General features: G+C 35.8%; 17 protein-coding genes, 1 non-coding gene and 1 pseudogene across 21 annotated transcripts; 9 read left to right on the forward strand and 10 right to left on the reverse strand.

Annotated features, from left to right (window-relative positions):
* Positions 1-2,832: 2,832 nt before the first annotated feature.
* LOC110734212 (squamosa promoter-binding-like protein 1) lies at positions 2,833-9,801 on the forward strand. Of its 2 annotated transcripts, none has more exons than XM_021914269.1 (12): positions 2,833-3,242; positions 3,327-3,448; positions 3,527-4,085; positions 4,255-4,433; positions 5,062-5,663; positions 6,285-6,359; positions 6,447-6,554; positions 6,641-6,758; positions 6,865-7,006; positions 7,105-7,252; positions 8,243-8,869; positions 9,007-9,801. In XM_021914269.1, exons 3-12 carry the CDS (start codon positions 3,571-3,573, stop codon positions 9,445-9,447), a joined length of 2,955 nt encoding a protein of 984 aa, XP_021769961.1. In that variant the 5' UTR covers positions 2,833-3,242; positions 3,327-3,448; positions 3,527-3,570; the 3' UTR covers positions 9,448-9,801. The 2 variants fall into 2 exon arrangements, with proteins under 2 accessions (XP_021769961.1, XP_021769962.1); XM_021914270.1 differs by having other exon boundaries at positions 3,532-4,085.
* Positions 9,802-11,855: 2,054 nt separating this feature from the next.
* LOC110734213 (LL-diaminopimelate aminotransferase, chloroplastic-like) lies at positions 11,856-33,242 on the forward strand. The gene is made up of 10 exons (XM_021914271.1): positions 11,856-12,179; positions 12,269-12,336; positions 12,417-12,484; positions 12,645-12,761; positions 12,923-12,985; positions 15,224-15,328; positions 15,999-16,049; positions 18,230-18,550; positions 31,450-31,656; positions 32,834-33,242. Exons 1-10 carry the CDS (start codon positions 12,088-12,090, stop codon positions 33,125-33,127), a joined length of 1,386 nt encoding a protein of 461 aa, XP_021769963.1. The 5' UTR covers positions 11,856-12,087; the 3' UTR covers positions 33,128-33,242.
* A 3,423-nt stretch (positions 33,243-36,665) lies between these two features.
* On the reverse strand, positions 36,666-38,635 carry LOC110734214 (S-adenosylmethionine synthase 2). The gene is made up of 2 exons (XM_021914272.1): positions 38,515-38,635; positions 36,666-38,089 (listed from the first exon to the last, which is right to left on the reverse strand). Exon 2 carries the CDS (start codon positions 38,084-38,086, stop codon positions 36,905-36,907), a length of 1,182 nt encoding a protein of 393 aa, XP_021769964.1. The 5' UTR covers positions 38,087-38,089; positions 38,515-38,635; the 3' UTR covers positions 36,666-36,904.
* An 8,045-nt stretch (positions 38,636-46,680) lies between these two features.
* On the reverse strand, positions 46,681-63,474 carry LOC110734215. 2 transcript variants are annotated; one of them, XM_021914274.1, is made up of 21 exons: positions 63,171-63,474; positions 61,943-62,247; positions 61,627-61,744; positions 61,203-61,285; positions 60,817-61,037; positions 60,585-60,717; positions 59,973-60,055; positions 59,409-59,615; positions 58,434-58,793; positions 57,671-57,833; positions 57,312-57,500; positions 55,638-55,844; positions 55,393-55,485; positions 53,934-54,127; positions 53,062-53,607; positions 52,896-52,976; positions 52,707-52,792; positions 48,845-49,558; positions 48,144-48,297; positions 47,937-48,040; positions 46,681-46,896 (listed from the first exon to the last, which is right to left on the reverse strand). In XM_021914274.1, the coding sequence occupies exons 1-20, from the start codon at positions 63,289-63,291 to the stop codon at positions 47,962-47,964; spliced, it is 4,137 nt and encodes a 1,378-aa protein (XP_021769966.1). In that variant the 5' UTR covers positions 63,292-63,474; the 3' UTR covers positions 46,681-46,896; positions 47,937-47,961. The 2 variants fall into 2 exon arrangements, with proteins under 2 accessions (XP_021769966.1, XP_021769965.1); XM_021914273.1 differs by lacking the exon at positions 46,681-46,896 and adding an exon at positions 47,141-47,322.
* Positions 46,696-47,695, forward strand: LOC110734216 (annotated as a pseudogene).
* A 1,636-nt stretch (positions 63,475-65,110) lies between the features above and the next one.
* On the reverse strand, positions 65,111-65,183 carry TRNAF-GAA. The gene has a single exon. It is a non-coding gene; the product is annotated as a tRNA-Phe (tRNA).
* Positions 65,184-65,258: 75 nt separating this feature from the next.
* LOC110734219 (autophagy-related protein 8i-like) lies at positions 65,259-67,709 on the forward strand. The gene is made up of 5 exons (XM_021914276.1): positions 65,259-65,406; positions 65,495-65,550; positions 65,647-65,699; positions 67,018-67,136; positions 67,230-67,709. Exons 1-5 carry the CDS (start codon positions 65,367-65,369, stop codon positions 67,334-67,336), a joined length of 375 nt encoding a protein of 124 aa, XP_021769968.1. The 5' UTR covers positions 65,259-65,366; the 3' UTR covers positions 67,337-67,709.
* A 264-nt stretch (positions 67,710-67,973) lies between these two features.
* Positions 67,974-74,119, reverse strand: LOC110734218 (E3 ubiquitin-protein ligase ZNF598-like). The gene is made up of 7 exons (XM_021914275.1): positions 73,466-74,119; positions 73,005-73,334; positions 70,524-70,732; positions 70,381-70,429; positions 70,197-70,286; positions 69,934-69,996; positions 67,974-69,847 (listed from the first exon to the last, which is right to left on the reverse strand). Exons 1-7 carry the CDS (start codon positions 73,631-73,633, stop codon positions 68,264-68,266), a joined length of 2,493 nt encoding a protein of 830 aa, XP_021769967.1. The 5' UTR covers positions 73,634-74,119; the 3' UTR covers positions 67,974-68,263.
* A 1,171-nt stretch (positions 74,120-75,290) lies between these two features.
* Positions 75,291-77,611, reverse strand: LOC110734220. Its single transcript, XM_021914277.1, has one exon. The coding sequence runs from the start codon at positions 77,427-77,429 to the stop codon at positions 75,447-75,449; it is 1,983 nt and encodes a 660-aa protein (XP_021769969.1). The 5' UTR covers positions 77,430-77,611; the 3' UTR covers positions 75,291-75,446.
* Positions 77,612-78,784: 1,173 nt separating this feature from the next.
* Positions 78,785-82,813, reverse strand: LOC110734221 (tRNA:m(4)X modification enzyme TRM13 homolog). Its single transcript, XM_021914279.1, has 9 exons — positions 82,538-82,813; positions 82,385-82,450; positions 82,006-82,296; positions 81,679-81,892; positions 81,527-81,584; positions 80,245-80,331; positions 79,911-80,045; positions 79,668-79,806; positions 78,785-79,354 (listed from the first exon to the last, which is right to left on the reverse strand). Exons 1-9 carry the CDS (start codon positions 82,609-82,611, stop codon positions 79,120-79,122), a joined length of 1,299 nt encoding a protein of 432 aa, XP_021769971.1. The 5' UTR covers positions 82,612-82,813; the 3' UTR covers positions 78,785-79,119.
* A 706-nt stretch (positions 82,814-83,519) lies between these two features.
* On the forward strand, positions 83,520-84,315 carry LOC110734224 (ubiquitin-40S ribosomal protein S27a-like). The gene has a single exon (XM_021914282.1). It carries the CDS (start codon positions 83,587-83,589, stop codon positions 84,055-84,057), a length of 471 nt encoding a protein of 156 aa, XP_021769974.1. The 5' UTR covers positions 83,520-83,586; the 3' UTR covers positions 84,058-84,315.
* An 880-nt stretch (positions 84,316-85,195) lies between these two features.
* Positions 85,196-88,277, reverse strand: LOC110734222. Its single transcript, XM_021914280.1, has 9 exons — positions 87,790-88,277; positions 87,552-87,585; positions 87,188-87,418; positions 86,828-86,917; positions 86,229-86,294; positions 86,047-86,138; positions 85,904-85,951; positions 85,710-85,817; positions 85,196-85,582 (listed from the first exon to the last, which is right to left on the reverse strand). Exons 1-9 carry the CDS (start codon positions 88,071-88,073, stop codon positions 85,543-85,545), a joined length of 993 nt encoding a protein of 330 aa, XP_021769972.1. The 5' UTR covers positions 88,074-88,277; the 3' UTR covers positions 85,196-85,542.
* A 1,542-nt stretch (positions 88,278-89,819) lies between these two features.
* Positions 89,820-92,323, reverse strand: LOC110734223. Its single transcript, XM_021914281.1, has 8 exons — positions 91,461-92,323; positions 91,335-91,368; positions 91,038-91,262; positions 90,858-90,947; positions 90,672-90,737; positions 90,471-90,562; positions 90,282-90,329; positions 89,820-90,135 (listed from the first exon to the last, which is right to left on the reverse strand). The coding sequence occupies exons 1-8, from the start codon at positions 91,769-91,771 to the stop codon at positions 90,021-90,023; spliced, it is 981 nt and encodes a 326-aa protein (XP_021769973.1). The 5' UTR covers positions 91,772-92,323; the 3' UTR covers positions 89,820-90,020.
* A 788-nt stretch (positions 92,324-93,111) lies between these two features.
* LOC110734114 (short-chain dehydrogenase reductase 3b-like) lies at positions 93,112-94,662 on the forward strand. The gene is made up of 2 exons (XM_021914170.1): positions 93,112-93,354; positions 93,487-94,662. The coding sequence occupies exons 1-2, from the start codon at positions 93,341-93,343 to the stop codon at positions 94,268-94,270; spliced, it is 798 nt and encodes a 265-aa protein (XP_021769862.1). The 5' UTR covers positions 93,112-93,340; the 3' UTR covers positions 94,271-94,662.
* Positions 94,663-95,032: 370 nt separating this feature from the next.
* LOC110734226 lies at positions 95,033-97,336 on the forward strand. 2 transcript variants are annotated; one of them, XM_021914285.1, is made up of 7 exons: positions 95,033-95,614; positions 95,710-95,809; positions 95,997-96,145; positions 96,328-96,376; positions 96,713-96,760; positions 96,895-96,993; positions 97,113-97,336. In XM_021914285.1, exons 1-6 carry the CDS (start codon positions 95,388-95,390, stop codon positions 96,985-96,987), a joined length of 666 nt encoding a protein of 221 aa, XP_021769977.1. In that variant the 5' UTR covers positions 95,033-95,387; the 3' UTR covers positions 96,988-96,993; positions 97,113-97,336. The 2 variants fall into 2 exon arrangements, with proteins under 2 accessions (XP_021769977.1, XP_021769976.1); XM_021914284.1 differs by having other exon boundaries at positions 95,038-95,614; positions 97,109-97,336.
* Positions 97,337-97,979: 643 nt separating this feature from the next.
* Positions 97,980-101,021, reverse strand: LOC110734225 (probable protein phosphatase 2C 47). The gene is made up of 3 exons (XM_021914283.1): positions 100,658-101,021; positions 99,184-99,617; positions 97,980-98,855 (listed from the first exon to the last, which is right to left on the reverse strand). The coding sequence occupies exons 1-3, from the start codon at positions 100,730-100,732 to the stop codon at positions 98,285-98,287; spliced, it is 1,080 nt and encodes a 359-aa protein (XP_021769975.1). The 5' UTR covers positions 100,733-101,021; the 3' UTR covers positions 97,980-98,284.
* Positions 101,022-107,845: 6,824 nt separating this feature from the next.
* LOC110734229 (shaggy-related protein kinase alpha-like) lies at positions 107,846-112,293 on the forward strand. The gene is made up of 13 exons (XM_021914287.1): positions 107,846-108,085; positions 109,019-109,196; positions 109,286-109,378; positions 109,464-109,523; positions 109,649-109,921; positions 110,005-110,079; positions 110,186-110,242; positions 110,364-110,504; positions 110,598-110,648; positions 111,284-111,379; positions 111,464-111,547; positions 111,674-111,776; positions 111,888-112,293. Exons 2-13 carry the CDS (start codon positions 109,095-109,097, stop codon positions 111,968-111,970), a joined length of 1,218 nt encoding a protein of 405 aa, XP_021769979.1. The 5' UTR covers positions 107,846-108,085; positions 109,019-109,094; the 3' UTR covers positions 111,971-112,293.
* Positions 112,294-112,494: 201 nt separating this feature from the next.
* LOC110734227 (polygalacturonase At1g48100-like) lies at positions 112,495-116,624 on the forward strand. Its single transcript, XM_021914286.1, has 6 exons — positions 112,495-114,901; positions 115,003-115,170; positions 115,327-115,371; positions 115,479-115,686; positions 115,776-115,857; positions 115,946-116,624. The coding sequence occupies exons 1-6, from the start codon at positions 114,488-114,490 to the stop codon at positions 116,448-116,450; spliced, it is 1,422 nt and encodes a 473-aa protein (XP_021769978.1). The 5' UTR covers positions 112,495-114,487; the 3' UTR covers positions 116,451-116,624.
* Positions 116,625-130,031: 13,407 nt separating this feature from the next.
* On the reverse strand, positions 130,032-130,709 carry LOC110734576. Its single transcript, XM_021914742.1, has one exon. The coding sequence runs from the start codon at positions 130,707-130,709 to the stop codon at positions 130,032-130,034; it is 678 nt and encodes a 225-aa protein (XP_021770434.1).
* Between the last annotated feature and the right edge of the window lie 8,055 nt (positions 130,710-138,764).

The raw sequence follows: 138,764 nt of genomic DNA on the forward strand, positions 1-138,764 counted from the left end.
GCTCCATAATTGCATCCCAAGACCTCTCCGGTATCTTGGGGAGGGCGCATTTCTTTCCCAAAAGAGCCGGATTCTTATTGTACCAGCGCAGCCGGTGGTTCACAGCCGGAGAAGGGGAAGAGACTATATAGATTTTGCTCTTCCAGCTGGTCCATTTTGATGGCTTCTTCAAAGTCATCATGTACTCCGGATGCGTGGTCAATGTGTACAACGCATTCCAGCCGCCTGGGGCACGGCTCAGATAGTGCATGTGTGCAAACGCCTCCCAGCTAGGCGTCACGTTCTGCATCTCGCAGGCGGCTATGTACCCCAAAATGTTCACCCAAGAGTTGAGTGTGAGCTGCCAGACACCAAGGTCGTAACCTTTTAGAATGGCTTTGATTGTGTTGTGGAGTGGGAACCAGAGGCCGGCTTTGAATGCCACCTCATAGCAGCCGAAGTAATTATCGGCGTGATCTAGGTCGTCATCCCAGACGACGGCAGCATCCACTAGTGGCACAATTACCTCCCATCCGGCACCTACCGGACGCTTCTCCAAGAAGGCCGGGAGGGTTGCATTTAAGGTCACAACATTCCGGGCGCTCATGTGTGCCTCTGTTGGGTTATTTGCTGAAGGCCAGTTATATGCCTCCTCATCCTCTTGAGGGGCATCCGGCTCCATTATAGACTCAGTTGAGTCAGATTGCTGGACGGTTTCCTCACCGCCTGAGCTCCCGGACTCTTTTAGAATCTCATCTCCGGGCGTGCTAGGTACGCACGGTTGGTCAAAAGGAGCATCATCAACCGGAGTTCCGGCTGAATCATCTGATTGGTACTCAGGGTCAACAACCGTTTTCCTTGTCCGAGCCATTCTGTCCTACACATGAACAGAGACGGTCGGATTCGTAGAAGAGTAAGGGTGGTCCAAACACCCCCAGACGGCATCCCCAATCTTAGACTTAGCCGTATCCGATGAACGGTTGACAACTGCCCTAGGCCGTGCCGTGTGTGTGTTGGGAGAGCCCATTATTCTCTAACAACCTATACAAAAAACTCAAAAAGTTGCGAATGGCAGAGACGGTACCTTGAAGTAGTAAAAAGCTTGCTAGCAGACGGATCTGTGAGTTGTTACTTGCAGATACCCCAAGCGGTACCTCTTTGAAGAGCAACCGAAGTTTGCAGAAGGCTTGACCGTTTTTCCAAAATGTGGCTTGAAGATGCCACAGGCGGAAGAGTCCGGTTGTGTATGTTTCAAAAGCTGAAACACAAAACAAACAGTCAGGCGTTTTCGAAGAAAATCACTTAAAGATACCCCAGACGGTATCTATAGAATGCATTTTTTGGAAGATTGCTTAAAGATGCCCCATGCGGTATAAGACCGGTTGTGGGCCTATGGAGCGCAAATTATGAAGCTGCTTGAAGATACCCCAGACGGTATAAGACCAACTGTGGGTCTATTGAGAGCAGTTATAAAGAAAATTGCTCAAAAGTGCCCCAGACAGCATGAGCCCGGTTGTGGGTCTATTAAATGTATCTTTTAAAGAAAACTGCTCAAAGATGCCCCAGACGGCATAAGTCCGGCTGTGGGCCTATGGAATGCAATTTTTGAAGACAATTTTTTGAAGATGCCCCAGACGGTATATGACCGGTTGTGGGTCTATTGAATGCAAATTATGAAAGAAATTGCTTAAAAGTGTCCTAGACAGTGTAAGACCGGCTGTGGTTCTATTGAAATCAAGAAGAGGAATTTGACAAAGTCAAACGGTACCTTAGTGTGAGGATCCAAAGAGCACTCAACCGGTATCCGGATGCGTCTGAAAGGAAGAAGCTGGTTACACGAAAGAGCAGCCGGTATCAGAGCTTTTTTCTCTCAAGAATTTTTTTGTGAAAATTGGCAAAGTAACAAATGAGAAGAGGGAGTCTCCAATTTATAGGAGGGGGCAGAAGGCGAATCGTCACCTCCCCCTCCAATTCAAATTCGAAATTCGAATTCAAAAAAAAAAAAAATGAGGGAAGGAGACGAACCGTCACCTTCCCAGAATGTGACACGTGTCACAGGTGCCACATGGCAAGCCACGTCACACCTATGAGAGGCAAATGTTTAGGGTAAAAAACCCTATGCCACGTGGCCCAATAGCAAGCTGACACATGGCAGCCCTTGAAAGGCCTAATGGGATCCAATCGGATGCTGACACGTGGCATTGTAACCCTAATGAGGGAGCAGATCTTCATCTACTATAAATAGAGGAAACTCCTCATTTATTACACATTCAAAAATCCTCATAAATACAAACACCAAACACCGAGTAATATTAATTGCAGAATCTCTCTGAATCAGAGAAAAAATCCATTTACTTTCCGCACTGTTATACATCCGGAGACGTACTAACTTGATCGTCGGAGGCGAAACTGCACCCAACCGGAGTTTCGTGGTTTTGCAGGTACAGACAGTCGGCGCGCATTTCCAGAATTGTAACTCTTCCGAGGGACTCCAAAAACCTCCGAAATAGGTAGTAAAAGTCAAAGGATGGTGTATTTTAGTAGTTGTAAAAGTGAAATTTTCCAAAATAAAAAAATAATTGAAAAATTTTGATATACTGTATTTAGTCCTCATTAAGAATGAAAATAAAGAGTGGTAAAAGAAGACAAGAGATGGAAAGGAAAGACAAGAGAAGCAATTAGAAATAGAAAAGTAATAAAAGGGAGACAAAGGAAGGAGGTGGGAGTGGTAAGGTGCGAGAGACACGCAGTGTGGAAGTGGACCCAATTACACCATCGCCCACTTCCCATTACTTTGATTATTATATTTTCCCGTGTTGGCCCCATTCCTAATGTACCAAATATATTATTTAAATAATAAATTGGTACGTACCAGTAAATTTGAGAGTAGAGAGTTTTATACTTTTATGCCTTTGATTAAAATCGGAGTATGAATCACTGTGTCAACTGTCAACCCATCCTCAACAGGACAACAGATACCACTATTTACCACTACCAGTCGTACAATTATTTACTCCTGCTCCTACTGCAGTAGACTCATAAAAAAAAAAAGGGAAAAGAAAAAAAAGCATCAGATTGCTTGATTGATCGATCACCCACCTTTCTCTTCCGAACCTTTCGTCCCCATCTCTCACTTTCTCTCTCCTCCCACTCCCCTTTTCTACATCTTCTTCTTTTCTATTTACAGCAACCATTTCCAACCTCTACTCTTTCTTCTTAGCCCACCGACTTCGTTTTTGCTCCTGTTTCTTCTGCTCCACCAGGTACCACTTTTTAAATTTAATTATTTGGGTTTTCAAATATTTGTAAATTATCTGAAATTGGGTGTTTGATTTTTGATTACGAAGGTGGTGCTCAGATTTGGCATGTGGGCAGCTATTCTTTATTGCCTATGTATGCTGGGCTGTACTGTTTCTGGACTTTTCGGGAAGAACCCCCAGCACCTTTGATTCATCGATCTGTTTTTGGGGTTTGAGCTCCTTCTCTTTGTTTTTCTTTGTTAGTTATTTGAATTTAGTGTTTATTTGATGAAATTATTCATTGACAGAGCAGTACAGTAGGATTCATTGACAGAGCAGTACAATAGGATCCATGATGGAACAAGCTCACCGGCTCTCTGAATTGAGAAAGAGGGGTATTGAATGGGATTTGAATGACTGGAAATGGGATGGTGACCTATTTATAGCCACCCCTTCCAACTCTCAAGGTCAGCAATTCATTCCACTTGTTCCTGTTCCCGGCAATTCCTCTAACACTTCGTCGTCGTGCTCTGATGATGTTGATGATGGAACTGGAAGGAGGGATTTGGAGAGGAAGAGGAGGGTTTTTGTTGTTGACCAAGACTCTTTGGAGGAAGCTGCTCCCTTGACTTTAAAGCTTGGTGTTCCTCACAGGGAAAGGGACCATTGGGAGACCTCCACTGCCAAGAAGACTAAGTTGCCCTCGACTTCTTCCACTCGCGCCGTTTGCCAGGTTGAGGACTGTGAAGCTGATCTCACCAAGGCTAAGGACTATCACAGGCGTCACAAGGTCTGTGAGCTGCATTCTAAAGCCACCAAAGCTCTTGTTGCCAATGTCATGCAGCGTTTTTGCCAGCAGTGTAGTAGGTCTGCCTCTCTTTAATTTCCTTTGCCATTTCTTCTTTTGCTATCATATCTGATTCTAGCACAACACAACTACTAGATTAGATTCCTTCAAAGGAATGTACCATATGAGATGATTGTGATGTCGTCGACCTTCCTGCTGTAACATATTTCATTAATGTTTCTCTGCCAGGTTTCATGCTCTACAAGAATTCGATGAAGGCAAGCGAAGCTGTAGACGTCGCTTGGCTGGTCATAATAAGCGGCGCCGGAAAACGCAACCTGAAACAGCTGTTCAGGGAAATTCCATGGATGACCAAACTAATAGTGTTCTGTTGATGAGCTTACTCAGGATACTCTCCAACATGCATGGTAAATACACCTGTCACTTATTGCCAATGATTATTTAATACCTGAATTGATTCTATTTCTCTCCTGTAGGCTCGTTTTTATGGTAAATTGTTAACATATTCTCAGTATTTATGCTGCTAGATGGACTTGAGCACTTCCATGAGCACAATCATCCATTTGTTCTTGGGTTACCCCTCAAATATTGATACCTTTTCTTACACTAAAGATACACTTTGAATGCATTTTTCTTTTATGGGACGATCAACAATACCCATTTAGAGCGTCTACTGCTGTTGCCTGTGGGAAATACGTCAATAACGTCATAGTGATTTGTTAATGTACTAAGAAGCATGTTCAAAGGCTCGACGTTTTTATAATAAAGAGTACATCTTAATATGTATTCAAGCAGGAAGTTAGGTGTCTAGGTGATTTGTAACATAAGAACAGATTTCACCAATTTTACCTTGCTGCATTTGCATTATGTGCATATGCACTAGGAGCTAGTATCAAATGTCCAAGTGATAATACAGTTTTTCTTTTCTCTTGTCACTGTTGTTTTTGTGTGGCTCAGATAGTCTCTTTCGGCTCTTGCGTTCTTTGTCAACTATTTTCTTCATTTTATTTCCCACTGAGATTTTATTTGTTGCAGGTAATAACAGAGCAAACCAGACTACAGATCAAGATCTTGTTGCCCAACTCTTGAAAAGCCTTGCCAACCCTTCTGGGTTGCACTCAGGGAAAGGGTTATCTGGGCTCCTGCATGAATCACAAAAGCTGCTAAATGGTGGTATGGCCACTGGTAATGGGCATTCAGAAAAGATGTCAGCTTATCTCTCAAATGATCAACAAAATACCCCTAGAGTCATTGACCAACATGTTCAACTACCCGATTCAGAGATTCCAAGAAAGGGATTGTATCCCGCTAATAGTAGGGGCAGTGAAATTCAGGCTGTATCCTTGGAAGAACCTAAAAGTTTGTTCCCTATAAAAGATAGCCCTCCAGCTTACTCTGAGACCACAGAAGGGAGGATGAAGCTGAACAATTTTGACCTGAATGATGCATATGTAGATTCAGATGATGGAATGGAAGATTTGGAAAGGTCGCCTGTTAATGAGAATTTTGCAACTGGCTCTGTTGATTTCCCTTCATGGGCACGGCAGGATTCACACCAATCAAGTCCACCACAGACTAGTGGCAATTCTGACTCAGCCTCTGCTCAATCACCTTCTAGCTCTAGTGGAGAAGCTCAGGTAGTTGGTATTTCCTTCCGCACACTATCTTGTTAAGCACCATATATATGTGTTGTGCACATGTGATTTGTTCTTCATTGGACAAGTGGAGAGAATTTAACCACCTTATACAACTATAGAGTTGCTCATCCTGTTGCCAACTGATTATGGGATGAAACCTCACTTGGGATTTTAAGTGGTCCAAACTCTCCTCCTTTATGCAATATCTGAATGTCTTATTTTCTAAGATATATTAAACTTATATTACTTAGGCTCTTCATTTCACCTCATTTACCCATGTCAAATCCTCTGACATAGTTATGGACATTTTGACACCGTTTTTTTTTCCTTTTTAAAATAAGTCGAGGCAAAACACATGGACACATACCCTTCTTGGGCATGAGTACCCGAGTCCCAGTAATGTAATATAAAAGTATCCTTGCTGATATGCCTGGGCATAGTTATAGTAGTGATTTAGTAATTGTGCCTTGTACACCCATGGTAACTTTTTTTTTGGCATTGTTAGGTGTCCCAACTTATTTATTAGCTGATTTCTCGGATAAATAAAGCATTTTTTTTCCTTTGAATGAGTTTTTTTAGGAATTAAAACACAGATCTCATTTCCTTTAATTAACTTTTCAGAGTCGTACTGATCGGATCGTTTTCAAGCTATTTGGTAAAGAGCCAAATGACTTTCCGATTATGCTGCGGGGACAGGTAATATGAATCCTATTCTGATATTCTATTATAAGTTACTGCATTGTAAAAAGATCATGCTACTATCCTGACCTTGGAATTCTGTAGATCCTTGACTGGCTTGCTCATAGTCCTACTGAGATTGAGAGCTACATCAGACCTGGCTGTATAATTCTAACAATTTATCTTCGCTTGGCTGAGTCCTCGTGGGAGGAGGTAGGACTTTTGTTAAACCTAAATAGTGCAGATTGTTCCCTTGGCTGACAACATTAACTATTTTTTGTTTGATTTTCTGTGTATAGCTCTGCTCTGACCTTTCATCGCGCTTAACTCAACTCTTTGACATATCTGATGACACATTTTGGAGGATGGGATGGGTGTATGTACGAGTGCAGAATCAAATAGCAATTGTTCATAATGGTTAGTTATTCTTTGCTTTTGTCATTTAGCTTGTGAACTATCCTGTTTATGCTTATATGTGGTTATTAAATGATACATTTTTTTTGGCATGTGCTTAAATCTTCAGGTGAAGTTGTCTTGGATACGTCGTTATCTCTAAAAGATAATAATTGCTGTAGAATTTTGAGTGTCATGCCTATAGCCGTGTCTATGAATGAACAGGTTCAATTTAAAGTTAGAGGTTTCAACCTTTCTCAGTCCACAACAAGGTATATGATGCTGAACTATTTTGGTTTTGCTACAACAGCTTATCGCAGAATAGGGCTAAAACACAAAGTTTTCAATCCACCCCATTTTTTATTTCCAGATTACTCTGTGCTCTAGAAGGGAAATATCTTGATCAAGAAGTATCTCAAGAATCAGAGGTTGGCGATTTCCTTGAGGATGATGATGAGACTGACCATGCCAATTTGTCTTGCATCATTCCAAAAGCAACTGGAAGAGGGTTTATTGAGGTACTATTTGCTCTGTAGCTGAAGGTTTATTACTACAGTTTCCTTTGTCGTATACCAACCATGCCATGTGGACATATGCTTTGTCAAATGTGAACCTGTTTCAAGAATAAGTTTTTATGTTATCTAAGTGTATTTCTATTTCTATCTTTTCACTGTCTGTCAATTATTAATTGAGTTTGTCTAAATGTAATTCCGCAAAATAGTGTAAAATGATCATTATTATTGTCTCATGGATTGTATCTTTACAAGCTTACAGTGCTTTTCTTCAATTTATTGAGCTACTTTGGTCATTATGATTGCTTCCTGTCATTTAAAAATCTGTACCACACGTGGCTGGTTTTCCATGCAGTTTAGAATAAATATTGTCCCTTGTGCCTTCAAATGCATGCTGGACTGTTGCTCCATCATTTTGCCTTCTGCTTGCCTTATCATTGCCCCATCTATGATGCGATGCCTGATATTAACCTTGTTTGCTTGAACGCCTTAATCCCATAAGTGGGGTCAGCTATATGATCCAACACGAGGACTTCCTAGGAGGTCACCCATCCTAAAATTACTCTCAATCATTGTGGCTCATGTCAAGTGGTGACAAAGTCTGACACTGGTTGTCACTGGCCTACTTTAACCCTTCTCCTTTATCCAAGCTTGGAACTGGCAGCGGGAAACCCACTGGCGGAGTTGCCTGATATATTAACCTCCTGGAGAATATTAGAGTTCAGTAGCTCTTGGTGTTCTATTGGATTGTGTTTTGCCATCGTACTGTTTTATCATTTTGGCTTGTAATGGACATGACAATCTAAGTTGGAATTGATGTTTGTTATATTAGAAAATCTGTTATCTCGTTGTTCCTGTAAATCATATGGCTTTGTGGTATTCTTTAGATGGATCTTTTAATTATACTGATACATTTCTTGGCGCTTTCTATTTTCAACTACTCCTATGAGAACATTAAGCTTGCTTTTTTGATCTAACGCATCCTTAACTGTCCAGGTTGAAGATCATGGTCTCAGCAGCAGTTTCTTCCCTTTTATAGTTGCAGAAAAGGACGTTTGCTCTGAGATTCGGACTCTGGAGAATGTCCTGGAGCTGAAGAAGACCGATGAAGAAGCATATGAAATTAATAAAACCCTAGAATCCTGGTGTCAAGCTATGGATTTCATTAATGAAATGGGTTGGCTGCTTCATAGAAGCCACTTGAAATCTAGATTAGCTGACCTAGATCCTAACACTGTCATATTTTCTTTTAGAAGGTTTAAATGGCTCATGGACTTCTCCATGGACCATGATTGGTGTGCTGTTGTTAAGAAACTTTTGGACATTTTGTTTGCTGGAACTGTGGGGTTGGGGGAACATTCTTCTCTGAAGGTTGCATTGTCAGAAATGGGTATCCTTCACAGAGCTGTACGTAGAAATTCTAGGCCTATGGTGGAGTTTCTTTTGAGATATGCCCCTCTGAATGTATCGGAAGAATTCATATCATCCAATGATGGTGGCCAAGTAAGGTTTTTGTTTCGGCCTGATGCCCAGGGACCTGCTGGTTTGACACCACTCCATGTTGCAGCTGGCAGAGATGGCTCTGAAGATATATTGGACGCTCTAACTGATGACCCTGGAAAGGTATGCACAGAATTCTATTGCTTCTCGTCACTTGTTAAGTTGCTTCTAAATATTATTTTTGAAGGCATTTTTGTTTTTTTTTGCTTATTTAATTAAACTAAATGGTTTTGTGCTTGGCTTGGTATGGCTGGGCTCAGAATGGAATTGATGCATGGAAGAATGCTCGCGATAGCACAGGGGCTACCCCTGAGGATTATGCTCGTCTGCGGGGCCACTATGCTTACATACACATTGTCCAGAGGAAGATTTACCGGAGTTCAACTTCAGGGCATGTGGTGGTTGACATTCCAGGAGAACAATCTGTTGCCCCAAGGCAAGATGGGGCTCTGAGCTTTGAGGTTGGAAGAAGTGCGTCGCTTGCTATGAATCAGAGCTGCAAGCTATGTGATCAGAAGAAGATGTCTGTATATTATGGAAGTAGATCAAGGGCATCTCTAGTGTACAGGCCAGCAATGCTGTCCATGGTTGGTATTGCTGCAGTGTGTGTGTGTGTGGCTCTTCTTTTCAAGAGCATGCCTAATGTTGTCTGTCTCTTCCAGCCCTTCCGTTGGGAAATGCTCAATTATGGTTCCAGCTGATATTTCATTTGCAGTTGGTAAAATCCAGGGTAATCTGTATTGCAATTGTATTTTGTATTTGCATATTGTATGTTGTATCATGTAGTAGTATGTTTCTAAAAAAACCCAGAGAATTATCTAGTACTAGAAGTCAGTGCTAGAACAGAGAATCATATATTTAGAAATTGACTGATGACTATATAGATGTGGCTATGATAAGCATGCATTTCTGTAAGTATTATTTCTGGTTGAGACTGCTAGTTGACTTCTGTCAAAAAAAAAAAAAAAAAAAGAGAGACTGCTAGTTGACTAGTTGTGGTCTCCCATCTCATTTCCATTGACTTCAATATGTCCCGAGTCTTTGAATTTGCTGAAGAAACTTGACTGAAATATTTCCCATGTGATGAGACTTTAAGCTATCCCATATTCCCATGTGGATGTGGCATGTGCAAATCATTTGCAGGAAAGTTCACTATGACCATTTTTTGAGGGCACATTGGTGTGTATCTAACGCCTTCTTAGCTCACATGGCCTCGTCGACTTTAATGGTTCTTTTTTTATCTTTGTAATTTATTAGTTTTTCAAAGATGTGATATATATTGTAAGAAAGATAAAATAAATAAATAAGTCAACCATTTTAAAATTGACAACAAAAAATGCAAACCTTTCTTTGATTTTTTTTAGTTTTATGAAAAAAAAAAGGACTACACTGAGTTCTTTTTCCCCTAGTTTATTTGGTTGCAACTTAGTTATTTTTTCTACCTTTTCTTTCTTCAGATTGTAACCTCATTTAAAAACAAAAAACTATAATTATTCGGAGGTGGAAACTACAAGTACAATATTAATAATAAGTAATTTTGTTATTTTGAGATTTCAATTTTATTTATTTATTTATTTATTTTTATATAACGGGCAATAAAAGAGACTAATTTCCAATAGACTCGAGATTACAAGTAAAACATGAAGAGAGTATAGCTCTCTTTATCATACTAACACAAGAACTATATCGAGGATGGTGTACAACTTTCTTACTTGTTAAGCAGTAAAATATGGGGATTGACTAATTCCATCATAAACGCTAGCCATAAGTTGCTCAAAGCTTGTTCTTTTTCTCTTTTTGGCCTGCAAAAACGATACATGTAATACATTTTACCTTTCTTGTTCTTCGCCCTTGATATGCGTGGCTTTCCATGCCTCCTTGTCTTGACAGAGAACATGAAGGTATATGGTGAAGAAAAAGATTGCACTTGGTCAGGTTCAAGAGCTTTGGGGTCATCTTCATTAGAAATTACAGATTCCACTTCAACAATGTCAATGGTAGGATAGTTTCTCTTAGATTTCAAATTTCAATTCCTTATACTGTAGTAAAATTTATCTTAACACCTATCAACAAGTTACTTAAAACTTTTTTTTTCTTGAGGAAAAAGTTACTTAAATTAAAACACAAATAAAGCCCTGTTTACTTCACCTTATTTTTGCTGAACTGGAATTATTTTTGCTGAACTTAAATTATTTTTACTGTACTGAAATTATTTTTGCTGAACTGAAATTATTTTTACTGATTTTCTATTATATTTCTTCCTTATACTTACTGAATTTTATTAAATTGAACTTATTTTTACTAAACTAAAATTATATTTACTGAATAGAACTTGTTTTTACTGAACTGAAATTATATTTACTGAACTGAACTTGTTTTTACTGAAGTAAAATTATTTTTACTAAACTAAAATTATTTTCTTAATGTTAAGTGAACAGGGCCTAACAGTTGAGAATATATTTTTCATGAAATCTCATATCTTATTTTGTTATTATGGATGCCAAATTAGGTTTATTTCTCACAAGTATCGAAGAAAAAGGAACTTTGTCATTTTTTTTTTTAAAGAAAAAATAACTTTGTCATTATGTGTTTGTATATACTACAAGTCCCTCTATTAGATTGATACCATTCAAACTTCAAAGTTACTTTTTTTTTAAAGGATATTTTTGTTTTTACAACCCCTAAATATCAATGGCCCAAAAAAGGCCGAATATTATATTTCACTCGTATCATTTTATTTTTTATGGTAGTAATATGGAAGTACAAAGCCTATTACTAAACAAGTACACATAACTTAAAAACTAGTAACGGCCCGAAGGCCTGAATGGGATGAGTTTGGACAACAAATGTCGACCCACTGCCTATGATTTGGTTTGAGCGTGTAATGTCACGGCTCAAACAGATCAGATCAGCACACCCTAAAACAATTTCATTTAATATTCATAACAACGCTCTTTCTAACTTCGTTTTCTTTACTAACTTGATCTAATTAACGAAATATTGGTTATTTCGTAAATGCATTTACTAGACGATTGCAGTGTTTTGAGTGATCTCCCGAAGAAAAAACATCAAAACTCCTAATATTGGTGTTCTGTTGAAAATTAAACAAAACCATCGGTAAAAGAATCTCCCTTACTAGTAAGACTATCAGAAACTACCTAACCCCTCCGGACCTCCCTATCATCCTAGGAGTCCTATCTCTCTTTCCTCTTAAACCCTAAAACTCCCTATCATCCTAGAAACTACTCTCTCCTTCCCCCCAAAACTCCGGCGACTGGAAAATACCACCGGAGAGTTCCCTTGACCATCTCCGACCATCGATATCTCCGCCAACGGTTATAATGTCGGTGGCCAATCATCAATTAAATGCGTCTGCTCCACCTTCTTCTTCTTTGTCTTCTATATTTGCTCGCTCCGATTTTACTCGTTCAAGGTTGTATATATCTCTAAGTTGTGATATTTTGTTTATGTTAAGAAGAGATTAGAGATTACTAATACTAATGAATTTGGTGTCTGTTGCAGTGTTCAGATAGTTGGCGTTAGAGTTAAAAAACCCGGGTTTTTTAAATGTGTTGCAACTCCACAGACTGGTATGAAGATAAACTATCGTTAATTTTGTATTTTTGATTTTTTCATTTTCTGTAATTTGATTTTATTATTTGAATATCAGCTTACACAAGCAAGGTCTCCCGAAATCCTAATATAGCTAAGCTGCAAGCCGGCTATCTCTTTCCCGAGGTCTTTTTTTTTTAATTTTTTAATTTTTTTTTATTTTATTTTATTTATGATTATACTTGGTATCTATCAATGTCGTTTTCAATTTTTGAGATTGCTCTGAATTGTACTCATAGTATTGTCCACAAGACGACTATTTGATCATGATCATTTAAAAACACAGGTTGCCAGAAGAAGAGCCGCGCACCTGGCCAAATATCCAGATGCTCAAGTGATAAGCCTTGGAATTGGTGACACTACTGAGCCCATTCCTGATGTCATTACATCTGCCATGGCTAAGGTAAACTGTTTCATATGTTTGGTTATTGTACGATTGCAACTCTACATACCTATCAATATATGATTTCACTCTTTTATTTATATTAACTCTCACTTTCATTTTATACATTTTAAAAAAAATCTTCTTTGTTCACATGGTTTTTATGTCTATGAAACTTGTAGCGAGCACATGATCTTTCAACACTAGAAGGCTATAGTGGTTATGGAGCTGAACAAGGTGAAAAGGTATTTGTCAACGTCTGTTTTTTTTTTTTTTTTTTTTGGTTCCTTCACTACTTTGTTCCCTATGTTAATTTTGCATGCTAATTCATGTTTGAGGTTGTTTAGATGTATGAGTATGTGGGATGTTTACATGGTGTTTGTAATATGTTACTTAACTTTCACTACCCTATTGGCTCTCATTGGAGCCGGCCTTGTAAAGGCTAAGGAGTCAACACAACTTTACATTTATAGAACTAATGAGAGTATATAGAAAGAATTTAAATGGCCCCTAGGACAGAGTGTAAAGATGATACCGAAAGGATCTAAATGGCCCTTAGGAGAAAGTGTAAAGATGATACCGAAAATAGGTTATCTACTTTATGTGGGAAGTCTTGCTTTTCCCATTTATTGTGGAATTTTCACAAGTATTTTTTTGGGGCAAGAAGTTGTTGTGGCATGATGCTCTTATGGAAATTATGTGATGATTATGGTTAGGATAGAATGCGTGCATCTACGGTAACTACTTATTTGGCGATTTAGTGGACTAAGGTTGTTATAGTTTATAAGTGCTCTTTGATTTTGGGGATCTTGTAATCTCCCCTCCACAAAAAGAAGTGGAGGATTGTGGCTTTTGATAGAAACATGAGTAGATAAATTGTCTTATGGCAAGGCTTAACTCAAAGGTGAACCATTGATGAAAATATTTTGATCTGAAAGGATTGTACATTTGAACCTTCTCATTCCTTTCAACACTACCAATTTTGAATTTATATGCTTTTTTCTCCCTCGTTTCCTCCCTTCTCTTCATCTCTTGTCTGGATATGTATATCATATTGTAGAGATGCATCTGACTTGTAAAGTTGTAATTGGAGGATCTGAAATTTGTCGACTTGTTTTTTTGACCAATTTTACTGTATCCGACTAACATAGGTCTTCTCTCAGGTGTAGACTAGGAGAGCAGGAGGGAGAACAATGAAGTGAGGGAGTTTGAGAGATAGCATGTAGTGTAACTTTCAGCTAAATTGCAGGTGTTGTAGGTGTGCTTAGGTGGAATGTTAGGAGTCTAAATTAAACATGGCTTCAACTCTTCCATATATCTTAAGCAGACATGCTAGAAACATGCCATCTCAACAGTGGATATGTGATTTAAAAATCAATACTCAACACTTCAATATTGACCACAACACCTCAATTATTTTCGATCCACTTGTTGAAGTAAAGCTATAGGAAAGTGAAGGGAATATTATGTGATATATAGTAAAAATGTGTGCATATGTATGACTTAACGTAAGCAAACATGAAAAATTATGTATAAATTCAAGAGTGTGTTTCATGAATGTCATGTCCTTGAATCCGTGTCCAATTCTAAGACAGTCTGTAAGAATTTTTAACCTCGACATGTCTGACATATGGTATACTTGGAAATGGATCAATATAAGTCCAGATAAACCAAAGCATTAATTGCTTGCATTGATGAGCCTGTGGTTTAGGCCACCTATCAGATATGCTTCATCGCTTGCTGGGATGCCTTCCTTGTGCTAGTTCTTCAGGGCAGCGTATCATCAGCTTCTTGGTGAGGAGCTGAGTTGCTGACTAGCCCTGGTTGCTTAAGATGTCAGTAGGACTAAAGAAATGGTACAAATGCAACTGCAGCAAGGGAGACCAGGGATGGATCAATGTTCTCTCTACCTGGAGGTCACTTTGGTGTTTTTGACTTTGCTCTTACTTTGCACCCAATTAATTTTCATATCCCTAAAGCTTCAAGGTTCTGACACTTTCATGATTTTTGATGATAGTATTGCAATTAATAGGCTTTAAAAGCTGTAATTGCAAATGGAGTTGATAAGTTTTGTCTGGTGAAGTGTAACATGCATAACTATTCATGATTTTAATACTCTCTCGGTTTTTTTATTAGATGCATCACTTTCTATATATGAATGTTTCAATTTAGATGCATCACTTTCCTTTTTAGTTAATAAATTCTCTTTCTCATATTCAAAAATTGTCTAGGAGTCTGTAGTTTCAAAAGTGATGCATTTAAAAAGACGGAGGAAGTAAATTATGAGTTTTATGACTGTCGTGTTTAATTGAGTTTCTTTATGTAGAAGTTCAAAGTGAAGCATTACATATTTACATGTATTGTGCATCTTTTTTATATAGTACATTATTGGCCGATTATTTCGATGTTGCACAATTTTCTCATTACCTTTGTTATATTTTTATTGTATGTGTAAGGATGACTAACAATGCTTATGTTTTTAGAAAGTAAGAGCTGCGATTGCTTCAACATTTTATGGTAACCTTGGTATTGAAGAAGGTGATATATTTGTCTCAGATGGAGCTAAGTGTGATATAGCGCGCCTACAGGTATACTCTATGTAATCACGAGACTGGTTTTTGATGAGTTATCAGATGTGTCTCTCTATAGTACTTATCAGTGTATCAGTACACCCTTTGTTCAAAATTAATTCACATTGTTTCAATCCTTATAATATAGGATTTACCACTATTTTACTCCCTTTATATTAGCTGTTTCCACCTCTTTGTTCCGTTTAAGTGAGGATTTGTTTGCAAATCCAATCATAATTTATTACTTATTGTAGGAAATGTGATTTTTTTTTTTTTTTAATACTTTGGGAAATGTATATGCTTTGGAAACAAAAACGATTAAATGGGAAAACCACTCATACACAACCAATTAACATGGCAACAAATCTATAAAACCCCTTCTATTTTTTTGGGGGTAATTTAAAGGCTGTCTCAACTTTATTGGTTGTTATGAAGCTGAAAAAATTGAAGGTTTTGTCTTTTTACATGTAGGTGACATTTTATTTTGTGGATTAGTTTTTTCATTTCTCAACCCCATTGGTGCTCAAATGTTCTTTGCTTGTGCCTTTTGGTAGTGTGGGTTCCATAGCAACCTGTGGGGAGATTTTGAAGATGATTGTGTTGTATAGGCCTAAGTAACCCAAGTTCTCTCCTACTCTTAAATAACTATTAAATGACTTATGTACCATTACCTTTTATTCAATGGCAGATGCTTTTTGGATCAGATGTCACAATGGCTGTGCAAGACCCATCGTACCCGGTATGTTATGGTTTGGTTAATTATTTTAAGTTACATCTCTTTTCATGTTGTTGAAGAGAATGGCTTGTAAGTGGCTTTTTACTACAGTCATTTGTACTCGTTATCCGTAAGGGAATCATATCCCTCCATTTCAAAAAATGTCGTTCATACCAATTGAATCGTTTAAGAAGTGTTTGGATTGCAAAGTCGTGAGAAGTTCATTGAATCTTACAATTTAGGGGAAGAAGGGGTTATTGTCTCATCAAGTTTCACTATTAATGACCAGATTTGCAGATGTTACTTTTAGGTTAATTTTTTGAGGTTCCGGGGGAATTATTGTCACAATACGGAAGGGCATCACCTATCCACTCAACATGGGGAAACCTGAACTTGACATAGTAAGGATTGACTAAGAGCTTTTCCTTGATTTTATTTTTGGTGGCGTATGGCCATTCTTAATTGATTTAGCTCCCTCAATGAATGATACATCTTTCTGTTAATAGCTATGTGGAGTTATACTTTCGGAGATAGCTTCTTAGAGGGATTTTGGTCTTTTAAACCATGGAAGTTTGAGGCATAACTGGTTTGTGATGCCCTTAGATGTGCTGCGCCGCAGGGGTGTTACATTGGTGTATTCATGTCTGCGTAGTCTTTGAAAATTTGCTGTGATGGGGATAGTTCATTGCCGGCCACTCTGATTTTTTTTTTTTTCTTTAATTTTAACTGTTATTATTTTCTTAAATAAATAATTTGTAATCTTTCCTTTTTTAAAACTATAGGCAATTTCCCTATTCTATAGTGAGTCTCCTTCCAAAGATGATTCAATTAGTAAATGGGTGACCTTATTTCAACTATAAATCTCACATATGATTGTTTTACATCAGTACATATTTTCTGCAAATTTGTGGTCAGTACTAAGCTCAAATTTGGCCTATATATATATATTTTTTTGTTGAAATGGAGGTAATTCATTACTACATCAATGTCTCTTAGTTGAATTATCTATGATTTATGGGCTCTTCAGTCACGACCATGCATTTTTTTTATTCTATGGATAGTGTATTTAAATTCTAGGTTTTTAAGATTAAAACAGAAAGAGGAATGTCCATTAAACTGAGAAGAACAAAAAGGTTTGATAGTCATCTAATTTAAGTTTGTAAGAATTGTAATTCAGAAAAAAACTGGGAAAAGTCACAAGAGAGGATGGCTGCCGATGAAATGTGTGGGTAGCTAGTTTCTCTGTCAAATTTCTGGCACTTGTGGAATAGATGGAATCACGGAAATGGTGTGTTGTAAAGGGCAGCTGGACATCTGACTGTTTCCACTGTGCCTCTTCTAGGGAAGTAGTGTCGTGTTTGATTTGTTAGAATGACTGATGATGATGAGGAAATAAAAGAGCATGTGTGAAGCTGAGCTGGATTACACACGCAAGAAGCATGAGTATTAGATTGCTGACATCAGCTAAGGAAATAAGTTTGTTACAAGTTAGTTACAAACTCCTGTAATATATATTTAGCTGTCAAAGAGCTAAATATATTCATTCACACTTTTCCTATTTTTCTGTAATCTTCTTCTCAGAAAACTCTCTGTAAATTCTCTTCTCTCTAAAGATCAATGAAGCCGTCCTTCTAGTTTACCTTCTTGCTGCCAACTTTGACATGATTGATTGTCGTTCTGTAATACCATAAGATCCTCTTATTTCTAATTCCATGATTGTACATGTCATTATTTTTGTTGTGCCTTCTTTTTGTGCAAAGTAATGAGATATTTATTTAGAGATGAATGTCAGATATTTTGTTGTGTACTTTGCATATTGCATCCTTTTGGTGCCCCTCACCAGGGTTTTTGTTGTTTTCTTTCTGATGATAATAAGTGAATTGGCTCTAGATTTTTACCAATTAGTTGTTTTTAGACTTAAGAATCAAAGTATTACTTAAGTTTGGTCATCTATTGATGCAATCTCCATCCTGAAGTGTATATCCATGTTAATTTTTGGGATATGTTAAGGATCATAGTCAAAGGGTGAGGTTTAACCAGTAGTGTGTTGGTGTGTCGGGATTAGAAATATATGATTGAATGAATTCATAAAATTTTATCTATCTAATAATTTTTTTTTAGGTACAGAAGGAATTTATTCCGTGATTCATATTTTTAATTAACTCTTATTATGTACAAAATTTTATTTTTTTTTGGGTTTGCAGGCATATGTGGATTCAAGCGTTATAATGGGCCAGACAGGACAATATCAGAAGGATTCAGAGAAGTATGGTAAAATTGAGTACATGAGGTGTAATCCTGAGAATGGCTTCTTTCCAGATTTGTCTGCTGTTGGAAAGACAGAGATTATTTTTTTCTGTTCACCAAACAATCCTACTGGTGCTTCTGCGACAAGAGAGCAACTAACCAAATTGGTGCAATTTGCCAAGGACAATGGGTCAATCATTGTTTATGATTCTGCATATGCAATGTATATTTCAGATGACAGCCCACGCTCAATTTATGAAATTCCTGGAGCCAAGGAGGTAAGCATTAAGCAGATGTGAAATAAAAGCACCTGTTCTTTAGAAGTTGGTTGCTCTTTTATTCTCAAAACTTGCATAGGCTTATGATTACTAGTTAATACCAATCTATGCTGCACAAAAAGGGAAGCACAAATATAAATTAAAATATTACTAGGATATTTTGACTATTACCACAAAAAAAAAAACACGAAGTTGTTTTTTACCACCAAAACTTTTAAATTTATTTTACCTCAAAATAAATTCTAAAAATTGTTTTTCACCACCTGCCGTCAAGAGAACCATTAAATCTAACGGTTTAAAAAAATGTCTTCGATTTCCGTGCTAAAATCATGCTCTTTTATAGTTTTAGGGATCATTTTGGACCTCTGGGTCCGATTTGGGGTCAGAATTGACAAAAAATTATTGGAAAGTCTCGTTTTGCATGTCACTAAAATCGAGGTACTTTTAGTAAGCTAAACAAGACATTTGCGATGATTTTTGTCAATTCTGACCTCGAATCGTAGCAAAAAGGGCCAATATGACCCCAAAAACTATTAAAAAACATTTTTTGGCACGAAAATTGAAGAAATTTTTGATTTTCCGTTAGATTTAATGGTTATCTTGACGGCAAGTGGCGAAAAACAATTTTTAAATTTTTATTTGGTGGTAAAATAAAACTTTTAGAAATTTTGGTTGTTAAAAAACAATTTCGTGTTTTTTTGTTGGTAAAAGTCAAAATTTCAATATTATTATTTACATGGTTTATAGTGCTTTTTATTTACCGAACAACATTTAATTCAGTATAGCGGAGAAAATATTTTGTTATAAGATAGGAATAGTTCAAATTTTGTAAGCTCAAAAATTGACTTTTGTTTTAAACTTTTGACCCCCTTACTTTTGGTTATGTCCTGTTCTCTCTGCATTTTTCCAATCCTTAGTTTGATTAGGCTTCTTGAATCTTTCTCCTCTTGCCTCCTTTTCTTTCCAACTATATGATGAATTCACATGCCTCCTTTTCTTTCCAACTACGGCCTTGTTTGGTAAATGGCTTTTGGCTGACTTTTTGATTGGCTTTTGGCTTTTTCTTTTGGTCAAACAGCCAAGATACATGTTTGGTAAATGGCTTAGCTGAAAAGCCGACTTTTCCGCCAAAAACAAAAAGCTAGTCTTACTAGCTTTTAGGTTTTGGCTTTTGGTTTTTCATTAAACAAATTACTTCTTTATCCTTGATTAATAATTAATAATTAATAATTAATAACTAATAATTAGCAATAAATAATTAATAATTAGTAGTTAGTAATTAATAGATAATAACTAATAATTAGTAGTTAATAGTTAATAATTAGTAGTTAATAATTAATAATTAGTAGTTAATAATTAATAATTAGTTATTATTACTACTTAATAATTAATAGTTACAATAGTAATTAGTTATTATTAGTACTTAATAATTAATGGTTACAGTAGTAATTAGTAATTATTAGTACTTAATAATTAATAGTTAGTAATTAACAATTAGTAATTAGTAATATATAATTAATAATCAGTAATTAATAATTAGTAATTAGTACTTAATAACTAGTAGTTAGTAATTAATAATTAAGTAATGAATAGTTAGTATTTTATATTAGTAATTAATATTAATAATTAAAAATTAGTAACTAGGAATAAGAACATATAATAATGTCCTTTAAGGTCATTTTGCATAATTACAGCCAACAACTGATTTTACCAAACATATTTACATACAACAAATGGTCAAACAGCCAATACTAACAGCCAATTGCCAAACAAGGCATATATGATGAATACACATATACTCTCTAAACAAAACATTAGCTTGAAAAAAAAACAAAAAAAAAACAAAAAAGGAAACACGCACACTAGTAAAAAGACAATATAAAACTAACAAAAGATTACATGAAACCCATGACTTGCTACTTCCCCATAGAATATAACACGATGAAATAATATCATACCCTAGACCTTACAAAATGACTTCCTCTGTTACCCTAACATTGCACCATGGGAGGAGGAGGCACAAGTTCTAAGAAAGTGTATAAATAGTGAGAGAGAGAGAGAGGGGGGGGGGGGGTGCTACAAAAACCATGTGAAACACCTAAAATGTAGTCTGAAAAGAGATGTTGAATTTCCTGTAAAAGAACTGGTGTATTTGTTTTTTTTGTGAAACTTCTTTAAAAAGTAATTGGTGCAATATTTAGGGAGCGGAAGTATAAAGATAGATGTGAAACTCGAGAAACAAACCATTATACCATTTACACAATTACACATCAGCTGGTCACTTTTTCTTTATAACCACCACTTCTTTCTCTAAAACCACTCTTTCACGTAAATCATCAATTCTCTTTTCTCCATTTTCACTTTCCTCAACCTACATTTTCCCTCTCTTTAATTTCTATTTTATGATTTTATCTCTTTTTTACCACAGTTCACTCCATTAATTATTAGATTTATTGCAAGTTTGTTGGATATACGATTCCAAAGATAATTTCATTTTTCAAATTCAAAGTTTGTTCTTTGAAAATATAAGTAGTTAAAAAAGCAACAATTCAATACTAAAATCATATGGAAGAAGAAAAAGTACAAATTTAAAACCTGCTCCTTATTAACTGATCTTTGATTTCAAAGCAGAATTTATTTAATTTTTATATTGTACTATTTTATTTTTTTTCCCTTCTGATTAGTGATGTGTTGTTTAACGTTTATAAACACTAACTTGTTTTTTCCGAGAACTTATTTTATTTTCCTTAACAACCTATGTTAGTTTTCTCTAGAAAGTTATTTTACACATTGGTGTATAATTATTCTAGTAAGGCCAGTGACTTGATATTTTTATTAAAACTTGGGAATTTTGAGTTTTGCTACCACCAAAATACCGTGTTTTGACTTTTGCTACCTATCTAAAAATTTATTTTATTTTGTTACCACCAAAAGTTACAAAACATAGCTTTTGCTACCATTTAACATGTTAAGTGGACCCATTATCTTATTAAATAATGATTTAATTTATTTAAAAAGAAAAAAAAAATCATTGCTCCCCCTCCTCGTCAGCCACCCCTCCCCCATCTCCGTGCCGGCGCCGGCAACCCTCCCCCCCCCCCCCCCCCCCGCTTTCCCCACCCATGCTGCCCACCTCTCTCCCCTTTCCCACTCTCGGCACCGGAACTTACTCAATCTTAGGTGAAAACGCAGGAAAACCTGCAATCTGATTTGACGCCATTGTTTCCAGTAATTGGAGCAGGAGTAGGAGAGAATAATACAACCAAATTCGACCTAACAGCCCCTAACAAATCAGAATCATTAAAACAATCAGACAACTCCCAACCATAATCATGAATTATCTGCGCAATCGAGCTCAATAAATGCGAACCCCTCGAAACCAAACCAGAAATCGAACCATCCACCAAATTACAAGCCAAATCAAGGGTCTGAGAAAGTGAAATTAGGAATTCTTTGGGTTTAATTGAATTGATGCCGGCCATTTTCGGCTGGAAATTCGCCGGAATTTGAAGGTTTTGGGGGTTAAAATGGCGGAGAATTTGAGATGAAATTGGGGATTTTGTTCTCACCTGTTGGGTCGCCAGCAGCCGGCGCGGGTATGGGGGAGGGGTGGCTGACGGGGAGGGGGAGCAGTGGCTGGGATTTTTTTTATTTAATTTTTTTTTAGTTTTTTTTTTTTTTTAATAAATTAAATCATTATTTAATGAGATAATGGACCCCATTTAACAACCCTAACAGATTCTGTTAAATGGTAGCAAAAGCTATATATTGTAACTTTTGGAGATAGCAAAATAAAACAAAATTTTAAACAGGTAGCAAATGTAAAATAGGGTGTTTTAGTGGTAGCAAAACTCAAAGTATGTTATTTTCTAAATACATGCACTCTGTAACTGTGCAATCATTTCTTAGGCCCCATTAACTTCACCTTTTTTTTTTTTCTTTTTTTTTTTTTTTTTTTTTGAAAAAGCTAAAATAATGACATTAATTACAAACAACCATTTACAACTCTGCCACAAGAGCAGACCAAACAAACACAACCAGCCAACACCTCATAACAGAACCAACCCTACACTAATTACAAAGAGTACCTCTAAACCATCTTCTGTTATTTCTGGCATAACAAAACTAATTCTCTGAAAATATCAAACTTCAAGTCCCTGATCACAGCTTCTGGGCTTCTCAGACATTTGTCCTAAACCACGTTTCTCTGCTTGCTCCCAGATACAATAAATAAGCCATGCGTAGCAACTCTGAATGACTCTCCCTCTGAACCTTCCAGTAATCTGCTCAAGCTTAGAATTGCAGTCCTCAATATGTTCAGGATTAACATGAACATTAATCTCAGTCTGCAACTGTAAGCAACATTTTTCTGCTATATTGGCAATCAAAAAATAGATGATCAACAGTTTCAGGCTTAAGGTTGCAAAGAGGGAAAAGATCATCACTGGTAATGCCCAACTTAGCAAGGTGAGCCTTGACTTTGATCCTTCTCCACATAACCAACCAACAAATGAATTTATGTTTAGGCACATTGAATCTATTCCAAACCCAATTACCCCAATTACACTAATCAACCTTATTAGATTCCTGAGTTAACCAAGCATACCTACTAGCAACTGAGTAGCCTTTAGGATCAGCAAGCCAAGAATTATTTTTGTACCCATCTTTCAACTTATCCTTAACCCACCAAATTTGGTTCCAATTACAACTGCAATTTGAAGGGCACTTGAATCTCTTCCAGTTCTTACTCTTCAATTACAGTCTATTCACTGTAATAGACTACTAAATCTGACTTGTATCTCTGATTTCCAGCTGGGTCTATTCTTTGCCATTTACTGAATGCAAAGCACATGACCTCCCACTGCTGATGTCAGCCTCTTTGCTATTGACCAGAATACCCTTAGTGATATTTCTAGAATGTTCTTCCAGTTTGCAGAATTCTTTATGAATCTTCCTCTATACTCCTCATAGTCCTCAACTATACCCTCACCCTTTTTAATAAAATCACCGCAAATACCACCAGATCCACCTTTCACGATGCCACCTTTGCCCCGGCTCGGTCCACCTCTGGTGGTGGTCTTACCACAATCCTCAACTTTTCCAACCATGGATCCAGGACCATCAGCGGACCCGATACTGCCAACGAAAGCAACTGCACACTCATCAGATCTGCTAGTGCCATCGCCGGGCTTGCCTCGCTTCACCCATCCTACCTGGGCCATCGTCGGATCCAGTACCATTGGCACCACCCTTCTCAAAAAATCCTCCTATCCCACCACCGTTAAACACATACCCTAGATTCGGCGTCGACTCCACCGTGACCCCCACCAGCAAATCCACTAGAGAAATCACCACCCTTTGCGACCATCGATGGTAAAAGGTCGACTTCCTCGGTTAGCGTCGCTTCCTCCACCATAACTACCGCCTTGGCCACAGTCGGTTCCACATCCTTTCCGGCGGCACTACTTGGGATACCAGTGTGTGAACCATTATAACTTAGGGAAAAACCCTATGTTCCACCACGTCCTTCTCCTTCTCTTTCTCTGCCAGCCTCAAACCTACTTGAAGGTCTTTTTCCTCCATCTTCTCAAATGCTTCATGAGATTTCTCATTCCTTTCCTTCATAGTTGGTAGCCACAACCCAGAATGTCGAATCAACTAGTTCTTCAATTCTTGCCAATCACGAAATGGTTTGCCATTGGTGTTCACATTCGAAGCACTGCAACGCTTCATCTCTTCACTTAAGTGAAAAAAATCCTCCATTTGAAAAATCCAATCATCCAAGTTTCTTCCGTTGAACTCATGAATTTAAATGTTTTATTTTTTGTATTTTTTAATGAAATCGAAAATCAGTCGCTTGACTTCCACTGCTCTAATACCACTTGTAATAGACTACTAAATCTGACTTGTATTTCTGATTTAACTAGGCTAATAAATAAAGCTTAAAGCTTGAGTCTTTGATTGATAATGGCAGAATTTGGATACAAAGTGATAGGTTATCAGATATCACTCTCCTAGTAGCTTGAGGTTACTACTCTCAACATTTTTCCTCACAATTCACATAATGATTTACTGCATACCCTATTATCTACTTATACTAAGGCTAAATACTCTAACCTAATAATAGTAGACTACTAATATTGCCCCCCTTAGGTTAGTCTATTACATTCACCCATTTCAACCATAAACTATCCTTCTTCAGAGCAATGAGGCTTGCCAGATAAGCTTGCCAACAGCACCTATATTCCAGGCATGAATATTATGCAGCCCTAAACCACCTTGCTTCTTGCTCTTGCAAACAAACTTCCAGGCAATAGGAGGGGATCTGGAAAAGACAGCTTTGCCATCCGAGAGATAGTTCATGCAATAACCCCATCTAGAACAGACTTGGGAAAAATAAAAATAGATGCCCAATACACATTTAAGGACATTAGAGAGTTGACCAGAATTGCCCTTCCAGCATATGACAAATTCAACCAACCCAAATGATGCATATCTGGAAGATTTTTAAAGGAGTCATTTAAATTATATCTTTTGTTAATAATATTTATCTTTTGGGTGGTTATTATAGATAATATTTAGTTGTTATTTATCTTTTAGTTTGATAGATTTAGTTTAGAGATTAGTTTATCTTTTGTTTTTACAATTTTCCTGAGTTAAATTTTGCCTATATAAAGGGTATAGGTTGTAACTTTTTTAGCAGATAAATTGACTTTGAGTTATAGTTTGATCAATTCGTATGAATTGTTTTCCGCAAGAGAATTGCATGTTATTTTGCCGAGAAGGCTACCAATTTTAGTTGTTATTAAACCTTGGCTAGGAATAATAACTCCATATTATAGTTACAATTTGATCTTGCTTAGATTAAATTGTTCCATATCCTTTTGATTTAGTTCCTCTATCACCAAATTGTGCAAAATCTAAACTACAATTCATCTAAGATCGGAATTTTAGTGGAAACCATTAAAAATCCGCATCACCAAAGCTGTTCTTAATACACAGAAGTAAATGTTAGATAATTAGATTTTCCTTCATTAGCCACCAATCTAGAAGCTGCAACAAAAGTAGCTAGACTTCTCATAATCAAGCTTATCGAATCCTTATCACCTTTACAAAAATTGATTAAATCATATGCAAACACAAGGTGATTAAGCTTCAATCTTTTGCACTTAGGGTGAAAGCTGAACTCAGGAAAACTCCCAACTTGGACCAAAATTCGAGACAAGTATTCCTTGGAAGAAACCATCCACACTTCCATCAATGCAAATAAAATAAGTAGTCACACAAACTTTCTAGGAAAGTTAATAGGAGTCAACATTTCTTCCAGAAACTTCCATTTCATTGAGTCATAGGCCTTCCTGTTATCCGCTTTGAGCAAATAACCACTAGGAGCATTCTTCCCTCCATACTTAGACACTAAATCTTGAAGTGCACATTTTGTCTGCTTTCCACAAATCTAGCTTGATTATGAGACACCAAGTGAGGTAAAACTCTTTTCAATCTGGAACAAAGTAGCTTAGTAATGCATTAATACAGCACATTACAACATGCTATAGGCCTAAACTTAGACACCAAAATAGAATGATCAACTTTGGGAATAAGAGTCAAAGTTGTGCTATTGATCTCTTAAAGAATTTGGCCATTGTCCATGAACTGCAAAACAACATCTATAACATCCTCTCCAATAACACTCCAAGCTTTCTAAAAAAGGTACTATTATGCCCATCTGGCCCACAAGCCTTGTCATCGGGGATAGAAAACATAGCAAGGAGCTCACAACTCCATAGCTTGATCATCACTCAAAACAGCACCACGATGAACAATCTCAGCCTGAACCAAAAACTCTAGACCCAGTCTCAGAACCCAGCAGCTCCCTATAGTAAGAAACAAAAGCCTCGGAGGTATTCTCATGAGTATTGCACCAAACACCATCAGTACCTCATCCAAATCCTTTTTCAATACTGCACTTCAATATCACCTCAGCATAATCTGATCTATGCAAATTCTTAAGAGCCTGCTTCAACATCTTCAGCTTTTTAGTAACTTTATACATCTTAACACCATGTATATCAGTCTCCCAAATGTCCTTTACCATCTCCTCAAACTCAAACTCAAGATGATTAGACCACATATTCCGAAACTTGAAAGAACCTTCCCGTTCTTTTTAGACTATGATCAAACCAAGACTTAAATGAATGGAAAATTCAAAATCCACTCCTCATTAACCAAAGTCATGTCAATCTTAGAGAATAGAATACCCTGCAACTATCTTGCTGCTTATTATTTCAGGTCAATTTGCAACCAGTCTGGTTCAAATCACTAACTCCACACTTACTAATATAGTTTCTAAAAGGTTAATCTCTTGAGATGAAATTGACCTTTTAACTCTATCTTCAAAGTTCAAAGGACAATTAAAATCACCTAAAAATAACCAAGGATCTTGCATACAGCCAACCCTAACCAAAGCCCCTCCCTACCTCCACTGTCATTCATCCCATACACGAAAGTGCATTGAAAATCCACCTTCAGAGCCATATTCTTCACTTTTAAGTGAATAAACTGATCCCTAATTTGCATAACCTGTACTTGAAAAAAATCGGCCAACCAAGCAACCAATATCCTTCCCAGCAACACAAATTAGAAGAAACACACCAGCCTTAGAAACAGATTATTCTGAACAAAAGGAAAATCCTCCCTCTTTATTTTAGTCTCAACCAAACAACACAAACCTACTCAAGAAGTAAACTTTTAATCTCCTTTTGCTTGGAGAGGCCATTAAGACCCCTCACATTCCAGAGGAGAATATTATGCATTCAGAAGCATCCCCATTCCAGGGGCCACATCAACTAATACATAGCAATTTCTCGAAAGAATTACTAACATTAACACCAGTTCTAGTAGACCCATTTCCCTTCTCTTACACTTTTCTTTCTCTTAAAAATGCGCTACCCCTCCTCAGCACCTCTCCTACTCATCTGAATTAACTATTTATTGATTCTCTACTGCCTTTGGTCGCCACTCCTTCCTAATATTCTTACACCCCCTTCTTCATGTCCAATCTGCTTACAAAGAGAACATTTGACAGGTTTTCGTTCAAACACCACCTTTGGACAAAGCAACACCCTTTTCTCATTAATAAACTCAATCTCATCTTGAAATTCACCATCAATTGCAAGTTCCACCAAGATTCAGGTCTAATCGGGTTACCAACCAGGGATACTATCTTGTCTAAAGAGTTCTTACCCGGTATTTCAATGGCAAATCAGGCAATTGAATCCACACTAGCACCTTAGTAAACTCAGCATCACTAAAGCTCCATCCCATCTTCTCATTGTTTCAAGAAAACAAAACAGGTCGATTATCAAACATTTGACGCATTCAGAGCTTTTTCTTTTGATTCAACATTCCAAAAACGTATTAGAAACACCCCTCTCTTTAATGCTATCACCTTATCAATGTTCTTCTCACCCCACATACGCTTGCAAAAACCCATAAATGAACCTAGAAAAGGATTAGCCCCAATTACATAAGCAACAATTCCAAGTTTTCAATGATTAATTTCATTCAATTGACAATTGCAACAATGGTTTATTAAGAACCCTAATCAAATTCAAAGATCTTACCTCAAAATCCGAACCCTTGTTTCAAGCATCCCCTGTTTCTTGGGTTCATGTCAGTAGCTTCCTTAGACTTCATCACATTCAGCCATTTCGACAACTTTGACTTGGTTCTAGAGCCATGAATGAGTTCTAGATTCGAATTCATCAAATCCTCCAAATTATCTAGAATTCCAAAATCCAGTGGAAGAATACTGGTAACCCCAATTAGCGATTTATCCTTCGATTTTGAACTATCAACTCTTGCTTCCTTTAATCTGAGTATGAAAATTGCATCCCGTCCCTTTGATCAGCTCCTTCCTAGCTTTCTTCTTCACCATGGCAGAAAAGAAAATTTTAGAGAGAGAAAGTCTTTTTAAATTTGTTCATTTCACCTTGTTTTTGCTAATGTGAAATTATTTTTACTGAACTGAAATTATTTTTACGAATTCTCTATTATATTTATTCTTTAAAGCTACTGATTTTTATTGAACTGAAATTATTTTTACGAAACGCAACTAATTTTATAGATTATTATTTTTATTGCTTAAAGTTACTGATTTTTACTAAACTAAATTATTTTTATCGATCGCAACTAATTTTTACTTAACTGATTTTTTTTTTTTTTTTTTTTTTTTTTTTTTTTCTGATTATTATCTTTATAAGGTGAAGTAATAGGGCCTTACAATCAAAGTTTTACTAAACATTTTTTAAATGATGTGTAAAAAGAATTTTGTTGTAACCGATGTGTGTAATGGAACGATTTGGGAACTCACCCTCAAACACAATGTAAAATGAAGCAAAATACGGTAGTAAAAGAGACAATGTTTATGAAGAAATTTAGATTTCCTCCCCTCAAACAAAAATATTGTTTTATTAAGTTTCTACAAAATAAGACTAACTCTATTGATGATTTTCATCCTCAATAGACCATCATTATTTTCAACCTCTTAATGATTTTCCTCCTCAACAAACTATCGTTAAACCATCAATTTACCATCGACTTGTACCAACAAGCCTTTTTCCTCTTGTTGGGCTTGCAACCCTAAGTCCCCAACAAATATGTTATTAACAGCTAGACAATTGGTGTTTAGGGGTATGAATTTGGGCCCAATTTATAACTAAATCAGGTTGCACACATATATTTCTTGGGTTCAGTTTTCGTTTTTGAGAAGCCCTGAATCCAAACCAAACAACCGTATTTTCAAAATTTCCAATCCAAACCAAATCGAATTAAAAAATTGAATAATTAGGTTTGGTTCGGTTTGATTTGCGGTTTTTATCCAAATTACTTTCACCCCTAATAGTGGTGTTATACGAAATTTTATAAAATATGGAGTGTTTGAAGGATCTAACACCGTGTCGGACACTCAAATCCGAGTTTTTGCAACATAGCTACTAGTATTAGCGATTTTTTTAAGCTTTTTATTTTATAAAAATCGACATTGGAGTAAAACCATTAATACCAATAACATTTTCAAACGTGGACAATATGTGAGGAGATAGTTTTCAAATTGATGCAAATCAATAAATTATTTTTGTGTTAGCCTTATGTAAGGAAAGTGCTCTCATTTCTATGTAAAACCTTTATCTTTTGCAGTACTTTTTTAGTTGGGCTTGTTTTAATGTGTCTTTGAAAGATGTAAAGAAGTGCAACACAATTATCAATAGGTCTGCGCAACTTCTTTCACCCCTTTCTGAAATTTATTTTTGGTGTGGCACTTTGAGATTGCCCAATGCATTATTTGGCAAGTTTTTTATCTCACTAACTCAATATCCCCTTACCCCTGTGTAGTTTTTTTGCTTAAGCTTTTAATAAAGTTAACTTTACTCTATGGGACAATATAAAAAAAAGGGGCGGAGCCGCAGAGGTTGCATTTAATTTGAAGTATACTTTCATTACTCTAGATAAAGTCATAAAGAGATTTCATTACTTTTTAAAGTGTGGATTACTTTTGGTGATGCCTTTAGGCCTTGTTATGGACTATTATGGACTACTCAGTTCAACATGAATGCTTAGTTCAAACATATACTATGTTAGATGTTACACTTTAGCTCACATTTTTGCTAATGCACAATTTTGATCATTATTATCTTTTATAATCTATTGCTCCTTCTGTTACTTTTCAATTGGTACTTTTTGACTTTGGTGGTCGACGTTTATAACCTTTAACTATAAACTACACTAAAACCATATCATGTGGGTTTTTGTTGGATTAGTGACATTCGTCTTGAAATAAATTTTCAAAATATGAAATTTCTTAGAATTTTTACTCAAATCTTATTGAATATATACGTGTTCAAAGACGTGCATTGGAGACCGTAAAGGTCAAAGTTAACAATAGATAAAGAACGAAGGTTTTTGTAAATGTTATGAAAAGTTCAAAATTTTACATTAATACTAATCTCTTAAGGAGAGCTGGCTGTAAATGTATTTCAATATGCATATGAGGTTGAGAGCAGGCCCGACCCTTAGCCAAGGGCTCTGATTTTTTAATCTTAGCATTATGTTGTACTCATTTTTCATAAGATCTCCAAGTGGCTCACTGGTTAAGAGCATCAAATAATGGAATGAAGGTGGCAGGGTTCGAATGTCTTCAAAAGCATTATTATTATTATCGCCAAATCCAAAACTAAAGTAACTAATTTCTCTACGAAACCATAGTTTTGTAATTTCTTAAGACTTTTCTTTCAAAATCCAAAACTAAAGTACTATAATTTCTAAATAACATGAAGTTTAAAAACTTAATGTTTGTAATAAAAAATCTTATTGTTTGTATGGTATCAAAGTTGATTATTGATTTGTATTTTCTTTTTAATAGTGCTTTGTATATAATAGAGGCCAAATTTATTTTATTACGAAGGAGCCCCAGTTCCTCATTATGAGAAACACTTTTGTTTCTCATAATGGCATTTTGGAAAATAATGTGATGTTTTTCACTGGTGGGGACCGCGTATGTGTCATGAGTGGGAGCCCCAGATCTTGGCACATAGCCCATGAGAAACAAAACTTGTTTCTCACAATGAGAAACAGAGAATTACCCTTTTATTACTTAGAGCCTTCATAATGATTGGGACGGCCCTGGTTGAGGGAAATTATTTGTTTTACCTGTTTGTATTTCGACAGCTCAAAATTACACCTAAGTGCAGAAATTATATTAAGCAATTATTGGAGCTTAAGTTATCTTCAAATTTAAACAATTTTTTCTATGCCTGATCATTATAATCACTCAAAGTAGATATCTTAATCTGCACTTGCAGAAATCATAAATTGTTAACATATATTTCTCATGGCAAGTGTAGGTTGCTATTGAGACAGCGTCGTTTTCCAAGTATGCGGGATTCACTGGTGTTCGTCTTGGCTGGACTGTTGTGCCAAAAGAACTTTTATTTTCAGATGGATTTCCTGTGGCAAAGGACTTTAATCGCATTGTCAGTACTTGCTTCAATGGTGCTTCCAACATATCCCAAGCCGGTGGTCTAGCTTGCCTTTCTCCAGAAGGCCTCAAGGTCAGTTTCTTTGCTTCAATATATCTTTTGTAGTAAGATATTCTTACATGTTCTTTAAGACAATCTGGCAAGTTGGTTCATCTTGAGATTCTTCTTGTTTACTAATAGTGCTATGGGTATAATCCCTTTCACTCAATGTTTCCCCTTCACGACAACTTTTCTCACTAGATAAAATAGTTTATTTTCAGTCCCTCCATCTTTATACTCCCTCATTTTAAATACTTGCTCCATTACTACTTTTTGCACTATTTATTTGTCCTACTTTGACTAATGTTTGTGATTTATACATAAGAAAAAATATAGTCTTGTGGGTACTTATTGAAATCGTCTCAATGAATAGATTATTAATTTTCAATTGTTAGAATTTATACTTATTAATAATTAAAGATATTGTTGATCAAAGATTAGCATTGGCATACGTGTCTAGGAGAAATGGAGCAAGTATTTAACAACGGAGGGAGTATAATTGGCCACATTTCTATTTTTGATTGTCTAAAAAAAACAATCCACTTTCAAAATTTAGTTTTATACTCCATCCGATCCTAAATGCCCTTCCCATTTTGATTCTGTTGCTTGCTAATGCATTATTTTGATCACAAATCTCTATGGTTGCATATTAAAAAAAAAAATTTAACAATTGAATATTAATAAACTACTCATTGAGACGAATCAAATAAAACCCAACATGACTATTTTATGTTAATATATTGAGAGTGATTTGCACGTGCATTGAGAAACAGAGTAGTTGAACATGTTATGGTTGTGACATGGTGCGTGAAACTAATTAATATGACTATTCTCTTCATCTTATTTAAGAATAAAATCAGTAAAAATAAGCTAAGGTCAATTAAGTTAATCTAGAGAACAAGATTATTGTTTTGAAGTTTGTCCTTCACTATCTGTTTGAGTATATAGTAAGATGGATAAGGTTTATAGTGTTCAAGCCTGAGGTCTCAGGCTAATTGGCTAAACTTCTCTACTAACCATGCTTGTATATTTTAAGTCTTTGTATGTTAGTCTAGAGAGATATTGTGAGAAGTTCATACATCTACACATATATGCCTTACACAGCTCAGCTTTCTTTGGATTGTACTTGTAGTCTTTCAAATTGTCGCCGGTAATTTTGTTATTTGTCCTTCATTAAAAAGCCGAGAATTCAAGTTTGAACATTTTGCAGGCAATGAAGCAAGTCATTGGTTTCTATAAAGAAAATACTAACATAATAGTGGATACATTCAAGTCCCTTGGTTTTAATGTATATGGGGGGACAAATGCGCCATATGTGTGGGTGCACTTTCCTGGTCGAAGTTCTTGGGATGTTTTCAGTGAGATTCTTGAAAAGACTCATGTGGTAACCACGCCTGGTAGTGGATTTGGACCTGGAGGTGAAGGTTTTGTCCGTGTTAGTGCCTTTGGTCACCGGGAAAATATTCTGGAAGCCTGCAGAAGATTCAAACAGTTGTATAAGTGATATGCTTGAATCATATTTCTTGCCCATAGGGCTGTTAGTTTGAAGTTTTGAACAATGTTGGCCATCATATATTCTATTTAAGAACTTAAAAGTGTTCTCTTTTCTTCCTTGCTTTTTTTTTTTTTTTTTTTTTTCCTTTTTTAATCCATTTTTCCCATGTTTTTTTTGGCTTACGTTGACTAATTTATGCACATTTCATGATTTTGTAGAAGCTAAGGTCGGGGTCAGATCCGCTTGAGTCTAAACAATTTGTAAATTACCTTGTTGAATGCCCTAGCAATTTAATCACCCTCATTCTTCCAAAATGATTTATCTTTTGTAAGGAGTTTAATCAAACCTCTAAAGCTTTGAAATAGAGTTTCTTTGATACGAAGTACGCTTTTGAGGGATTATTTTTCGTTGTTATCTAATTTTATACTACTGTCTTGCCTAGATTCTCTTAAATAAGGAAAATTGAGGGGATAATTTTTGTGTGTTAAATCTTGCTATTGAATTAATTGAAGGGATATTATTTTAATTTTCTCAAGATTGGCATCATGTTAGCGGGACGATCGTAGTTGTGAAGGAAGAGCAAGGGGGAAAAAAGACACTTGGGTTAGTTTGGATTAAAGTGTTCAAGTTATCTCAAGTCAATTAGTTGGATTAATTATTCGGGTCATTTTAGGCTTATACTTGGCAAAGGGTATTTTACTTATGTGTACAACGGATTTACAATAATGTTATTGTGTTGATGACGAGGGTGACAAAGGATGTGAGATATAAATACATAAAGTTACCATTATATTTAGGGATGTCAGTGGGGTGGGTCAAGTAGGAGATCCGTCCCATCCCGGTCTCAATGGGGCGGGGATGGGTCCTAGCGGGGATGGGGATAATAACCATACTCACCATGGGTGGATTTTAAGTTGTACCTGCCCTGCTTTGTACCCGCCCCATCCCCACCGCATACCTATAACTGTCAATTCTGGTAAACGAGTCGAGTTTGGGTCGGGTTAGTGTGTGTCAGGTCAACTCGGGTCGGGTCAATTCGGGTTAATGTTGTAATCTATTAGGGACGGGTTCGGGTCGAGTCATGCTTGAGTCGGGTCATACATCTTATCGGGTTTGAGTCAGGTTTAGGTCGGGTCAATAATAGGTCGGGTTACATTGGGGTCGGGTGAATAATAGGTCAGGTTTAATTCGAGTTTTAACGGGTTAAAACGAGTTAGGGTCCTTCTCGAGTTCGAGTCGGGTTTGGTTCAAGTCAGTAATTTGTGGGTTATTATCGGGTCGGGTTATTACCAAGTCGGGTCATTCTCAGGTTCAAGTCGGGTTTGGTTCAAGTCAATAATTTGCGGGTTATAATCAGGTCGGGTCATGTTCGGGTTCCGGGTCTCAAATATTGGGTTAATTTCAGGTTGGGTCATATCGGGTTCGGGTCTATTTTTCGGGTCGGTTTGTTAACAATTCATGTATTGACGTTCACGTTTAATCATTATCAATTTTTTCATTTATTGTATTTCAAATAAGTTCATATTCGAGCTAATAAGTTTAAACTACATTTTTTTTTTCCCACTTATTTTAGGATAAATATTTTCATATAAGTTCAAATTCGAACTAATGAGTTCATATAAATTAAAGATAAGATATAATAAGTTCATATTAATTTCGATAAGATAGGTATAGTTAAGATTTTTGGAAGATAAGTTCAGACCCTATTCTGATCTATTTTTCATGGGTTCCACTCATTTTAGGAAACAATTTCAGATTAGTTTAAATTCGAGTTAATAAGTTCAAATAAGTTTAAATAAGATATATATAATAAGTTCATATTAATTCTAGTAAGATAGGTTTAATTTAGAGTTTTAGAGGATAAGTTCAAACCCTATTCTGATCTATTCACATTATTTCCACTCATTTTATGGATAACAATTTCAAAAAGTTCATATTCGAGAATCGAGATGACATTGTTCAAATAAGTTTAGATAAAATACAATAAGTTCATATAAATTTGGATAGAATAGATTTAGTTTGAATAAGTTAAAATAAGTTCAGTCCCTGTCTAATCACAATGCTTCTACTTAAATAAGATAACCGAGTCATTTTATTTGAAATTATCTAAACTTTTTTTTTTTCTAAACTTCTTTTATTTGAAATTATCTGTTTTATTTTTAATAAGTTCATATCCAAGTTAACGTTTTTTTTTAATGGCATTATTTTTATTTTTATTTGAAACATTTGAATGGCACTATTTAAAACGTTTAAATAAGATTAAATAGGCAAATGAATAATTAAATTAGATAAAAAAAAAAAAAAAAAAAAGACCAATAAAAGGAGCTTATATAGTTATATGGATCGGAATTACTTAATTGAAATATAGAATGAACTTGCACCTAAAAAGTAGTAGTATTCGTAAATCTTAATTACTAAATTGAAATATAGAATGAACTTGCACCTAAAAAGTAGTAGTATTCGTAAATCGTAATTACTAAATTGAAATAAAGAACGCACATGCATCCAAAAAGTAGCAGTATTCATAAATTTTTATACATATTTTTTTGAAACAATTTTTATACATTTTTTTGTACATAGAAATTGTAATACATTTTATAATTGAGAATTTTATTAAAAATATTTGATAAAGATTAAATAGGAAAATAAAACATAAATTAGGAGAAAAAAAGAAGAAGACAATAATAGGAAAATAATTGATATGACGTATTTTAGATTGCTAGTTATTAGAAGAAAAATAAAATACTTTATGACTTAAATTAGCTAACAAAATTTTAAAAAAAAAAAAAAAGAGTAATAAAAGGAGCATTATTGGAAAATCGTATAATCACTGTAATGTCGCCAATGTCATTAGAGTCTAGTTTTCCTAATATACTAAAATTGAGATCCACCCATGGCTATAATTCACCACTGCTTGGCCTCTCCTAGACTCCCCACTACAAAAATCAAGTCATTTAGCTACAGGTCGAATCCGTTGCTAATTTCCACTTATCCGTCACTAGATTTAGCTAGCAACAGATTTATCAACGGAATCATTCCATTGTTAAAAGCCTTGTCGCTAAATGAGCTTAGCGACAGAAAACATGTATAACCGTAGCTGATTTAGAGACAGAATATTTTCCGTTTCAAATCCTGTTGCAATGACTTAGAAACGGAAATTAAAATTCCGTCGCTAACTTTAGAAACAGAAATATATAATCCGTTTCTAAACTAGCAACGGAAATATATAATCCGTTTCTAAACTAGCAACGGAAATATACAATCCGTTTCTAAAATTAGCAACAGAAATATACAATCCGTTTCTAAAATTAGCAACGGAAACATATAATCTGTCGCTTATAGTAGCGCTTTAAAATTTTATAATCAAGCTTCTATTCTTGTTTGGTTTTTTATTTTTATTATAAATTTTCTATCATCACTTAGTTCAATGGTCACATGACATTTAAATGCACTGTAACTTTGAATGTTAAAACAAAAAAAAGAAATTTATACCAAAACAATGATCTAACAAATATTTAAAGGCCAAGGTCATAATTACATATGTAGCTTCAAGGGAAGAGCTTGTGAGAATTGAAATGCTTAAGCCAAACCATGCTTTCAAGATAAATTGATGCTACTCATAATTCAAATAAACGAAAACAGAAATCCATCTCTTTTTAAATTGGTTCAAGAATCAAGTCGAAATTGGAAACAATTTCAATGGGGAAAAAATCAGAATATAAAAACATTATATAGCAGCAGTAGCAGTCAGAGATGCAAAATCTGCAGCTCCCGGCATTAGCAGCATTACGCATTAGTTTTCTCCCACTTCAGGGGCTTGACAACCTCCCAAGTGAAGTCCGGGTCGTCTCTTCCAAAATGCCCGTATGCAGCTGTTTTCTGGAACCTGCCATTACCACCTCTCTTGAGGTCGAGGTTGATAGAGATCATTCCTGGCCTGAAGTCAAAGTTTTCCTTCACTATCTTAAGGATCTCCTTGTCAGGGATCTTTCCAGTTCCATAAGTGTCAACAAATACAGACAAAGGCTCGGGAACACCAATGGCATAAGATACCTGCACAATAGCCCTTCTAGCCAGCCCATTGGCTACGATGCTCTTAGCAGCCTGTCTGACAACATAGGCACCACTTCTGTCCACCTTGGTTGGGTCTTTGCCAGAGAAAGCACCGCCACCATGTGCTCCCCATCCACCATATGTGTCAATAATGATCTTACGGCCAGTGAGTCCAGCATCTCCGTGTGGTCCACCAATGACAAATCGGCCAGATGGGTTAAGGTGGAAGATGGTCTTGTCATCAAGGTACTTCTCAGGGATGACAGGCTTGATGACATGTTCCTTAAGGTCAGCAGCAATTTCATCATTGGTGACAGTCTCATCATGCTGGGTGGAAATAAGGACAGTGTGAACACGGACGGGAACCATGGCGCCATTCTCATTGTAGTACTCAACGGTGACTTGAGTCTTACCGTCTGGTCTGAGCCATGGACAAGTGCCATTCTTGCGAACCTCAGTGAGGCGAGCACCAAGCTTGGTGGCTAGAACGTGGCTTAGAGGCATAAGCTCAGGGGTCTCATCGGTGGCATAGCCAAACATGTGGCCTTGGTCACCAGCACCAATCTCCTCAGGGCGCTTGCTGAGATGGCCATGGACACCCTGAGCAATGTCAGGGCTCTGTTGCTCGATATTGACCAAGACCTTGCATTTGTCGGCATCAAGACCGACATCATCAGAGATGAAGCCAATGGAGCGGCAAGTGTCACGGACAATCTTCTCATAGTCTACATTGGCCTTGGTGGTAATTTCACCGAAAACCATAACCATGTTAGTCTTGGTGCAAGTTTCACAAGCAACCTTGCTGTCGGGGTCCTGGGCAAGGCAAGCGTCGAGGACTGCATCAGAGACCTGATCGCATAGCTTGTCGGGGTGTCCCTCGTTCACAGACTCCGAGGTGAATAGGAAGGTCTCCATTTCCTGAATTAATTAACCATACCAGATGAATTCATGTCAAAAACCTAGCTATAGCATTGTCATAGCATAAGATGTTATCATAAAAATTGCCATTTCTTTTATGCTTCAAATACAAGTTTGATTTCTAAAAACTCATGAATCCAAAATAAAACCTCGTATAATATAAAACATTCACTGTCAAGTCTAAATCCAAAATCGAAACAAACTGGTTAGAAATCAGGTCATATTGATGCCCAGATCTTCAGATTCATTTTCCGAAAATGAAAATCAATAAATAAACAGATTCCATTTCTATAACCTAATGAAACGAATTCTACGATAATAGATTTAACTATCAACAATCTAACGTTGAATCAATAATTAATACAAAAGTAAAATGATAAGCAATTAAACATTCCGAAAAAAACAAAAAGAGAGCAGTGAAGTACCTTAAGGAAGAAGATCTGAGAAGGCAGGAGAGAGAATGAGAGAACACCGACGAGACGATTGATTGGAGGCACTGAAATGAATATGTATGTTTAACTGATACCATTTGCAATTCGTGCGCTTTCTATTTATAGCACATCCAATTTCACCGGCTACTTGATTCACCGGTTTACTTTCCTTCTTTTTTTGAGTGCCTACTGCCTTGCTAGTGGGTTGTTGAGTCTTTTTGCTACCACTAATCACCTTTCTCTAATCATTTTTTTAATTAACACATGTATCTGGGGCTGAGCAAAACTATATGAAAATTCGATGATCCAATCTGCATTCGATTCGAAAATTATGAATATTCGATCCGAAATCAATTTCGGATCGGATATCCGATCCGAAAAAGTCGGATATCGGATATCCAAATATCATATTTCGGAAATCCGATACCCGAAAAAAAATCCGAATATCGGATAAATATGAAGAAATCACTCATTTACTCCGATATTTTAGTACTCCATATTATTTTTTACATCATATAAAAACTACCAAACCCTAACAATTGAGTCCCCACGCCCCCACCCGCCTCTCTTTCTCTTCTCCTCTTTTTTTTTCTCTCTAGCTTTCTCAGATTCTCTCTCCTTTCCTCATCTCAAATTCTCAAGCAATTAAATCTCAATTTTCTCAGATCTCCTCAACCAAGACAACCATTCAAGTATTCAACCCTAACTTTCTCTCTCCTCTCCTCACCTCACTCTCAATCTCTCAGACCTCAGGCTCTCACTCAACCTTCATGCCCGGCTCAGCATCTCATCGCGTCGGTATGTTTTCACTCCATCAGCTGCTAATTGTCGTCAACGGTGGTTCTTAACCTTCGGGAGTTCCACTAATTGAACACCATTACAATTAGAACCATTGCGAGTTCGCGAAGGTGGAGCGTCATTTGGTTGATTGTAATTTGGTGAATTAGATTTTGATTTTTTTTTTATTATTATTTAGAAGTTGAAGGTTCTAGAGCAGGCTGAATGTATTTTATTAAAAGATGTTGTGTTTTGATTTACTTTTAGAATTGAATTACCAGTTCTCTAATGGAAAATATTGTGTTATGTGAAATTGCATTTGGATATCATTACATATTTGCCTTTAAAAATAAATTATTTTTGCCATTACATTAGTATTTACCAAATTATTAAAACTTAAAGGGTTGGTGTTTCAAAAAAAAAAAAATTCGAAACTATCCGATCCAAAATTTTCGGATATCCATATATCGGGTATTCGAAACATTTCGGATCGAATACGAATATCAAATAACCAATTTTTCAGATACGGATATCCGATCCAAAATCCAATTTCGAATCAGATATCCGATCCATGCTCACCCGCTAAATGTCTCAACTCTTTTTTACCACTTCCATTATTTTATTTCTACTCCATTTTCCGACATTCTTTTTTTTTTTTTCCATTTTAATGGTTATTTAATTATATTAATGCTTCAATATTGATAACTTAAGTCTTATTTCGGATCGAATACGAATATCAAATAACCAATTTTTCAGATACGGATATCCGATCCGAAATCCAATTTCGAATCAGATATCCGATCCATGCTCACCCGCTAAATGTCTCAACTCTTTTTTACCACTTCCATTATTTTATTTCTACTCCATTTTCCGACATTCTTTTTTTTTTCCATTTTAATGGTTATTTAATTATATTAATGCTTCAATATTGATAACTTAAGTCTTAAACATTACTAATACTTACTCTCTCTTTTATTATTTGTTTGCTCTATTTTTTAAATTTAGATGTCTCTTAAAATTGCCCTATTTTCTAATGTAATAACATGTTCCTACTGCCAATCCTACTTGTATATATGAAAAAAGACAAATATAATCCTATCCATTAGTAGTGTTTTCGTTTAATCTTTGATAAAAACACATTTTGCCTATGAAGCAAACAAATTAAGACGAACAGAGTATTTATAACACAAATGAGCTGAGATAAATAAAGTGGTTTCAAAAGTTTAAACATAAATTGGAGAAGTCTTCTATATCCATTTACAAATAAAGTAAGAATCATAAACTATTTATGTATATATTATGCATGGATCAACTTGTATTAGCAATTACCTCAAAAAATTTAGATTTCCAAACAGATCTATTTAATTTTACTAACGTGGTAATATAAAATTGTGAAGGAAAAGGAAAGGAAAAAAAAAAAAACACTCCACTTTGGCGAAACTTGACCTCCATTAATTTAATTCCATGTCGTTTTTTCAAAAAGTCAAAAAAAAAAAAATAATAATAATAATAAGTACTCCGTACTATGTATTTCACAACATATTAATACTACCTTTATTTTTTTTTTTTTTGAATAAACATATTCATACTACTTAAAAAGTGCAAGTAAATTACCACAAATTTTCTTAAATCTTCCAATAATTTTTTACTTCCTATGTTTTAAAATTAATACGCCATTTTAACAGGGCACGTATGCCAACATAAAAATTTAATTAACAATATCTTTACTTATCAATATGTATAACAGAAACTTGATACACTACGTATATTGAAATGATTCTAATAAATGCCCACATGATAATTTTATTTTTTATTTTTTTTTCTGAATTACGAATTACTAATATGGTTCAAAGTAGATTATGTGATTTATGTGAAAAGTGTAAAAAGTATTTAGTTTTAATGTTTTTTTTAGAGCATGGTGGCATAAGATTACTGTTAGGATTAAAGCCAAGCTTTTGAAACAATAGTTAATGAAGATCATAGGTTATGGGGGTTGGTGGGGAGAGGACATGTCATTATGTTGTAAGAGTAATTATCAAAGTACTTTTCTAATTTTAATACTGTAGTAGGTTAAATCTTAGTAGCAGTAGTAGGTTTACCGGATAACTGGATGAGGACAGTTTCCTACCTACCACCAATTACGTGTCACCGGCTTCGGCTCCATTTCATACTTCCTATTTCAGTTTTTTTTTTTTTTTTCTTTTTTCTTCCTTCCTTTTAAAACATTGATTTGAGCCTTTTGAGATCTATGGACTTTAGTTACATAAACAACCTTAACTCTTTAAGTGAGTAAGGCCATTGGGGATATTATTTCTAAAAATTTGTCCTATTTACCTTTTGCATACTTTGAAATAAATATTGCAATTAAAATAACTCAAACTATATACGCAATACTACAAAAAATATATATGTATTACAAAAACAACATATACATTGGTATTAACTTGGTTGGTCGTCAATGCTGGATTCGGTGAGACCGGGTCAGTTTAAGTTTATTTCATATTTGAATCATGCTAAATTATTGTGTCCACACAAATCGAAATCTGAATTAAATTTTATTCGAATTGGGTCGGGTTAGTTTTTGACACCTCTTCTATCCTACATTTATTTAAATCCAAACTTACCTCACACTACTTATCCTCAATAAAAATTTCCCCGACAAAGATAAGTTATTAAAATTAGGGAAATTTTCTTTGATACTCATGTGATTTTTTTCATTTTCTCTTTGGTAAACAACAAAACTTTCAATTACCTTTGGTAACCATGAATTATTAACATATATTAACAATAGCATTAATGATATATTTTTGGTTAAAATCTTTAACTAGGATTAGTTTTATTATTTTTTAACAATTAAATTATTTTTTTAAAAAAAAAAATCACCACCCATGCAGCCACCCCCCGCCCTCCATGCGCGCCCAGACACCTCCTCTGTAATACCCCGTCTTTTTTATACGTATTTTAATTTAAATAAGTATTTCATAAAGTATTTAAATAATTCGAAATGAATTATTTATGATTTTTATTAATTTAAAAAGAATTATTTTAATTAAAAGTTTATTTTTAATTATTTAATAATCTTCAAAATATTTTATTTTATGATTTGGAAATATTGACGCATATTATTTTATAAAAAGATAATTTTTAAAGTCAATGGTATTTAAGGAAAGTCAAAATACTAGTTTAACTAGGAAAAGGGATCATTAAGGGTAGTAAAGGAATTTTAAGTAGGACGGATATGAAAGGGGGTATAAATACCCATCATATGCCTAAGGTGAAGTGCACCCAAAGGTAAACTCTCTCTCTCTTCTTATTTTCTTTTCCCCTCACCACACGCTGCCGGACCACTGCCGCAGCCACCAGCAAGCGCGGCAGCAGCCGGCTGCGGTGTCGATGTTGTGGCGTCCAAACCAAAAAAAAAAATAATAATAATAATAATAAATTTGATTTTAATTCAATCTAGCCTAAATCTAATTATTTTTTTGGGTTTTGTGATGATTTTAGGATGTTTAATGATAAGTATTTTGTATATAAATTTTCAGATTTGATTTTGGATTAAAAAGCCCCAAATTGAAAACCCTAGGTTTCTAAATTAATGTTTATTGATGGAATTTGATTGTGGTTGATTAAAACTGTTGAAATTAATGTTTTTAAATTAAATTACAGCAAGTTTATAAGTTTTAATAATGCTGGAATTTTTATATATAAGCTATAATTATATTTCTTCAAAGGATTTTTAATTACCCATTAATTGGGAATAAACGTAAGGATTTTAAATAAAATTTCAGCTTATTTTAGAGGGTTTATGAGTGATTTAAAGAGTGTATATATTGCTGGAAATTTGTGTGGAAGAGGTATTAATGCTTCTTTGTAATTTTGGTTTGTAGGAGACTTTTAAGTGAGTGATTTTATTTAGTCGTAGCGATTTTGAGGTCATACTCAAGGTACGTTCCCGTACTTAGTAATTATTTGAATATGTAGAAGCATGCTAGGCTTTGTTTAAATTAATTCCAAGTAGTATCATGGTAGGCGATGATAGGAATTTGTTGATTGGATTGATGTTTGTGAATGATTTGTGATGTGTGAATTATTTATGGTGAATTGGTGATTGGAATAAATTATGTCGGTATGTTGATTATAAACCACATTTTTATTATGGGCATGTTAGAGAGCATGTGTAGTCAAACTAAATGTTTAATTTGGTTTAGAATATGAAAAGGGAATTCTATTATGGTTCATATAATTTTTACTGATGATATAAGCATGAGAAAGGAGCTATTTAAGTGTCTTAGTATACAGGAATAAATTATATTGCGGTGCTTAAGTGCACTTAAGGTGTTTCTAACACCGAGGGATAGGATTTGCGGCGCACTATGCGTTTAAGGTGTCTTTGACACTGAGGTAGATTAAGAAGGGTTCAACTATTACATTTATGTGGTCACTAATTGTTCAAGAATTAAATTGGTATGTTTGATTGCTTGAATGAATTATAATGTTTGATTGTGTTATGATTTGAGAGTCATCACCAAATATAATAATATGTAAACAACGTAAAGTGAAAGAGATTACACACCAAAAATCTTGTAACGTATATACCTCGAGTATGAACATATGGGGGGAGTTATGGGGTTTTATATTTAACCATGACTTCTACTGGGAGTACAGGATGCTGTACTTTCCTTTTTACTTATCTTATGTGCAGGACGTCCAGTTACTTTCATGTGACATTTGCCTACCCGGTTAGCTCCCGGTGTAGTTTACCTCAATTTATTTGAGGCAGGGATTTGGTTGGAAACTCGTTCGATGTGTAATAAAAATTAAATAAAAATTGGTATTTGTCTAGTTAAGTGTTGAGAGTGTTTTGTATGCTTGTAAACAGGTGCAACAGAGTAAGTTGTGTGATGATAAGTTGAAAGCATGTTAGTGTGTTTTTATTACGCTTATGTACTCAGCATTGCTGATGGTGTGTTTGTATGTTTGTTTGGCCTTGTCTTTACCTTGGCCCTACGACGACCCATTTCTAATGGTGAGTAATGGGGACAAGTAGAGAGAAGCTTTACAGGTGGTGAAGCATACTCATGATGGACTTGAGTGAAGAGCGAATCATGCTTAGTTCTCATAGGAATATAATGTGTTTTATTTGCTTTGAATATTATTTATTTTATTCTGTCCATGAGACTAACGCAAAGGTATTTTTTTATTGTTTGGTTTTGAGGGCCTACAATGGTTTCAAGTTGTAGGTTGACTTTGTTTGACTTAGTTTGACTTTTACTTTTGTTTGGTTTGACTTCTTAAGTTGATTTTTTTTAAATGGTTTTAAAGATAGTCTTCTGCTGTATGTGTCTTTGATATTTGCCTTAACCGTTTTCACGACAGCAATAATGTTTTAGATTTTCCTATTTCGTATTTTAAAAAGGGCAAAATAGGTATTTTAAAGGAAAGGAATGTCTAGGGTGTTACATCCTCCCTAGCGCCAGTGCCGCGCTAAACACCCTCCCACTGTCGTGTTTCCCTTCCCCCGAACCACCCAACCCCAACCCCTTCCCCGAAACCCCTATCCTTCCCCCACGAATCCCCCTATAACCATCACCCAACCCTTAAAAAACCCTAACCGGACCTCCTTCGCCATTGCTAGGGTTCTGGTTGGGGTTTTTTCGAGGGTTGGGGATGGTTTATCGAGGGTTTCGTGGGCGTAAGGAAGGCGAAGGCGAGTTGGTGGTTCAAGGGGAAGAAGGTGACATGACGGGGGGAGGGCCGATGCGGTGTGAGCACCAGGGGGTCTGAGCGCGGCCGGTGCCGAGCGCAAGGGGATCGGGGCTTGGCGTGGGCGGAGGAGGGGGTTGGTTGGCTGGGGTGGGGGAAAAATAGGTGGTGGTTTTTTTATTCAAAAAAAGTTATTTTAAAATAATTTAATTGTTATAAAAAAATAATAAAATAAAAAACTAACTAAAGCTAGTTAAAGATTTTAACCAAAATAAATCATTAATGTTATGGTTAATCTATACAAATAATTCATGATTACCAAAAATAATCAGAATTTTTGCTGTTCACCATTGAAAAAATAAAAAACTGACGAGTATCAAAGAGAATTTCTATTAAAATTTAAATCTCATGTTCATATGTAGGGGTAAAAGTAATATTGATTAAAACCGTACAATTCGGTTCGGTTTTTTAGAAGAAAATATGGATTGCGGATCAGTTTCGATTTTGGGCTTCCAAAAACTGAAAATCGAATTTCCAAACCGAATTATATTAAGGCCAATTCCCCAGGCCATTTTCCCCTTCATATATAACCCTAAACCCTAATTCATTTTCGCTCTTTTCCCCCTTTTCTCACTTGTAGCTACCCTAATTTTTTCCCCCTTTTCTCACTGAGTCGTCCACCGCTTCCTTCACCACCTCCCTTATCACCGCTTCCCTCACTCTCAGTCAGCCCGAAGATCCTTCACCACTGCAGCACCGCTCGCCCACGCCCTCCCTTCATAGTTCATACTTTCATTCTCACTACAACACTCAAAGGTAAGACTTTGATCGAATTAATTTGCTTCTTATGTTTTAATTTTGCTTGAATTTCAATTAAATATCCCCAAATTCTCTATTCATTTTCTGTTAATTGCTAAATCGTGTTTGCTACTTTGCTTGAATTTGCTCGAATTAATTGTTGATGAAACTTTTGCTCGAATTAATTGTTGATGTTGTTGTATCGCTGGTTATTGTTGTTGAATTTGCTGTTGCGGTTAATGTGTTTATATTTTTGGTTATTTATGTTCATTATTTCATATATATAAATATTATGTAACTTGTTTATATTTGTATTGATAGACTTGAGGAATATGAGAATTGGTGGTCAAAAATGATGATGATCCAGACTTGGTTGAGATATTAATTGATGATGCCTTGAAGACCTGCTGAGTTGCTGCCATGTTCTTGCTGAGTTGCTGCTGTAGTGTTTCTTATTGCATTTTAAGACTTTTTTATGTGCAATTTTTATTTATTTATATTATGTTATTTGCTAAGTTTGGTCAATATCAAACCTTATGACTCTAATTATGGACTGTTGTAATCCATGATAGTCATTAAGCACAAAATCAATAGGTCCAATGATTGGGCCCAAAACCACATTGCGGTTCGGTTTGGTTTGGATTCAATTCCAAAACCGAATCATTTCAGTTTGGATTGGATTGGATTGAGCTTAAATTCGGTTTGGATTCGGTTTCAAAAATCAAAAACCGAATTATTTCGGTTTGGTGTAAAATCCAAATCGAATATTGAACTTTCACCCCTATTCATATGTGTATGTGCACAATTCGGATTAAAACATAGTTTATAATTATTATTTTTTAATTTATAAATATATTGTAACTAAATATTTTGAAGCATTTTTCAAGCTTTATTCTAATGGTATACAATGTCTATAAACAAAATTCCCTTCAAAACAACAATTCAATGGCTACCATTATTCTCTCATCCCCATACACAGACAAGGCAAACCCTACTCCCCTTAATTTCAAGGGTAGAACCATCAGTAGTTGTCCAAAGCAATGGAAAAATCAATATGAGGAAGAAGCCATTTTACCTCTACGATGAATTCCCCGAAGACTACAAAAAAAAAACAGCAGGATTATCAGCTGACCAATACACCTCCACTAAGAATCAAGAGCATGAAGTTATTCATAGCAGAAAGGCTGTCTTCCCTGATCTTCTTTCTAGGACCAGGGTCAAAATCGGAGAGGCAGTTTGGTTCAAGACCAGTGCCAAAATCTTCAGCAATGTTGGTCTCAATTACCTGGGCAACCTAAGCTCGATCCATGCACAAATCATCATCTTGGTAATTTGGGCTTTTCAGGTCATCCTAATGGGTGCTGTCAAAGGTAATCGGGCTGCAGGTGGGCCTTTTGGTGAAGTGATTGACCCTTTTGATGAAAAATGGAAGACTAGCTATGTTCTCCATGTTTGGCTACTTTTGTTCAAGCAATTGTAACTAGAAAGCATCCCCAGAGAAACTTGCCAAACATCTAACAGACCCTGAGAATAACAATGCTTGGGCTTTAACATTAACTTTGTCCCATGAAAGTGATATTGATTTATGAGAGAAAAAGGAATACAACTTTTAACTTGGGTTTTTATCTTTGTAAATCAAAATGGTCACATTTTTTCTACTTGCAACTTAGTCATTAATCATCTAAAAACCAACATTAATGTAACCTAAATACAAGTTTTTCATGCAGACAAGTGCCAAGACAATACTACAGATTAAATCATAATTTAAACTCACAGCAGAACATGATATCATGGTTTATACCCAAACTCCAAAGAGCACAATTAGTTTTGGAATATATCAGAGCATTAAACATGCAAGTATAACAGTAAGAGATAGTATGTAGCTGTTTCACCACGTATGACAAATTGACAATTATGGTCAAGATTAATAAAAAAATTACCATAAAGTTAAACATCATATAGTGCAAAACAGATAGAATATCCTTTAGTTGATGATGATATTAGAACTCAACAGCTCATTAAAGAACTATACCACTGAGACTCTGCTTTGTTTCTATTATGTCACAATGCAGACTTTCACTGTATTGAAGACACATTCACTAAGCATTTATAGAAATCAAGTGCAAAGTTCTGCTTACCAATTTAGCGCTTTAAGAATAGATCTCAAGGGGCAGTGCAATCATTTAAAGAGAACTCAATCATTTGCATTCCTCTACCAGCTACAACAACCTGATAACAGTTCCTGTATGAAGATAATAAATATTAATAAAGCAGCAGAAAATCATTTCTCGTGGTAAGAATAACTGCCAAAGCCATATGTAAGCAAAACAAAGTGCTTCATTTACCCTCCACAGGCTGTGACATCTAAGGCTTCTGGCTCTGGTACACTAGTTATGAAATGACAGTGCTCAGCTAGATTGCCATGCTCTTGAATATTCCAGCACCTTACTCTTTGATCAAGACCGGTAGAGAATATCCAGATTCCATCTGTCCATACACCTAAACCAAATGGAAACCAAGATATTAAACTTCCAATAGTTGCACAAATTTTCAGAACCTTCTGTAATGTGAGCATGTGTAAGATCTCTCTCTTCTTCCCAAGATCACTTTCACTAAAGCTTTGGGAGTCATCAAAAGAGAGACAAGAAAGCAGCTAATATGTTTAGTACTACATCAAGACTCAGGAGATATGATGTTCCTTTTGCAATGAATACTGGGTCATTCTTCCTTGAACACAGGATGTACAAAAAAAAATGATAATAATTGAGGGAGCCAAAAGGGATAATTCAATAGGGCAAGAGCATACTGTATACCTATTAGAGTCCTAAGAGCGCAAGAGGTGCAAGCAAGATTATATTAACACAAGTTACAGGACTTATTACCCACGCTTCATAAAAATATGTTCTACCAAAAGGAACTCACATGTGGTGACCTAAGTTACATGGACACGAATACGATTATCCAATACGGGTACGGATCGGAGTGAATATTGTTTCCACATAGAAAATGAGTAATTTTTTTTTTTTTTAAAAAGACTAATAAGTACCTTTTACAGCAGAACTATGAGCTGCTATGGCTTTGTTCTGATACAAGAATTTGATAGAATAGCTTTGATTTGAGTCATACTGGATAGTGTGTTCTGGGCTACCTAGCTTTGATATTGTATCACCTTCTTTTCCAATATGGCCCAACTTTGATCTTGACGAAGATGGATCCACAACAAATTGAAGATAACTAAGTGCCTGATCATCCCCCCCACTTACAATGTTGTATGCCATACTATTTCCAAGATTTTGACAACAAAGGTGCAGACAATTGACACCAGACTGGTGAATACTACGCAAGATATGTAATGGTTTTATTTCAAATAACCTTTCACAAGAATCTTCAAAACTTTCCCCAGATTTAGAGGAAGTTATTTCTATATGCTCAGAAGATTTATTCTCGCCCTTCAAGACCATTGCTTCTGGTAATTCATCAACAACAGCTTTGTCACTAGAGACAATATTGTCTTTCAATGCCATAGATTCCGTAGGTTTTTCTTTAGCATTTAGAGCTGCATCAACAGATTTCCACCATCGACCACCTTGGCTTCCTCTACCAGTGCGTGGTCGTTTTTGAAAATCAATAGAGTTCTTCATGTGAAGTGATGATACTCGCTGCATAAATGCTTCGATACTTTTAGTAACATCCCAGAAGGCAATACTTCCATCAGTTGATCCACTAATTATGATATATATGTTCTTTGTCACCATTTTACCTGCAAATACCTTAATAAGGTTACATGAAGATAATCTTACAAAAGAAAAACACAGATGAGAATATGATATAGATAACAGAGCAATCAGAACCCAACAAGCCAGCAACACACTTTGTGTAATTATATACTTGTATACATGAGGGTTCTATTATGCATCCTACCTATCCACATTATTGTATAATCTAGCCAGCAGATTAACCTCATAATTTATTACAAAGCAGCAACAAAACATGCCTCAAGTGGTAGCAAAGAGACTGATAGAGTTAATGTCCTCCCTAGTTTTACTAAATTCCCTAGAAGCCCGAGTCTCAAATCTTTTGGTAATGTATCGTGGGTCCAAGGATGGATTTCTTCACCCTACTTAACCTAGAGCAGTTACAGTGAACGCAGTAAGATTGGGCATTAGATAAAATTGTAAATGTAATTTTTATTATTTAATCTTACTCATTTTACACAGATTATGTTTTAAGGAAGATTCTTATATTCCAAAACTAGTCTTCAGCTATCAAAAAAAAGGCTTAGTTGTATTTCTCTCAGTTGAGGGTTGAATTTCAAGGGGATTCCCCAATCTCTATCATCAGATTCAGCTAAAGAGGGGATTTTTGGGGGGGGGGGGGGGGGGGGTGGGGGTGTTGGGAATGTTCAATTGCTTCCTGTAGGTTTATTGCACTCCCAGAAGTTCTGCTCAATTCATGATCTAATAATTTTGACTGCACAATCAACGTGTTGAAATCGAATTCATTATTATTAAATCTGTTTCTCAGACTATTGCCAAAATGCATGCAGACAACAAGAGGAAAAAAAAAGGAGAGAGAGAGACATGTAAAATAACAGTTTCATATCCAGTTTTTGGGATTTAAAGTTTTAGAGGTAAAATAGTGTTATAGACCAAGTGGAGCCACCTCTCAAGGTGTATACAAGGGGGAACAAGGCAGGGGACAAGAATCAGCACCAGACAAATGGGAAGAGCACATCAGCACTAGAAGACAAGCGCCATTATGAATCCATTATAGAGAGTGGTGGCTTGAGGAACTGACCTCTGATTTGGGCAGCAGTACATGACAAAGATGATTAAAGCTAGGTTAAGCATAGTATTTTGATCCTTGTGTATATAAAGAAGGCAGTAGTTTAGTGGCAGCCATGTTGAGAATTATAGTGATGTATTTGTCTAGAGACTTGTAGCCTCAAGTTACTAACAATGAGAGTAGAAGCCTCAAGCTACCGCCCTTTTGTAAGCCACTGTCAATTTCAATTCAAAATACAAGCTTTCATCTTTGTCACATCTTGATATTCTCTGTTAAATACATTAGTGTTCGATTGAGTCAATAACAAGAAGGACAAATGACCCTTCTTCCTTCTGTATTGGGAAATTATGTAATCCATTGGCGCTTATAAGTGGAGAATGATAATAATTTCTTAAGAAAACAGGGTCAGTGGGTCACTACAAAAGCAGTGTGATACCCAATGTATAAAAAGCACAAGGCGCAGTGAAGCGAGAGGGAATCTGCAGCGCCTAGGTGTGCCTAAGGCGCGCCTCTGTGATCAGTTTAAAAAAATTGGCTGGAGTGCCCCTCGTGCGCTTTTTGTGCGCCTAACCAAAAACCCCTTATCGCCTTGCGCCTCAGCGCCTAGGCGCGCTTTTTAATACAGCTGGTGATACCAATAAAAAAAGGAGGGGGGGGGGGGGGGAAGAGGGGATATAATGGAGAATTTAATATCTAAAGTTTACAACGTTCTTCATAAAAAACTTTCAGCAGTCAAGCTCCTCCCAGTGGTAAAGACATCAAAAGCCTGTCTGCAGCAGGCCTCACCACACAAACAGTCAAAAGAGTGAAAACAAGCCATAAAAAGATTATACTTTCATGTAGCAGTATTTGAATCAATAGATACTACTGTAACAATTAATTTAAGCCTTGTTTTTGGGCTTTCTTATTTTAGTGGTTTCCTAGGAAGCAGGTTTACCATGGCTTTTAAAGAGTGGGTTTCACATGCTGGGAATCATTTAGTTGATGTTTACTTCATTAGATATGAGGCCTAGAGCTTCCATAACTGTATTGGTCAATTAGAGGGCTATTTTGATTCAGTAATTAATTACTAGGGCCAGTTTTGTTAAGTAATGAAATTAGGTTTAGCTTGCTTGGAGGGCAAGTATAAAGTTATCATTACCTGAATTATGTAGGAAACATAAGAAGGGTTGGTACATTTTTTCGAAAAATACAAGTAGCGGTGTTAACGAGCTGAGCCTACTTAAGACTCGGCTCGACCAAAGCTTGGCATTGGCTCGGCTTTAGTGAGCTCAACTCGGGTTCAGCTCGAGATCTTAACGAGTCAAGCTTGAGCTATCCTTGGCTCGGCTCGAAAGCTCATGAGCAAGCTCGAGTTTTTTTTTTTTTGGTAATAAATTATTTATTATCATAAACTTTTCTTCATATTTAAGGCTTAGGGACTAAAATTATTTTTCATAACTCTAGTGTTCCAGCTAAGTTTTGGATCTTTTGTTGATGATTTTTGTTTTTGTTTATAAAGAAGAGTAAAAAAAAAGGAAGAAAGAAATAGTCGCACGTTAAATAGGAGCAAGGGATAGAATATGAGAGTTATAAAAGCAAACTTAGACTGTCTTAGAAACAATGACTATGGGTACCATTTGGGCCCTTGTTAAATGGGCTAAATACTAAAGTCTATAAGCCACGAGTTGAGCCAAGACGAGCCTCGAGCCAAGTCGAGCCGAGCTTTTAGGAGTATCGATCCTTAAAGAGTATCAAGCTCAAGACGAGCCTTAACAAGTCTTGAGTTGAGCTTTTAGGAGTCTAAGCCTTACAGAGTATCGAGCTCAAGCCGAGCTGAGCCTTAAGAAGTCTTGAGCTTGAGCCGAGCCCCAATTTTTCAGGCTTGACAAGCTTCGAGCTCGAGCGAACCAAGCCGAGACCTAGCCTATCTAGGCTCGATCTTGGCTCGACTCGTTAACACCCTAAACTACAAGTCATGATGCTAATAATTAACCATTGAGAGATAAAATTCTTGTTAAGAGTTTGAACATATTGTTTACATTTTAGCGTATTCAGGAAATAGTAATACAAGGAAATAGTTCAGAACAATCTATTAGATACATGTAATTTCCAAAAGGATTCACTGAAAGAATATATCAAACCTTGATAAAGTTGGCAAAGAGGAGCTACAGCATGCTGTAAAGCCAGAACAGGCGATGAAAGGGGAGCCAACGATGCAACATCAAACCTGCAAAGCAAAAGAAAATGAAGCATATCAAAGATCTACAGAGTCCTTGAAGAAAACTTTAGCAATCATTAAATAACCTAATCGCAGAAGACATTTATCTTACCAATACCGATACGGAAGAACAAGTGCCCGCAGCATTAGAGTAGCATCAGAGCAAGCAACAACAACAAAACAGACAGTAAACCTGAAAGTAGATGAGAGTTATGTAACAGAAACTTCAATTGGCACTTAAATGTACAATTGTAGTGGAATTAGTCAAATTAACTTGCCTTGAATTGGCAACATTAACGAGAAAAGCAGTAACAGCCAGATATCTCCAATCATTATCATGTGAATCTCCATGTTGCATTAGCTCCATCTCCATAGAGGCTGAAACAGAGTCAGAACTAGAAACTTCATCTGATGGTCTAGGTAAGTTTCCACTATTTTGAGCCTTTTTTTTAGTACGAACACTTTTAACAGGCATGTCAGAAGACAGCCACTTGAACGACACTGAAGGCATGTCTATTGGTGAAGACTTATGGCTCCCATATTCGTTCACTAGGCCATCAACAGATGTATCTCCCTCAATTTTTTGTCTTTTCCTTAATAACCATGAAGTTAGCACCCGTTTAGCACCAACAGAAATTAGTAAGCATGGAATCTCACAGTTCCCCAAGGAATTAATTGTTCCACCAGTCCCATTAGTTCCTTCAACCACTTTAGCTTCTGCCGAATGTAGGTTTGACACAAAACATAATGATCTTACAGCTGACCCTCCAACATGTTCCCCGAGTAAATTGGACATAGCCCAATTACTAGTACCATGATTATACCTGAGCTATCCATCAAATGAACCTACTGTCAGATGAAATAAATTTTTTGCAAAGATCATAAAATTTTCACGCAACAAATTTACGAGCATATTAATGGTCTACAATGTTTGTACAATAGTGAACAGCTTGCAGTTTGCACATATGCTGTTCCAAGATTTAATTAAAAAAAATAAAAAAAATAAAAAAAAAAATAAATAAAAAAAAAAAAAACAAAAACAAAAAAACTAATAGTACCCGAAAACATGAAAAGTATTTTGAAGGAATAAATTCAATCAGTATAGAAGACTAGGAAAAACCTAACCAGCTAATTGTGCAGAAAATCATACCTAGTCAATCTCACGGTACCATCTTCACACCCAGTAGCAACCCAGCTAATTTTAGGAGTTGCACATTGAACATCTTCAGGGATAAAACATAAGGAGTGAATCTCTCTCCCATGGAATTGTAAGTGCAAGTTGCGCAAAAATATCTTATTTTCACCATCTGGTACCCAGTATCTATGAACATAGATGATCTCATCCTGGAGAGGGTTATTAAACAAATTCAGACAATTAATAAAAACATAACCGATTGTCATCAAACTTACACAAGCAAATAACTCCAGATATGAGAACAAATATCGGTGGAACCGTGGAAGACAATGTATCTGGGATTCTGGCATGAAAGGTAAGCTTCCACATGTGAGTTTAACTGATTCACTCAGAATTAAATCTGGCAGGTAGTAAACCACAATTTGGATTAATGGCCATGTGTTACGTATTCTTTATTTCATTTCAGGTAACTCAATCGGTATACTAAACACAAGAAAAAGAAGAAAAAAAAGCCGTGGGGAGTTGAGGACTTGAAGACTTTATCTGGCACCAGGACATGTACCCAAGCCACGCATTAGTATGAGTCTAAGTAATAGTGTTTCACAAATTCTTACACGTGGCTGGCCACACCGTGTGGCCAGCCATCATGGGGGTTACTTCCTTAGTGTTATAAGGGTTACCTGGTCAGTGTTATAGGGGTTACTTCGTCGGTGTTATAGGGGTTACTCGGACAATATTAAAGGGGTTACTCGGTCGGTATTATAAAGGTTACATTGTTCTTTCAAGCGGTCACACGGTGTGGCCAGCCGCACACAAGACGGGCTGAGAGAGTTTTATTCAAAAGATGATACTGGGAAAATGGTCACTAAGTAGCCAGCAGCCCAGAAATCTTGTTATTGATATAATGTTGTTAAAGGTAGTAGTTAAGAAGACTATCTTTGACGTTTGATAATGTGAACAATACTAACAGGAAGAAAAGAAAGAGAGAGAGGGGGGGGGGGGGGGTCCTTAAAATTCAACAGCCATCCTAAGGAAAAACTCTCTTAGTCCCTTCACTCAAAATATAATCCTTTTTTGTTTAATTATTTCTCATAATTATACATATAAATGAAAGCAGAGGAAAATCAATTGAGGAGGCATGTGTATACATACAAAATTGCATAGCTGTAGCTTTGCACATCACACTTTGATTATAGCGAAATTTTATATCATGTATGTGAATGTGTATGTGTATGTGTGTTTTTGTGTGTCTGTGTGTTGTGTAAATAACAAAATATAATTTTTATCTATATTGTTAGCACCAGTCAACAAGGTATTATCTACATGCACTAGGCAAACAGAGAATGTAACTAATAAGAAGTTAACTTTATGCAAATAAGAAAATTCCCTGTAATTCCCACATTTGACACCAAAAATTAATCTGACACTTGGAAAAAAAAGGGGGGGGGGGGGAGGGTGGGGATAGAGAGCGTGCCTTAACATATGCAAAACCACTGCAGATTTCAGGTGTCTGGCCAAGATAATAAGAATGAGGACGACGCCATCCCCCACATTTAGCTTGCAGTACCTACATTTACACGCATTCTTAGGTTCCAAGATAGGTAAGATGGGAAATAATATATGAATTAAATATTTAAACCTCAATTTCCTCCCACCCTCCTCCCCTGTTTAAAAAAAGTATATCATCAAAGAAAGAGAAAAAATATATCAGAAGAGGACCTTAGTTTCAGAGAGTAAATTCCATATCAAAAAGTCCGTTGATGAGAAACCAACGGCATAGCTGATATTTTCTGAATCATCCAGGGAATAATGAGCAGACACGGACTGAACGAGGCTTAATTCTTTAATATGTCTCATTCCCACAAATTCTACAGTTGGTTGGTCTCTATTATATTCCAGATAGCATATGCACCCATCACCTCCAGTCTGAACAAATAGCATAAGGAGAAAAAATTGAAAGATCAAAATTCTACTGTACTTAAGTTAGCTTTCATATCCAAAATGTTACTCGTAATACATATATGACCAGCCTCTTAATTGTATAAACATATTTGACCAGTAATCACAGACCCCATCTAGGGTCCGAAACCTATGACGATGGCAATACTAGATGAGATAAATTTTGTTGCCATAAATTGTATAACAGAGCATGATGAGATAACAACTCATCAGCAGAATTAGGCACTATCCAAAGAAGAATGCAAACAACAAACTGAATCTAAGTGAGGAAGGTGAAGTAGTAGGATTAAACAAGACAATGATATATGACAAGGTGGAAGGAATACAGTAGACATCTGCACAGATGTCAGTCATGTCACAGTTGTAAAAACAGTTGTAAAGAAAAGAGATAGATGTACTCCTTTCATCGACGATTTATACTATCATTTACATGTAGCCCACAAATATGGGGAAGAAATCAAGTTGTATAGAAAAGAAAGATATACTCCTTTCATCAACAGTTTAAACTATCATTTATGTTTAACCCACAAATATGGAGAAGAAACAAAGTTGCAAAGAAGAATGATTCTAAAAATTGGCATAATATTAATGCTTCAGGTCAATAATTGATTTTATAAATATTTAATTCCTGTCCAATAAAAGATTATTCAAGAGATGAGATGTGAGACCAAACTTTGACCATTTTATACTATGGAAGTTACTATGTATAAAATATATGAAAAGATATACTCAGAAACTGTCTAGAGCTAAAATGATAAATAGCCTGTGCACCAAACACAGTTTACCAAATTAGTGTGTGCTTCTTTCTTCTTTACTTAGCAGCATGTAAGGAGTCCCAAACTTCAAATCAGCATGCTCTTAATGATATCACTCATATTAAGCTATTAGCAATCAAGGTTCATAAACTTGGATTCAAAAACTAAGGGGATGATGTAAAATATGGGGCACAGCCGCACAAGGACTACCAAAATACAATGAAATTTAATTACTCCCTCCATTTCGTATTAATCGCAAATTCGCAACACTAGGGTGTTCACAAAGTTTAAGAAAATTTATAGGGTGGGGCCCAAAAAAGGATTTTTTATAATATAAAGTATTGTTGGTAGGAGAGAGAAATAATAAAAAAGTAGTATAAGTGGGGTTGGTAGAAAAGAGAAATAATAAAATATTTGTGAAAGTGGGGTTAGTGGGAGGGAGAAATAATAAAATATTTGTGAAAGTGTGGTTAGTGGGAGAGAAATTATAAAATAATGGTGGATTTCCAAATATAGAAGTGTTGCAATTAATATGAAACGGATGTAAAAGGAAAGTGTTGCGATTAATACGAAACGGAGGGAGTATGACACACAAATGATTTTGATAGAAAGTAAAATAAGCATGAAAAACACACTTAATTCTGATGATATCAAGTTAATAATATAATTCAGCCATTACCGAGCAAACTTCAACCAATCCAGTGGTGAGTCTGACTAATGATATGCTGCAGACAGTAGATATCCCATGAGCTCCTTTGAAATATGTTGAAGGAGTCTTCTCAATAAAGAGTATGGAACTATCAAGCAGAATCCTCTTTGACAAAGGGAACAAAACAAGATTACCACGCAAATCCCCGCAAACTAATACCTGCAAAAAAAAAAGAAAGTACAAAGGACCAGAGTGAACATCTGAAACAATTTGGCATTACTCTGCCATATAATCTCTGTAGGAATATTACTTCACAATATCTTATATTACAATGACTGATCTGAAGATGAAGGCAAGTGCAAATAATTAGGAAAGGAAAGAGGTGATACCTCTTCCTCAAATGAGGCATCTAGACACATTATCCTTGCACCAAAAGGTGAAATGAATTCTGCAACTAGACAGGCATCAAAACTTTTCACAACATCATGAGATAAAGAATCAGACAGCCTCCATAACCTCACAAAACCCCTAGGGTTAGATGTGAAAATAAACCTAAAGAATGAGAAGAAAAAAAGCGTTTTAGATATATAGTTACAGAACAGAAATGCAGTCTTTTGCTGAAAAAGAACAATACTACAAAATCTCCATAAGCAAACAGAACCCACAGGCTGGATGGATTAGATTTTTAATCATCAACAATACTCAATAAACTGACAAATCACATACAGATGAAGGAAAGGAAACTATACAAAAGAAAGGCCACTAATAGTAAAAGTATTGTTCTTGGAGCAGCAGCAGTGAAATATAAATTGGAGAAAGCATGATCACAAGAAGAGGAGGAAATTAGTACACCACTACGACTTGTGATAAAATTACAAAAGCCTTTCCTTGCTAGAGTCAAAGGTACATCAAATAATTAGGAAGAACTTTTTTGGGGGGAGCAGGAAGTAATTGGAAATTGGAATACAGCAAGAATGAGGGATCCCCATCAGCCAACTCATATAATTGGAGTAGGTAATTCCTGTTTCAGACGGTGAATGGAATTAATAAGGTTGTCACTTCCATCACAACTATGCTTCTTTAATATGAAAATTCAAACTAAACCCTAGAATTATATTTTACAAGATAAAGTAGATCAGAATGGTCATTTACCCACATCCAATTGACTTGCACCAATACACTCCTAAGAGCTGCCTTTCCTTTTCCGCAGACCACGATATTCTGACAGCCACTTGAGGAGTACCATCACTAAATATGACTTTGATGACTTTCATGGTTCCCCTACCATCACCAACAGCAATCCAATCCTCAACTTTAAAAGACGGCTCAGACAGATTTTGGGACAACAAATCCATGCAGATAACTGGTATCTCCTCAGTTATTTTGATAAGTTCAGTCCAATGCACAGATCCACTCTCGGATAGATTAGCATGGTATACATAACCATGGTTCGTAGCAACATAGATCATATTCTTGCGGGCGAATTTCAAACAACGTACATATTCGCTCTTGCTGCACCAGAAATAACAAGAAAATATGAACAGTTCTATATAAAAGGGGGAATAAATTCACAGAAATGGTCCCAACTTTTGTTTATCCTTTTACAACAAAATTCTGATTTTAGTTGACTTGGAATGATCTCAAATTTGGAGCAAGTCTTCTTAAATGGTCTAGGACTGACAAATTTTTTTTATTTTTATATATACACACAAGCTTACAAATTGTTAAAGATGTATATTAGATAGACACCACGGAGGTGTCACATGTTAAAAGGAGGGGAAAGCACAAAAAAACACTCATGCCCTCTAACCATCATGGAGAAATTACAATAACAATAACAATAACAATAACAATAACGATAACGATAATGATAATGATAATGATATAATAAAAACAATAATAATGCAATATTGTTATTACTTAAGGTAAATAATTTCTTTTTTAAAAAAAAAAAAAAAAAAAAAAAACAGAATTATTTTGTTATGTGAGCAGATTTTTTTACTTACTTGTGCAATGTGTCAACAAATCCTGATCCCATTTAAAAGGACATTAAAAATAATAAATGTCATAAAAATACCCAACTAAGGACTAAGGAAGGGAGTACAAAAAGAAATGGCAAGCACTCACCTGTCCATAAGGACACTATGACCTGATGAATTTGGAATGCAAAGTCTGAAGACCTCTTCTTTTCTTTCCTTGACCTCTTTGATAAATTCACCAGAGAATGCAGATAACGAAGAATGCAGACAGTGGACTTTGATTGCAGAATCAAACCCAGCAGTAACAAGAAGGGAAGTGTCAGGATCATAGATACATCTCCATATTCCCCTCCCTCTGCCAAACAACGAATGAATTGTTCAACATACAACAGACTAAAAGATGAATAAAGAAAGAAGCAAGCAACAGGTAAGATCCATTTTACTGTGAGGAGAAACTGATGAAGCTACGAAAGTCACATTAGCTGCATGCAACAAATTCATGATCTCACAAAAGAATATCCTAATGAATTGAACATGAGAATCTAAAGGTAATACAAGAGAGATCCATGTTACTCAGAGAATTCATTTCACCTTCGGATCCTATGACAAATAAAAGAACAAGAGAATGGACTACTTATTGATTTCAACAGGATTCAATTTTTAAGTAATGTAAAAGCTAAAAAAACAAAACACTGAAACGAGTTGCACTTACATATGCTCCTTGATAACTCTTAGCTCTTTTCCATCCAATCCCCATACACGGCATGAACAGTCCTCTCCAGCAGTGACAATAAACTTAGGTAAAAAAAAAGCATAGAAGGTTCAGTTTGTGAAATGAAACATTATAAATTAAAAAGAAGCTAACATCCTATTTGCAGTTCCTAAGTGTTTACACTACACCAAAACATGAAGAAATTAAACATTATAAATTAAAAAGAAGCTAACATCCTATTTGCAGTTCCTAAGTTGTTACATTACACCAAAACATGAAGAAATTATACAGGTAAATGATGCTGCACTATTCCAATGTCCAAAACCAGGGAAAAATATGACTGCTTACTACTTAGGGTTAGGGTGAGACAAAAGGAAGAAAAGCCTTAAGCATGAGAATCCTAGTTTCTACACAACCAAAAGCAACAGAGTAGAAGATAAATGATAATGAACATACAAGATAGATAATGTCCTAATATTTTTACATATCATTCAGGCGGCAACAGCTAAACAAACACAAAACAAAAGAATGACAGCACTAGAAGGATATAAAAAGCAGTTCTATAACTCAAATGAGACAAATCAAAGCTAGAAGAGGTGCTTCAAAGCTTACTGAGTCAGATATGTAGCAATCCCAGATCCTCGCACCATGACCAAACAGCCCAGGACCAGCCAAGTAATGGCCATGCAATTTGGTCAAATCATCAGTCATGTTCATTTCAGCAGTGGTAATCCAAATTCGAGCACTGAAAACTAGTCTAATCAATTTCTCATGGTACAAACTAAAGAGTACTAATATATCGGAGTATAGCAAAAGATATCCTATAACATATGAAGTGGCTCACCTACGGTCATCAGACACAGAAACCAGTTTGGATCCATCACTAGACCATGATAGGCAAAATATAGAACCCTGGTGGCCAGCAAGTTTAGAAATAATCTCAACTTTATAGTAGAAACAATCAAGAGGACAATTAGCTTCAGATAAGCTCATCACAACAAGGTCTTGACCAGCATTTGTTGGAGGTTGTGTCCTATGTTGACGAACCAATTTCCATACAACAATCTGACATACCATACCAAAAAAAATAGATGAATAACAGAGCCAAATCAAAGGTTGAGTGTTAATAAAATTGCCCATGTTCAACCAGCCACTTACTTTGGTAAGCGCATTATAGAGGAAAACAATACTTATAATATAATATAACAATTAATGACAAGCAAGGATTACCTCATTAAAAATAGTACCAGAGGCAATAAGGAGAGCTCTAAAATCATGACCCCAGAACTTCATAGAGTACAGAAGGCACCTCTCTACAGACCGAAAACAGAATGTCGGAAGTAGCAAATTGGATAAAATTTATGAAACAATGCTGTGATTTGCTACCAAAATTAGAAAGACCTACATATCTTTAATGTAAATAAAAAAAAATATGTTTAGCAATTGCTCCACACTTGCATCGGCATAACTCTTTTTCCTTGTTTTGTTGTTTTGGGCGAGACAAATATAGGTTCGCTTACAGCAAAAGATAACAGACAAGAACTAGTTAAGAGAGACCATGGAACTTCTGACATGCTGCAATGTCAAATAAGGAAAGTGGAAGACCTGTTCTTCATAAATGAAGTCAAAGGAGGTTGTATAGATTGTTACTGACCTGGACATATAACTTCAAAGATCAATTGTGGTGTCAAGACATCCCATATATGAACAGAATTATCATTACATCCAACTGCAAGATAATGACATCCCTCTTCAGAAGAAGATAAACCATCCTACACAAGTCGATAAAAAATCAACGTATGAGCATAATATAAAATTATGAACAGAATTAACTAGGAGGAGATAGATGGTTGTTGATCCAAAATAGCTTAAAGAAAATGCAACTTCATTATTTCAAAAAATAAAAATAAAATAAAATAAAATTGAGCCTTCATAGTTCAATCTCCTAAGTGAAATTTGAAATAAATCACCTTTAAGAAACAAAAATCCAGGACCCAGTGTGTAAATCTTGGCAGCAACTGTATAAAAGTCAGATCTATTGAAACATCAGATTTATCAAGAGACTTTGACCCCAGCTGAAGGTGCAAGCTATACAATTTCACTCTCCTCTCCCCTGAAATAACAACTTTAAAAGTAACAGATTGAGACAAGGCATTGTCCTTGCAATTCATTAACATAGAAGCAATCCCATGAACACGAACTCCTTCAAACACGCAAAATGATTTTATTTGTCGACCAAGATTTACATCAAAAAGTATTATTTGTGATCCTGATCCTGCAAGTAGGGGGGAAAAATCGCAGAAGGCAGACATGCTTAGTGTTCAGAAGCAAAATATTCAAAGATAACCTTCAAGGAAAATGAAGTACATCAGTCAGCTTCCAGTGCAAATATTACGGCCACAGTTAGATGAAGATACATGAAGCAACACTGCGGCAGACATAACTACAAGCAAGTGATTTCCCAAAACAAAAGCAAAATTTTAACTAAAACCTTGAAGTAGATACACTTTGGTCAAAACGATTCTTTTTTTGTATAAATTCGAAACAATGGCCATCGTACAACAATCTCAAGCATATAGTAAATTATATAACAAGGCAACACTCTAGCACATTTGAAAATTTGAGAATTTATTTTTGTATCACAAAAACTTTTTAAATGGAAACACAAGTTGCATAAGTAAATTGCTGAGCACACTTTCAACAAAAATACATATCACATACGAATGTAACTTAGGCGATAACACTTATTAATAGAAGAGGTACATGTATGGAAGAGATACAGCTATCTACTGAGCACTTCCTCTTAAGTCGTGACTATCCAAAACCCAAATGAATTAACAGTAAGTGAAACATGAGTTAATTGCATAAAACTGTTTGATTGGGTAAATTTCTTCAGTAGTTGACAGTGAAAAGTGTGGAAAGGGAGTGACTACTGAAGTAAAAATGCATTTCATATGACACATTTGGTTGCATAATACTCATCGCACAAATGAATTCCTGTATCTAGATCATCATCAAACATGGATATGATATAGTTGTAGTTCATGAGTGCATGAATAAATTGATAATTAGAGCAAGTACACTTTGGAGAAACCTAATTGAAAAAAGCAATACAAGTAGATAAAAAAAAACAGAGAAATATAAGCAAAAAAAAAAAATGGTTGAAGATGGAAAGAAGAGAAGAAAAAGGAGAGGTACCAGCAAGAAGATAAGGAAGAGAAGAGAAATGAGAGGGGACGTGAAGGAAGCACAAAGCCGAGATTTCACCAAGGTATTGCCCGCCATCCACCACTCTCAACTCTTTGTCGCCGTCGCCCATATTTATCAATACACAAACACGCTTTCTCTCTCAACCCCAACCGCTCTACTGCCCGGCGGCGTTGCCGACGGCGGACCACAACTCTTAAGTCTTCACTTTCTTTTTCAATGCTAAAAGTTTATGAATGCCTAAACGAAAACAAATGCAGTACTCTTTTTACCTTTACAGAATTGCTTAGGCTTCAAACGTTACTCCCTCGGGTTTTTTTAAAGGGCAACTTTTTACATTATAATGCACTCTAACTAATACTCCGTATTAGTAATTATCTTGAAATTTAATGTACCTTGTAAAAATATTCAAAAAAAGATAATGCACTTCGTAAAATAATATAGTTTTGGTAACTGTTTGGAATCATCTCAATGAATAGTTTATTAACATTCAATTGTTTTTATTTTTGATATTATTAATCAAAGTTTTGCATTGGTAGAAAATGGTACACTTAAAAAAAAATACACAAAGGAGTATTCGCTATATAGTTGAAGGAGCTCCAATTTATCACCATGGGAAGCCTAATCGGTGGTTCGTGCACCCGGGTGTACCATGCGCATGGTACACCCGAATTAAGCAAAAAGAACATGGCTTATAATTATAAAGAACATTATGAATTTATAAAAAAAAAACACAACATTAAAATATAAAGAACACACGTTGCATCAAAAAATTAAATTTAAAGAACAAAGTTTATTTCTAAGAAACATTTTGTAAAAAAAGTAAAAGATAATTAATAATTGATTTTTACCACGCATTTAATATCAAATCATTCCAAAATATTCAGTTTCCAGAATTTCTTTATATATCTAAAATTATTTTCACCCAAAAATAAGTTTTTCTTTTCAAATTTCTAAAATTCAAAATTCAAAATTTAAAATTTCAGTTTCTAAATTTTTATATTTAAATCATTTTCTTTTAAAAAATTCTCTAAAAAATTGATCATAATTTTCCCATTTTTTTTTTATTTTTATATTTAGTAATAATATTCATCTTAATGATAAAAGGAACATTGTTTGTGTTATATGATTAGGGGATTTTTACCCCACCACGTGGACCAATCAAGACCCTCCACGTGGACCAACCAGAGTCCGTCACGTGTCACTCAGTGAAGACTCCAAAGTGGACCAATCAGGGCACGAAATGTGGCAGATAGATATCCAACTAGGAATGGCTGCCTTCAAGGCCCAAACTCCTAGGCAGCCCAATCAGTCCTAGGTTTCCGTAACCTAGGACTGGGCACATATTTCAAGACCCTATAAAGGGAAATGATCCCCCTGGGGAACAACATTGACAAATATTCAGAGAGAGCATTAATTGTAGAATTGAATACACTTGAGAGTCAACACTCAGATATTGAGGTTGTTTGCTATAGTTGGATGATCATTTCTCTCATAAGAGGAACCTGTTCCTATTTACAGTCCGCACTTTTTACATCCGAACACGTTCGAACTTGATCGTCGGAGGCGGAACTCCCACCAACCGGAGTCTCCGTTGTTTTGCAGGTACAGGCGTCCGGGATCCAGTTTTGGAATTGTAACTCTCCCGAATGACACGGAAAACCCCAAAACAATATAAATAACATAAATTGTATTATTGATACGTAAACAACATGTGTTAATCTATTGTGAATATCTTAAATAATTAGAAATACGGTGCGGTTTTTTGTTTTTTTTTTTTTTTTATATGGTTCAGTTCTGGTTTGGGAAAAAAAAAATTGTAGCTTGTGGTTTGGTTTCGGTTTAAGGATTTGAAAAACTGAAATATACTCATATCCAAATTATAATAAATACCGAATTTAAAGCGGAAGTATGCATTTTTGTTTAAAAAATGCGGTGAGCGTGGATCGAACACGCGACCTTCAGATCTTCAGTCTGACGCTCTCCCAACTGAGCTATCCCCGCTAATTTTTTAGTTTGATTAATTTAAAGTATATATAATGTATTGTGAATTTGCAAATACGACTCTATAAAACGTTTCCTAAATCGTAAGTGGCATCATCGAATTGTGAATTTGAAGACGTAATTCAGAAACCCCAGGCCAGAAGTCAAGAATTGAAGAGAGAGAAACACAAACACTAATTGATTATGGGAAAGACTACATCTTTCAAGGATGAATTCACTTTTGGTATGTAACACTTGTTGTTGGTTTGATTGGAATCTGCAAATTTAAGGGTTTTGTTGAATTTATTCATATGTTGTGTTGGAATTTACAGAAGAAAGGTCGAATGAAGCCACAGATATGCTTGCCAAGTATCCTGATCGAGTCCCGGTCTGTCACTTTCTGATTTTTGTTATTTAGTTGATCAATTGATTTTAGGGCTTTTAGTTGATCAATTTAATTTGTGGGGTTTTCTGTTAAATGCAGGTGATTGCCGAAAAATATTCAAGAACTGACCTTCCTGTACTCGAGAAGAAAAAGTCGGTACTTTCCCTATTTCCTGATTTCCTTTGAGCTTTAATTTATGATCAGACACTGGATTTTGTGTATTCGTCCATTGATTGCTTAATTTTCAATTTTAATGATTGTTACGAGTATATAAATAATTATGATGCCAATTTCTTTGAATTTTCTCAATCGAATAGTTCTTGATTGCGCTAGCCGCTTTAGCTCATATTGACACTACATTACTGACTTTGTTCCTCTTCAAATCCAAATAAAGTTATATTCATATACTGCATTTTGTAGGGTTTGAACAATATGACTATGTGCTTGGTATATCAAGTGGGTTATGCTAAAGTGGAAAACATGGACATGTCTAAATAGGTCTGTAGAATTACCACAAATGCTTACGTAGCTAGCTGTATTAATTATTGTAGTGCAGAAATCTGATTTTGAAGATGTATGATGTACAATTTAAGGGTGATTATGGATCACTAGAGGTCCAAAATATCAATTAACCTAGAGAAAATACAAGTTGATCTTCATGATAAAGAACAATTGTTTATCTAGTGGCAGTATTGTAAATAAATGTACAACTTTTTTACTGTTTATACGAGTAAAAAACCGCTACTTGAGGTAGCGGTTCATACCAAAACCGCTACTTGCTGTTTTAGGGTTGCCTCTAGACAAACATAAGTCGTTTATCATGAAGATCAATGGGGGATCCCTCAATAACCTACGGGCAAAACACTCAGAATACTTTTCCAGTAGTTATATGTTGAGTTTTTCACTTTTTCACTTTCCCCAAATTTAATTTTTTTTGAACACAGCAATACTTTGTGGATCCTGTAATTTATAACCTTTCATCTAGCAAGCTGTAATAGTACGAGCTTTTGTACCATTATCATTTTATCAGAATGTTATATATTCATCCTCATATCTATTGCCATTTCCATTTGAATTTCTTGTACACTTTGTCTCATTTGGCTTTGAGAAAATGTAGTTGCATGTGCAATTTTATCTTCCAGTTTCCAAGTGTGCAGATTTACTCAGTCCTTGGTGACTATGGGCACGTATCTAAGAACTTTTTATGAAATTGTCCAACACCTGACCTCCCCCCCCCCCCCTCTCTCTCTCTCTCTCTCTACGCACAACACACACACACACACACAGCATTTATGATGACTACTGTGCTTCTAATACATGTATTTTTGCAAAGATGAGATGCTTCTGTGTTATTTCATGTCTAATGAATAGGGCTTGTGCCCCTGTCTTTTAATTGTTGTTCCCTTGTAGACGTATATTTGTAAGTTTCATTGCTGTTCTTGTTTTAAACCATGGGTTTCCACATTACAGATTTTTGGTTCCTAAAGACATGTCAGTTGGCCATTTCATTCACATATTGAGTGGCAGACTTCAGCTTGCTCCTGGCAAGGCACTTTTTATATTTGTCAAGGATACATTGCCTCAAACATGTAAGGATTGGCTCTATGCTCATATTTTTTGGGTACTCTCTTCCAGTGACTTTTATTGGGGGCAATGTTCTCATTTTATTCTTGTACCTGCAGCTTGTTTGTTGAACTCTGTCTACGAGACATACAAGGATGAAGATGGATTTCTGTACATGTGTTACAGCAGTGAAAAAACCTTCGGTGGTGTTGCGACTTTAATGTGAATTCTGCTAACTTTGTGCCCCATGTGACTTATAAAATTCTCCATCAGTTCATTTCTGTACAAAGCTCTTAGACTTCTCAAACTAATATTGTAAATTTTTCAAACATGATTTACTTGAATCATTCTCTGTTGCTTGATGACATACCAATGAACTTTCTGTATGCATTAAAGCTTTATGAGCAAATAAGCTGTTTATCCTATTATGAAAGCATTGCAGCCTACCATAGAATACTGTTCTTTTTCTTGCTTCAAGAAGAGGTGATGCAACACGCGATACTCTGGCCTGATAATGTGCTGGATTCTAGTAGCCATAGACTGTAAGCCCTTGAAGAACGTCTAGAAAATAAACTTGTCACTACTTTTTGTGCTTAAAATAATTGTGGCTTGTGAAATGTGATTTCCTAATTACATTTACTACTTAATTAGTGTTATTCAAAATAGTTATGTACACAATTTTTCCTTTTACTTGAATCTATATTACAGTTGTGACATGAAAAACTATTATTGGTTTGCATAAATGAGACATTGTACTAATTTCCTTCCAGCTTAACCTCTTCGCATGAGAGTCTACTACACATCTTAATTGGTAAAGATGCAACTACCAACAGAAATATTTAAAAAAAAAAAAAAAAAAAAAAAAACACAAGCACACCAATAAGAATTGGGATAAATAAATTTCTTTCTATCCAATGTATAAATTTTGTATAGACAATTGTCATATCATGACGCCATGATGGGCGTTAAGTCGTTAATGAGCTTGTTTCAACTCAACGTAAATTATATCTTCAAAAACCAAAACACAACATGCTGCACAAGAGGCCAAAATAATTTCATGCAAACGATCAGTGCATGGAAGGGAATTGAGACGCTTCTCCCTCAATACTTAACCAAATCTCAAAAAAATTAGCCAAAAGGCTCAAAACCATCATCATTTTGTAAAAAGTCTTTGACCAGCTCCGTTGCGCCAAACACTGTGTGCAGATGACCCTTCTGTACTAGGATCAGTAGAAGAATTGTTGACATCTATAGCTGCTGTACTATAGTCATCACCAAGGCGAATTCTGTGGAATTTTGAGCTCTTCTTTTTCTGCTTGCTTCCTCCATCTACTGAAGTGTGACCAGCTGTACTTCTAGCCCCTTGTGCCCCTGGCAGGATATTGCCACGCATTACAACTGGCTTACCAGTCACTGCTATAGTTGACTTCCCTCTGCTAGGACGATAGCCATCCTTTTCCAATACCTCTGCCTCTCCTTCAGAAGGCTTGAACTGAGTCTGCAAACTCTTCACAGTACTGATGACACTATCTGCTAATGTCTCCTTTGAGCGACTATTCTGAACATCATTCACCTTCTTTCCTTTATCCTTCCTTGAGCTACTGCTTCCTTTTAACTGAAGGTTGTCATTGCCCCAAAATGTCTCCTGTGATCCATCACTCTGACATATAGCATTATAGGCCTCAAAGAGTTCCTTTTGCTTTCGAATATCTGGGCATAATCTAGCCATGTCAGGAATAAGGTGTGTCAAGTCAAACTGCTTCACATATTGAATATATTCCCATGTGTCAATTAAGCCTTGGCGATACTCTTGAGAGATTTCCTTAAAAGCGCTATATTTGTTTTCATCATAATCAAGTGCAGCTCGCATCCTCTCTACCAAAGACTTATTTGAAGTTTGGACATCCTCTGTCTTCTTAGCTTGGGGCCTTTGGGCAGTAGATTGCAACCTGCTGGGTTGAGCTGCTGACACTGGCGGAAAATCAGATACTGGATCAAAAGATTTACTTTCAATGAGATTAGGAGCAGAGTTAGAGTGACTCAACCGATTGCCACTACCTAAGCTTCTTGAACCCCAAGAACCACCCACAGCGAGGCCAGATTCTGTCACTGGCCGGCCATGCAAAGAACTAGCATAACTAGACGACCCAGAACTGTTGCCTGGCTTGACTTGACTAGAGCCAGAAGATAGAACGGGAACAGGAACAGGAGCAGGAGTGAGAGCAGGAGCAGGAGCAGGCCAAGCAGATGAAGAAGCTGAACCAGGACCACGACTATTAGCTAACCTAGGCTGGGCAACGTTAAGAACATTGGTCTTGTTTTTACGACGTAGACGAGCTGCCATAGTATCATGGGATTCATGAGATTTTTGTTGGCTGCTGCTGGGTGCAGTTGACAAAGGAGGGAATGAAGATACACCTAGAGAAGCATCAGCTGAAGTAAGAGAGACAGCCTGACGATATCTTGAAGATGGTTCGGAATCAGTAGTGCTTAGCGAGTCGAACGGCTGAACAAGAGGGTCAATGTCACTTGATTCTGTACCAGCACGAACTAAAGGTTCAGCAGTAGATGATGCTGATGAACCAGCCACTGAATCACTGGCATTAGTTCTATCAAGACTGGCCTCAATAGCCCGACTAAGCTCATTGTCTGGAGAAGATTCACGGCGGAAAGACCGTCGCCGTCCACGCTGATGTCCCGCTTCATTACTGCTTCGATATCTAAAACTAGTTGGTATCTGCATGCAAAACAAAGATGAAGCAGTCAGAATATAAGATATCAATAGGGAAACACCAAAAGCTTTTCATGAAAATATCGAGATACCTGGAGAACAGCATTACGCTTTGATCTAGACATGCGACCTCCATGTTCCATTGCATTATGTCTCTGCATTAGGCATCAACATATAAAAGACTCAGTTGTCATGACGAAGCAAAAGCTACCACGTAGCAAGTCTGATTTCACACCTTTGCAAATCACAGATAACAAAATGAGGAAAGAAAAAGAGCAGAAGCAGAGTGCACAGAAGAAGAGCGATATCAGGATTAAGCCATTTGTAAACCTATAATGCATGCTAAAAGTATAACCTTTATCTCAGCTTCTGATTGGAAGACAATGAACTTTTTCGTAAGGCATGCTTCATCTTCACACAAGAAATGGTCATGACGAAAGTGGGTCTGTTGCAAACACGCAAGCATGACTAAGAGTTTAAGACATCTTAAAGAAAATGCACAAGGACATTTGAATACACTGGGGAAGAAGATTGCTTGCCTCCAAGTCATCATAATCCTTAAAATAATCATATTGACCAGGATGTTGCCTAGAAAATAGTTTACGAGAACGTCAAACTGGTCCTTTCCTCTGACAATTAGATCAAGATATCATAGACATAAAACAAATGAATTCAATCTCACCTTTGACAAATATGACAGGTGTAGTGTTCAGTTGACATATGAGAATACAGTTCATTCTCTCCATAGAACGAAGTTCGACAAAATTCACACATAGGATGCCCAGCAAAACCTCCCCTTTCACTTTCTGTGCCATCTACCTCTGAGTCGCCTGTTCTCTTATGCTGATTCAACTGTGCTCTAGTGTAGAGCTTTTGCTCGCAAATAAATACCTATTTTTGCAAGGGTAGGCATAATAAGAAAATGCAAATCAGGGAAGAAACCTTATACTGAAAGATACAGTCCAGATCCAAAGTAAAACCAATTGTACACCACAAAAAAATTACTCACAAACTTCAATACCAGAAGACACCAAAGGTTCAAAATTAGAGAATACAATTTGTCAAGGCATTCAATTTATGTTGGACGCTATAGAGCCTGCTTATGTAAAACAAATCGAAGATGGAAAACTAGATTCACACAATAGAAAGATGGTATGCACTACAGATAACAGCAGGCTTCCTGATTACTCTCTAAGAAGTTAAACTATGAATAGGCAGTTTGCAACTCAAACATTTAAGAATAACATAAGCATTATCTCACTTCCCTGTACAGCAAATATATTAAGGTTCTTATAATCATTCTGACATATAATACGAGTCAAACAAATACCCCTTTCAGATCACAAACAATAGCAGAACAAGAATTATCGAAAGATACACATTGTAGATAAGGTCTATTAAAAGCATACATCCATACTATTCACTGTCAAAAAAGCGTAAAGGCTGTTTAAGATAACTATCAATGGGAAACAATTTTGATAAAGAGAAAACAGTAGTCAAAATTTATTCTAGGTGTGGGTGTTACTAGACCTGCACAAATGGATGGGCCCCCACTAAAAGCCCTGACCCAACCCTAAATTAAAAGGGCTGAGCCCGTCCAATAAATAAACTAGCTGGACTTTTAAAGGGGCATCAAGTAATGGACTTTAAAAGGGTAGGGTAAGGTTTTAAAAAGGGCCCTAAAAGGGTCAGTATCCTCAATATACTATCAGTCATTTTGATTTTAATCTTCTAACTCAAATACAAACCCTCAAAAAATCCCCAAATTACAAACCCTAAAATTCAAGCTTCAACATAGTCTCTCTCCTCTACTCTCTTTTGCAGGATCCAAAGCAGAAGCATAATACTTCATACTAAACCTCGTCTTCGTCAAATAAACCGAACCTCCTCTCTACTAAAAAAAAAAAAAAAATACCAAAAAAAAAAAACTCAAAATCACCGTCAAAAATGGCGGAAATGGACAGAAAACCTATGATTAAACGGGTCATCGGTCATTTGGGTGTGGAGAAGGTGGTTTCAATTGGGTAATATGATTATATTTGTTGATGATGTGGCTAATTTGTACTTCTATAAGAAATGAACTACGAAAGGTGGTTTTAATTGGGTGAAAGGATTATATTTGTTGATAACCTAGGTTCTTTATGTCTCATAAAATATTCAAGAAAAAGCTGCCAATTTTAGTTGCAAATTGAGCACTGGTGTTTAGTGAAGACGAAGACCAAAGTTTTACTGCCTTTAATTTATTAACTTCTTTTAACTTACAAGTTACAAGTTTGAACTTGTTGGCTCTATAAGGCCCTTTAAGGCCCATTTAAAGATCCTTTATAAAGTTTCTATGGGCCGGATGCAATGATCCATGACCCAGCCCGGCCCACTTTTATTGGCTTTGACCCTAGCCCAGCCCAGCCCATTAAAGGAAGGCCTGGATCCAGCCCGTTGAACAGGTCTAGGTGTTACAGTTACAATAAAAGAAGAAAAAGCTATAACTAGTTAGCTACGAGAATGATCGATGACTAGATGAAATGCATAGAAGATTAATTTCCAATAGGTAGTGGAAAACTCTCTAAACATGCTTGGAAGTGAAAACCATCCAGCAAAACAAACTCTATCTTTGAGAGAAAATTTGCACAAAAGCCAACCTGGAAAACAATTCACATGAAATTTTCTTTAATATATTTTGAGGGGGATTGATCAACCCCATAAGGCCTTAAAGAACATTTGAATGGCAACCACCATGAACATTGTCTTTGGAAAATGTCTGACCTGACCTTGGTTTCATGGATTTGACAAATGATTTATTTGAATCCTAAAGAACTTTTGTTTAAATAAAAAACTTGGAATTAGAACTAGAAGCAATTCAAATTTCAAATAAAAATAAAAAACTTGGAATTAGAACTTTTGTTAAACTTAGGAAGCTTGGAATTAGAACTTTTGTTAAACTTAAGAAGCAATTCACTGAATTTGTATTTGAATTGCTTCTCATTCTAATTCCAAGTCTAGTTCTTTGTATTTAAATTGCTTCTCGTTCTAATTTCAAGTGAATTGGTTCGTAAATTTACCAAAAAAAAAAAATAAAAAAAAAAAAAAAAAAAATAAAATAAAATAAAAAACAAACAAAGGGCAGGCTTGTTCTAAGAGTTGCAGTTAATAGAATGAAGTATACCTTCCTGCCTTCTAAACAGAGGTCGCACATGAAGAGGCGATGTTGGTGAGATAAGTGAGACTTAAGCTGGCCAATATTTCTGAACCTCTGCCTCTTCCTATACCCACCACCTTGCTGCGGCTGCGGCTGCGGCTGCGGAGGTTGTTGTTCCTCTTTGTCACAAAGACTACAAGAAAGCCTGCACATAGCCCTGATCATCTTGTACTGCTCGGCATCGTCGAAGAAGGATTGAGTGTCTTCATGATACCAGTAAGAACCCACTTGACCTTCCTTCACTTGCGACGGCAACTTCGAAAAGTCATTCACCATTCGAGTGTAATCACCCATAGCCTGCGACCGCCCAAATTCCACAACCAACAAACTTATATATAAATGCCCAATTTGACATGAAATAGTAGAGATACACCCAAAATTGATTTATGATTGAAAAAGATTATTAAAAAGAAAAAAGAAAAAGCAACCTTGGTAACAAAGACGCGAGTGCAGTCGGATTTGCAAATACAGCAGCGTTGATCATCGCAGATAAATCGAAGGCGAGCGACGCAAGTAGAGCAGACCTCTCGATGACCGCAAGGCCCGTAAGCAACCCATTCTAGGGTATCGGCACAAACAGCACAGCTATCGTCCATCTCTTACTTCTTCTTTGATTCAAATTCTGAGGTGGTGGGTGAAATTGGGAAATTGGGGAACAACTCTCAACTTTATTAGGGTTCGTAGATCCAAGTAAGCGGAGGAACACCAAGAGAGGAGAGAGAGGGATTTAACTTAGGAGACCGGGATTATTCATATTCCTACTCGTAATCTTTATACTTTCTTTATTTTTTTTCTTTTCAATACCATATAAATTCACGGGCCAACTTTGAATTTGATGACGTTGGGTCGTTGGCACGTAACTTGCAAAATGCTTGGGCTACAAGCCTACTACGTATAATCAGTCTTGGGCCGTTGGTAATAAAAGGTTTTCAGTTTTTTTAATACTTACTTTCTCCGGGTTTTTTTTTTTTTTATAATTGCAACAGTTTGACTTTTATATTATTCATGTGCTCCACTTTGACTGGCTTTGATGATTTATAGCTATGTAAAAATATAGTCATGTGAGATCTTATTAGATTCGTCTCGATTTACACTATTTTAATATCAAATGTTTATAATTTTTACTTATTGGTAATTAAAGATATTAACGATTGAAATCATGCATCGACAAGCGTGAAAAAAAAAAAAAAGACTTGTTGCAACTATAAAGAAATAGAAGAAGTATAATCGTTAATTTCATGTAATGTGTCGGGACATAGATGGTGTCCCGAATCATCACATTAATGTCATGATTATGTATGCTTAATTTTGGTATGATAACATGTAATACGACCATAGTTTAGTAGCTAATACTTTACATTTTGAATTTGAGGTGGATGTTTCAAATATTGTAAAATCCATGATTTTTAAACAAATGAAATTAAACACTCAAATAAATGTGGAGAGCGTCACATACCATGTAAACCTTGTATTTTTTATTTATTTTTTTAATATATAAGGTATCTCATCCCAAATTCTCAATATCTCATATTATTGTTTGTGTAAATTTTAAGGAGTAAAGAAAGTTGGGAGAAATGCTCTCTGATTCTACAACAATTGTTGTTGCCCTATAAGGCAACTCATGAAGTGATGAAATTAGAACAGACCATATCCTTATCTCGCTATATATTTTTCATATTTAAACTGCCAAAATCTTACCAACATCTTAAATTAAAAATATGAATTTGTTTTCAAGTACATAATTAGAGCTCTCTCTACTCCAAAATTAATTTTAAAATTTATTTAAAAGGCTTAAAATTTACAAAAACCTCTTAATGGGAAGGAATGAATGTCAATCATAGGAAATTAGTAATCTGCCAATATGTAATTGTCAAATGTAAATCTAGTAGGAGTAGAAGTAAATCCTATTCGTACTCTGTATTATTTAAATCAATACGTATATAGTTTATTTAAATATCTATCTATAATGATAATGAGACATCTACAAAATTAGGTGATTGTAAAAGTTATGTTAATTTCTCTAAATTTGAAGCGGTGGAGTGTGAGTTATGCCAAATATGCAAATTAATTATGAATTTGATTGTAAAAGTTATGTTAATTTCTCTAAATTTGTGGTTTTCAAGTCTTTATTATTGTTATAGATGTCGTATGGCTATTCATTAATGAAATTATTTCTTTAAAAAAAAAAAAAAGATAATAAGACATCTACAAAATTAGGTGATCCTTATAAACAAACAAATTACCCAATGTACCTTTTTGATACTCTAAAAAGACAATGAATAGAGATAATAAGAAATAACCCACAACCAAGGTCATTTTATTTTATAATTCCCCAGTACAATTTTATATTTTGTTTTAATTTTATTGTCACTAACCATGTTTAGATGGCTTGTGAGTTGTGATTTCACCTTAAAAATCAAAAGTAATCCACTTTGGCTCATCAAATTGACCTTTTAATTCATCACCATCCATCTCAGTATACGCATTAAGGGACAAAACATCGAGCCCTCCCCGAGCGTGCCATGCAGGTGTCCCATTCTCGTACCCATTACACGTCAGCCTCCTCAATCCAGTTCCATCCACCTTGACAATAAACAAATCCCCATATGGCTGAAATTGGTTTGGAAAACTAAGTGGCTCCGCCGTAACCCCACCCATGTTGGTGGTGAACAACAACCATTCTCCATTGGGGCTAAAGCACACGTGGTTTATTCTCTCCAAGCTTGCATCATTTGACCCTTCCACGTGTACTCTTCTTAGGTCCGATCCATCTGACCGAACCAAGTATATCCCAAAGGTTACCGGGTTACTCGGGTCATGCCGGTTTGAAGAAAAAGCAATGACCTGTCCATCAGGTGACCAGCTGGGCATAGTATCAATCCATGCTCCCTCCGTTAACTGACGAGCATTGTTACCCCCGTCAACTTCTCCGTTAACAGCATCCATTATGTAAAGATTCTTGTGGCCCGACCTTCCTGATCGGAAAACTACCAATTTTCCGTCAGGTGAACACGCCGGAAAACCATTGTTGCCGGTTTCCTCCTTGGTGATGATCTTAATCTCAGCATTCTGTACAGTTGAACAGTGAGGGTCAAGGGCGGAAGCATCAAAGGTAATACGAGCTACTTGGACGGAAACTTTGGCGGGCTGAAAGATTGAACCCAAGGAAGTGAAGATAACGTGCTTCTTCTCATCTGTTAAGCATGAGGCCCAGGAGTTGTAGAAGGCTACACGTCCTTGAATCAGTGTCCACCTCTTTGAGCCGTCTGATTTCATGATTTTGAGCCCTCCGTTTGCCTCGAAGTCTGGATTAAATGCGATAAGGTCGCCTTCAGGGGAGAAACAAGGGAATGAACCGTTGATTCTCTGCATTGACAGGGATTTGATGGGAGAAACAACTGGTTCTAGGTTCGGGATTAGTTTGTCTCCTTGTTTTGAATCTCCTCGGAATCGGTGGTACCCGATGAACTTTGACCCGGGGGATATAAATGGGTTGAAATGATGTAATTCCGGGTTTATCAACTCTGTTATCGGTTGGAATTCCCCTGACTCGGTGTCGAAAAGCTCAATATGTCGATGAACTCTACCCTTCCGACGAGTTGCAATGGCGATTTTGTTGGTGCTGTTGTGCATTGCGGCGGGAGTGAAAGCGTGGACACCCGGGGGAGTGACCCGGCGTGGAGATTCAGTGGCGGGGAAATCAACCCGGTAAATGCTCCACCAGCCGTCTTCGGATTGACGGTGAAAGTAGAGAGTGGAATCGCCGGACCAAGAGGGCCAGCCACCATGGTCAGCTAAAACGCTGCGTTTAGCAGGGTCCGATACTGGGAAAACGACAATCTGAGTATTGAGCACCTGGAAGTCACCGCCCCAAGGTTTAGAGCCATAAGAGGCAACAGCAAGGAAGTTTCCGGAGAGAGAAATAGCAGGACTGAAATCGGCACTACCATGTGGGGTCAATCGATTGATCTCACAATCAGTATTTTGGTTATGATTTTCATTAACAGAGGTTGAGTAATAAACAGCAGACCAACTTTTGTAGAGAGAATCGGAAGGTTGATGAGCTGAGACAAAGAAAAGGCGGTTGCCGTGGAGGATTGGACGATCATGAAAGAGGCTTCCCGGTGCAGAGGGGAGTTGCTCCGGCGGGTTGGTTGAATTGGGTCGGGTGAGGTGAACCCGAGGACATCCAGTCCGTTCAGAAATGAAGACGAGGGAGTTGTCGTCGTCTACGAAATGGCCGTTGAAGTTGACAGAGGTACCGTCAGTAAGGCGGTGCTCGGTGTCAAGGGAGATGTGATGGAGGGGGAGTGAGAAGATATCAAAGCCGTAATCAGTGCGGCCGACGGTGGAGAAGATGATGGTGCCACCAGGGTTGGGTGAGGATTCCATTTGCAAACAAGGGGAAGTTGATTAGGACTCCGTACTTATGTGACGATTTGGTAAGGTGATTTGGGAGGATTGGAAGTGTAGCTTTTCAACTGTGAAGTTGGTGTTCAAGTATTGTAGGTATTTATACTGTATGTACTACAGTATCACTATGTGTCGTTTTATCTGTGCTTTAGTTTTTGGGGCTAATGGTGCGTAAGACATGACGTAGCAATTTAGCTTTTTCACTGAAAATTTTATGTTATCTTCGGATGGACGGATGGGATAATCCAAAAGAATACGATACTGTAGAAGGGGACGTAGCTCAAACAGTAGTACGCTCGCTTTGCATGAGGGGTTCGATCCACCGCATCTCCAATTTTTAATTTTTTTTAATTTTATACTTCGTATTTTTTTAAAGTTTCACTTGGATGGTGGATGTTCAGGTGGGATTACAGCAAATATAAAATGATGTTCTGAATGAGAAAGAACATCAAACGATGAGCATCTTTAGTTTGCAGAATATTGCTTAACCCTATGTAATTTGCAGTTATACACTTATACATGTCCATATGGGGTTTGTTATTATTATTATTATTATTATTATTATTGGAGTAGTTTTATACTGTATTTTGTTTTAGGAAACCATCCAGCTTTCTTCTCAACATCTATAATCTGCATGTCCGGTCAAATTCAACAAAAGCAGCCACCTTTATATTTTCTCTGTTCTTTTGATATCGCATCACTTGCCTTTTAGGGAAATTTCATAAATATTGCACCACTTTCATTTTAAGACAAAAAATATCTATATTCACAGTACAAATATTCAACATGCCCTTACTTTTTATTTTTTCTTTACATTACATAGACAATTTTGCATTTTTACGTTTCTCTCTCTTACTTTTTCCCATTACCAAATTTTGCCTCCAAAACCCCTATAATGCAATAAAAAAAAGAACGGAAGAAGTATAAAAAATTAAAAGCACATCAGCATAATGGAATGCATCTGAACTTGTTTAGCGTCTACATTTTGGCATTTTGCAGTCAATTCTGATACTGTATTAGTTGCTGATCTTATCATTTGGTTTAGGAGAGAATCTACTTTGTTACAGATATCACTTTTGTGTTCACACCTACATACATGCATCAACCACTCAGCTACCTTGGTTTTTGTTTGACCAGGCACGAATGCATGATTTATTAGCTCACTCAGCTCTATCACTACATAGAATTATAGAAATGACATTGACAGATTTCAGATTAATGAACTAGACAAACCACTGCACCAATGAACTGTGAAAAGCCCAGAAAATCGGTATAAAATTAATGTTGACTTTGTTTTAAATGTAGACTATTTTTAAGTATTTGCAAGCGTTGGATGATAACAATAGGTAATTGATATTACTAAAACAAAAACAGAATTACCCCATGTCAAATGCTGGTAAACATGGTATATAAACAACCACGATTGAACAACAAAACTTTGCATCATCCAGTCACACTCGACATAACAGCAATTTTACTATCTTGGCCCAGTTTAAAACTTAAAAGATATCATGCTTCTTCAAAATCAAGATTTTGTTATGCCATGGCTTCACTATTTTGGCCTATTAATGCGTGTTATATCACTACACCAACCAAGCAAAGTCATGAGTTCCATGCATTTCTTCAAATTGGTCTTCTGCAAGCCCTCCATTAGTTCAGTGGTGTAGGGTTAATTTGTAGTTGGTATTTCTGCCTTCGCAATAAGTAAACGATTTTCAGGGGAAATATCTGATGGGACATACTTGACAAGTTTAGCTTCCAGTCCACATTCCTTAATCCACATTAACCTCCCCATGTCAATGATATCCTTGCACATGAACCCCAACGCCGCTCTATCCATTGCTTTCATGTTCCTTGTATAATCTTCAACTCCACTAGCATCTCCGCCATTCTCATCATTATCACTATAAAAGCAGAGAACTGTCAGAAAAATTTATACTGTATAAAAAAATAAGGGCAAAATGGATTGAAGAAATTAGAGCATGCTCTTTTCACCAGGATAATAGCTACATACATACGTAGTATAAAACTTTATTAAATTGATTCCTCGAGCTAGAAAACTTTATTATAATTATTAATACAGGTACAAATAACTGAAATAAGTAGAAAGTAACAGCCTGTTACTCATTAGCGGGCTTCATACAGGGAAAGATATAGCTGGAGAAAAAAGAGGGGGTGGGGGGTAGGTTTAACATTCAAAGATACTAAATATTTTACCTAGGTGGCACAGGAGATTGCAAAGAGCCGTCATCAGAAACATCTGATCCATGATCAGCATCAACTGCCCAACTGGTAAACCATGTGATAGCATGGAAATGTTCTTTAGTGATTCCTAAATTACTTAAGTATTGTTTATCTGCAAGTGTGAGGAAAGAAAAACAAAGTTCAGTTGAGGATTAATAAGATATAGCTCAAAGGGTATAGGATTGAAGAATAAAAAAACTAATTACAGTAAGTTACTTGTGTAATGTTTCCACTGGCATAGATGGTGGCAACAAGTTGCCACAGCAATGCTTCTGAGGTGAGGACGAACAGATTGCTCTTTCCCATTATCTTGATCAGGATGTTCACCAAGACAACATCTAAGGGTTAAATCTGCACTACGCCACACATTGTAAGCTCACTGCAATTCAAGTCATTCAACTCCTCAGCATGTTCCTCTTTCCCTCCTTTTTCTGTTTTTCAGGAAGGGTAGGGTGAAAGGGTAAAAGGGATCTGCTATACAAGAAGGCTGACTTGTATCTAAGTGAATGGTAATTGCTTATAATAATTCAAATGAAATTAGATTATGCACCTGTAGCAGGTCCACATAGATGTTTACCAATCCCCAAGTAAGGTATTCCTTTCAAAGACTCAACAGCATCCAGATTTAAATCTTCAACTGCATCAGTGAGCATCGATACGCGTCAAGAGGCAATTATGACAGACAACATATAGCACTATCTAATGTTCTAATAATCCTACAACAGCTAAACATTAAATTCAGCACAATGCTTCAGAAAAGTATTACTCCCTCCGTTTTATATAATTCTTCCTATTTAGAATCTTTTTGTGAGATGAACTAGGTCAAAGTAGGAAGAGCAATATGAAGCGGAGGGAGTAAATTATTAAGCGGAGATCTTGTAATGAACCCACTAAGCTACCTATACACTTCCAATACAAGAGAAGGGGCAAGTTAAAAGCAACTCAAGGAGAAGACAGACATGCTGCTGCCACAACCATTGGGGGAAGAGGATAACATGGGAGAAGAAGACAGCAGTAACTAATTAAGGTGCAGTCGTGCTGGTACTTACCAGCTTCAAACCTTCAACGAATAGTGGGACATTTTGGCACCTAGGGCTCTTGTAATATATAGGAAATGTGTAGAGAGAAGGAGATAATGTGATTCGACACTGCTTAGCATTGGAAGATTTGTAAGAATTGTAACCTCAAGTTACTATCTACTATCCAGGAGAGTTTTAGCTTCAATCTACTCCTCTTCTTGTAATCAGAATTTCATATCAATCAATTGAATCCCAAATTCAATCTTAGATTCTCTTGAATTATTTACAATTACATCGAGTTTATTACAGATCTTCTCAATTGTATCTTGACTTCATTATGTTATACGAAGTATAAGAATAAAATCGTAGTCCTGATTACCATGAAAACATTACATGTGAAGAGGGAAAACTCAAGATTAGGAGAAAGTTGTGAATGCTTAGGCATGACTGCCGCATAGGGGTACTGCCGGGTACCCAAACTGTTAAGAAAATAGTAAATGTACTACGTGTTATTCTGGCCCTCTAGGTGCAAGGGTGGGGATTAAGTAAATCATCAGGATGCTGAACCCCAAAGAAAAAGAAAAAAAAGAGCAGTATTAATAATGATACAGGTTAATAAGCTCTTCTCAAAGACATTTCCACAATGAAAATTAGGTTAATGCCACTTCAGCAACAGTTCTAGGTAATGCAACAAAGCTCAGAAGAGGATATTTCTAGGTAATGCAACAATAAGTTACTATACAAAAACATAACATAGCTCACACGAGGATAAAGGCCTTAAAAAACCAGACATGAGGTTTTAGGAAACCTTACTGTCGATTCTCAAACGCTCCAATGCTAAGTTGTCTATTTGTCGTAGACTTCGATCAGCCTAAAGTTGAAGATACTAAGATATATGAGCATAAATATAATGAGTTTAGTTACATCTTATATGAGCATAAAGAAGTGTTTCAATGTACACTGACCTTGAGCTTGTATGCCTTACGCTCAACCAAATAGACCTTATTGATCCCATAAGAATCAGCTAATATCTGGGTTAAGTAACCCCTGCCAGCTCCAAACTCAACAACAGCAGAGAGATCAGATTGACAGTATTGCTCAGACAAAACCCCAAAATCCTCCAAGTTGCCAAGAATCGACGCCTGTTGGCGGACATGCTTCTCTTGGTATGGCAATTTCCTTAAAGCACAAACAAATCAAGTGTACCAATCAAACCAACAGCATTTATCTATGCATACAAAAATAAATTCGATTCAGTGAAACACGAAAAAAGAAGACAGAGAAGCACATACCTGTCATTCTGTCTCTTAATCCAGACATCACAGGCATGAGGTATCCTATAAGAAAGCTCTATATCCTTACAAATTAAAGTATGAAGAGAGCGGATCTTGGAGAGTAAGTAAGAAAATTGAGGAATACTCAAATTATAAACCCAATTTCGCTTCATCTCAGAAGTAAAGTCAGCATCTTGTTGCTGTTGATTAATTCCTTTTTGGTAATAAGGTTGGAGTGACAAAGTCTGTGATTGTTTCAATAATGGGCATTTCTTAAGGTGTCCCTCCATGTTTTCTTCAAGCACACAACTTTCACAAATTCAACAAAAACAATATAAATATAAAAGCATAGAGAACAATGGGCATGACAAAACATAGTAGTGTATTAATTTCTTACTGAGAAGGGTCGATTGAGCATGGAATCCACTTTCCATTGGACCTACTGCTATGATTCCCGCAGAATCTGTTACAAGTTATAATTTGCAGAATCAAATAACAATATCAATTAAGAAGATTAGTACAAAGAGGGGTTTAATTAAGGGATACTTACGGGGAATCATTGAAGGGAGTATTTGCACAGAATCTGTTCTTCTTGGGCAGCCAATGTTTGCAACGTTTCTCCATTCTTCGGCAGTCCCAGTCCCAGTTCGAAGAAGCAAATGCCGCTTCTGTTTGCTGCTCCGTATTACCCACAACTCCTCTTTTATTGTTTTGGCCCAACTTTTGTTGGTAAAAAAAAAAGGTTGTTCAGGTTAATTACCGTACCCATCAAAGCATAACTACTCCATTAACCTTCTTTGTTTAGTTAGTAAAAAAAAAAAAAAAAAAAAAAAAAAAAAAAAATCAATCTTTGTTTGAAAACTCAATTAATTAAATTAAGTTAAAACCTACATTTAAAAGCGGAGGAAGTAATTTTGACTATAATAAGGTCAAGTGTCCTTTGAGGTTATTGATGAGAGGCGTGTAAGTAGCCGACTAAATTAATGTGGAGTAGTTATAAGAAGAAACAAATGGTTCCAACCACTCAAGTGACCTCCAACAATTTTGTAGGGTTGAGAAACACTTCGACTCGTATTTTCTAAGTTAAATTTTTTGAGAATTCTACAAAAATGACGGCTATAATTCATGCTTTTAATCTATTTTCAAATATAACTTAAAAAAACTACTCTGTATTTTCTAATATATCTGGACATGATGTCAGATAATCAAATGAAGATGGGGTTTGCATCTCGGGGTAATAAAATATTATTTAGAACCATATATATATCCATTACTCGGCCAGAAAAAAGGCCATTATGACCTTGAGTTAACTATGAGAGTCTGTCTTCAAAAACAAAAATTATGAGAGTCTTGTATGTAATGGACTAAATTGATAATTAACACGAAAAACGGATAGGTCTAACCACACATGAGCTTGTTAATATTTAATTAACTTTTCCAAAAAATGAGTGAAATTAAATTGGAAGAACCGTACTGGGTGAAGACCCGTATAGAATAATATGGTAATTGGTAGAGCAGTTGGTATATAAATAGGGCATTTGGGAATGCAGTGCGCCGGATCCTAAAGGGTAAAACCTCCTCCACAGAGAGAGAGAGAGGATGCAGATATTCGTGAAAACCCTAACTGGGAAAACAATAACCCTAGAGGTTGAATCCTCAGACACCATCGACAATGTGAAGACTAAGATCCAAGACAAGGAAGGCATCCCTCCAGACCAGCAGCGTCTCATCTTCGCCGGAAAACAGCTTGAAGACGGCCGCACTCTCGCCGACTACAACATCCAGAAGGAGTCGACCCTTCACCTGGTGCTTCGTCTCAGGGGTGGTGCTAAGAAGAGGAAGAAGAAGACTTACACAAAGCCCAAGAAGATCAAGCACAAGAAGAAGAAGGTTAAGCTCGCTGTTCTTCAGTTTTACAAGGTTGATGATTCTGCCAAGGTTCAGAGGTTGAGGAAGGAGTGCCCTAATGCTGACTGTGGTGCCGGTACTTTTATGGCTAACCATTTTGATCGTCACTACTGTGGTAAGTGTGGTCTCACCTACGTTTACCAGAAGCCCGCCGCCGAGTGATTCTCCGTCCATTAATAATAGTTATCTTTTTGGGCAATTTTGAATCTTATTATGGACTTGTTTTTTGCTCTTAATTTTCCAGCTTTTGATTTAATCGAATGTTGAAATGACATTGTCTTTTTTGCTGAGGATTTGGGGGATTTGAGTTTATCTTTTAGAATTACAAACTAATGTTGGATATTATTAGCTTGTTTATGCTACTTGACGCTTTTTGGTACATATTGGTTTAATTTATGAAGCAAACAATTCTACAGTGAATTGCCCTGCTCTATTTTTTTTTTTTTTTAATTTGTGATGAAATTCTCCTTAACTCTTGAGAGTTATGCCGTTATTATTGAATAAGTTTTAGGCTTTTAGCTAACATTGTTTAGTCTTGAGAGTTTACACTTCTGGGCATATGTTTTGAAGTTTAGTTTGCCAACAGGGTCTGAACTCTGAAGGAAAGAATGTGGTGTTGATTTGGTAAGGATCAAACTTTAAGCTTTATTTGGGCAGGGTATCTGATCGGCTTATGTCAATCTTTAGAGCAAGCCTTCGTTTTAGTTGGTTTATTCAACATTTTGAGTTGGGTGGAGGGAGGGGGGGTGACTACTTGTATCCAGAAGCCTTTGATTAAGCTTTAAAACCACTGTGACAGTAGTAGAGCTTTAAGCACAGTTTATGCACCGATAGGCTTCATACTCTATCTATTAAGTATCGCTTATTCTTGTCGAATATGATCAGAGTAGACCACATCAGAAATATTACCATTATTATTATGTCGCCTTCTTCAAGTGAAGAGAAGGATCCTTGAGCACATCCTCTGCGACAAAAGTCATTGGGTACTGTAGCATTAATTTGAAGCAAACACCAGTGGTATATAGTTCTCTGCACATTCTAAATGAAATGAAAAGTCATTGGGTACTATTAATCCCTCGGTAAGGCTTCGGGCAAACTAGGTTGAGGACTCAGGAGTACATCAATTATTTTAAGTGGTTAAAGAATGGAATTGACCATAAAAGATTTTCTCAATGAAACTAACCTTTTCCATGAACAGAATACTGGAAGATCATAGAAATATTATTATCGCCTATTAATAAGATTATAGTAATCTATAGAACTTTCCCAGCCTTCTTATCATATGCGAGTAGCTATGGAGTAGTTGATAATGCTGCCACATTCTTCCCATTCTTTTGGTAGTTAATTGACTAATCTTAGTTTTGTTTTAGGGTAAAGATGCTTACAATTTCTTGCATACATCTCAAGAGTTCACCAAAGCTTACATTGTTTTGTAGTCGTTTGATCACGACATAAATGTACCAGGCATGTATATAAGAGTTTGATTACTAACACATATACAAGCTAGTAAGCACAATGCTTGCATATGAACTGCCAATCTTTATATGCTTCATAAGTTCTGGGATATTTGAAGCATATGTTGGTGGTGTCCAAATTGGAGTACTTTTCACTGTGCTATATGACTACTTCACTCTAGTACCTCAGAGGTCAGGCTGCTTTTTGGTGGGGTGATATCCATTGATGTGATCTGTAACACAGCAGCTGTTTATGAAAATGTATAACCATGGAAAGTGATAATTGGCGAAATTGTATCTTGTTTACTACTCCGTAGCAATAAGGTTTATATTACATGTAATCAGGTAAGTAAGTATAACCTGACAAATGCTTGCGGAAACAGCTTAGAAAAAATAGACTTCTGTGCTTTCACCAACATTATGTACACACCATAACAAGGAACGTGGATGAAAGCCATTCCGAGATACCTGCAAACAAGTACATATTATGAAATACTTCTCTGTTCAGTGAACATTCAAACACAGTTTTAGAGAAGGGAGTTTGCTTTAGTTACCATAGAGGTGCCCATGGGGTTGAGAGCTCTAGAAAGGGATAAGGCCACCTGCACCAAACTCTATTGTTAAATGACTCGACTTATAACATATAAACATATGAATTGAAAGAGATTATGAAATCAATCAGGAGAAATGAAAATACCATGTGAAACCAAAGGCATGAAGAATCCACTGGAATGTGATGTATGTGACGCTCCAAAGTATAAAATAGTTAAACCCAAACCAGTGAAATGGCTGAGATGCAGAAAATAAATTAGCTAATCCACCTCTTTAAAAAGGCACAAGTAGTTGAGCACCAATAACAGGAAGTATGATGCTACTTACAAGTGCATTAAGAAGCGAATCAATGACCAGGAAGACTGCATTCAGTGAGTGAATAAATCCTATCAGCTGCAGGAGTATTAAATGATGTTAGTGATCAGTAGTCACACTAGACTAACAGTTTGTTTGGGTAATGTTAAGGGAAGGAAAAGAAGGGGAGGGAAGGGAAGGGAGGAAGATTGATGAGTTTTCTTTCCAAACCTCTCTATTGTTGGAGGGATCATTTTTTTAGAATTTAATCCCTCATTTCTCTCCCCTCCAATTCTCTTCATTCTTAAATTATTATCCAAATGAAAGATACTCTCTCCATTTCCCTTCGCTTCCCTTCCTTTCCCTCTCTTTCCTTCAATCCAAACATACTCTATAGTTAAATGGGCAGAGCCAGGCAAAACTTGAGAAAGTTAAAAATACAACATTGCTGATTCTGGATTCATGATTTCATGAATTATGGTGGTATGTTATTAAGATGTTTGTCTCGTAAGTATATAATGCTAATATATGCATACTACGACATCAGTGTATTCCTATAATGAGTGAGTAGGAATTCTATTTTAAAAACCATTTCACACCAATAGCTCTACTATGATAATTAAAGCACTCACCAAGGTAAGCTCAAATTGTTTTCCTGCCATCATTGGCACCAATATACACCAAAAAACTAAGTCTGTAAGCACTGAAGCTCCTGCAGAAATCTGATAGAAGGATCAAGAACAGGATGAGTTACATTACTTACAACCAATAGCAAGAACATAAAGACTGAAGGGCATAACAACTAAATTTTGCTGTTAGATGAATTAGAAGCTATATTTATTTGCTCAAATGACATTAGGTACAAGGGGGATAAGGAGGGGTTAGCTAATAAATGTAATGCTGCAAAAAGGCAGATATAACTGAAATGTTAGCAGTATAGCAATTGCATCAAAATCAAACAGTTTCATCCGGCAAGGCGCAAACAAACTCACCTGGTAAACAATTAGCATAAGAGACCCTAAGAATCCGACTCCTTGAGCTTCATCATTACTGTCATGATTTTGCAAGCTACTGCTGCCTTCTCCCTTCTTTGAACCCAAAGCAGCAGCAGATTTGCTGCTATCTGAACCATTTTTCAGAAATTTGTCTTTCTCCGCACTTCTTGCTGGTCCTTTCTCTGTAGATGTCATAAAGCATCCTTGGGCAGAAATGATGATCCCAATCTACATGAACGATGAAGCATTAAAAAAAAAAGAGTTCTAGGTATTCTAAGTGCATCCATATTAGGTAATAACTAATAAGGTTGTAAAAACAGGTTGTACAACAATATAAAATGGGAATTATGCAGGGGCATACCGCAAAATAGACCATAACCAATGCAAATGTCCACCTGCAGATGAGTCAATGAAATCGATATTTAGCTCAAACCCAAAGGAAGGATTTTTCAAAAAGTTGAGTACTGCACAGCATAAAAATTTAGTAATAGGTATTATTTGGCAAGAAATTAAAAAACAATTTATATGAAAGGAAAAATGATAATTTAGATAGCACAAATATAAGAAGAAAGATTGAAGAGAGATAGTAGTTGACTTACTGGGTATAGAAATAGAAAGCAAAAAGGCCAGAAAAAAGAATCATCTGGTAGAGAAGGTACGCCATTGTAATAAAGGCTGAAGCTCTGTAGAGAAGAAGCCATTTGGGGTTGAGATTTCTCCAGCAAGGAACCCATAATATTAATTTAGACTGCTTCAAATTCTGGGTTTCATCTTCTCCATTTCTGATTCTTTTCTTGATCAGATTGATCGCAACTGCAGCTGGGATTACAATAATCAATCCACAAACAGGGACTTGCCATTTCATCCAGTAATCAACACTCATCTTTGAGCTCTGTATCTTTTTTCCTTTGCTTTTGGGATTTAAGAAACAGAATTAGGATTAATTGATAATTTGAGACTCATGAGACTGGGACCAACATACAGTACATCTACAGACTACAATAATTTACTGGAGGAGATGATTGGTGGCATCAGGTTCTAATTTCTAAACTCAGTTGTGGTTGGTGGGGTTTTATAAAGATTAGTCTAGTTCTCTAGTACAAGTAACTTGTAATTCTTAGAAAACCCATGCCCTTGTCCGTCCATTATGATACTATAATTAGCAAATTACAACCACCATTAACATCTAATCAGATTGTACTTATAAAGAAGATTTCACCGTGTAGCTAATAATTCTGTTTCGGTATGAAAACAATAGGACCTTCGGCAAGCCGTTTTCGGTGAGAGAAGACTGATCTCGGTCCAAGTGGAGACTGGACCGAGGATTTCCTACATAGCAAACACACGTAAATTAGCCTCGGGGGTTGTGCTGAAGAAGACCCCTCCGATGCTAAAGTCAGTTCAGTGTATTGAGAAAGAAAGCTATGCAAGAGAATTTTATGCTTGAGGTTTGTCTTGAATCCACGTAAGAGGAGACAGTTGAAGGCTTTTATACCTTTGCTCAAAATAGGTAAATTAGGCCCTGAAGTCAAATGGGCTTGCAATGCTGACTGAGTTAGGCTGACTTAGCATGCTTTTGGAGAGTTAAGCCTTGCTTTGGGCTTTTGTCATTAAATCATTTTGACCGGCCCAATTAGAATGACTGAATTGGACCCAAACAAATTATATACGTACTCCATTAATTATTTAACATACGCCCAACATAATTAATAAATCGTACGGGATACTACTACAAGGCTACACTTATCTAAAATTTTGCTAGGAATAAAGTATATATATCCATGTTTGTATTGTTCAATTCTTCCACGGGATTTGTGTAATATTTTTCCTGAGAAGAGCATTTTGAATTCTCTACTCGTATTAACTACTGTATAAGACAATCCTAGTTAAAAAAAAAAAAAATCAAAAAACTTTCGTGAGCTATATATCTACTAGTCCAAACTGGTATTCCTGTATACCCCCAAATAGGTTTAGTTAGGGAGTGTTGAGTGAGCGATGATAAATCAATTAAGGGGTGAGGGAAGTAAGTACACTATCCAACCACCGCACTCAATAGCACACTTTATATGTCACCATGTTTTTTTCCGGAGTACTACATAATTTCACTATGACAACACAATAAACATGCTCTAACGTGCTACCAAAAACATTATTAAATACCAGTATACCACTACACCTACCTAAAAAATCCTGGCAGTTATATTTTTTACTTTCAGATTGTTTTGTTTGGTTTTTTTTTTTTTTACAATCAAGAATATAAAGAATGCTACAGACCCTTCCTTGCGGCAGTCGCAAGTTAATGGGCTCCCGTAAAAATAGTTCTATTAACTTTCCTAATAACAAATGAATTACACTTACTGATTACTGCTTAGTTCTTTACACGCTACTAGTCAAATAGTCAAAGCAGAAAATGTAATTGCATGACCAGCCATATTAATCTGTTATAGCTGATTGGCTAACTGATTTAGCTGCTTAATCTTATTATTGTATCATTGGAGGATGTAATCAATAGCTAATTTAACATTCTTGCTTGTATTATTCGTTTCACACAAGTGACATGCCTACTTGCCTGCTCTATTTGGAATGGCGAAATTTTTTATTTAAAAAACAGATTTTCTCATTCCTCCATGTCTGAAAACATTTCATTTAATTGAGATATAGAGAATCAGTGATACAGTTCAATACTGAAAATAATACTTCAACTTGTAGCTAAATATGAGAATCGATCAATCTCATCTTTAATTCCGAATATAAGTAGAAAGTAGAGTACATATAAGTATATAACCCTCCAAATCTCTTGAAGAACAATAGAAGGGTAGCTGAATTAATACTATGATCTAATGTATGAATGTGGAAATAATTTGGAGAAGAGCAAATCCTTCCCTCGCACGATTAATGCATACAGCCCGTAACAAACAACGTGACATACAGCTAGGACCAGATACCTGCAATATACATAAAGCCATGGTTTGATCAAAAGATATTACAGGATGCAAGGCAATAATGTTGTACTCATAGTGCATCATATCAATTTATGCTAAGATAATAAAGAATATACAAGAGTGATACATTTACACTAGCTATCCCTTACCAGAGAGGAGCCAGAGGTGTTGACAGCTTTAGAAAAGGATATGGCCACCTGAAATGTATGTAATCAAGCTCAAGAAATGACAACAACCAAGTTATGTTGATTACTACTCTATAATAAATACTGTAGATAAGATAGATGGGCTGCGGTGGGAAATGAATGAGTGAAGCTAATAAGGAATCGAGTGCTGACCAAGTGAAACCACAGAGGTGGATGAGCCATTGAAAGATGACATATGCTGAGCTCCACAGCACAAAATAAGCAAGCCGGAACCAAGGAAATGTCTGTTTATTGCACTCAATTTTAGCAACCAATTCATCAAGTTACAAACAGAAACATAGTCCATGTATGTCAGCAGATCGATCATTGAATTGATTAAGCAATAGAACTCACAAGGCGATTAATGCAAGTGTCGAGAAGCAAAAAGGCCACATTCACAGTATGGATGCATCCCATCAGCTGTACAATTAATCAAGTAGAACATATATAACAGTGAAACACCATATATATACAAGTACATATTCAATCATTTAAACGAGAAGCTTGAGGAATTGAATCAAGTAAAATGTAAGGACTGACCAGGGTCAAGCCAAGGCGTGTATTTGAAGACGCAGGGGCAATAATACACCAAAATATAATGTCAGTCAAAATAACAGCACCTCCACTTATCTGCAAATTTACTTGAATTGAAATGGTATGATTAAATATGGATTACTGTACTGTATACTGTTTTCAAATTTATAATAGAGGTATATCAACCTGGTAAGTAATTTGCATAAAATATCCCCAAAATCCAGGGGTTTGTGATGGGTAATAGCAGTGCTGTTTTCCATGATTCGAATCCAATGTTAATGTTGTTGTTGCTGTTGGAATATCTTCAAAATCAAGTGCTCCTCTTCCTGGAGACTCTTCTAAGCAAGGGCTGTCATTCTTGTTATGTTTATGTAATAACCAGCAACCATGAGCAGATATAACACTCCCTATCTGTTATTGTTCAGTATCAGTAGAATTTATGATTGAATCTGTCAGCAGAAATTAGTAAATCAATTTACATACCGCAAAGTACATCATAGTCAAAGAGTAAGTCCACCTGCAAATCAAGCATTAGAGTTAGATACTAACATAGTGGCCTGGGTATATGAATTGGATCGAGAAAAGAGCAAATAAAGAAGTAAAACATACTCGGTGTAATAGATAAAGATGGAAGGACCCCAGTGATGGATATCCCATGCTAAGAAGAAAGCTAGGGAAAATAAAGAGAGCAGCCGAAAGACAAGAAGGTAAGCAGGATGAAATCCACTCCAGCAGCTGGTCCAATAATGTTGACTACTAGGATTATTATTGAGTAGAAGACCATCATACAACCACCTCCTCTTGATTCCAATTTCAGGTTGTGTGTAGTGCTTCCTCCTCCACAGCACATAAACGGAGCCAAATGCTGCAGTTACTACAATAACCACTGAAACGACGCTGTACCAATGCACCACTTCCATCACCCACCCACCTTTTTCACTTTTCAATTCCCAATTTTATCATGTTATCTGCTTTGGTCATTAATTAAATTATAAAAGTGATAATTTAGGACTTGAAATTTACCAGTCCTTATAATTTAGTACTTGCATAATATAAGCATTGATTCATAAATTAAGTAGAGAGTATGAATGGGTGTTTAGACTGACCGATACTCCAAGTGTTTGATATTTCTCCAACGTGTTTACTATCTTTTCTTGCCACCTACTTTTTGTTTCTGCTGCTAACCCACCCCCCCACTGCTGACGCACCTTCAACCCCTTCCAACTTCCCTCCTTTTTCATCAACTATCTACTGGACTATTGCCCATCTTTTGCTAAAGATTATGTTGGATTGGACCACATTTCTTGGACCTATAACTTCAGCCCAACCAGCTTTAGGCCATACCTAATCTCCCAACACTTTTGGTGATAAATATTCAAGATTGAGAACGATTCAACGATATTCGTATACGGACTACGGAGTAGTATAATGTAGTGTTGGAAGCAAGGTGGTAAGATAACACGGAGTAGTAGTGTACTGCGGAGTTCATGGTACCACGTGACACGTGATAAGTTGTGAGTCTTGTGACCTATTCAACAATTATATAGAAATGCTCTACGTTAGTTAGGTGCAAGTGTGCAACGTATTACAAGCCCATGTGCAACAATTTATGCCGACAATAATTGAATATATATATATTTTTTTTTAAAAGAATTAGGATTCAAAATCAGTGATTTATACAAATATAATTTTCTCTTATTTACATACTTCATTAGTTCATTCCCCCCTCCTTTTTAAGAGTATTATATTTAATGGCATGTTGAGATGATTTTTTCATCACAGCAGAGTGATTTTCATTACAGGAAATTTTTTTTGTTTTGGGCAATGGCTTCAACTTACATAGGGATATAATAAAGTTTATTGTATGTGCACATACATATTGTTCTTGAAGCTGACTTTTTAAGCCTAATTAAATAAACCATTACAATTATCATATCGTAATAACATTGATTATTATTAAAATAATTAAAATATATATATAGTAGCAATCTTGCTTGGAAAAAATTAGGGATGTTAAAAACTTACCCGACCCGAAAGGTTTACCTGAAACTGAACTATTTTCGAACTAGTTGAACTCGAGATTTTTTTTATCCGAATTCGATTTGAAGACAACCCGGAGTTAACTTGAAACCGACTTCACTTGAAAACAACAACACTATTTAATTCGGAGTAATTACTCCATATACAAGAACTCAATTATTATCAACAATAAGAGAGAAAAGAAGAAGACAAATGAATCTACTGACTTGTAAAATAAAATAATACGAAGTAATAATCACCCTACCAATGCAGCACAAATTAAGCAGCTGGACAAAATTTTTGTAAAAAATAAATTAGAAGTATTGGGCAACCTAGATTGACAAATATAATACAGTATATATAGTTTGTATATAAAAATATAAGCAAGCAAAAATAGATCCGATCTTCTGTAAACATTAATTTGTGATACAGGGGAAATCTCATCGGAGAAATCAAGTCATACAATCAATATGTCTAAGCCAAGGTATGTTTGCTTACATGTTGGTGCATCTAGTACTATATTGTATTAACATCTATCTATATATATCCTTTAAATTTGGTGGTACGTAGTTAATTAGCTTATAATTAAGTACTTATTGTTATGTTCTGTTATTAGATTGGAAGGCAAGGTTGTTTTGATCACCGGAGCAGCGAGTGGTATAGGCGAGGAGGCGGCAAAACTATTCGCAGAAAATGGGGCGTTGGTAGTGGTTGCTGACGTCCAAGATGAAATAGGGCAACAAGTGGTAGCATCCATAGGCTTAGACAAAGCCAGTTACTACCACTGTGATGTTAGAGAAGAGAAACAAGTTGAAGAAGCTGTTACTTACACCTTACAAAAACATGGCACCCTTGACATCCTCTTCAGCAACGCCGGTGTCATTGGCCCATTATCCACCATCCTTGACTTGGATTTGGCCGATTTAGACAACACCCTTGCCATCAACGTCCGGGGGGTGGCTGCCACCATCAAGCATGTGGGCCGGGCCATGGTCAGCCGAAAGATCCGTGGATCCATTATATGCACGGCTAGTGTATCGGCCTCCGTAGCCGGCGTAGGGCCTAGCACGTACACGGCCTCAAAGCACGCGGTGGTGGGATTGGTAAAAGCGGCAAGCAGTGAGCTGGGTGCACATGGGATCCGTGTGAATTGCATATCTCCTTTTGGAGTAGCAACTCCCTTGGCTTGCAATGCATACAACATGGAACCAAGTCAACTTGAGCAAAGTTGTGCAGCAATAACTAGCTTAAAGGGAATTGTCTTGAAGGCAAGGCACGTTGCTGAGACTGCTCTATTCTTTGCTTCCGATGAATCCGCCTTTATCAACGGCCATAACTTGGTGGTAGATGGCGGGTTCACCGTAAGTAGTCACAATCCTGCTCCTCCTCCTAAGTTATAATTCATGTTTCTGCCATCTAAATAAATCCATGATGGCAGAAACATGAATTATTAATTAGTTTAATGTCACCAGGCCATTCAATATAATACACATTTTGTCGTTGTTCTATCAAGTATGGTATATTGGTACGATATTTGTTGGTATGTGCTTGTTTGCTTATTACGTGGGCAGTGTCTTTTGAAATTTGGGATTACATTAATCCATGATCAAGCTAGGCTAAAAGTCAAAACATATGGAGTAAATTATTGTTTTTGGTTCTCATTCACTAACGTTCTTTGTACATTGTAATAACTAGTACTTTAATTTGTACCTTTGTATATTACTAATAGGTGTGCAATTAAATTATCCGCACTACACAAATCATAGCCTTGTTTGTACTCCGTTTATCTATCATCCGACTAGATTTAATTTATAGCAATGGTATTGAATTAAATAAAGAATGTTAGTATAACATATTCAATCACCAAAAATGGTTTCGGATGAACAACTGATCATACTAACCCAAAATCAATGAAAAACACGATTAGTTGAACAATTTGATATTTGTGCTCACAAACAATTCGTACTAATTTGTTGAGCACTTTCTTCAAGATGAGAGAATAAACCACATGGTACGATCATCAAAAGGAAGTTAAAACCAACATCATCTTTGTTTATTAATTGCATGTATCTCTTGATTTCACGCACTACATGTCTAAATCTACGAGAGTGAGTCTATTACAAGTACTAAGTAAAAAATAAATGGTTTGAATTATCAAGGTTGATGGGATGGGATATACTCTCTTCGTCCCACAATGATGTTCCTATTTAAAATATTTTTGTGAAACAAATTTAGTTAAAGTAAGAACATCATTATGAAACAGAGGGAGCTGTATTTTAAATTGATGTTAATTTCCCATCTCTTGTTAAGTTTGAATTTTCACCACTTACGTTTTACGTCTCTCCCATTTTTAGTAGAACCATGGAAATCCGAAATGTAGTAGACCCCCCTCCAAAAAAAAAAAAAAAAAAAAAAGAAGAAGAAAGAAAAGGAAAAAGGAAAAAATAACAGGCAAGTGACAGGGAGCGATAGGAGCCAGTAGATCGTCGTCCTTGTGGTGTGGATTGGAAAAGCAGAATGTTTTCAACATCCATAGTAGCACCTTCAAATCCAAGCTCCATTTCAGGTCCCCAGCTTAATTTGTTGATGAGGGCAGCATCAAATTCAAATTCGAAGGTTGATTGTTATATGAGCAGCAAAGTTAGTTTGAAATCAAAAGCAGGCACGCAACTCCTGTTCAAAATCCCTAATGGATTTGTCTCCAAACGCCCTTTCCGACCTGTCATGGAATTACAAGATTGCACGTTTGTCTCTCTCTCTTTCTTTGAATCATTGAATTTCTCAATAAAATTAAGAAAATCCCCAAAGATCCTAAATTGAATATGACAACGAAATGCAGGGTGAAGAAGGAGGTTGATGTGCCTGCATCTGTTGCGTATAACTGCTACCTTAATCGTGAAGACATTCCTAAGTGGATGCCTTTCATTTCATCTGTGAAGGTTGCTTACTTTCTTCAATTCTGTAATGCTTTAGAGTAGTAGTTAGTACATCTGTCATTTTACAGTATTGCGGTATTGTTAGTGGCCTGGTCCAGATTAAAGCGCCAAGCTTGTTGGTGAACCCACTTAATGAACATGGTCTAAGGGCGTTTTATTAGGTCAAAAATAATATTTGAGGTTTAAGCAGGTGTTGGAAGATAAGCCTGACCAATCAAGATGGACGCTCAGATATAAAGCATTTGGTCGTGATATTGAATTCTCTTGGCTTGCTCGAAATCTGCAGCCCATTCCAAATCAAAAAATTCATTGGAGATCTCTGGAAGGTCTTCCAAACAGGTGAGATTTTTATGCAACAGGAATGCTCAAATCAGATGCTCGCTTCATCCATGTGTAATTCTTGTAAATTCTGATATTGGCATGCATCTTAATTAATTAAGCTGCTGTCTAGTCCTATATAGTTCCAAATTATATCGTGAGTATTCGGATGGATTGTTGATGAAATAATTCTTCCATTGCAGTGGTGCCGTTCGATTTTACCCAAGAGGTCCTTCATCCTGTCTTATAGAAGTAAGGACCCCTTCTCCCCAGTATTCCTCATAAACCTCTACTGTAAAGAGCTCTTCATATGCTTCAGTCCTGTGGACATTTGGTTCATAATACTATATGCATATTAGCTGAATACCAAGTTTGGCACAGCAGCAGAACTGCTGTTGCTAGTGGGAACTGGGAAGAAGCTCATTCATTGGCAGTTACCAATTTCTCATTATCTAAGATTAGATTTATTTGTGTGTCTTCTAGTGAGGTTTTAGATTGATTACTGCTGACTTCCTTACTACACACCAAAAAAAAGGTATAATGTTGAGTTAAACTAACTGACTCTCCTAAATTTTTTTTCTTTCACAGCTGACTGTGTCTTACGAAGTTCCTCAACTTCTATCACCCGTAGCATCAGTAAGCATCTCTCCTTTCAATAGGTGTTTTATATATCTCATTGCTGTTGGATTATAATGTCTGCCTTTTCCTTAGCTTACTTTAAGGAGGACATTCTTGGGCATTAATGTCACCTGGTTGTTTATACTTGGCAGGCACTTCAACCTTTTCTTGAAAGCCTGCTTCTACGAGGTTTGGAAAGGTTTACAAATTTTGCGAAAAACAGTCAAATAGAGTCAACCAACTGATCCTGTGTGAGTCACTGATCTACAAAAACTAATTGTATAGTATAAGTCATCTTTTTGATAGGAATATCATGGTACAAATTGTAATCACTCTTGCTTATTTATTTCACCAATTTACTTGCAGGCAGCTCACATTTTGAAGTCCAAAATCAAGAACCAAAACCCTGGTGTGTAAATGTGTAATTGATAAAGCACGTATATCGTAAAGAGATTCTTCAGGAATTGTATTTGTAACCAACAAGAACCAAAACCCTGGTGTACATGTGTAATTGGTAATTGAACCCTTGGTTGATAGACTTGATATACCTATATAATAAAACAGGTATTTGGTATGCACTTTGATTTTACTGCATCTGGATGGGTGGAATTGTGTAATCTGTTTGTATCTACTCGTAAGTTGGAACGCAAAACCTATGCCTGCATTATTTTGTCCACATTATTCTATTTGTCTTGGATGATTCATTTTGCTGTTCTGGTTCTATGGCAATAATTTGAATAGCGTAAAACAGTCATGGATTACTTGATATTGCCATGGCGTTTTACACATTTGCCCCTCCTTTTATCTCTTCTCTCCCCTTCTCAATGCAGTGTGGCCGGTGCTTGTTGGGTTGTTGGTGTGGGTGAGTGCCTGAGTGGTGGCAGGAGTGGACTGTTTGAGTGAGAGGACCGCGGGGAAGAGAAAGTAGAGTGAGAGAGATAAGGGGACCATAGGATCAAGTAATCTATGACAACATTTACCACTTATTTATATACTCCGTATTTCCTCTACAATACAGTCCTCACAAGAGATATATTCATGATATTGGGAAGTAAAACAAAGGAGTTGCCTAATTGCAGCCTACGGAATCAGAGGTGTACATAATAACCACTCGTATTACAATGCACTACTTTAAAGTTCTAACTATTAATCTCCTCTAACCCGAGAGTCAAAGCTGTTAAAACACTTTAAAGGGGATATGAGCTGGATGATAGACGATGAACAATGAGAACAAAAATGAATTAAAAACACAAATGTAATCACTGAATACTAAAGAATAGAGCATTGTTTATACACCTCCAAACACCTTCAATCCCTTCAATTATATTCACATCAACCTGTCCTGCCAACAATAGCCCGATACACAACAGTTAAATAATCTACCATCAAAATAAGAACCCCTAACAAAACTGCAAGCCGCTTTTTCTAACAAGTCCTACTGAAGCAGCTTAAAACAGTAACATGGAACATCTCCATCAATCACGCACAGTACATTGAGCACACCGACTTCTAACAGATGTTATTTACACTCTTAAAAATGAATCAGTGACTGTCATTGGTCTCCAGCAAGCTATTCAGAGTAGACAAGGCCTCTGCTGAGAGGCTGCACCGGAATCTCCGAGGCCTGGACCCTGATTGTTCTCTCTGGTGATCGGAAGAAGAAAAGCACACAACTATGACAGTGAGATTGTCAAAGGTGTGGAGCCTCAAGGCCTCTCTGACCAGCTCCTTAGCACATAGTTCTGGGTCATCATGCCGCCTTAATCCGCGACGCACAATGCTGACTGCTTGTTGGCTTGACAATACATCCCAAATTCCATCACATCCAATTATGAGGAACTCGTCATCTTCGGTCAAAATAATTTGTCTTAGTTCAGGATCGGCAATGAGGGGTGAGGCTGAACCCTTGGGAAGTTTCATGTCCCAGTCCCCCAGAGCTCTAGTCACTGATAAAACTCCATTCAGATATCCATCGTCTATGTAACCCCCTAATTCTTCAACTCTCCTCTTCTCTGATGGATATGTAGGTCTGTGGTCTTGAGACATATCAATGGCTTCTCCTTTCCGACAAAGGACAGCTCGACAATCACCAGCATTTGCAACCAGCAAGAGCCTGAAAGAAAGCAAGCACAAAGATGAATGGTCAGATACTTATTACGGAAGACTGTAAAGACAGAGAAAAAGCCGCCTCATACAGAATAATAAGCTCATAAACAATCCCCATTTCATTAAAAAAATAAAAAGTCATGCTAAACTAGCTAGTCACTTAAAGTGTATACTTCATCAAAGGGAGCAACATAGTTTCATCAAGTAAAACACAATGGTACTTGAAATGCTAGCAACAATATCAAGTAACAGAGGAGGCATGACACCAACTAAAAATGCAGAGAAACAAAAAGGAGAAAACTCCAGGAAGAGCTAGCACTTTACATTTAACTTACCTTCCCAATATCAAAGCTGTAAGAGCAGTTGTTCCTGAAGAAGTACTGATGCTGCAATCATCAGAAAGGGCTAGATCTGCCAGAAGAAAGGCTTGGCGAAGGCAATTCTCCACTCCTTGAAGAAATATGTCATTCAATTCAGAGGCTTCGGGGAAATTGACATCTTCAAAAAAGAATCTATTCACATTATTGCGGACATAAGCTGCTGCTTCAGGTCCTCCATGACCATCAAAAACCCCATAAAAAGCACTAGGCTTGGGACATGTAAACATTGAACCCAAATGCATACAAAGATCATCAATCCTTATATGTTCATCTTCCATGAATCTCCGTGGCCCAATGTCAGTAAAGCTTCCAGAGCGGATAATTGGTACAAACTGCTGCATGGTAGAAGAAAGAGAACCGTCTGCCACTGCTTCCGGGGTCTTTTTATCCTAAAAATTAAAAAAATTAATCAGTATCCATTATAAAGTAACATAATAACTCCAACAACTCCTACACCTCCAGCATAAGTTTGAACTGTGATATAAACAGAAAAAAAGACATGATACAGTCACAACAGCAACTATGACCGTGATTAAACGTACAAAACACAGTGATAAAAATCATCACAAAGTCACAAATACTCGGTAGGCTGATGAAAAGATGATAATGTATAAAACTGGAAAAGCACAATTGGAGTTTTATTGGTTCCAAAGTGATATAATTCTTCAAAACTACACTTAAATTACTACTAAAACTTGTTAACAAGAAAAGAAACACCAAACTAAAATTGAATTGGCATGTGCGAGTTACCGTCAGATCTGGATTCGCTCCAGAGTCTAGACAAGAATGTTGAGTTCTCAACACCATAGCCTGATTTACATGACAAAGGGTATTCCAGATGAACAACCGGTGCCAGGAGATAATCATATAGTCCGTAAGTATCCTCAAATTTATACTTATATCAATATATAGCATACATGCCTCACAAGATTCACTCGTTATTACCTAATCTTGCTACCTTCCAATTCATATACTACCTTATGAGCAGCCAATTTTAATTTGAGCAGGACAAGTTTTATGATTCAATTGTGTGAAATAAGTAATTTTATTCATATTCTGTAAAGAGTTACAAATTTAAAGTCCTATAAACCTCCGAGCTTCATCTAACAAGGGTTTGCAAATCTTGAACCAACACCAGAATTGGGGGAGGAAGGACAAAAAGCATAGAATTGTGATCAAGTTTCAAAAACGCGTAAGATCAAATTAACCTTTCGTTTGAGAGAATCCAATTGCCTCAGTATTTTCTCACATCTAAAAGTAAACAATCAATACTAGTTGATAAAAGTAACGAATTGGAATACAGGGAGAAACAAGAGAATTATGCAGAAATTCTATCTAATTAAAGAAAAAAAGCTAACCCATGAAAACAATCAAAATTCAGGGTAGAATTGAGGCAGAAAAGTTACGATCTACAGAAAAAGAAACTTACAAGTTGAGAACAGGCGAGAACGGCGTCGAGATTAGGAACAATTTGAGGACAAACAACTTCAGCTTCAGCACCCATCTTGTTCTATACCATGAATAGTAATAATCCGATTTCAAGAAGACAAACCCTAGAATTGCAAAATACAAAACCCTAAATCACGCTTCTTTATTAATTTTAATAAATTTTTGGTGGGAATAAATCAATCAATCGATGAATGAAGGAATCAAAGATATAATTAATAAAATTGGCTGGCTCTGTGTAACAGCAGATTTGTGTAAAGAATAAGGAAATCTGAATAAAATTACAAGTAGGGTATTTGGGTTTATTTTTATATGAATGATGCTCCCATGAAGGAATTATTACGGTGGAAAAACAGGAGAGGCGGTCATCTGGGTTCACGCGGGTTCCACGTGTCTTTTTGTTATTCCCAATTCTGCACTTCCGTAACCTACTTTATCACCGCTTTTTTTGACAAGCCATCAGGGTATTTTTGGGATTTCACGCATATTTTCAGATGGCGTACCTCCCACGTCAATCTTCCTGTCCACGCGTCGGCCTTATTTTATCCTTTCTAATTTAACAACTACGATCTCTATACTGTATTTTTTTACATTTACGGGTATACGAGTGCGTTGACTCTACGTATTTTGCCCTTTTCTTTTCCACAATTATTGAGATCAGCTCTTCCGCCTTTTTCCATTTCCACCTGCTTTTTCAATTTCTTTTTTATTTTTTTTGGTGGTTGTTATGATGGGTGGGATAGATTTTATGAGTCCGACTTTTCTTTTCATTGTTTCTTGCTTCGTTACAATTATATATACCAAAAGTTTGTAAAATTATACTCAAAGGATCGAATTCCAACTTTTGAGAGTATAATTTTAACTACAAATGACGAGAAAATTATGTTACATGCTCGAGTAGCTTTTATACATCGATCATGTAAGGAGCACAAGTAAAATCTAAGAATATTCTATTTCAATAGAAGATTTTCTTCAAAATATAGTCATACAATATGTATAACATGATATTCTCTTAAAACACTTACACATTAAAAACAACATCTCAGAAACGTGTCATAATAGAAATACCTATAAATGATTCTATAATCATGATACTTTTGCTACCATAAAAGAATTCGATATCAACGAATCTAAGATTTCCTAGATAGAGGCAGAGCTTGTGGCTAAAAAGCAAGTTCATATATATAATGCAATGATCCATCATCTACTAAACTCTTACTATTGTTATCCAAAATGAGCATATGCGCATATTGGATGTGAATCTTGGCAAAATTTAATCGATTGACATCAATGATTAATACATTTGTACTTCGTATTGTCTATTTATGATTTATGAACCTCAAATATATATGTTTCAAATGTCAAATAAAAATTTAAATTATATTTCATGACTCACTAAAACAAATAATCTCTATTATACATAATACAATATAAAAAGAACTTAAAGAGTGGTATCAAATTTTTAGAGTTCTCTTATTACCTTCATTAAACTGCGTACACATTAAGAATATTTAGAACAATGTTAATATTTAGAACTTATATCCTAGATTAATTCCAGGCTCAATTTAGGCAAAAGAAAAGGTTAAATTGATTTTTTTTTTGGGTGGAAAAATGCCCCCGCCAAGTTAGAATATCACACAGGTCCACTCGCCCTTCGGGATGGGGGATCGGAGACGGGTAAGAGAATAACCCTCCCCAGGCCAAAAAGCCTCTAGTGGGGTTCGATCCCATCTACTAGACCAAGTTTGCTTGGAATAAAGGTGATACTGATGTCGTATTATTTGACACTAATTTATTAAGATATAGCTTGATGTTAGCATTGTATGGTTTAGGCAAGGCGTCGTTTCAACAAATGAAAAAAAATTGGGTCACATGTCCATATGTAAGCCTTTGCGCCTTTGAGTACCTGTACTTTGCTCGAAGAACGTGAACGGATTTTCTACAGAGTGTATGTAGAGTATTTTACCTTCGTCACTATTCTATGGTTGCATATTCTATTTTAGGCATCTCCTTTTCTATGGTTACATTTCTAAAACTATCCTAAAATAGAATACTAATTTTACAAATTTAGACAAGTACTATTGTATTAAATACTTTGTAAAATCTAGATCTATACTAATTATATACGATTTAACTTGCAATTTCAACACTAAAATGTCATACTTTTATGTTCTCGATCTTTTGAAAACAAAATATATATATATATATATATATATTTTGTAATGAATAACAATATTAATAATGAATTTGAGGAATAAATTAAATGTACTAAATACTTTATAAATTTAGTTGACAAATATCCCTATGTAATGACCCGGGGCATTGTTCAAGTCCAAATACTAGTTTAACACGAGTAATTCAAACTTATTTTGATAAAACTGTACCTTTTAAGATTAGAAGAACTGTACTTTAAATTTTATTGTTAGTAAAAAAAAAGTAAAAAAAATTTGCCACTTTTTCTTTAATTGATGATTGAAGTGTTCTACTTTTGAAAGCTGAATGTTATGGTACGTGTTCGAGGAAAATTCAACCCGATTTATGAAGTCAGCCATATGTTATTCTACTTTTTTGCGAAGCAAGCCATATGTTGTTCTACTTTTATTCTTTTTCTTTGAAATATTCCGTAGTAGGCATATAATACTTGGTATATGATTAGTAGTTAATGTATATATTTAATCAAAGCTGACAAATATCTCCCATCAATTAAAAAAAGTTGACATACATCTCTTAAAGTCATAAATAATATGACGAAGTTAAGTAATCAATCTGTGGAGTAGTCGAGAATATATTCGGGTGTACATAGAATAGTGCATCCAAGGATAGATTTTTACTCCTTTGATTTTTCTTCTTCTTCTTATTTTAAGATTTTAAAATGAACAAAAAATATAAAATAAGTACAAAATATCCTTTTGTTCACTTTGCACCATCGTGTATATAATTTTTGTAAACAAACTCAACGATAGATATAAGCTTGAAACGGATAGGGATGCAAAAGTGATTATTACAAGTTTTGTCAATGTTCAAATTGATCTAGAGCAACTCTAATCTTTTCAAAAACTATTTTTATTTTTGTTTTCAAAACGAAAACTACTCATATTTTGGTTGGTGTTTTGCTTTTTGATCCGCATATTAAAAATATAGTTTTAGGTGATCAAGAAAAAGCATCTTTATAATTTAAAATATAGTGAATAACAAAATTGCCAAATAAATTGGAGTTTAATAGCATTCTCAAGGTCGCATTCTCATTGTAATGATTGAATTACTCACTTCGAACAAGACGAGCAATACGGTATCATGCTTGTATAGTTGTATTATAGTCATAAAATATACTTATTTGGATTGATATACAAAGTTGAGGAGCAAACAAGCTAAGTAACAAAGAAACGCAAGTGAAGAGACATTCATACCATAATAATAAATCTCCTGAGTCCTTATTAGATAAAAATGATGCGATAGATATGGGTTGGGGGACCTAATCTAGAATCTACAAATTGAGTTGCGTGGCAAAAGATGATTGGATAATGGGCAAAACAAAACAAAACAAAAGGGAAGGGTCCTCATCCTAAAGTAAAGTTTGAAGAAGAGAATCTATCTAATATTAATCTTATGAATGAATGGCAGTAACGTCATCTAATTTTATAGTTTATTTGCACCCACAACAATATATATTACATAATCTAATAATTTGAAGATAGTCATAACGCATAAACCAAATTTAATGGAGGTGGCAACTTCTACTTGGCACCATCACATTCATTCACAACCTCCACATATATACAACGTTGCCATGTTGATCTCTTTTACAATTACCCTATTTAAAGTGTGATCTATCTTTATTTTCTATTAAATCACTTTGTTTGTTTCCTAATAATTTTAATAGTGTCGTGGGAAGTTATGATTATGTTTCTTTTTATCAAAAAGTTATTAAGAACTTAACACTAAATAACCACATGGCAAAAGAAGAAGATAAAAATAAATAAATAAATAAATAAATTGATACAAATAATACAATACAACACATCACAGACAAAAGTTAGTATCATAGATGAAATAGAGAGAGTACTAGTGTAGTTGGATGGTGAATGTGTTGTTATGTTTTAAAAAGTTTCCTTAAACATTAGTATGTGATGTCATATAGATGAAATATAGAGAATTCTAGTATCATAGCAGTAGAAAAGCATATCGATAGACAAGAATGCATTAAGCTTGAATTTTTTTTTATTGCCTACCTAGAGAAATGCTTATTTTCTGGTTGGTTTTGTTTGAAATGGTATGACATGCAACATATTGTTTTACCAAATTTCCATTAATGTCAAACGCTTAAATGATACTCTGTAAATCAATCTATCGAATAAGTATTAGCGCATAGCAACTATGTGCTTAGAAAGTATATAGGATGACACTGGTTTTCTAGTGATACAATTCAAAGTACAAAATGTACCAATGTGATTTCAGTAGTACATTTTCGGAGTATTAAATGTACCACTAGCACAGTTAAGTGGAATATTCAAGTTTTCTAATGCATGGTAAATTACGCTTCTACCCTCCTATACACTTCGTTTGTCAATAGGTGCTATGCGCTGATATACACTCCAATATATCTGAGTTTTACCATTAAGCTTTAATTTTTGCTTTAGCTACCTGAAGCCCCACATGCTAAGCAGCCCATATACTTTATAAAGCTATAAACCCTTCATGGGCCCGTATCTGGGCTGTATGGTGCACATACTACAATAAGCAAACACTATATGGGCTGATTTAGACTAGTATTTCTTCTAAAGTTCTTGCCATCTTTTCATCGATTTTTCTCTCTTCCCCTTGAGCAAAAGATTGCACTAACCCGTAATACTTTAGTGATTAAGTGTATGTGTGCAAGGGTAGTTTTGTTATTCTAGGGAAGATAATATCCTAATGCTTAAAACTCTTAGCCGAAGCCAAATATCATTTTCAAGGCAGTGATGACATATCATACGACGACAACTTACCTTCATCATATTCTAGACAAGTTTTTGATTAAATAGTGACCTTGCATTCTACTAATTCCATCACTTTGGTCCTTCACCGTCTATAATTAATTTGTTCGATTATAGACACACAATTTTATTGATATAGGGACTCACATAGAATAATGAAGACAGTAAGATTTGTAACATAGATTCAAAACCTAAATTGAGAAGGATGATTAGGGGGGTTAAATACAAAAACATAAAATTAGCAATTAGAAAAATCATTAATATGGTTTTTTTGGTGCAAAGAAAAATCATTAATATGTCATTAACATTACTAGCATTTAAAAATCTGAACTTGTACCTAGAATACTGATAAGAAAACTATAATTGGAGTGCCAATGAATTGTAAAATCTAAATAGACGAATGAGAATCATGAAATGGTAAATAAGACAGTTTTTTCTTTTTTTTTTAGTGGACTAGAATAAGACGGATTTGGAAGTACATAAATTTCTTAGTAATGAATGTTAAAATAGTTATTCAATAGTTTTTTAAACTTTGTTTGATTCAACTTACTCTTCGTATTGTGATAACGGAGTATCCTATTTGAAATTATATTATTTGAACCTTTGAAGTAATAATACTCTTCTTATTGTGATAACTCATAAGCATAAGTATTAAATTAATGACATAGAAAGTTGTAATTAGGTACGGTAGGAAGTAAGATGCCTTAGAAATAGGCGGGCAACTTGGACCAGGAATGTGGATAAGATGTGTCTGATTATGAAGCTAAGGGGACATGACACTCTGTACCCTCCATAGATCTGTATATAATTCGAGTACTCGTTGAAAAATTAAAATTGTAAATCTATTTGTGTATTGAAATATGAAACCATCCAAATCCAATATCTCGGCTTTGCTACAGTAAAACAAACTGTAAATATTTCTCGGCCTGAATTTTGTTTGCAAAAACTTTGCCTGTATTATATTAGTTTAATGTAACAACCAACTAATCATCATTATTATCGTTCAAAAGGTCGGTTTGACCGTGCTAGCTACCAATACTAATATGCTTCTCCTACCTTGATTTTCTCAAATTATAATAAAACCCTATATTTCACCTCGTTTCCTCCTTATAGTTATAGTCTAGTTTACCAATTCGCTAAATGTCTTTAGTAGTACTATACTGTATTTATTGATTTTGACGAGGAACTATTGGTGATAATGTCTTATTATATCACTTGAAAATCTCTTTCTTCACTTATGAATCCTTATGATGTAGGACTGCATGTAGTTCATTTAAAAGCATTACATGGAGTTAAGTATAAAAATGCATGCATGACACAAAATCAAATTGTAACATATATAGGTTGTTACGTAGTACATAATATATTAAATGAATACGAAGGAGAAATAGGAAGGATAGATCGAATTGAATTGATCTTGTGTTAATATTGTTTTAGCTATTTTTTGGCTCAAGCCGACTCAACTTAACAACTAGTTAATTCATCCTTGAGATGACAAACGGAGTGTGGCATAGATTGTTATTACGAGTATATAGGTAGGATGTGGGTAGAGGCAGGCATGAGTTGGGTTGTGCAAGCTCACTTGTTGTGCTAGTGGGTCTTGTGCATAAGCAAGTCGTGCTTGAAATGGACTAAGGAAAAGTTGTGCTTATTGAGTTTGTACAAATCTTTCATAAACATGAGTTTGGACTTTATATTTTTAAAGTGTAAGTGAGCCAACACGTTGAGTCGGTACCAAATTTTGAAAATGATGTTCACACGTGTGAATATGTTGGACTTGTGATTAGTCTGTAGTAGGTCGAGCCATTTATTTATCTTATTTGCACGACACGTTCATAAATTTAAGTGTAGGACTAATAAATAAATAACACAATGATATGTTGTGTAACTTGTGTTAAGTTAAGTTACTAGTATGATATTAGTCTTGTATTCTTGTTACAAAAAAAGTAGAGTTAAGCTTAAGTATTTGGACTGGAGGCATAAGGTGATAAATTGATGATAGTCCAATGACCAAAGAAAATAATTTGTTTGAATTGTTTGTATAGTTATGGTTAAGAAAAGTAAGGAAAAACGGAAAAAGTAATCCAAAATAGGCAAATAGTAAAAGCAAAGGGGCCATTCAAGTTTGAATGGTCAAAAAGGAGGAGAGAGACTAATGACTATGTCTATTACAATTACAATTTACAATAAATGATTAAATTTTGTAATTGGGTGAAGAATTGCTGAATCAAAGAGAGAGAAACAGAAACTATTGAATACAGACTTTCTCCCTTTGACTGTCACCAAACCCCATAGCACAAGCTTCATCTTCTTCTTTCAAAACTCATTTTATAAGTCTTCTTCATTCTCTTCCTCTCTCCATTTTTTTTTTCTGGGTTTACTCTTATCTCATTTCCAGCAACCTGTTCTTCTTCTTCTCCATCTTCCCGCCTTTACTGGTATGTCATTTTGCTCTTATTTGTCTCTGTTTCATCTTCCTTGTTCTCTAGTAATTTATCTTTTTCTGGGTTCTTTAATTATCGATTTACATTTTTTTTTTGTCTGTTTTTCACTATATCTCTTTTAATTTGTGTCTCCTTTCAATAATTTCATCATCCGGAAGTTATTCTTTTACATGAATTATTATTTTGCAATTAGGGTTACCCTACTGAATTTGGGTGACTTTTTGTTTGCCGTCTGTTTTTTGAATAGCAAGTTGTTTTTTTTGCCTTTTTCTTAATTTCTGCCTTTTTCTAACATAATTTTGCGCAGATCTCTGTTTTTTCTTACAGAAGAGTTCTGAAAAAAAATTAAAAAAATACGAAGTTTCAAGTTTGTATCTTTTCTTGATGTAAATATTAGTGATTCGTTTAGTTTTTGTGATCTGGGAAAGTTTAATCATTCTTTGTCAAATTACAACAAAGACCCATTGCATCAATGCACTAAAGTTCTGGTTTTTATTACTCCCTATACTATAAAATATCCCCCCTCTTAATTATGCACTTAATTGTTTTATATGGTTAATAAACTTAAATGCGCATATTTTGAGGTGCTCTTTTGAAAAAATGTTCAATGGCTTGCTTAAAAATGGTACCTTTTGTTTAAAGATTTATCTTCCGGTGGATGTGGATCTTGTATTAACAGCTCTTAGGGCGCAAGTAATTAATTATTGATAATGTTAATTAGACAAAAGTTTTCTGCAAATCGAGGAAACTGACCCGGGTAATAAGTTGTTGATAATTTGAAGTTATCCTATGTTTATTTATCATCATGGTTGGAAGTTGCCAGGGCACTTCAGACTTTGTTTTTTCCATAGCAGTTGTTATATGTTCATTGATGGCTTAATGAGCAAGGGTCTTACCATTTCCTTGATATCTATTTTTTTGCAACAGATTGTTATTTGTTCTTGGATCCTTCTGGTTTTATTGTGTGCAAACGCTGGACGGTGTCTCCATCTTTCTGATTTAAATGGCTTCGGGGGGTATTCCTCCCACTTCCGGACTTAGAGAACCCGGTGGTATCGCTGGTGCTATTGATGGGATGAATGACATGAAAATTAGAGATGATAAGGTAATTATCTATTTTTGATCCCGTGTATCCTTCGCTTCTTTCAGTCGCTTGATTCTTATTTATGGGAATGCTTGCCTCGGTCTTTATAGGAAATGGAAACTGCTGTTGTTGATGGTAATGGTACAGAGACTGGTCATATAATTGTCACTACCATTGGTGGTCAAAATGGACAAGCTAAGCAGGTATTATGGGATTGCCATGTATACATTGTAGTTATTCTGTTGTAAAATATGTTCTCTTGTTTGAATTATGCCCTTGTGTTTTCAGACAGTGAGTTACATGGCTGAACGTATTGTCGGACAAGGATCCTTTGGAGTAGTGTTTCAGGTAAACTTGGCAATAACTGATTTTAAGCTTTCATCTTTTGTTTGCAAAGGCAAATAAGCAACATTCTTTTAGACTTGAAGCCACCCTGGATAACATTACTAATTTACTAATGTTGGGATGTCTAGGCAAGGTGCTTGGAGTCGGGTGAAACTGTGGCTATAAAGAAAGTCCTTCAGGACAAGAGATACAAAAATCGTGAGCTGCAAACAATGCGTCTTTTGGATCATCCCAATGTTACCTCTTTGAAGCATTGTTTCTTTTCCACAACTGGAAAGGATGAGCTCTATCTTAATCTGGTGCTTGAGTTTGTCCCTGAAACTGTTCACCGTGTCATCAGACACTACAACAAGATCAATCAGAGAATGCCATTGATATATGTAAAGCTGTACACGTACCAGGTATCTGTAGTCTGGGGTTTGATTTTAAAGTATATTAGGTACTTTAAGTGTATAGTTCTAACTATCGCTTTTACTGACACCAGATCTGTCGAGCATTGGCCTACCTTCATGGGACTATTGGAGTATGCCATAGAGACATTAAGCCTCAAAACCTACTGGTAATGGTCTTTGAAAGGTTTCCCATTTGAGTATTTTTAGATTTAATTCGCTGTAGAAATCAATTTTTTCAATTGTTAATCTCATATCATCTTTTTATTGATTCAGGTCAATCCGCATACACACCAATTAAAGATTTGCGACTTTGGAAGTGCTAAAGTCTTGGTTCGGCCTCGTTTTCCTGTTCTAACATCTTGTGTTATTAGTTGTCTCTGTCAGCTTCATTGCTGTTGATATTATCTTTTCTTTATTGGCTGTAACACCATATTTTTAATTTTAATGGCAGGTGAAAGGAGAGCCAAATATATCTTATATATGCTCCAGATACTATCGTGCACCAGAACTGATATTTGGAGCAACTGAGTACACAACAGCAATTGACATTTGGTCTGCTGGCTGTGTTCTTGCTGAGCTGCTGCTTGGACAAGTATGTTTTTGACTTTAATGGTTTTAGTTGAGTTCGTGAGACTATGTTGCTTCATACATCATAACCGTGGTCTATGTATGCTTGCTTTTGCAGCCTTTATTCCCTGGTGAGAGTGGAGTTGATCAGCTTGTGGAGATTATTAAGGTGATTGCCATAATCCTCAATCTTCTGTGATGAGTTTCCTTGATTCTTTATGTAAAAATGTTTGAAATTTTTTGATGTGATTGCCATCAAAATGCTCACCAATTAAGTAGGATTTCTGGCATTGCATATTGGATGGTTGTGGCTTGAATTTGCTTGCTAATAAGAGTAAATACAGAAAGATACTGGCATTTTTAATTCACTTGTGACTCTAAAACTTGCGTAATGATATATGCAATAGTAGGTTACATTGATACTGTCTCAAATTCAATTAGCAAGGTAGTAATAATGATTCCTTAAATTTAATCAGCACTCCCACTTTCTTTTGTGGTAGAACATGGGAGTGAGTGAGACGCTATAAATCAATGGGTGTCAAAATCATCAGTACATTCACTGGTTACTTTCCACTTGCACGCATTTAACAGGAAGTAGTTTAGTGCATACCTGAGTTGCATGCTTGTGCGAAGTAGCGAAAGCTGAAATTGGGCATGGAGTAAATGAAATTCAGAAGCTTATTGCTGAAATTTGTCTTAGTCTTTGCTCCCGGCTCTGGGGTTTTAACAAACCAATGTCTTGTTTTTCATCTTGGCTATACATGTTGATATTTAACTCTACTTTCTCTTCTTTTACCAATGTAGGTTTTGGGTACCCCAACAAGGGAAGAAATAAAATGTATGAATCCCAATTACACAGAATTTAAGTTCCCTCAAATTAAAGCTCACCCATGGCACAAGGTATGCATGGTCTTCTATCTGCTCTTCCTTCAACCTTTACCGTGTGACCTAGCTAATCTTGGCACTTGCTCTTTTAAAATTCAGATCTTCCACAAGCGCATGCCTCCTGAGGCTGTGGATCTTGTCTCAAGACTTTTGCAATATTCCCCGAACCTTCGATGCACAGCTGTGAGTATCCAAGTGCTTTTTTCTTCTATGATAGCATATGTTAGCCAAGTTAATGTCTGTTTTTAATCATAGCTTTCCATCAGTTTCACTAATCTGTGGTACGTTTTATTTTCTGTCTTAATGCAGTTGGATGCCCTGACTCATCCGTTCTTTGATGAGCTACGTGATCCAAATACTCGCTTGCCCAATGGACGGGCCCTACCCCCACTCTTCAATTTTAAGGCTCATGGTATAGTTACTTTGCAAGACCCCCTCCCCTTCCCCAAAAGTTTTTTTTTGCCTTTTTTTTTCTTCTCCCTTCCTTGGGTGCTTGCTTACGCATTCTTCTGCTATTGACCAGAACTAAAAGGAGTTCCAACAGAAACTTTGGTGAGGCTAATTCCAGATCATGCTAGAAAGCAATGTGCTTTTCTTGGATCATGATGTGGTACATGATCATGCTCAGAAGAGGTGCTTCATGGAGAACTATTTCAGCTGTTTTGAAGTAGATAAGCTATGCATATTCAAGGAAGGATCTTTGGAGGTTATATTATTTCTATTAACATTATGTTCTCTGCTAACATGCTGATTAAGTTCATAATATTGCCGTATTATGTCGTTGCTCATGGAAGCGCATTGTGAAGGTTCTGTTTATTGTACCCAGAACCTAATAGGCGATGAACCATTGTCTGTAGATGTAACTGTAGGTTGTAACTATGTATCGAATTAAATGATCATTTTATTCTTTCATATGGTTCACTTTGTTATGTGACTCCAAGTGAGGAAGAGAGACGCTGCGTTGCTGTAGCTGTTGTGCTTTACAAATTTTATTTTTATTATTGGTGCTACTCTAATGGGTGATGAAAAACCCTATTGCTCTTTTACTTTCCCTTTTTCTCACCCTCAGAAAATTATACGAGTACTTAAAATTTACCAGTGAATTAATCTGTGAAATTATTTAGGCTTGAAACAGAGCATCAAATGGAACTTGTGGCTGTATGTAGAGGCATTCCTTGCCATGCTGATAATGTTTTGTACTTTACTCGGTTAGCTGTAATCATATGGTTTGTCATATACGGGTTGTGTTTGTCTAAAATTACGGTTAGCTGGTTTTTGCGTTGGTGAACAACTGGATTATATGCTCAGAATGGAATTTACTTACAACTTTGGGATGTTTCAAATACATTTATACTGATAGATTTGCTACAATTCTATCAGGAATACTTTACTATACTGTTGAATAAAGTAAGAGAAATACATGGTTTTGGTTTTCTTCCAGGATGTTCTCATTTGAAGCTAAATTATCTATGATTTACTTATGTTCTGCAAGGGTAATGTGGCCTCCTTTGATTTGCGCTGAAGAGGGTTTGCTACCTTCTCAGTTGATTCTGATTTGGTTGCTAATGCTGGAAAGTCTGCTTAGTATGCCTTTCATATTGTTGAGAATCTATGAGAACGCACTTCCGTAATAATTATGAATTAGTTTTAAAATTTTACTGAGTTTGAGTTGGTTTTCAGTGGGTACATAAAGATATTGTTCATATCAATGTAATTGAGACGAGGAAAATTAATTAATATTTCAGAGATTAGTTATAGCTAGCTGATCACCGTCTTGTCAAAGATTAAGGCTTTTAGATTAATTTTGCAATTCTCTTGGAAGACAATCTTGTTTGTCAAGGAAGAAAGTGCTGCAGAAAAAAGTTATAAAGGCATTGTGATGTACTGTATAAATGTATAATGGTACTTTGAGGATAATATCAGTATAGAACCCAAAGAATCTGCAATTGCTGCTTTTGGTTTTGAAATGAGTAGAATGAAGAGAGGACCAATCCCAATTGACTTCCTTAAGCCACTTTGGTGCGGTCCTCCTGCAGATAGGCATACCGCGTATGTATATCCAAATCCAAATCCAAAATGATTTCTTCCTAGGTCTACCAAGAAGGCAATGTTATTTTCACCCAAGTACGTACTGCTCTTTGATCTTAGTTCTTGATGTCTGTGTCCTGTAGTTGACAGTTGTGTAGTATCTTACTTATGCATTGAGTTTAGATTTTATCATCTGAAACAAGTATACGACAACTATGTTACTCGGACACTTAATTCATCATTGTAAGAGAATTCACAAACTATGAAACAGAGTGAAAATCAAGAGTAGCATATGAGAAGAGGTAAGGAAGTGAAACATTTAGTTTGGTATGTTTAAAAATATGTATATTGTACGAGGTGAGAAGAATATATTCTAAGGAATCTAAACAGAGTGTGGCAATTGACAAGGAAATTCACCAATTGAGGCAAATGGAAGAAGGTTCTCCAAAGAAAAAGTAAAAAAGAAAAAAGTGTGGGTTAATTAAAATATTTACTGAAATAGTAAGCAGCTGTAAACCCAGAAATGGGAAGTTGTGGACCAGTACACTCACTTTCAACAAGAGAGGGTAATGGGAATGGCTTGGGGGTGGGTAATGGGGCAGAACATGGGAGCTCTTTTCTTTTTTTAAATCAAAATTGTCACAAATACCTTGTTAATTTGCTGAATTCTGCTTATTTATTTATTTTTGTATTCCTTAACCGTCGTCTCTGCAACATCTTCCACTCACTCTCAAAAGCAAGCATGCTTCTTCACAATTTAAAAGGTCGGTTTTTGTGGCTTTTTTTTATATTCATTCTTCCCACTAACCTTAATCTTAACCTTGTGTTTTTCTTCACAAACTAACTTACCCACATTTTTTGTTTCTATATATATACACTCATATACATACGCTGTATGTAGTAATAACATACATGCTTATATTTGGTGCTTCTCAGCCTTTCAGGTATTCTGTATCTTTTCTTCTTTTCACCCAATTACACTCTCCAACTTGCCTTCTTCTCTCTTTTTTAACAACCACGTCCTTACCAAAACTTTAGCCAATTTCCTTGTTTGTTTGTTGTTGTTGTTCTAACTGCATTTTACTCTGTTTTTTGATGGGGAAACTCCATCTGACATTTCTATTTCTACATACTCTTTTTGCCATCAATGCATGCCTTTTTCCTGCCTCCCAAGCTAGACACCATAGGCACACTTACAAACGACACATGCATGGACATTATATTTCTCCCCCTAATTCCGGAATTTCCCTGCCCCCTTCTTCTCAGCCTGATAACCCTGCAGCTGACCCTCCTGCCTACGCTCCTCGCGGAGTTTTTGATGTTAGGACTTTTGGAGCCATAGGGGATGGTGTTTCTGATGATACGGAGGCCTTTAAGGCAGCTTGGGATGCTGCTTGTAGTAGTGCTGATAATTCTGAGTCTACTGCATTACATGCTCCTAGTGGCCATACCTTCATGATTCAGTCTACCATCTTCTCTGGCCCTTGTCAAAGTGACGTTATTTTTCAGGTACTTTTTTTACTTTCTTTTCAACTTTAACGAAGATATTGTACTGCTTGCATCGTTCTCCTTTTCCTAATGTGGAAATATTTGCTTATTATGGTAAACAGATTGATGGGTCAGTTGTGCCACCGGATGGGCCCGAGCAATGGCCAAAGAATACTAGTAAGCATCAGTGGTTGGTGTTCTACAAAGTTGGAGGAATGTCACTCCAAGGGGGAGGCCGTATAGATGGAAGGGGAGGAAAATGGTGGGAGCTCCCCTGCAAGCCTCACAGGGTAAAATAACCACCCTTGCTCCATGTCATATATACTACTTTAGAACTAATCAACCAAACTTTTTAAAGTACTTATATTATTGTGTCTGTATTAGACATTAAACGTTACTCTTATACTTTTCTTTGGCTTTGACACACTGTTTCTTATTTCTTATAGGGACCTAATGGAACCACACTGCCTGGTCCTTGTGATAGTCCTATCGTAAGCATCTTATTTGTATCTTTTTAAGAAATTATAAGCACCGTATGATTGGAGGACTATATCTTTGTTGTTTGGAGCTTTACTATATTATCTTTTATATGATGCAGGCCATCAGATTCTTTGAGAGTTCCAACTTGACAGTCAAAGGACTCCAAATCCAAAACAGTCCACAATTCCACTTCAGATTTGATGTTTGCCACAATGTCCACATAGAGTCAATTCATATAACATCTCCGGCTTTAAGTCCTAACACTGATGGAATTCACATTGAAAATACCAACAATGTCCAGATTTATAATTCCTTCATTTCCAATGGTTAGTCAGTCTCTTAGCATAAGATATAGTTTTCCTCCATCTTTTCTTCATAATTGTAGAGTTGTCATACATGTTTTTCCTCTATGCAGGCGATGACTGTGTCTCAATTGGCTCTGGTTGCTTCGATGTAGACATCAGAAACATCACCTGTGGACATGGTCATGGAATCAGGTATGCTTGCCTCAACTATTAATCTCTTAGTTTACTTGCTGATATTAATAAGGATATTGTAAGAATATTTGTTCTTGGTTGGAATTAGTATTGGAAGCTTGGGGAACCACAATTCAAGGGCTTGTGTACACAATGTGACTGTCAGAGACTCGCTGATGAGAGAAACCAGCAATGGAGTGAGGATCAAGACTTGGCAAGGAGGCTCAGGCGCTGTCTCAGGGGTGACATTTGATAACATACGTATGGACTCTGTGAGGAACCCCATCATAATTGACCAGTACTATTGCTCCGGAAAAGGTTGCAACAACCAAACCACAGCTGTCTTAGTGACTGACATTGTTTATTCCAGTCTGAAGGGCACGTATGATGTTAGGAGCCCTCCTATGCACTTTGGTTGCAGTGACGCAGTCCCTTGCTCCAACATTACCTTGTCAGATATTGAGCTACTCCCAGCTGTTGGGGAAATGGTGTTGGACCCCTTCTGTTGGAATGCTTATGGAAGCTTAGAGTCGCTCACTATTCCTCCCGTATTCTGCTTGCAAGAGGGTATCCCGCCTCAACCTATCTTGGAAAGTAGTATTGATCATTGCTGAGTTGATCAGCATCTAGTATGCAATGTATATACATTTGTAGAAGAATTGATTTGGTGTGTCAATTGTGGTGCGGCCGAGTTTCTATTCAAGGAGAAGCATATTTAAGTCTTCTCCTGATGTAATAGTATTAGAGGTTTTCTAGTATGCAATTGTGAGGCTTTAATCTCACTTTTATGTTCTGTTCTTTGTATCATGCATTCATGCAATTGTATGTGTATGTTGTTCTAGTTTGATCATGTTATCAAAATAAAGCTTTTAAGCTTAAAGTGTTTTTTTTTTTTTTTTTTTTTTTTTTTTTGACAAGTTAAAGTAATTTTATATTGTCATCAAGTACTGATTTCTACATTGTCATCTTCTATTACACCTCTATTCTTATAAATTGTTGATTTCACAATTTTTAGTGGAAGATAAAGAACCGGTGTCCAGTGGTACGGATATTTTCACCTTTATTTAAGGTATACTAAAAAAATTTAAAAATAATTGCTAGACTTACCAATTTTAAAATTACATCCAAACAACGAAAATTCTTCCATTAGACTTTCTATTCAAATTACGCACATATTCTAAAAATACATTTACATTCAATATAATAGAAATAAACACAGTTAGAAAGCAACCTTAGCGGTGGATACACACTTAGGTAGTTAGGTGTGGGGTGTAGGGATGTCAATGGGGCGGGGCGGGGCGGATGTTGGCCTTCCCATCCCCATCCCCATCTAAAATTTTCATCCTCATCCCCATCTAAACTTTTCATCCTCATCCCCATCTCCATCCCCATTCCCGCGGTGGGTCTAAAATTCATCCCCATCCCCGCCCCGGCGGGTACAATTCCAAAACCATCCCCGCCCCAACCCCCACTTGGATATCCATCCCCACCTAAGACCCGCCTAATCCCCGCCTCCTAAACACACAATCCTTCATAATTAATAAAGATTGCAAAAAGAAAAAAATTATTGTCAATATTACACTCTTTTTTGTTTATAATATAATTGTATTACAAAGTATTATATTTACTATTTTATTTTACATAATTTTCTTTTTTATAAAATAGTATAAAAGTATATAATTTTGTTTTTAAAAATATATGGATGTGGGGATGGGGCGGGTGCGAAGTGGGGCGGGTGGGGCGGGGCGGGTACAACCTAAAATCCACCCCCGCCCCATCACCCATGGGCCATGGCGGGTATGGTTTTTATCCCCATCCCCGCCCCATCACCCGCCAAACCAAGATCCATCCCCGCCCCAACGGGATGGGGATGGGGCGGGTCTCCTATTTGACCCGCCTCACTGACATCTCTAGTGGGGTGTACGTGAACTCAGTTAATTATTACAATAGTTAATTGAGGAATTCACTATATATTGATCATAACAATTGGGCTAGTAGTATTTTAAAATAACAATAGTTAATTAACAAATTTTGAACTTGTAGAATTAAATGTCTTAAGAAAGATCCATATCATACTAATAGTCTAATACTATGATTTAACATGTACTCCGCATCAATTATAATATCACAACGCCATTTGTTTGATACTGTAGATAAGTACATAGAAAGTTCATCATAAGAGTATTTATTAAATACCCCCGTAGTGTACTAAACTAAAACTACTAATGTTAATTTGTATGCAAAGGATGGTCCAGTTTATAGTCTTGGACTAGTCATTGTAATGTTTATAGAGTCATTATTATGTATCGATATACGTGAGTATGTTTCTGAAGTGAAAATCAAATCATCCTCAAAAACTGTTTCATGATTAATATTCAAATGATTAATCACCTCCGAAAGTTTAAACAAAGTGCACTCAACTTCTAATCACTCACTACGAGTAGTACTATTTTAATCAAATGGGAGTATAATACGAGAAAAGTTTGGCGCAAATTTGCTTAAACTGAAAAGGAGGTTAATCATAAAGCGGTCGCGACCGATAGTGTGCACAATCAGAGTTTCACTTTGTTGGGTTTCTAAGTTGTGAATCACATTTCAACCTTAGATCAATATCAGAGTGAAGAATATTATTCACTTTTTGTACATTAATATGCCCCTTTTAAACTAAACTAGTTGGGTAAAAATTAATATAATCCTACATTTGACCACCACCATCAAGCAACTTGTAAACATTTTACTTTTTAATAAAGAATAAGAATTCAAACGTAATCAACAAAAAGAGCGAAGGGTGTAACTTAATAATTAGTATTAATAATGTATACATGGAGATAAAAATAAATAAATGAATGAATGATTTGGCAAGATATAAGTTGATACAATACAAGCAAAGTGTACATATATAAACATAACCTACCAACCCCCCCCCCCCCCCCCCCCCCCATTCATGATAAAAAACATCTTAATTTCTTTGAAATTCTCTAGAAGTGAGGGTTATAATCCATGCATCTGGATCATTATTAGGGCTTTCGGATCCAAAAAAAATAAGTAATCAAATGCTATAGTTCATGCTTTCAGACCCAAAAAAGTAAAGGCTATAGTTCATGCTTTCGGACCATTTTCGAAAACTTCTAAACCAGTTGTCAAAAACTAAAGTGATCGTAGGGGATATATCTCAAGGTCAGTTAAGTTAATTGGAAACATATACGCTCCCTGATTAGTCACATAAATGTCCATGGTGAACTTGAGAGTTTCGGAAATGAAAGACATATAAGTTAAGTAATTTGACAAATAGTGATCATAACTTAAGAGATAACCCTAAATTAAGCTAATTTGTACGCCAAAACTACAAAGTACAATAACTTTCAAATTTTCAATATTGGTGTGTTGTGGGAAAATTCTGCACTAATACTAGATTGTATATCAAGTACATAAATGCCGTACAATTTATGACCTAATTTATAATGCTCGTACTGAAAAGCTATGGCAAATTGGCAATAGAAGAAGTACTTATACATATAACATATATAGTGCGGATTATTCTACTACGTATGTTGATTAAGAAGTAATGTATTTGTACAATATACACAAGTAAAGTATTAATATAGGTAGATAAGCAGTATATATAGTTGGTATATAGGTCCAAGTGACCAAGTTGATTAATTAAATAAAAGGCTTAAAATAGAAGAAAAGAATCTTAAAAAGGGAAGGCGGAGAAGTGGAATGGCAACTTTAAAGAAGAGGGAGTTTCATGCGCATAGACAGAGGAGGTATAATAATCATGGGGTTCTCCTAAAACTCGAGAATTATGTAGCTACAATTCAAGAACGTTAACGATGGTATGCTATTTCGTAATTGGTAGGCTACCTCAATAATGTGTTTTCTTTTCTTTCACTAAAGGTGTTGCGCTAGTCGGTGCTCCGTGCACGGGTTTTATTCCAACAATATAATATGCAACTTACCTACCTTTAGTGTATGTACCAATTGAGGACAAATTGTGTTAGCTTGTTTAAGATACAAATTAAATTTAAAAGTAGATATTTACCAAGTGTATTACAAGATTGAGGACCATGACCATAGTAGTTGATCCAAAATGGTCGTTGGGATGCGTTCCAAAGTTCCCATGAATGCATGCCGTTGACTAAGTTCGTTCATGATAACAGCATCATCTATGTGGTCTGCCGAAGTTCACCGGCCTTATGGGTATAAGAGTATTCCACTATTATTCTTTCTACTGTATTCTTCAGCTTTAACACCTTTTATTTTTCAGTATTAAATACGCTATATTATATGATCTCCTTTTTCTAGCTTTAGCAACATTATTGGATGAGCAAGGATTCCAAAAATTTAATTGGATATTGCGGTCTAATGATCTAATCTATCCTACTTGTACTGTGTTTTTTTAGGATTTCTAATGCACCATGTTAGATTTCCTATTTTTAATTTTTGAATAAAGAAAGTAAAGAAACTTTATCCGCAAAGAGAAATAAATATTTCATAACTATTTAAGTGTAAGATACATCTTATTTTAAGCATATACGAGCCTTATTTTATAAATACTTGTAAGAACTTGTACTCCTAATATTTAGATCTAACATCTTCCACGTTTTTTTTAGTCTAAGCTCAATCAAAAATATTTTAGCTGAAAAGCGTATTCATTATTTTTAGACAAGGAGCGGTCGAGGAGAGGATCCCATCAAGATAAACAATGAATTACGAGTATATCATATAGAGTATCATATGCACGCTTGGTAATCCTAAGTGTAGATTAATTATAATTTATGTGCCCCGTAGATATAAGAACACTTTTATCCAGATAATAAGATTAGGTACAATGTACAATAGTCAAATACGTCTAAGGCTTGCTTATTATCTACAGAGTACTTCGTTTGTCAACAGTGCAAACAAGAAATAATAATTGAACATATCCAACATGCCAAAAAGGAAAAAATAAAAAACAACACTAAGCTAACAGAGAGAAGAGATTGGGGAAAGTTAAAGATTGTTCTAAAAATTCTGCATTCTGCGGCAGGGAAGAACTGAAGAAAGAGTTGCAGTGAAAACAAATAAAAGCAGAAAATATGAGAGGAATATCTTAAATAGATAGGGCATGCTATCGGTATTGGTATTTTGGTTAGCTCCAAACCTCGGAACACAACGAGCAAAATACTTGCGTAATGTAATTTGGGTATAGCTAGCATGCTTGCTGCCTTTAATACAAATAATAAATAAATTATATACACAAGAGAATTAGGAGCTGAGGGAATCTTAATTGATAACCCACTAACTAAACTTGCATGGTCAGCATCTGAAGACACCGTACCATTCTCTTATTCTCATACATTAATTAATTTACCATTACTAAATCATCACAAGGTTTTCCCCAAAATACCTTTGATTCTCATACAGAATATGACATGTAAAGTAACTAGGCTCTCTTTCCTTGCATTGGTCATTTGCGAAAAGGGATTCAATCAACAACAAACATCAGAATTTGGAACCACATTTTAATAATAGTAATATATTTTGCGAAACATCTTGTCATATTGTATGTTTAATTTGTATGTTCTGTGTCCATGCCCATAGTTTATCCTATACCTAATCTACAACTCATTCACCAATTTTTTTTATTAGGCCCGTTCCTCTTTCTTTTATTTATTTCATCACTTTAATAACAATTCTCATTACATTGAAATTTTTCAATAATGCCAAAAAAACATAGGAAAACAGAATAAATTGTCTAATATAAGGAACTTGTATTAATTTAGGTTATTGTATATGCAAATGTATATATATATAGACATGAATCTCCTAATAGGGTTAGGCTTTCCAAAAAACTGGTGATGACGTGAAGGTATCCAACATGTCTAGAATTTGATGTGTGTCAAGGTTATAATGATAAATTTCGGGCAATTTTTTGTTATTTACTAAGAAAAAAGCTTTTATCATAAGCATAATTATTATAAAAGACTTGTGCTAATGTTTGTCTATGATTCAATTATCTCTTTTTTATCCATAAGTATCCTATATCCATTTCTCCTTTCAAGGCCATATCGAGTAGTAATAGAAATATATAGTTAAGAAACACAACTGTTTAGGGATGAAATTCCATTATCAATTGACAATGTAGAACAAGCTCACTAAAGTTGATTACTTTTTCCAACCCTGAACTGGTGAGCTTGAGCTACAATTACACAAGCTTGGACTATGTTGCACGGTCAAGGATCAACAAGAATAGGTCAGTAGACAGGTCAAATTTTACTCTTGGTCAATAAATAATGAAAGTGTACGTATTATCAAAAGATAGCAAAAATGATAAGGATATAAATTCATATTTTTTTAAAAAAAATAATAAAAGTGTACGCAGCAAAAGCTGTAGATCTAAAATACAATTGTGACGTGTTACATAGTAAAACTTAACCTATGACCATTCAATAATCAAACAGAGAAAAACCATGTAAAATAGGCTAACCTAGTAAGGAAATAGCAACAATGGAGGAGTATAAACAACAACAACAACAACAACAACAACAACAACAACAAAAAATAATAGGGAGCACTAATTAATTGCAATGTACCTTAATCAAGAAAAATGAGCGGTTCAGTTGTTGATGATGTTGATTTAGGCATTAGCAAAATCAGGGGAAAGATGTAGAGTGAAGTCAGAAGGCCAGCAATACAAGTGAATAACTGTACATATAGGTAGAATTTAGAAGCAGTAATAATATCCAAGTCTTTGGGCAGAAGCCCAACCTGCTTTATTTTCATTAGTAGGCCTCAGTTTATGACAACTAACTTGACTTTATTGTTTAGTTCAGAACCAAACACAGGCCTTGATATAGCGTATAGTCATTTAGGGCTTCAGTCTAAGCACTTAAAATGGGCTGGACCGAATAGAATCATTCCGGTCTTCTGCTCTAAATATTCGGATTACAATTTCCACTCAAATTTTTTAAAAAATAATTGTTTCAAAACTGGTCCAAATACTAGACAATTTGAGGATAATGTTGAGTGATCGTAGGAATGAATATTGACTTTTAAAACTATGTTTTTTTTTTTTTTTTTGAAACCACCGGCAAGGATATATTAATTCAAATCAAAAGTCACCAAAGTTAAGAGACTTTGGGGAAAAGGACCGAAACTTACAAATTCATCACTACCTCTCGAGTCCCATCTAGCCACTAGGTGAGCTAGAGTATTCCCTGCCCTTTTTACATGAGAAAAATTGAACAAAACAAACTTAGAGGAAAGAGCTACAATATCTTCTAAAAGCATATGAAATGGAGTAAGCCCCACTGATCTTTGGTTGACCCCTATAACCACCTTGCTAGCATCACTTTCTAGCTGCACTCTTGAGAACCCCAGGCTCCACGCAAGCTGAAGACCGAACCTGCTGGCAGCAGCTTCAGCTTCCTCAACTCCCCACCTAGCAACCACACGTCTGACAACAGCTGTAATACCCTGTATTTTTTAAACCTTTTTCTAATTAATTATTATTTTCTAAAAAGGGTATTTTAGTAATTTATTTTACTATTTGAATTTTGGAGCCAATATAATATTTGAATTTTGGCACCAAAAGTATTTTAAAATTTAATTATTTTTGGATTTTGAATCATCCATTTATTTTATTTTAAAACCGAATTATTTATATATATTTCGGATATTTTAATTAAGCAAAATTATATTTAATTTAAAAGGGCCAAATTTCCCTAATTAATTAGCTAGGATTTTCGGATTTTCTAAGTGTAGAAAATCTGATTTTCTTAGTTAAATTAATTAGTGAATAATTGGTATTTTTCTAATTAATTATTTTATACAAAATATATTATTTACACAATCATTTTTATTCCTTAAAAACTAGCAAAATAATTGCCTAAATATTTAAAGGGAGGTCCAAAAATATGAGCTTAGGAAAGCTCAAATTTAGCCACCATATTGTATTTTGAGCAAAATTATTTTGGCAATTTTTGTATTTTAATTATCTTCCTCAATTCTATTATTTTCCTTAATTCTTATTTCCCATCTCCTATATATTTGATTATCTTATTTCCCTACCTTAAATCATTCTTGATTATTATTGATTATTCCCCAAGAAAAGCCATTTACCATTTAATATTTCATGACTGCATACTTACCTTATTTCTTCATTACTTAATCACCATAACCTAGACTTTCCATAATTCTTTACCTCTCTTCTCCAAGTAATTTCCGTAAACCAATTTACCATAATTCTTCCTACATTCTCCTACCATAATTCTTGCATGAGCTAGTCTATAAATACCCCCTCATACCTCTCATATTATTTACACCAAAACCCAATTCTCTTCTTCTTCTTTTCCCTAAACCTTTTCATACTTTCTTTCTACTTTTTTCATACATAATCAGCCCGTATATCTTTGGAGCCAATTTTTGGGAACTTATGGTCAGTTTTGAGGTTTTTCTATTTCACAAAAAAATTGTTCCTCTCAAAAAATCCTTGAGGTTAGGCTCAAGAATCACCCAATTAGGAGTTATATTGAAGGAGTTATGGCCTCTGCAAGTTTTGCCTATTCTTTCCAACACTAATCCAATTCTCTTTAATCCTATTCCTTTATTTTCTTCATGGTTAGTTTTCTAAAATATAAATACTTATTTCAAAGCTATAATTTTATATTAAAGTATTATTTTTAAAAGAGTTTTATAGTCCATGCACATTAGATTTGGGTTTATGTCTAAAGATGTTGTAATAACCTTATGGTTATGTTAATTGCAAGGTGTATTCGTGATTGAACTTTGAAAATGCGAAGTGTTGATTGAGATTCGGAATCTAGGTATGCTTAGGTGGCTAGATACCCCTTCGAAAGTGATTGGTTTGAATAGCATGTTTTATATGATTTTATTGGTGATTGAATTAAATTGATTTGAATTATGGTTTATGAAATAAAGTATGGTTGGAGGAATTGATTTTAATATTTGTTTTAATAAATGTATTTTTGAAAGATTTTAATATCATGTTTTGAATGGTTTGAAATTATTTATTATGTTTACGGGAACTTGGTTTTAAAAAGTATGTTGAATTGTTTTAAAGAGTTTTTAGAAGGGTTTGATTTTAAAAGCTTATTGAATTAAATTCAAAAGCAGTTTTTGAGTTATTCTATTATAAAGGTTGATTTTATTCAAAGAGGAGTTTCATGAGAATTATTGAATTATTTATAAAAGCTTTACAAGCATGATTATTATATTAATCCCACTATGCGGATTCATTGAAGACTATGGACTTTGTATGACCTAGTCTTTCTCCAAGAATAGCCTTGAAATAGTAAGAGACTAGCTTGGGGGGTGTGTACACTTAGAGTGGAGGTTGAGTTTTCGAAAATAATTGATTTTATTAATCATTATTATTGAGTTATTGAGCTATTGGAATTATTTTGAGGATATTTGAGAATTGGTTTTCAAAAGAGGAATTGGTTTTATAAATCATTTCATCGAATTATTGAATTATTGAGAATTGGTTTGAATCATGAGTTTTGGAATTCATTGGATTAATTATTGGAATTGGTTTTAAAAGCATGTTTGCAAATAAATTGAATTTACTTATCTTGCACTTATCGTACTTAGCATATTTTGCTAATCCGTATTTCTTATTTGTTTTGGTTCGCCCTGTTTACCGTAATGGTAAGCAGTGTTGACTATTTTCAGGTGGAGTCAAGAATTGAGCATATGGGAGTCCCGGGAATGTTCTTCACCTAGAATTAGGATTGTTGGTCTTTGTTTAATTATGAGTACTTATGACAATGGTTTCTATTTATAGTTATTTAATAAAGAAAGAGTTTGAGTTTTCGCTACAAAGTATTGGTTTTGGTTAGTAGTTTGAGTAGCCTTGCGTAATCACGCGGCGGTAATACGCCTAAGTCTATCTCTACGGTATAATTATACGTATTATACTAGTATTTCCGTAGAGGGAGATTAGGGGATATTACAGCAGCAACAAGAACCGTCCCATGTTCATCTCTAAAAACAACACCAAGGCCTGTATCTCCTCCAAGGTGAGCATCACAATTTATTTTTATAATCCCAGATCCGGGTAGGCACCAAGCATTGACACACAGCCTGATTGTCACATTTTTCCCAGGAAACACCTTAGCCGCATGCTCAATATAGTCAAACACCAGTTTGGAGAAGCCTACAGCAATACCAATAGGATCATCCACCTTACCCTCAAAAATGAACTTGTTTCTGCAAGACCAGGAAGCCCACATCAGTGCCGTTGCAGCAAAAAAAATTTCTTTAGTGATTTTCTCTGCGAACCAGATTAGCCTTTCAGTGAAGCTAGTCATTGTTACATCTTGAACTAAGTCACGAAATTCACTAGCAGCCCATATAATTCTAGCAGCAGAACAATCAAAAGTAGCATGTAAAAATTGATTCTTCATTGTTGCCACAAATGGTACACTGATTGTCAGGAAGAAGATGGAGAAAGAACAGTCTTTCTCTTACCCCCAAGAAACCCCCAAGAACAGTCTTTAGCTTCGGTGGACCACTTAGACCCCAAATCAATTTCCACGCATCATCCACACTAGAATTCAGATTAGCAGCACCCCCTTGCATCCTCAACCAACAACAAGACCTTACACTATAAATGCCATTTTTATTAGGCCACCAGAACATGACATCTCTTTGAGTTCGGTCAGACAGCGGGATAGAAAGAATCAGAGCTTGTTTTTCTGTATTGAAAGTACTCTCCACAACCTCCACATTCCATCTGTGATTTTCATGATCAATCAAGTCCTTCACCCTAAGGTTTAGATCACTCCCAGGAAAGGGGGTAGGAACAATCGAAGAAGAAGAGCCTGGTAACCAAGAATCAGACCACACATTTATCATATCACCATTCTTGACCCTCCATTTCATCCCCTCAAGAAGTAGAGATCTAGCCCCCCACATGCTCCTCCAAGAATAACTAGGATCAAAACCTAACTCGGACACTAATACATCACAATTCTTGAAATACTTTGCCTTTAAGATAGATGAAGAAAAGTGCCCGGTAACTGATGGAGACGCCAACATTGTTTAGCCAACAATGCTTGGTTAAACACTTTGAGATCACGAAACTCCATGCCCCCCTTGTTCTTAGGTCGACATAAGAGATCCCATCGTTGCCAATGTAGCTTCCTAGACGCGTCCGTCGAGCCCCACCAGAACTGAGCAAGGAGGGAATAGATGCCATCAATAAGAGTGTCCGGAATTTTGAAAATACTCACTATATATGTCGGGATGGCTTGAGCCACCGCTTTGATGAGTATTTCTTTTCCCGGTTTTGATAACAGTTTCTCTTTCCAACCCTGCAACTTCTTCCAAATTCTATCCTTAAGCACAGCAAAGATAACTTTCTTCGATCTCCCAATTATAGTCGGTAACTCAAGGTACTTCTCATGCCTTTCAACTTCCCTAACATCCAGTTGTAGACACCTAAAAATGTCTCCCCAAAACCAAACACAATGATGAACAACCTTTCACCGCCATTATTGGTCGGGACGAGTATTTAATCTCGGGAATGCTTAAAACCCATATTCAATCAAACACATTTTGCAAATCAGTCAACAGATCAGTCCTAATGTTTAGTCAAAGCATAGTCCAATCCACATTTTAGCCCAAACCCTTTTTAATCCATTTCATATTATTTATTAATTGAGCCCGATTAATAAATATGTAAAACCTAAACCTAATTAAAACCGAAATAGCTAAAACGGCGCACAATTATCCCATACTAAATTCAAAATAAATTATAAAAATGAACCTAGACGAAATTCCAGAAAACACAATTGCCGCGACACGGCAAAATCTGTCGAGACACGGCATGATCTACCATGCCACGGCAAAATCTGCCGCGTCACGGCAATTTTGCCGTGACATGGAAAATTTCTTTATTTTTTTTGTTTCGCAGCGCCTTCAATTCTAGGGTTCCGTGCTTCACCCCTCATATTTTCTCTATAAATACGAGGCTGATTTCTCAGTTTTGGGGCACCAAACAATTCTCTCTTTCCCTCTTATACACCAAATCATTCTCTCTTATGCTCTAGCTTAAATAATAGCCTTCCCTATTCTTCAACAATACATCCCCTAAGCACTCCCCGGAGTCCGTACTTTACCCGAGGTTCTAAACTTAAACCAAGGCGTGAAAGGTAAAACTGTTTGAGGGTTTGGCCCCAAATCAACTCTACTTTTATTTAATTTAAATTCAATTTTGATTTATTATTCTTTGAAGTTACTAACAATTTATTCATGATGTAGCAATTTAAAGAAGTGCACGGAACGTGAGTAATTAATCACTTAATTACTCTTATTTTTATTCTTATTGCTAGTATTATGATTAGTGTTATTATTATGATTTGATTTTACTAACGTTATTATGGCTAAAATGCAATGCTTCCAATGTTAATGATGATTTTATTATTGTAATAATCACCATATTGCATGTTTAAAGGGAATATGTAATTGAATATAACGCCCAATAAGATAATTTGGACAACCGGTTTAGGTTCCTTTTTAATCTTGTTGCTTGATCAAGTGATCGCGATATTTAGAATTATGTGTTGCATTAACATTCAACAATTTAGCCTAATAATAATTTGGAGCAAATTGAATCTTTGTTTGTGTTCCTTTGAGATTGCAGGAATACTTTTCACGATAAAAATCAAGTAGAGGCCAATACGGGCGAATGTGACTCCATGACTCACTTCGTACCATCATCCCCAATCCTCCTTTCGTGTTTCCGAACCATATGGAGTTAGTAATCTCATGGTGTTATGAATGGGGTGTAACCTTCACGGGTCAATCATTGTTGCCTATCGTTGTCCCTTTATCGTGGTTGCCTTAAATGATCCGTGAACGGTTTACAAGTTCCTTAAAACTTGTTGGCGGCTCCCTACTTTATTTGTCCCTAATCGTTGTCCCTAATCGTATATGCCAATTCCTATTTCCTATGAGTGTCAAGCATATTCACAACATGCTAACGTAGGCGCGCTTCGAATGACGCCTACACCAGTGTTTCAATGATTTCCTGACAACGAGTAGCATTTACCTTCTTACTAAAAGTGACCTCAGTCTTGCTTAGATTGACTTTTTGACCCGATGCCCTCTCATATTTGCTGATAACGTCAGCTATAACAAAGTATTCTTGCACAGTTGCTCTAGCAAAAAGGATACTGTCATCGGCAAAAAATAAGTGAGATACTCGAGGAGCACCTCTACAAACTCTAGCACCATGGATGAGATTCTCTGTCGCAGCTTTAGTTAATAGAGTGGAAAAAGCATCCACACACAACAAAAAAAGATACGGAGAAATGGGATCTCCTTGCCTTAATCCTCTCGACGGAGTAACACAACCTGAGACCTGGCCATTTATTTTAAAGGCAAAAGAAACACTATTTAAACACAACATGACCCGCCCAATCCAAGCCTGAGAGAAACCCAGTTTTTCCATCACTTTTTCAAGAAACGACCACTCTACCCGATTATAAGCCTTACTCATATCCAACATCAACGCAATATTGCCATTTCTGCCATCACCCCCTCTCTTCATAGCATGAAAAATCTCAAAGGCCACAATTGCATTATCAATAATAAGTCTTTGTGGGACAAATGCACTCTGATTTTGTGAAACCACATCCTTAAGGAAACCCTTTAGTTTATTTGCCATTGTTTTTGATATTATTTTATAAATAACGTTGCAACAACTAATGGGTCTAAAATTCGAAATAAGCTTCGGATCTTTCATTTTCGGGATTAAAACAACACAAGTATTATTAATAGCATTCAAATCCCTTTCCCCTCTCTGCCATCCTTTCACAAAACCAATAATGTCCGGACCAACAATATGCCAGAATTTTGGAAAGAATAAAGCGTGCATAACATTAGGGCCGGGAGCCTTATTTAGGTGCATTTGGAACAAAGCAGCTTTGATTTCCTCTCCGGTTGGTTCTTTATCCAGAACGACATTCATATCTTCTGTTACAACTTGGCCTAGCCCTTCAAGAGCTCCCTGGAAACCAGTAGGAGAGTTGGTTGCAAAAAGGTCAGCAAAATAGGCAGTAATAAGCCTTTCGAGATCAACCCTTTGAGTTTTCCAAACACCCTCATTGTTCATCAAGCCATCGATTCGATTCTAAGCTTTCCTTTGACAAGCTTTGTGATGAAAATATTTTGTGTTTTTATCCCCATCACGTAGCTCGTTTTGCCCTTGCTCTCACGAACCAATAAGATTCTTCTAGTCTTCTCAGATCATTAAGCTCAATGGACAAAGATTGACATCTCTCTAGAGTGGCACCATCCATCTGTCTTTGTTTAAGAACTCGCAATTGCTTCTCGATTTTTTTTGTGGACCCAAATTCAACAGCAACCCAAGAAGCTAGGAATTCCCCACAACGACCAATTTTCTGTGAAATGCTCAGATTGTTACCACCATTCCACCCATCAAGCACAATTTCACCGCATTTATCCTTCGAAAGCCATAAGGGTTCAAATTTGAAGGAGCTCTCATTCGGTCTGTCATCATTCTTCTTTTTTTGTGACGCCATTATTGGGGCATGATAGGATTGATCGATAGGGAAATTTCTCACCATAAAATCTGGGAACAAAGCACACCAACCATCATCCGCAAGGAATCGGTCAAGTCTTTTACGAACATAGGTTGCAATAGAAGTTCCTCTTTCCCAAGTAAAAATACTCCCAGTAAAATCCAAGTCACGGAGGCGGCAATTATCAATGGATGCCTTTAGGGAGTCCATTAACCTCTCACTTCTATGAGCACCCCCTTCTTTCTCCGCATTACTCGTCACCTCATTGAAATCACCGAACATAATACATGGAACATAGCAATTCGCTTTTAGAGAAGTCATTAGTTCCCATGTCTTATGTTTATTTGAAGTCTCGGGCCACCCGTATATGCCAATAGCACACCAATGAGGGGAGTTTTCATCATTAAGCACATTCACAACAACATGGTGCTTTGAGTATCAAAACATTCCCACATCTACATCTTTCCACCAAAAACCCATACCGCTGGACTTCCCAACACTACTAACACAAATCCCATTCGAAAAACCACACCTATTTTTTATTCTCTCAAGTCTTTAATCATCAATCATTGTCTCCATTACAAAGACAATGTTCGGCTTTTCCCTCCAACACATATCTTGGAGGGCTGTAACTATCAATGGGTTGCCGAGCCCATGACAGTTCTAACTTATGATTTTCATTGTTTTTCGAGGGCTTGGGTGTCCCTCTACTTCAAATGTGTTCTTCTCAACTACTTGAATTTGACTCTGTTTCCCCTTCTTAACCCTGTTGTATCCAGCACTATCATTATTCCCCTCCTCCACAACATCTGCTCCCCTTTTTTATTTGTCTCAGGCATCACAAACACCTCAAAAGTATCCATATAATCAAATCCACTATTCAAACACCCTCTTTGACTACCCTCTTCCACTTGCCCCTAATTGTGCCATGTATCACATTTCCTTCCCCAGTATTATTATAGCTCACACCCCTTGCCCCCACTGACCTCCGTCCCCCTCAACAATTCCCCACTCTCAGAAATTTTTTCCAACAACTCACACCTCTTCTTCCCTGCAATATTCCCCTACATTATTATTCCCTCCCCATCAGAATTTGGATGGTAAATCCCATCCCTACCATCCCCCTCTATAACATTCCCATCATCATTCCTTCTCACGTTTCTAACTGCATTTGGTCTTAGCACCAATTTCTTGCTACTGTCATCAACCACCCAAATTAATCTCGCCTCTCTCTCTTTCGGATAAGGGGAAAGCTCCTTTAAGGGGGTAAAAAGTAGCTTTCTAGCTGCACTCAGAGGTCCGATTTTAACAGTTTTTGGATCATTGTACGACACTCTACGCGCATGTGTCCTTCCAGAGAAAGATTCTACCAACTTCTTTTCTTTTTCTCTTTCTGCCAAAACAGCCTTCGAGCGTAGCAGTGGTGAAGCCACCATAAATGGGCCATATTGAAATACAACTTCATCATCACCACTCACCAAGTCTTGCTCAATGCAGTCTTTGTCAATGTGCCCCAATTTGCCACAATAAAAACAAAAGCCACCCAGTCTTTCATACTTAAAGTTGATCCATCGTGACACTGATGGTCCCATGGCTAATTTCATCCCTCTTCTAAGGGATTTTGTAATGTCCACCATTACCTTCACTCTCATGAATTCATCCCACCCTAAAGGATCTTAATCACATACTCCAAGAATTCTCCAATATGGTTACCAATTTCCTGAGCGAACTTCGCATTACGACTTCCAAAAGGGACATCAATCATTTTGATCCAAAAAGGGGATTGGTCAAAATTAATATTCGATGGTTGTTCGTCAGCGAGAATTGGTTTAAGCAATAAGAGTTGTTGGTTGAAAGCCCATGGTCTTCCATCAAGTACCCGATTTTTATCCTCTTCCGTAAAGAATTGAAAGACGAGAAGGTTTGTATCAATCCTACAAATCGCCACATTATCAATCAATTTCCATAAACCCTTCATAACCCTCTTCATAGCTTCTAGATTGTAAGGTTTAGTTGTTAGTAATTTAATCAGGGATAATTCTAGACGTTCTTTGGTAGAATCGCCAGTTTCATCATTCATCGGAGGCATAAAAACAGTATTTTCCGCCTCAGTAAGTTTCAATTTCTCCCATTCCTTCATAAGATCGTCCGCCATATCGCAAGTCAATTCAATCGAAGCAAGAAAAACGACAAACAAGGAGCACCAAATCACCATAATCACTATATCGACAGACAGATTGAAACCCTAGCAGGGACTCACTCGACACCCCACTCGAGGTACTTACTTTTAGAACTATGTAATGTAATACAAATGAGGAAATATTTTATAATGAGCAAAAAAAAAAAAGAGTGGTTGCACGGAAATATTTATATTTAGCTCTAGCTACATGCCTACTTCTGGTTAGATGGTAAAAATTGCATAGATTTATACACAAATTTACTCTTATCATCATGATTTGTAGTCAGTTACCAAATAGGCAATATATACTGTATAACATATTATAAATTTTTAAATGTTGATATGATGAATAAATGAACCAACTTTATCACTCCTTCGTCCACTGCCTTTATATTTATAGAACTCTTATTTGTGATCCACTTATTTGGTTAATAAAAATCTTCAACCTAAAGTGCCTTTAGTGTAATTGGCTCTCACAATTCTAATGTATGAGTTACAATCTTATACCAACACTTCCTTTGTTCTTTTTTGCTTTCCTTAATTTGACATTTTACAATCTCCAAAAAGTATGTTACGGAGTAAAATGTAAATATCTCCTACTCCATTTATGCAAAAAAAAAAAATAAGTATTACCTTTATTTTTATAGATTGGTGATAACTTATGGTCAAAATTTTTATAATTTTAAACCACAAAAGTGTAATGGGCCATGCAAATAAATTAAATTACCAAGTACTCGTAGTGAGCAACCACTATTTAGTTCATAAGTAGTATTAAATTTAAATAATAAGTGATAGCATTTAATAATACTTGGAATATTATCTGTCAAAATTTGTACGTAATACTATTGATCATATATTCATATGTCATAGTTTAAGTATCCGATGACATCATTAGGCATACGTAATAATTTATTGACGACTATTGGAGAATTGGAGTTATTTGATGAGGCTACAATTGTACTCCGTAGGATTATTCGGAGCTGGGGGTAATAGTAAATTGACCTGCAGCCGGTATTATAATTTACAATGCTTTTCAAAAAAAAAAAATGACCTCTCCATATTTAAATAAATTAAACATTTTCCTTGTATACGTATATCAATGTAAAATTTTGACTGATAATATTTTTAATTATTAATAAGTAAAAATTATAATAATTGAGTATTACTAAACTATTCATTGATTATTAATAAACTATTCATTGAAACGATTCTAACAAGTAACCGCATGATTATATATATAAATTACAAACATTAGTTAAAGTAAATTAGATTAATAGCGCAAAAAGTTAAATCGTTTCATTTATTTAAACACAGAGGAGTAGAATTTTTTTAGGTAGAAAATTTTCGCAAAGTACTAAGTAAATGAGTATTTTCAATAATACTCCATATCGTTTCACAAGACTTTAAACAACTTGAGGTATGCCGAGTTGATGTCACTAGGCAGAGATCTTTCTAACCAGGAGATAAGAAAAGTGATGTTCTCTATTCAAAAAGAAAAAGCGCTAGGTTCGAATGGTTTTATTGCAGAATTTTTTTCGGATACACTGACATTTAGTAGGTGTGAAGTCATTACTACAGTGCAACATTTTTTCGAAACCGGATTCTTATTGAGAGAATTGAGCAACAAAATTTTGGTTATGATATCGAAAACTAAATCTCCAAAAATGGCTTCCAAGTTCAAACCATCACGCTACAAATCAATAAATGTTGGTTATAGTAACTTTTCAAAATCGGATTGTTATTGAATTGGTTGGTTATGCTATTTTCATGTGTATGAATGTATGATAGATCAAATTTCAATAAATTCATGTTATATCATATCGGGTTGTATCTTATCATAGTTTGCTAGATTTAAAATGTGACCCAATCAAGCAATTTTTCCGTGTATAAAACAAATCAAATCTCAATTGTCTTTCATGATATTTGGTTTATCATGTTACGTCATGATTTATCACAGTATTTTAGATTTAAAGTGTGATCCAAGCATAACCTACTAGCCAAGACACATATCAACGTACATTTGTCATGGACTGATGGTGGCTTGGCCATCCGGTGCCATCTGAAATGTGTATCACGTATTACACGCAAAGGACATATGGAGTAACAAATTATTATCGATGATGATTTTAATATTCTACTCGTAGTAGGAAGTGTAATGAAAGCAACTTTTGAAATTTGATGATCCGTTGTAATTTGTAAATTTGTATTGAAAGCAACTTGGCAAGTGTGGGGGTGAAAATGCAAATGCGGAGGTGGAGGTGGAGGCCCACCAAACGGACGGAGCTAGAATTAGAAAGGTCAAACAATAAATGACTGTGATTAAAAATAGCCAATTAGGCATAAAGAAGAGGGGACAGCGACATAAATTTAACAACTACAAATGGCCCATTTGCACACTGTCCAGGCCCATCTCACCAAACCTCTGCCGGATGTCACTCTTTGCGGTGATGCTCCCACGCTACCTGAGGCTGACGTCATTATCCTTGTTGCATAGCACGTCACCTACAATCTACAAAACCGTCTAAAGCAAAAACATATCAAACGAATAAAATAAATAAAAGTAGACAACATACTTATGTACTTCATGTACAGATGGACTGTGCACAGATAAAGGAGCATTTTTTATACAAGTACATTTTTTTTCTTTCTATTTTTAAAACTATATATACTTTCATTAATAAATTAGATGTAAGAGGTTAATTATTTTGTGATTTGTGAACGATTAAATTGTAATATGTAACGTGATTGCTGTATTTGGGAACTTGGCTATAGCTCAATAATATTTTCGGCTTTGTTGTATTTAAAAAAATTCTATTGCACCATTAATTCAGTTTAAATACTAGAGTAATTTATATTACGTTTGATATGAGAGATAAGGATAAAAAGGAAGAATAAGGGTAATAAATTGGTATAATAATAATAATAATAATAATAATAATAATAATAAATATAGTACTCCATCCGTTCCACAATAATGTTTCTACTTTTCATTTTGGGTGTTTACTTTCTAATTTAATTCCTCACATATTCTCATTATTTTCCCATATTACCCTTATTTAATGGTCTTAATCTAAAAAAATAGTACCAATGTAGTTTATTCTAAAATAATAAGTAGTCTCAATGTACTTTATTCCAAAATAAGATGGTCTTATTGTATTCAAATGGTCCAAATGTACTTTATGTTAATATTCATCGCTTACCTTAATTTACATAAAAGGTTTCAAATAAGAACATCATTATGAGACGGGGGGAGTAATTATTATCTTGTATTTGATATGTGTTGAAACTAATCTTGAGAAAAGTGATAAAACAATTAAATTACCCATACATACTTTTTTTATTATCTCCTTATTCTTTCAATTTCATTAATTTGGAATGAAAGAAACGGAGGGAAAGGAATGAAAGGGAAATGAAGGGGTTGAATATCATTCATTTGGATAACAAATGAGAAAGAAAGAGGGTTGAAAGGAAGAGAAATGAAGTGATTAAATTGTAAAAAATTATTTATGGAGAGATTTAGAAAGAAAACTCATCATTTTTCCCTATCATTTTCTCTTCCCTCCCCTTCTCCTCTCTTTATCCATACATAGTGTTCGAGTAAGGTTGTCGTTTTAAATCCATTTTCCCTTAAAATACCACCTCATAGGTATAGAAATGATTCTAATGAAGAGATACGGAAGTGTTTTATCCATACCTCATCCCTTAAACAAACACTAGATTTCATCAATCCTTAACATCTTATTCTCGTCCCTCCCTTTTTTATTTCATAACAAACAGCCCTAATGATATTAAAATCAACTTAAACGAGGCCAAACCCAGTTCAAATTACACGATATTTCACATAATCAATACGAAACTAATCCAATCGACCTAAAAACCACCCTTACGGGCCCACCTACTAGTCTTCCACAAGTTACAAGTACTATTCAATATTCTTTTAGGTTGACTGAAACGGAAGTACTCCGTAGTATAAAAACAAGAACCTCTTCTTAAAACTATTTATAAAGACCAAAATCATCCTTGTGGAAGTCCAACCAAAATCCTCTATTCAAAACCAAAACAGAAACCTAAACACAAAGTTTGGTAATCTCAAAAGTTGTTAGGTTGATAAAATCAGAAATGGAGAAGGAAAGAGCAAGATCAACAGCAGCAGCAGAGGAATTTGATTACGACGATGAAGAAGAAAAGAAGATGGACAAGTTTTACGAATTAATTAGAAGATTCAATGAAGCTCGAAATCATCATCAATTCCGCCATCAAAATCAACCTCAATTGAATCGCAATAATAATAATAATAATCAGACGAAGAATAAGAGTGATGTGAATTTGAATTATAATTATAAAGGTTCTGCTACAGATACTCGGACAACCTGGATGCCTTCCTTCAAATGGGAGGATTTTCGACAGGTTCTTTCTCATCAGAATCAGCAGGAGAGTGATCGAGATCGACAGCTGCTTGTTTCTTCTGAAAAATCTGCAATTGATTTTCTGCAACCTCATCCAGAAATATCCAAATTTGATGATTATAATATCAACAATTTGAAGAAGAAGAGGAAGATGGATGACGTCAATGATGACGATGATGGTGAGATCACCACCGCTGATCATAACAAACATTCAAGTCCCAGATTGGACCTCAATCTTGCCCTCTGATTTAACCAATTAATTTAATCCTTAATTAGATTTTGGATTAATTAGGCCTTTTTTTTTTTTTATTTTATAATTAGATTTAAGGTTGAAGATCGTCATCGGGATACCGCATAAGGTTGGAAAGTGTTGATTATTACGGAGTATTCCGTATGAGTTGTGGTTGTTTAGTTCCTTTCTTTTTTAATATCAATATTGTAATACCAGTTAACTGACTATGAAGATTATGGCTTTTTTTTTTTTTCCTTTTTTTTAAATTCTTATGGTTCAACATTCAAGTGAACCTTCTGATTTTCTGATTCATTCTCCCATGTGCAATCTATCTGTGACCAGATTCAATTTCATTTTATTTTTCGAGAACAAATAATGTAAACGAGATATGATTTACTCCGTAACCTTAAGTATCATCTTCCAAAGCTATACCAATAAAGTACAACAATTTGGCATTGTACTAGTTTTAGTTTAAGGCCAAATATGAATTAATTGTTGGTAGAGAATTGACTGCTATGACTATTAGGTAGGATTGAAATGTTTGATTTAAAACATTGGTTGTAAAAGCTTTCAATCTATAAATAATAAGCACCAAATGAACATTCCGTATTAGATATAACAATTGGTTGTGGAGTAAAAAATACTTCGTAAATGGTTGATCATAATTTGTATACTTCGTAGAAATTAAAGAGATATACAGCTTAGGATTCCCCATCTCTGTCATTGTAGTTCATTTCAATGCGAAAAATGCAATTGCCAAGTTGTGGAGTATGATTGCACATACGGTCTCTAAGTGTTTGATCCCTATGCCTTGTTATCAGTATTAATTTCTCTTTGGAAATAAGCATGTTAACGTTATACGAGTATGGAGGATTTCTTTTGTTCTAATTTATTTGCTAGTTACAACACACAGTTTTAGTATGTAGTTTAAGGAAGAAGACCAGAAATGGACAAATTAATTGACAAAATTTACAATAAGAAAAATGTGATAAGTTGTCCCGTTTAAATTTTATTGCTTAATTCGTCCGATTACTTAGTCTAATCACTTTCTCAAATATCGTGTCAAAAAGGTGTGTTGTAAATTTAAAAAATAGTGAACGCATATTTTATCCAAAACAAAAAAATATTTTCTAATTTTGAAATTAAAGTCATGTTTTGTTCATTTTATTAACAATATTTTCTGAATAAATTGAGACAAATTAAAAATGATAAAAAATAATGAGAGATAATCAAATTCAATTTACTACTAACGTACTCTCTTCGTCTTTTATTAAGTGCTCCAATTCCTAAAAACGGACGTATTTATTTAAGTGTCTTATTATCAAATTTAGAAACCCCTATTCACATTATATATCATTTAGGTGTTGTTTGGTTGACATGGGAAATGATTTCCCATACAAAATTATATTTCATGGGAAGTAATTTCCCTTGTCCATTTCTTAGGAATTAACTTAAATTTGTTTGGTTGATAATATAGGAACTTTGATTTCCTAGGAATTTATTTCCTGTGTTTTATTAGTTAACTTGATAATTTTTTATTTAAGTTAACAAATTTGGAG

This window comes from Chenopodium quinoa, unplaced genomic scaffold (genome assembly GCF_001683475.1).
Source record: "Chenopodium quinoa cultivar QQ74 unplaced genomic scaffold, ASM168347v1, whole genome shotgun sequence".
Lineage (NCBI taxonomy): Eukaryota > Viridiplantae > Streptophyta > Magnoliopsida > Caryophyllales > Amaranthaceae > Chenopodium > Chenopodium quinoa.

Excerpts from the sequence above, each read along its gene's own strand:
- LOC110734221 (XM_021914279.1), bottom strand. The coding sequence starts at position 82,611 with ATGGAGAAACGTTGCAAACATTGGCTGCCCAAGAAGAACAGATTCTGT. Across the intron at positions 80,332-81,526 it reads GGAGCGTTTGAGAATCGACA|TTGAAGATTTAAATCTGGAT; the intron begins GTAAGGTTTCCT and ends TCACTGATGCAG. Across the intron at positions 79,807-79,910 it reads CCAGTGGAAACATTACACAA|ATAAACAATACTTAAGTAAT; the intron begins GTAACTTACTGT and ends TCACACTTGCAG.
- LOC110734214 (XM_021914272.1), bottom strand. The coding sequence starts at position 38,086 with ATGGAGACCTTCCTATTCACCTCGGAGTCTGTGAACGAGGGACACCCC.
- LOC110734226 (XM_021914285.1), top strand. The coding sequence starts at position 95,388 with ATGTTTTCAACATCCATAGTAGCACCTTCAAATCCAAGCTCCATTTCA. Across the intron at positions 96,377-96,712 it reads CTTCATCCTGTCTTATAGAA|CTGACTGTGTCTTACGAAGT; the intron begins GTAAGGACCCCT and ends TTTCTTTCACAG. Across the intron at positions 96,761-96,894 it reads TTCTATCACCCGTAGCATCA|GCACTTCAACCTTTTCTTGA; the intron begins GTAAGCATCTCT and ends TATACTTGGCAG.
- LOC110734576 (XM_021914742.1), bottom strand. The coding sequence starts at position 130,709 with ATGACTTCTCTAAAAGCGAATTGCTATGTTCCATGTATTATGTTCGGT.
- LOC110734213 (XM_021914271.1), top strand. The coding sequence starts at position 12,088 with ATGTCGGTGGCCAATCATCAATTAAATGCGTCTGCTCCACCTTCTTCT. Across the intron at positions 12,337-12,416 it reads TGTTGCAACTCCACAGACTG|CTTACACAAGCAAGGTCTCC; the intron begins GTATGAAGATAA and ends TTTGAATATCAG. Across the intron at positions 12,485-12,644 it reads CCGGCTATCTCTTTCCCGAG|GTTGCCAGAAGAAGAGCCGC; the intron begins GTCTTTTTTTTT and ends TTAAAAACACAG.
- LOC110734229 (XM_021914287.1), top strand. The coding sequence starts at position 109,095 with ATGGCTTCGGGGGGTATTCCTCCCACTTCCGGACTTAGAGAACCCGGT. Across the intron at positions 109,524-109,648 it reads CCTTTGGAGTAGTGTTTCAG|GCAAGGTGCTTGGAGTCGGG; the intron begins GTAAACTTGGCA and ends TGGGATGTCTAG. Across the intron at positions 110,505-110,597 it reads CTGAGCTGCTGCTTGGACAA|CCTTTATTCCCTGGTGAGAG; the intron begins GTATGTTTTTGA and ends TTGCTTTTGCAG.
- LOC110734219 (XM_021914276.1), top strand. The coding sequence starts at position 65,367 with ATGGGAAAGACTACATCTTTCAAGGATGAATTCACTTTTG. Across the intron at positions 65,700-67,017 it reads CCTGTACTCGAGAAGAAAAA|ATTTTTGGTTCCTAAAGACA; the intron begins GTCGGTACTTTC and ends TCCACATTACAG. Across the intron at positions 67,137-67,229 it reads GGATACATTGCCTCAAACAT|CTTGTTTGTTGAACTCTGTC; the intron begins GTAAGGATTGGC and ends TTGTACCTGCAG.
- LOC110734218 (XM_021914275.1), bottom strand. The coding sequence starts at position 73,633 with ATGGACGATAGCTGTGCTGTTTGTGCCGATACCCTAGAATGGGTTGCT. Across the intron at positions 70,733-73,004 it reads TCTGTTTAGAAGGCAGGAAG|GTATTTATTTGCGAGCAAAA; the intron begins GTATACTTCATT and ends TTGCAAAAATAG. Across the intron at positions 69,997-70,196 it reads AATCAGAAGCTGAGATAAAG|AGACATAATGCAATGGAACA; the intron begins GTTATACTTTTA and ends TGCCTAATGCAG.
- LOC110734225 (XM_021914283.1), bottom strand. The coding sequence starts at position 100,732 with ATGGGTGCTGAAGCTGAAGTTGTTTGTCCTCAAATTGTTCCTAATCTC. Across the intron at positions 99,618-100,657 it reads TTCTCGCCTGTTCTCAACTT|GATAAAAAGACCCCGGAAGC; the intron begins GTAAGTTTCTTT and ends TTTAATTTTTAG. Across the intron at positions 98,856-99,183 it reads ACAGCTTTGATATTGGGAAG|GCTCTTGCTGGTTGCAAATG; the intron begins GTAAGTTAAATG and ends GCTTTCTTTCAG.
- LOC110734222 (XM_021914280.1), bottom strand. The coding sequence starts at position 88,073 with ATGAGTGTTGATTACTGGATGAAATGGCAAGTCCCTGTTTGTGGATTG. Across the intron at positions 87,419-87,551 it reads TGGTTATGGTCTATTTTGCG|ATTGGGATCATCATTTCTGC; the intron begins GTATGCCCCTGC and ends TCGTTCATGTAG. Across the intron at positions 86,295-86,827 it reads AACAATTTGAGCTTACCTTG|CTGATAGGATTTATTCACTC; the intron begins GTGAGTGCTTTA and ends ATACTCCTGCAG.
- LOC110734215 (XM_021914274.1), bottom strand. The coding sequence starts at position 63,291 with ATGGGCGACGGCGACAAAGAGTTGAGAGTGGTGGATGGCGGGCAATAC. Across the intron at positions 61,038-61,202 it reads CTGGTACTATTTTTAATGAG|ATTGTTGTATGGAAATTGGT; the intron begins GTAATCCTTGCT and ends ATGGTATGTCAG. Across the intron at positions 53,608-53,933 it reads GGTACCGTGAGATTGACTAG|GTATAATCATGGTACTAGTA; the intron begins GTATGATTTTCT and ends TGGATAGCTCAG.
- LOC110734227 (XM_021914286.1), top strand. The coding sequence starts at position 114,488 with ATGGGGAAACTCCATCTGACATTTCTATTTCTACATACTCTTTTTGCC. Across the intron at positions 115,171-115,326 it reads TCCCCTGCAAGCCTCACAGG|GGACCTAATGGAACCACACT; the intron begins GTAAAATAACCA and ends TATTTCTTATAG. Across the intron at positions 115,858-115,945 it reads GGACATGGTCATGGAATCAG|TATTGGAAGCTTGGGGAACC; the intron begins GTATGCTTGCCT and ends GGTTGGAATTAG.
- LOC110734220 (XM_021914277.1), bottom strand. The coding sequence starts at position 77,429 with ATGGAATCCTCACCCAACCCTGGTGGCACCATCATCTTCTCCACCGTC.
- LOC110734224 (XM_021914282.1), top strand. The coding sequence starts at position 83,587 with ATGCAGATATTCGTGAAAACCCTAACTGGGAAAACAATAACCCTAGAG.
- LOC110734212 (XM_021914269.1), top strand. The coding sequence starts at position 3,571 with ATGATGGAACAAGCTCACCGGCTCTCTGAATTGAGAAAGAGGGGTATT. Across the intron at positions 5,664-6,284 it reads GCTCTAGTGGAGAAGCTCAG|AGTCGTACTGATCGGATCGT; the intron begins GTAGTTGGTATT and ends TTAACTTTTCAG. Across the intron at positions 7,007-7,104 it reads CTTTCTCAGTCCACAACAAG|ATTACTCTGTGCTCTAGAAG; the intron begins GTATATGATGCT and ends TTTTATTTCCAG.
- LOC110734223 (XM_021914281.1), bottom strand. The coding sequence starts at position 91,771 with ATGGAAGTGGTGCATTGGTACAGCGTCGTTTCAGTGGTTATTGTAGTA. Across the intron at positions 90,738-90,857 it reads CACGCCTTGGCTTGACCCTG|CTGATGGGATGCATCCATAC; the intron begins GTCAGTCCTTAC and ends TTAATTGTACAG. Across the intron at positions 90,563-90,671 it reads ACACTTGCATTAATCGCCTT|ACATTTCCTTGGTTCCGGCT; the intron begins GTGAGTTCTATT and ends TGCAATAAACAG.